Here is a 144,179-nt window from a genome sequence, read left to right as displayed (position 1 = left end):
TCATTATATGTGGGGGGCTGCCTTTTCCTTTGGGGAATTTCTCTGAGGCAAGGTAGGCATTATTTTTCTATCTTCAGGGCTAGCTAGTTCCTTAGGCTGTGACGAGTTGCATAGGGAGCGTTAGGCGCAATCCTCGGCTATTTCTAGTGTGTTTGATAGGATTAGGGATTGCGGTCAGCAGAGTTCCCACGTCCCAGAGCTCGTCCTTTATTATCAGTAACTATCAGGTCATTCCGTGTGCTCTTAACCACCAAGTCCATTATTGTCCTGACCACCAGGTCATAACAGTACAGGTGGCCCAAAGTACTGATGCATCTCAATAGAGGGATAAGAGAAGTTCTGAGACCATTTTTTTTTTCTTTGCAATGTGTTTTGTCTCTCTTTTCCCCTTTGCCTCTGGTTGGTTCAGGACGCAGGTGTAGACATGGACATTCAAGGTCTGTCCTCTTGGATGGATAATCTCACTACAAGATACATATGGTGAGGGGGCACCACGGACAATAAGTACTAAACTGGGATCCAACCCTGACCTAAGTACACAAGCATATAAAAAAGAAGAAAGTAAAAGCAAAGGCCATACAAGGGGATCACCAGACAGCAAGGAAATGTGCAAAACACAGCTTTTATTATGGTATAACACAGGACAAAAAAACATTTAAAAACATCTAAAAACCATAGAAAAACAATAGCCTGAAATAAGGCATGTGCCTGTATACAAATACAGGGGGAACAAAAGGGTACAGAAGGGTATAAAAATTCCTCAGACTCCTATATGGACAGCATATAAGCTAATAAATATGTCACATATAGAAACACAAATAAATCAAATGAATAACATATAGAACATAGGAGACATGAGGTAAATAGATATACATAGTAGAAACCACTCTGGAAAATGCCGGTTGTAAAGCCTGAGCTGCTAGGAACCAAAAATATGGTGTCACAAATCCTAGCATACAGATATAATGAGGCACGTGTCTAAAATACCCTCAATCCTTAAACAAATGCAGTATACCACATGGACCAGAATACACATACTTTCCTAAGTGGTATATGACCAGGCAAGCTCTAAATTCTAATCCTGGAAAAAAAATACCAAGACAAGCACATAATTTTTCTGAGCACCACATTATGTGCTTGTCTTGGTATTTTCCAGGATTAGAATTTAGAGCTTGCCTGGTCATATACCACTTAGGAAAGTATGTGTATTCTGGTCCATGTGGTATACTGCATTTGTTTAAGGATTGAGGGTATTTTATTATTATTATTATTATTTATTATTATAGCGCCATTTATTCCATGGCGCTTTACATGTGAGGAGGGGTATACATAATAAAACAAGTACAATAATCTTGAAAAATACAAGTCACAACTGGTACAGGAGGAGAGAGGACCCTGCCCGCGAGGGCTCACAATCTACATTTTAGACACGTGCCTCATTATATCTGTATGCTAGGATTTGTGACACCATATTTTTGGTTCCTAGCAGCTCAGGCTTTACAACCGGCATTTTCCAGAGTGGTTTCTACTATGTATATCTATTTACCTCATGTCTCCTATGTTCTATATGTTATTCATTTGATTTATTTGTGTTTCTATATGTGACATATTTATTAGCTTATATGCTGTCCATATAGGAGTCTGAGGAATTTTTATACCCTTCTGTACCCTTTTGTTCCCCCTGTATTTGTATACAGGCACATGCCTTATTTCAGGCTATTGTTTTTCTATGGTTTTTAGATGTTTTTAAATGTTTTTTTGTCCTGTGTTATACCATAATAAAAGCTGTGTTTTGCACATTTCCTTGCTGTCTGGTGATCCCCTTGTATGGCCTTTGCTTTTTCTTTCTTCTTTTTTAATCTCACTACAAGGGTACAAAACATTCAAGATTTTGTGGTTCAGAATCCGATGTCAGAGCCTAGGATTCCAATTCCTGATTTGTTTTTTGGTGATAGATCTAAGTTCTTGAATTTCAAAAATAATTGTAAATTGTTTCTTGCCTTGAAACCTCGCTCCTCAGGTGACCCTGTTCAACAAGTAAAGATCATTATTTCTTTGTTACGTGGTGACCCTCAAGACTGGGCATTTTCCCTTGCGCCAGGAGATCCAGCATTGCGTGATGTTGATGCATTTTTCCTGGCGCTTGGATTGCTTTATGACGAACCTAATTCAGTGGATCAGGCAGAGAAAATCTTGCTGGCTCTGTGTCAGGGTCAGGATGAAGCGGAGATATATTGTCAGAAGTTTAGAAAGTGGTCTGTGCTCACTCAGTGGAATGAATGTGCCTTGGCAGCAATCTTCAGAAAGGGTCTCTCTGAAGCCCTTATGGATGTCATGGTGGGATTTCCCATGCCTGCTGGTCTGAATGAGTCTATGTCCTTGGCCATTCAGATCGATCGATGCTTGCGTGAGCTTAAGCTGTGCACCATTTGGCGGTACTATCTGAGCATGGGCCTGAGCCTATGCAATGTGATAGGACTTTGACCAGAGCTGAACGGCAAGAACACAGACGTCGGAATGGGCTATGTTTTTACTGTGGTGATTCCACTCATGCTATCTCCGATTGTCCTAAGCGCACTAAGCGGTTCGCTAGGTCTGCCACCATTGGTACGGTACAGTCTAAATTTCTATTGTCCGTTACTCTGATTTGCTCTTTGTCATCCTATTCTGTTATGGCATTTGTGGATTCAGGCGCTGCCCTGAATTTGATGGACTTGGAGTATGCTAGGCGCTGTGGTTTTTTCTTGGAGCCCTTCCAGTATCCTATTCCATTGAGAGGAATTGATGCTACGCCTTTGGCCAAGAATAAGCCTCAGTACTGAACCCAATTGACCATGTGCATTGCTCCTGCACATCAGGAGGATATCCGCTTTCTGGTGTTGCATAATCTGCATGATGTGGTCGTTTTGGGGTTGCCATGGCTACAGGTTCATAATCCAGTATTGGACTGGAAATCTATGTCTGTGTCCAGCTGGGGTTGCCAGGGGGTACATGGTGATGTTCCATTTTTGTCTATTTCGTCTTCCACTCCTTCTGAAGTTCCAGAGTTTTTGTCGGATTATCGGGATGTATTTGATGAGCCCAAAGCCAGTGCCCTACCTCCTCATAGGGATTGCGATTGTGCAATTAATTTGATTCCTGGTAGTAAGTTTCCTAAGGGCCGATTGTTCAATTTATCTGTGCCAGAACACGCCGCTATGCGGAGCTATATAAAGGAATCCTTGGAGAAAGGCCATATTCGCCCGTCGTCATCACCGTTAGGAGCAGGGTTCTTTTTTATGGCCAAGAAGGATAGTTCTTTGAGACCTTGTATTGATTACCGCCTTCTTAATAAAATTACAGTCAAATTTCAGTATCCTTTGCCGTTGCTGTCTGATTTGTTTGCTCGTATTAAAGGGGCTAGTTGGTTCACCAAGATAGATCTTCGAGGGGCGTATAATCTTGTGCGTATTAAACAAGGCGATGAATGGAAAACAGCATTTAATACGCCCGAGGGCCATTTTGAGTACCTGGTTATGCCATTCGGGCTTTCCAATGCTCCATCAGTATTTCAGTCCTTTATGCATGACATCTTCCGAGAGTACCTGGATAAATTCCTGATTGTGTATTTGGATGATATTTTGGTCTTTTCGGATGATTGGGAGTCTCATGTGAAGCAGGTCAGAATGGTGTTCCAGATCCTTCATGCGAATTCCTTGTTTGTGAAGGGGTCAAAGTGTCTCTTTGGAGTTCAGAAGGTTTCATTTTTGGGGTTCATTTTTTCCCCTTCTACTATCGAGATGGACCCTGTTAAAGTCCAGGCCATTTACGATTGGACTCAGCCGACATCTGTGAAGAGCCTGCAAAAGTTCCTGGGCTTTGCTAATTTTTATCGGCGCTTCATCGCTAATTTTTCTACTGTTGCTAAACCGTTGACTGATTTGACCAAGAAGGGTGCTGATGTGGTCAATTGGTCTTCTGCAGCTGTAGAGGCTTTTCAGGAGTTGAGGCGTCGTTTTTCTTCTGCCCCTGTATTGTGCCAGCCAGATGTTTCGCTCCCGTTTCAGGTTGAGGTTGATGCTTCTGAGATTGGAGCAGGGGCTGTTTTGTCGCAAAGAAGTTCTGATGGCTCGGTGATGAAGCCATGTGCTTTCTTTTCTAGAATGTTTTTGCCTGCTGAGCGTAATTATGATGTTGGTAATCGTGAGTTGTTGGCCATGGAGTGGGCATTCGAGGAGTGGCGTCATTGGCTTGAAGGAGCCAAGCATCGCGTGGTGGTCTTGACAGATCACAAGAATTTGACTTATCTTGAGTCTGCCAAACGGTTGAATCCGAGACAGGCTCGATGGTCGTTATTTTTCTCCCGTTTTGATTTTGTGGTTTCGTACCTTCTGGGCTCTAAGAATGTGAAGGCTGATGCCCTGTCAAGGAGTTTTGTGCCTGACTCTCCGTGTGTTCCTGAGCCGGCGGGTATTCTCAAAGAGGGGGTAATTTTGTCTGCCATCTCCCCTGATTTGCGGCGGGTGCTGCAAAAATTTCAGGCTGATAGACCTGACCGTTGCCCAGCGGAGAAACTGTTTGTCCCTGATAGATGGACTAGTAGAGTTATCTCTGAGATTCATTGTTCAGTGTTGGCTGGGCATCCTGGTATCTTTGGTACCAGAGGTTTGGTGGCTAGATCCTTTTGGTGGCCGTCTTTTTCACGGGATGTGCGTTCTTTTGTGCAGTCCTGTGGGACTTGTGCTCGGGCTAAGCCCTGCTGTTCTCGTGCCAGTGGGTTGCTTTTGCCCTTGCCGGTCCTGAAGAGGCCCTGGACGCATATTTCTATGGATTTTATTTCGGATCTCCCCGTCTCTCAAAAGATGTTGGTCATTTGGGTGGTTTGTGATCGCTTTTCTAAGATGGTCCATTTGGTACCTTTGTCTAAATTGCCTTCCTCCTCTGATTTGGTGCCATTATTTTTCCAGCATGTGGTTCGTTTACATGGTATCCCGGAGAACATCGTTTCAGACAGAGGTTCCCAGTTTGTTTCGAGTTTCTGGCGATCCTTTTGTGCAAGGATGGGCATTGATTTGTCTTTTTCCTTGGCTTTCCATCCTCAGACAAATGGCCAAACCGAACGAACTAATCAAACTTTGGAAACATATCTGAGATGCTTTGTTTCTGCTGATCAGGATGATTGGGTGTCCTTTTTGCCGTTGGCTGAGTTCGCCCTTAATAATCGGGCCAGCTCGGCTACTTTGGTTTCGCCGTTTTTCTGCAATTCTGGTTTCCATCCTCGCTTCTCTTCAGGGCAGGTTGAGTCTTCGGACTGTCCTGGTGTAGATACTGTGGTGGATAGGTTGCAGCAGATTTGGACTCATGTGGTGGACACTTTGACATTGTCCCAGGAGAAGGCTCAACGTTTCGCTAACCGCCGGCGCTGTGTGGGTCCCCGACTTCGTGTTGGGGATTTGGTTTGGTTGTCGTCTCGTTATGTTCCTATGAAGGTTTCCTCTCCTAAGTTTAAGCCTCGTTTCATTGGTCCGTATAAGATTTCTGAGGTTATCAATCCTGTGTCATTTCGTTTGGCCCTTTCTGCTTCTTTTGCCATCCATAATGTGTTCCATAGGTCATTATTGCGGAGATACGTGGCGCCTGTGGTTCCATCCGTTGATCCTCCTGCCCCGGTGTTGGTTGCGGGGGAGTTGGAGTATGTGGTGGAGAAGATTTTGGATTCTCGTGTTTCGAGACGGAAACTCCAGTACCTGGTCAAGTGGAAGGGTTATGGTCAGGAAGATAATTCCTGGGTTTTTGCCTCTGATGTTCATGCTGCCGATCTGGTTCGTGCCTTTCATTTGGCTCATCCTGGTCGGCCTGGGGGCTCTGGTGAGGGTTCGGTGACCCCTCCTCAAGGGGGGGTACTGTTGTGAATTCTGTTGTCGGGCTCCCTCCTGTGGTCATGAATGGTAATTCGGCTGGTTCTGTCCATGGACTTCCTCTGGTGGGTGTTTCTGAGTTTCCTTCCACAGGTGATGACTCGAGGTTAATTCGTTAGCTAGCTGCTTGTTGTGAATTCTGTGGCAGAGCTCCCTCCTGTGGTCACAAGTGGTACTTCGGCTGATTCTCTCTGTGAGCTTCTGTTGGTGGAGGGAAGTGGTACTGCGGCTTCTGAGTTTCCTCCCTCAGGTGATCTGGTGAGGTCGTTAGGTGCTTCTCTACTTAACTCCACCTAATGCTTTGATCCTGGCTTCCTGTCAATGTTCCAGTGTTGGACTTGCTTTTCCCTGGATCATTCCTGTGGCCTGCTGCTCTGCATAGCTAAGTTCTTCTTTGCTATTTGTTTGCTATTTTTTCTGTCCAGCTTGTCTATTTTGTTGCTGGAAGCTCTGGGACTCAAAGGGTGTACCTCCGTGCCGTTAGTTCGGTACGGAGGGTCTTTTTGCCCCCTTTGCGTGGTTTTCTTTAGGGTTTTGTGTAGACCGCAAAGTTACCTTTTCTATCCTCGATCTGTTCAGAAAGTCGGGCCTCACTTTGCTGAATCTATTTCATCTCTACGTTTGTCTTTTCATCTTAACTCACAGTCATTATATGTGGGGGGCTGCCTTTTCCTTTGGGGTATTTCTCTGAGGCAAGGTAGGCTTATTTTCTATCTTCAGGCTACTTAGTTTCTCAGGCTGTGCCGAGTTGCCTAGGCAGAGTTAGGCGCAATCCACGGCTGCCTCTAGTGTTGTTTGGAGAGGATTAGGGATTGCGGTCTGCAGAGTTCCCACGTCTCAGAGCTCATTCTATGATTTTGGGTTATTGTCAGATCACTGTATGTGCTCTGACCGCTATGTCCATTGTAGTACTGAATTGCCTTTCATAACAGCTGCTCTATTTAACTCCACTTAGATCTTTGCTCCATGCCACCGGTCAATGTTCCAGTATTGGTCTAGTTCACTCCTGGATCGTTCCTGTGACCTGTCTTCCCAGCAGAAGCTAAGTTCCAGCTTGTATTTCTTTGGTTTGCTATTTTTCTGTCCAGCTTGCTATTTTTATTGTTTTCTTGCTTGCTGGAAGCTCTGGGACGCAGAGGGAGCGCCTCCGCACCGTGAGTCGGTGCGGAGGGTCTTTTTTTGCGCCCTCTGCGTGGTCTTTTTGTAGGTTTTTGTGCTGACCGCAAAGTAACCTTTCCTATCCTCGGTCTGTTCAGTAAGTCGGGCCTCACTTTGCTAAATCTATTTCATCTCTGTGTTTGTATTTTCATCTTTACTCACAGTCATTATAGGTGGGGGGCTGCCTTTTCCTTTGGGGAATTTCTCTGAGGCAAGGTAGGCTTTATTTTTCTATCTTCAGGGCTAGCTAGTTCCTTAGGCTGTGCCGAGTTGCATAGGGAGCGTTAGGCGCAATCCACGGCTATTTCTAGTGTGTTTGATAGGATTAGGGATTGCGGTCAGCAGAGTTCCCACGTCCCAGAGCTCGTCCTTTATTATCAGTAACTATCAGGTCATTCCGTGTGCTCTTAACCACCAGGTCCATTATTGTCCTGACCACCAGGTCATAACACTGGACATCTTGAACCGAAAGAAATTGCAAACACTAGTACTGAGCCTCGACACCGAGAAGGCTTTCGATCGCCTCTCCTGGCCATTCCTTTTTAGTACAATGCGGGTCTTTGGCATTTCTGGGGGATTTTTGTCCGCGCTGAGATCCCTATATAACCACCCTACAGCGGCCATAAAACTTCCTCTCTGTACAACTAAACCATTCACTATATCGAATGGCACCAGGCAGGGGTGCCCTTTGTCGCCTCTTCTGTTTGCCCTTTGCATAGAGCCCCTCACAGCGTCCATACGACGGGACCCCAATATCTCTGGGGTGATGGTTGGGAGTAAATCTTTTAAGATCGCACTATTTGCGGATGATGTTCTATTGACGCTTACTAATCTCCACGTGTCTCTTCCGAACCTCATGAGGGATTTGAGGAGATACGGGGACCTATCTGGATATAAAATCAATTCCAGCAAAACGGAGGCTATGCCGCTGAACATTCCCCCTGAGGTATGGGACCATCTACGCCTGAATTTTAAATTCAGGTGGAAACAGGATGCTGTGAAATATTTGGGAGTGAATATTACGTCCTCATACGAGACCCTCTACAAACTAAATTTCCCCTCCCTCTTTAAAGAATCAAAAGCCCGCCTAACTAAATGGCAATCACTTCCTCTCTCGTGGATGGGTCGGATAGCGGCGGTAAAAATGAGTCTTTTACCCAGATTGATCTACGCCTTTGAGACCCTCCCAGTTGGAGTTCCGGTCTCGGGACTGAAGTCCCTTCAGGCGGCTATTATTAGGTTCATATGGCAACAAAAGCGCCATAGAGTGGCTAAGGAGGTTCTCACAGCTCATAAGACCAGGGGAGGGCTTTCTGTGCCAAATATTCTTAAATACTACTGGGCTACACACCTGAGGAGAATCCCCTGCTGGACGTCCCTATGGGCCTACAGCAGGTGGAATGAAATAGAGAAATTATGGCTTGCCCCAATACACCCTAACTCTCTTTTATGGTCGCCAGCACAATGTAAGTCCTTTCCACCCCTTCTAGGCCCCATGCAGTCCACTCGTGACATTTGGAACACCTGCGCACGGAGATTCGCCCTCATGTCACCTTGCTCCCCCCTGGTGTCCTTCATCTATCATCCACAGCTCCCAAGCAGTTTAGAATCTCCTATGGTTCACCCTTGGCTTAAAGCGGGCCTATTTAGATTTGCGGACATTATAGACGGGGAGACCATGGAGATTCACTCCTTTGATTATCTTAAACAACATTTCTCGATTTCGAACAGGGAATTCTTTCAATACCTACAAATTAGAGATTTTGCTAACTCCCTATATGGTAAAGCGGGAGCTTCTATCCCCACGGATTTCGAGAAAATTTGCCGGAGAGGTTTGAACACCAGGGGTCTGATTTCAGAAATTTACAACATTTTATCGGATCCACAGGATGGGTCTGGTGAATCTTTTCTATATATGCGCAAGTTGGAGGCCGCCTTGGAGCGGCGTATTTCTCCCCGAGAGTGGTCTGTCATTTGGAGGAATGCCGCAAAATCATCAGTGTGTACTCTCTACAGAGAAAATATCTATAAGATACTAATGCACTGGTATCACACTCCAGAGTTTCTGCATGGACTGAATCCCTCTATCCCTCCCTCTTGTTGGAGATGTGGGGGAAGCACTGGGTCTCTTGTTCACATATTTTGGTCATGCCCAAAACATGTGCCCTTTTGGGGTCAGGTTAAGTCCCTCATAGATAAGGTATTGCATGCAGACATAGAACTAAACCCGCTAGTGCTTTCTCCTGGGTCATTGTTTATATCGTTTACTGTTCATGCATTCTATACAGAAACTAAATGCTTGTAAGACCCTGTTTTGTTCTAAAATGTTTAATAAAATAAAAATTTTATGGTTAGAAAAAAAAAAAAAAGAAAAGTTAAATTATTGTTCAAAGATTTGCACTTAGTAGAATACCCGGCTGGGTAAAGGAAATTATTTATAGTCAGTAAGTTAGGATGTTATTTAAAATGTTTCAATATGTTTCTGTTGTAACGTTCAAGTGACCTCACCTCCCATAAAGGGAAGCATTGTTATATTTACTTATTCATAGCATTTCAAAATTTTGTATGCCTTTTTTCTAACATGTATTGTTGTTCTTCTTTTCCCAGTCCGGGAGTACTCGATTTAACCGGGGAGAGTGCAGCACCCCAGAGTCCTGGTCATTGCAGTAATGTCACTCTGCCACTAAGGGGAGTGATATTATGTCTGATTGCACTAAAGGAGTTCATCTGACAAGGTATCACAGTCACACTCCGGCCACCAAGGGGAGCAAAAGGCTTTATGTATTAGGCCACTCCTCACACTTTGGTAAAACTGGGGGTTGGATAGGAAGTTAGGACAGAACGCAGCCTGAGAGAGCTCCAGGGAGGACCTGTCAGGGGTGGGTTCCTGGCAGGTGCCTAGCAGAAAGGACAGAACGTACGGAGCCACGTCTGCACTACCTTGCGGTGGTATGCTAAGGAAGGACACGAAGCAAAGCATATTGTGGTGAAGTGAGAAACGAAATTGCAGCACAAGGAGATATCCAGTAGGAGTCGTGCCCCGTGACCGGCAACATCCTACTGAGGCGCGTAGCCGGTGGCCGGAACGCTGAGGAAGTAACAGACTCCAAGCATTACTTCAAAACAGCGGCAGGATAGTTGATTTTAGGTTGGCTGTCTACCTTACATCACCTAAGCAGACATAGGGGGTAAAGTTGGAGAAGGGCGTCTCTAGGGTCCCAGAATAGCTCCGAGCCTTCCCGTCAAATGGGTGCGTCCTATCCAGACATTAATTGGGGGACGGAGAGATAGAGAAAGAACAGATACGAAAGTTGTGAGGACTATCCCGAATGCTCAGTTGGTAGGCACTGATTTCCACCTGCAAAGGGAACTCTGGATGTGCCTTCGGACCGGCCGGACTCAGCCAGCCCAGTTAACAGTGCTCTGGATTGCGGATCCCGAAGTCTTCAGTAAAAGGTAAAGAGACTGCAACCCTGTGTCCTCGTTATCAACTGCGCCTCACATCATCGCCACCTACACTACTGGGAAGCCCTGGGGATATACTTCACCTGTGGGAAGGTATTCCATCTAGCTGCCATTCCATCACCCCAGCAGACCCCTAAGCAGCGTCAGTCACCCTGACCGAATACCACAGGTGGCATCATGAACCCTTGACAAACTATCATCACCCCTTTCATTGGACGCTCTTTAGCAGGGTCACGGACCGGGTCCAGCCACCGTGACAACCCCAGCACTGAGACAGAGAGGACCGGTATCGAGTACCCCGCGGCCCTGCATCTGGGGGCGCTCCACATCCAGCAGCTGGAGGGTAGGTGGCGGCTCTCGAGCGCACAACCTCAGCTGTGGATGTAACCGCAGTTGCTGTTCAGGCTGCTAGCATGGCTGAAGCCACCTTGTCCACTGCCACCCCTGTACCGACTCTATCTCGCCTCCCGCTGCCAGAAAATTTTTCTGGTGATAGTAAGTCCTGTAGGGGTTTCGTGAGTCAGTGCTCTATACATCTCGAGCTTCTGGCCTCTCGTTTCCCTACAGAGCGGGCCAAGGTGGGATTTATTGTGTCTCTCCTGTCGGACAGGGCATTAGAGTTGGCTACGCCGCTGTGGGAGCGTGGCGATCATGTGGTGCAGAGTGCTTCGTTGTTCCTGAGCACTCTGAAACAGGTCTTTTTAGGACCTCGTGTCACCCATGATATTGCGCTCCAACTGTTGGCATTGACTCAGGGCTCGTCCTTGGTCAGCCATTTTGCCGTCCACTTCCGCACCCTAGCATCTGAGCTGGAGTGGCCGGATAAAGCCCTAATTCCTATATTTTGGAGGGGGCTGGCTGACCACGTGAAGGACGCCCTGGCCACTAGGGAGATTCCCGCCACACTGGAGGAGTTAATAGCAGTGTTCACTCGTACTGACCTTCGTTTTCACGAGCGGAGGTTAGAGCGAGCCCAGTGTAGGCAGAGGTTTCGGCTTGCTCCCACCTTCGCCAAACCTTTGGAATCTCCAGTCCAGGCCCCTGAGTCACATGAGGCCATGGAAGTGTCACGTGCGGCATCTAAGTCCCGGACCGCTTGTGCACTCCAGGTTTGTCATGTTTGCCAGCAGTCAGGACATCTTGCCACCAGATGTCCCCAGCGGTCGAGGAAACGTCAGTGTCTGGTGGTAGTAGGTGGAGGTACACTAGACACGGCGACGTTTGCCTCCTAATTGTCCTTTAAGGGGACAATAACAATAGGTTCATTTACTCACTCGGTAGAGCTCTGCGTGGATTCTGGGGCGGAGGGCAATTTTATATCTTCTGCCTTCGTCCAACGTCACCCAGTACCCCTGGTTATGTTAGCTCAACCAGTAACGGTATGAGTGGTGAATGGGTCGACACTGCCCTCACAGATAACACACCGGACCATCCCTTTTACTCTGTCCATGTCACCATCCCATCAGGAGATTATATCTCTGCTTGTCATTCCTGAGGGAATTGATGAGGTCCTGTTGGGGATACCTTGGCTACAGTACCACTCTCCTCATATCGAGTGGTCCTCAGGCAGAATTTTGGGATGGGGTGAATCTTGTGGGGGTAGGTGTCAGAGGGAGTGCGTTCAGGTTGCTACTACAGAGGTACCCACAGATCTATCCTCTCTACCCAAGCAATATTGGTCCTATGCGGACGTGTTCTCCAAAAAGGCAGCAGAGACCCTTCTGCCCCATCGCCCCTATGACTGTCCTATTGATCTCTTGCCTGGTGCTGAGCCTCCCCGGGGTCGAGTCTATCTGTTATCTCTCCCAGAATCCGAGGCAATGTCTCAGTAACATAGTTAGTAAGGCCGAAAAAAGACATTTGTCCATCCAGTTCAGCCTATATTCCATCATAATAAATACCCAGATCTACGTCCTTCTACAGAACCTAATAATTGTATGATACAATATTGTTCTGCTCCAGGAAGACATCCAGGCCTCTCTTGAACCCCTCGACTGAGTTCGCCATCACCACCTCCTCAGGCAAGCAATTCCAGATTCTCACTGCCCTAACAGTAAAGAATCCTCTTCTATGTTGGTGGAAAAACCTTCTCTCCTCCAGACGCAAAGAATGCCCCCTTGTGCCCGTCACCTTCCTTGGTATAAACAGATCCTCAGCGAGATATTTGTATTGTCCCCTTATATACTTATACATGGTTATTAGATCGCCCCTCAGTCGTCTTTTTTCTAGACTAAATAATCCTAATTTCGCTAATCTATCTGGGTATTGTAGTTCTCCCATCCCCTTTATTAATTTTGTTGCCCTCCTTTGTACTCTCTCTAGTTCCATTATATCCTTCCTGAGCACCGGTGCCCAAAACTGGACACAGTACTCCATGTGCGGTCTAACTAGGGATTTGTACAGAGGCAGTATAATGCTCTCATCATGTGTATCCAGACCTCTTTTAATGCACCCCATGATCCTGTTTGCCTTGGCAGCTGCTGCCTGGCACTGGCTGCTCCAGGTAAGTTTATCATTAACTAGGATCCCCAAGTCCTTCTCCCTGTCAGATTTACCCAGTGGTTTCCCGTTCAGTGTGTAATGGTGATATTGATTCCCTCTTCCCATGTGTATAACCTTACATTTATCATTGTTAAACCTCATCTGCCACCTTTCAGCCCAAGTTTCCAACTTATCCAGATCCATCTGTAGCAGAATACTATCTTCTCTTGTATTAACTGCTTTACATAGTTTTGTATCATCTGCAAATATCGATATTTTACTGTGTAAACCTTCTACCAGATCATTAATGAATATGTTGAAGAGAACAGGTCCCAATACTGACCCCTGCGGTACCCCACTGGTCACAGCGACCCAGTTAGAGACTATACCATTTATAACCACCCTCTGCTTTCTATCACTAAGCCAGTTACTAACCCATTTACACACATTTTCCCCCAGACCAAGCATTCTCATTTTGTGTACCAACCTCTTGTGCGGCACGGTATCAAACGCTTTGGAAAAATCGAGATATACCACGTCCAATGACTCACCGTGGTCCAGTCTATAGCTTACCTCTTCATAAAAACTGATTAGATTGGTTTGACAGGAGCGATTTCTCATAAACCCATGCTGATATGGAGTTAAACAGTTATTCTCATTGAGATAATCCAGAATAACATCCCTCAGAAACCCTTCAAATATTTTACCAACAATAGAGGTTAGACTTACTGGCCTATAATTTCCAGGTTCACTTTTAGAGCCCTTTTTGAATATTGGCACCACATTTGCTATGCGCCAGTCCTGCGGAACAGACCCTGTCGCTATAGAGTCACTAAAAATAAGAAATAATGGTTTATCTATTACATTACTTAGTTCTCTTAGTACTCGTGGGTGTATGCCATCCGGACCCGGAGATTTATCTATTTTAATCTTATTTAGCCGGTTTCGCACCTCTTCTTGGGTTAGATTGGTGACCCTTGGTGACCCAGTACATTCAAGAGAATCTGGCAAGAGGGTTCATCAGGAAGTCAGTCTCACCTGCTGTGGCAGGGTTCTTTTTTGTGCAGAAGAAGAATGGGGAACTACGTCCATGCATAGATTATAGGGGTTTTAATGCCATCACCATTAAGAATAAGTATCCTTTGCCCCTGATATCTGAGCTTTTTGATAGGCTACAGGGAGCAAGGGTATTTACTAAATTAGATCTGCGGGGTGCTTACAACCTGATTCGCATCCGTGAGGGGGACGAATGGAAGACGGCTTTTAACACCAGGGATGGGCACTATGAATATCTGGTGATGCCCTTCGGGCTCTGTAATGCCCCAGCCATTTTCCAAGACTTTGTAAACGACATCTTCCGGGATATGCTTTCCACCTCGGTCGTAGTTTATCTGGATGATATTCTCATCTACTCTCCAGATGTAGACTCCCACCGGAGAGATGTTTGCAAGGTCTTCGACCTCCTACGGGCTAACTCCCTCTATGCCAAGTTGGAGAAGTGTGTGATTGAGCAGGAGTCCTTGCCTTTCCTTGGCTATATCATCTCAGCCCAGGGATTGGCTATGGATCCTGCCAAGCTACAGGCTGTGATGGACTGGCAGGAACCCCATTCTCTCAAAGGGGTGCAGCGCTTTATGGGGTTCATTAATTACTATCGCCAGTTCATTCCCCACTTCTCAACTTTGGTAGCTCCCTTGGTTGCCCTCACCAAGAATGGGGCAAATCCCAAGTTGTGGTCGGAGGAGGTCTCCAAGGCCTTTCTCTTGATTAAGTCACACTTCGCTAGCGCTCCCTGCATCGCCCTGATGTAGATCGACCATTTATTATGGAGGTGGATGCCTCATCCGTTGGTGCTGGAGCAGTCCTCTTCCAAAAGGATGCTCAAAGTCGGAAGCATCCTTGCTTCTTCTTCTCTAAGACCTTTTCACCAGCGGAGAGGAATTATTCCATCGGGGACAGGGAGTTGCTAGCTATGAAGTTGGCTTTCTCAGAGTGGAGACATCTTCTGGAGGGAGCTCTGTTGTGAATTCCGTTCTTGGGCTCCCTCCGGTGGTGGTAAATGGCACTTTTGTGAATTCTGCCCTTGGGCTCCCTCTGGTGGTTTTGAGTGGAACTGCCGCTCCTTGGGTTTAGCTTTAGCAGCTGCTTTCACTAATCGTCTCTCCTGGCTCTGCTATTTAACCTGGCTCTAGTCTTCAGCCTATGCCACTTGTCAATGTTCTCTGGCTGGATTCACATCTCTGCTTGGATTCTCCTGGTTTCCTGACCAGTTCTGCAAAGATAAGTTCTGGCTTTGCTCATTTCAGTCCACATGTTGTGGACTTATTGTTCTGTGCATTCTATTTTTGTCCAGCTTGTCATTATGGATTTTTTCTGTTAGCTGGAAGCTCTGGGAAGCAGATTTACCCTCCACACCTTTAGTCAGGTGTGGAGATTTTGTATACTCTGCGTGGATTTTTGTAGTTTTTATACTGACCGCACAGTATCCTTTCCTGTCCTATCTATCAAGCTAGACTGGCCTCCTATGCTAAAATCTGATTTCATCTCTGCGTATGTTATTTTCCCCTCCTCTCACCGTCAATATTTGTGGGGGGCTATCTTTCCTTTGGGGATTTTCTCTGAGGCAAGATAGGTTTCCTGTTTCCATCTTTAGGGGAAGTTAGATCTTAGGCTGTGCCGAGGGGTCTAGGGAGCGTCAGGTACCCCCCACGGCTATTTCTAGTTGCGCTGCTAGGTTCAGGGTCTGCGGTCAGTACAGATACCCCCTCCTTCAGAGCTTGTCTCATGTTGTTCCTAAACCACCAGATCATAACAGAGCTCGCTTTCCCTTCCAGGTGTTCACAGACCACAAGAACTAGGTGTATTTACAGACAGCCCAGCGGCTAAATTCTCATCAGGCTAGATGGTCCCTGTTCTTCTCCCGGTTCCATATCACCCTCCATTTTCTTTCCGGGGAGAAGAACGTTCGTGCCGACGCTCTCTCTCGCTCTGTAGTATCATCATCATCAGAGGAGGAGGAGGAGCCTCGGCTTATTGTCCCTTCAGAGAGCCTGAGAACGGTGGCTCCGATTTCGCTAGAGTCTGTGCCCCAAGGCAAGACTTTCGTTCCATCTAATTTGGGACCAGAGGTTCTCTCTTGGGCTCACTCGTCCATGGTGGGTGGACACTTTGAGACCAAGAGGACATCTGAGCTCTTGGCGAGGACGTACTGGTGGCCGCATATGGCTCATGACGTCGCAGACTATGTTTGGGCATGTGTCTCCTGCGCCAAGAACAAGTCTCCTCGGCAACGGCCAGCTGTGTTGCTTTACCCCATGCCGGTGGCGGACAGGCCCTGGGAGATGGTCGGGATGGATTTTGTGGTGGGCATACCCAAGTCTCGTAACTGCACCATTATCTGGTTGATCACCGACCATTTTTCCAAAATGGTGCACTTGGTGCCTCTTCCACGGCTACCTTCTGCACAGGCTCTGGCTGTGTTCTTCATCAAACATATCTTTCGCCTACATGGTATGCCAGACAAAATTGTTTGTGACCGGGATCCCCAGTTTGCTTCTCGATTCTGGAGAGAGCTTTGTCGTCTACTCAGTATTGAGTTGAATCTCTCTTCGGCATATCATCCCGAGATGAATGGGTTGGTAGAGAGGGCCAACCAGACCCTGGTCACATATTTATGACATTTTGTTTCTGACAGGCAGGATGACTGGGCATCCTTGCTACTGTGGGCAGAGTTTGCGCTTAACAACGCCGTAGCCGATTCCACCGGTCAGACTCTGTTCCTCCTAAATTACGGCCAGCATCCGCGTGTCCCTGTGCCCATGCCCATGTCTTCCGCTGACTCCAGGGTAGCAAACTGGGATGTGGAGGCACGGGACATTTGGGACCGCACTCAGGATGCCATTTGGGCCTCCAAGGAGAGAATGAGGTCCTCTGCCGATGCTCATCGGCGCACCGCTCCAATCTTTGCTCCTGGCGACTTAGTGTGGCTCTCCGACCGTAACATCAGGCTGCGTGTGGAGTTCACTAAGTTTGCACCTCGCTACTTGGGTCCCTTCAAGGTCCTCGAACAGGTTAACCCTGTGGTCTACCATCTGGCCCTTCCTCCACGCTTGGGTATCACCGACACCTTTCATGTGTGTCCCTCTTGAAACCCGTAAAAATGTCCCGGTTTTCCGAGTCATCTGCGGGGACATCGGGTTCGTCTACGGACGATTACGAGGTGAACGCTATTTTGGGGTGCAAGGTGGTACGTGGCAAAAAATTCTATTTGGTGGATTGGAAGGATTATGGCCCAGAGGACAGGTCCTGGGAGCCTGCTGAACACATTCAAGCTCCACAGCTCATTGCTGCCTTCGAGCGTAGCGAGGTCCAGGGAGGGGGGGCCCTAGGGGGGGATAATGTTAGGTGTCAAGTTCCCGCCTCTGCACAGGGGGAATCTCGAACCATCTCTGCTGCGGTCTCCCATTTTTCTCCAGCCGCAGTGGAGTCTGCTCAGCTGAGACGTCAGTCCCAGCGTCTTGCTCAGTCTCACTCTGTGCATAGGGTTACTGCTGCTTTTCCTGCTTCTGCCATTGAAGCTAGTGCTGGGCAGCGGTGAGCAGACGCTTTTGGGACTAAGTCCTGCTTTTCCCCTTCTGAGCATGCCCAGGGCAAGATCTCCCGTTGGAGATCGAGGGTCACATGCTCAGATACTGCAGCAGATCCCATTGGTCCTCCAGGAAGGTCCTGAAGGTGCTCAACTTCTGTGACAGCTTCCCATTGGTCCTTCTTGGAAGGTCATGTACATGCTGCAGCTATATAAGGTTCGCATGACCACACGGCCATGCGTTAGTATACAATTGTAATTGTGTGTGTGTTGATGAGTGCAAGTCCTTCCTTAAAAAACCCATCCCTTGTGTATGACTGTTCGCGTAAGGTGTATGGTTGCAATCCTAGTGCCCGGCTGAACTCACAGTGTTTACACACGAAACAGCGCCTACTGCTGTGACCGCCAGTACAGCGCCACGCGCCATTAGAGCGCTTCTTTAACCCAAGTCTGGGTGGTTAGTGGCGTCTGCCAGTACGGCACAGTTCACACTCTCGTGCTAATTAATCATTAGTTTTGTTATGTGGGGTACTGCGGCCCTGTGACGCAACAGGGTTCGCTTCCTTCACACAGGGTGAAGTTAACCCATGTGTGTATTCACATTGTACCACCATATAGTCCGTCATTACTTGGCAGCAGGTTCCATCTCTGCACGGTGGACCCCGGGCTGTGAACGCACCTTATTCCATCTTATCGTTTGGTGCGTTCCGCTAGCCCTAATGTCTATGGTGCCTGCAGTTTAGGTGATTTCTATGTAGGCTGTGGGAACTGGCAATGAAGGCTGGTTCCATGGTGCCAATAGGACAAGCTTCCCCATAGGACTGTGGGTTTTCGGTAACTTTGGCTAGCAATTTTTTTTCCTGTGGACCTGCTGCCTATCTGAGTTCCAGCACCATTAGCTGGTTCTTAGGAACACAAGCTTGAATAGATCCCCCTGGTTCCAGTACCATCAGCTGGTTCCGGGCAGAGCCTTTGGCTTAGGTGCCTCCTTCTGGGTATCCGAGTTCCACCAACATCAGGTGGTCCTTGGTAGTGCTTTCTGGCATGGGTACCTCCTGCTAAGTAACCGGGTTCCAGTAACATCAGCTGGTCCTCGGTAGTTCCATTGGCTCTTGTACCTTTGGCTAGCCATCCGGGATCCAGTACCGTCAGCTGGTTCTTGGCAGGGTCTTTTGCTCTTGTACTTTCTGCTCCCCATCCTAGTTCCAGTATTGTCAGCTGGTTCCGGGCAGAGCCTTTGGCTTACGTGCCTCCTTCATGGTATCCGAGTTCCACAAACGTCAGGTGGTCCTTAGTAGTGCTTTCTGGCACAGGTACCTCCTGCTTAGTGACCGGGTTCCAGTTATGTCAGCTGGTCCTCGGTAGTTCCATTGGCTCTTGTACCTTCGGCTAGCCATCCGGGATCCAGTACCATCAGCTGGTTCTCGGCAGGGTAAGAACAAGAAGCTGCAGAACAAAAAGTAGAAGAACATTAAGCATAAGACTAAAATTCAGAGCAAAAGATATTATCTAAATTATAAGCAGAAGAAAACTAAGCAGTGTATGGGGATGAGTCCATTCCTTCTCGTGGTGCCCCAGGAAAAAACCTACTGCTGCAGGCCAAACTGAACGCTGACAAATCCTGTTGTAAATCTTTTGTGACAGGCAGAACAGAAGGTGTAATCTTCAAACTTTTATAGATAACAACTACAGGAAGGCCTGGCTGTCACAAATAAGAATATGATGAAGAAGAAGAAGAATATGAAGAAGATGAAGAAGTTGATTATGAAGAAGAATAATAGTTGAATAAAAAGAATATGAAGAATGTAAAAAAAAAAATTATACGAAGAAGGTGATGAAGAAGATGAATTAGGTGAAGGAGAAGTTCATGGAAAAGATGATGCTGCTGAGGATGATGAAGAAAAAAGTGTGGGGGAAGTTAAAAAGAAGGTGAACAGCATGGAAGTAGTGAAACATAAATATCTGTCAAAATATAAAAAATCTTAACATAGTCAATATCTTCGTAACTCCGAATGTCTTAAAAAAAAATTAATTCCTGCTATTCCATTTGAATGGGCTAACCCTCTGTGCCTTTAATGTCTCCTCCACCTCCCCCCAATACATCCTACATTATTCTTAGTTGTTTTCCTTCATGTAGAATTAACCTACAAGGAAAAAAAAGGGTTTATTTTAATTCCGATATTTTTGTCCCATTGACTTGCATTGGGATCGGGTATCGGTATCGGCGATATCCGATATTTTTTGGATATCGGCCGATCCAATCCGATACCGATACTTCTGGATATCAGAAGGTATCGCTCAACACTACTAATAACATGTTAGAGATTAGGTGCTTATTGTGGTGCATAGTATATGTGTTATTTTAACTGAAATTGAAAGGACACTTACATGACAAAAAGAAGTAGGAATGATCATGCTGTATAAATCACTATTATTACTAGGTCCTTGTAGAAAGGAAATGATGCTTTAAATGATTTACTATTAAATACTTCTAGACAGCAGCTCTGCTAATCTGTATTTCTACATTTGAGATTTAATTTCAACACAAGTCCTTATCGCTAGGTGTAATAAGTGGAAAAACAACTCTTGTCTGTTGACAGAAGCCAAGTAGTTATTTTACATGGAAATAGCTGAAGAGGGTGGCAAGGCTTTGAAGTGCAACAACACTGATGGATTTAGGGACGTCAATATTTAATTACATTTGAATTGAACCTGACCTGTCACAGTCAATGGGATTTTAATCTGAAGCTGTACTGAACTCCCATATCCCGGGAGGCAAACTGTGTAGTCTGGTCACATGCAATTTGTCTCTGCCAATTTGTCATGAATAATTAGTATTAGGAGTCTACAATGGAACATTTATTCTTTTTAAATAATATATAATGCAATGTTTTCAACAAGCTTTGTAATTGTAATAATAAAGCAATTTCAAGAGATTTCCATTCCTGACGTTTTTATGAATTAAAAAATACACTTAGTTTGCGATTTTTTTCAGGAATACAAACAATATCACTGCTGTTCAAGTTTTCTATATAAATTGTGTTTGGTGTGATGTTAGCACTAATTGAACTGTAAAACTTTCCAACTAATGTCTTATTCTGTATCATAACAGATATATATTTTTTTATTAAAGGAAAACTGTCAGCTGATACTTGCTACCCAAACTGTGGTCATTTAGCAGGGTTCACACAGAATGCAATAAAATGATCTTAATTAGGCAGTTAAAATGTAGCTTGACCCAGTCAGTTGTCAGGATAGGCTGCAGTCTGAAGAAATTCAGCTACCGAGACCTGGGTCTCAACTCACAGAGGAGCTGTATAATAAGAATACATTTTAATGCTGCTGGAGAAGAGCTGTGACAGAAGACAAGATGTATTTTCTCCAAAGCTGACTGAACATGAAGGACTGAAGTTGTAGAAAAAAAACTTCTGTGCTCAGTCAGTGAGAAAAAGATACACATTTTCTCCTGAGCAGCTTAGTATACATTTTTTGCAAAAAACGTATCAACCAAATACCCTGTTTTTTACATCTTTTACTAGCACTTGCGGATTACTGCAACATTTTTTCAAACTGAGTGTTTTTGGTTTTACTACTCTCTTTTGTGTCTTCAGGTTTCTTGGTGGTGTGTGAACATGATCATACAGACTTGTCCACTGTGCAAGTAGCCCATGTGTTCCTGTTTCCATAATTGTTCTCTTGTGTCTACAAGACTGGGGAGTTCCACCACTCCTCTTGGGCTATCTGCACAAAAGCTGTTCTACCCTGTATGCACACATGGATTTTTCCTCTCTGAACCCTGTTCACACAGGTTATATACAGATGATCAGGTTTTTAAATACATCAGATAGGGATTGCATACATTAGTTAGGACTGCTCTGATAAGGGTATACCGTGAAGATTGGTAGAGCAGCTTAGTATACATTTTTTGCAAAAAACGTATCAACCAAATACCCTGTTTTTTACATCTTTTACTAGCACTTGCGGATTACTGCAACATTTTTTCAAACTGAGTGTTTTTGGTTTTACTATTCTCTTTTGTGTCTTCAGGTTTCTTGGTGGTGTGTGAACATGATCATACAGACTTGTTCACTGTGCAAGTAGCCCATGTGTTCCTGTTTCCATAATTGTTCTCTTGTGTCTACAAGACTGGGGAGTTCCACCACTCCTCTTGGGCTATCTGCACAAAAGCTGTTCTACCCTGTATGCACACATGGATTTTTCCTCTCTGAACCCTGTTCACACAGGTTATATACAGATGATCAGGTTTTTAAATACATCAGATAGGGATTGCATACATTAGTTAGGACTGCTCTGATAAGGGTATACCGTGAAGATTGGTAGAGCAGCTTAGTATACATTTTTTGCAAAAAACGTATCAACCAAATACCCTGTTTTTTACATCTTTTACTAGCACTTGCGGATTACTGCAACATTTTTTCAAACTGAGTGTTTTTGGTTTTACTATTCTCTTTTGTGTCTTCAGGTTTCTTGGTGGTGTGTGAACATGATCATACAGACTTGTTCACTGTGCAAGTAGCCCATGTGTTCCTGTTTCCATAATTGTTCTCTTGTGTCTACAAGACTGGGGAGTTCCACCACTCCTCTTGGGCTATCTGCACAAAAGCTGTTCTACCCTGTATGCACACATGGATTTTTCCTCTCTGAACCCTGTTCACACAGGTTATATACAGATGATCAGGTTTTTAAATACATCAGATAGGGATTGCATACATTAGTTAGGACTGCTCTGATAAGGGTATACCGTGAAGATTGGTAGAGCAGCTTAGTATACATTTTTTACAAAAAACGTATCAACCAAATACCCTGTTTTTTACATCTTTTACTAGCACTTGCGGATTACTGCAACATTTTTTCAAACTGAGTGTTTTTGGTTTTACTATTCTCTTTTGTGTCTTCAGGTTTCTTGGTGGTGTGTGAACATGATCATACAGACTTGTTCACTGTGCAAGTAGCCCATGTGTTCCTGTTTCCATAATTGTTCTCTTGTGTCTACAAGACTGGGGAGTTCCACCACTCCTCTTGGGCTATCTGCACAAAAGCTGTTCTACCCTGTATGCACACATGGATTTTTCCTCTCTGAACCCTGTTCACACAGGTTATATACAGATGATCAGGTTTTTAAATACATCAGATAGGGATTGCATACATTAGTTAGGACTGCTCTGATAAGGGTATACCGTGAAGATTGGTAGAGCAGCTTAGTATACATTTTTTGCAAAACACGTATCAACCAAATACCCTGTTTTTTACATCTTTTACTAGCACTTGCGGATTACTGCAACATTTTTTCAAACTGAGTGTTTTTGGTTTTACTATTCTCTTTTGTGTCTTCAGGTTTCTTGGTGGTGTGTGAACATGATCATACAGACTTGTTCACTGTGCAAGTAGCCCATGTGTTCCTGTTTCCATAATTGTTCTCTTGTGTCTACAAGACTGGGGAGTTCCACCACTCCTCTTGGGCTATCTGCACAAAAGCTGTTCTACCCTGTATGCACACATGGATTTTTCCTCTCTGAACCCTGTTCACACAGGTTATATACAGATGATCAGGTTTTTAAATACATCAGATAGGGATTGCATACATTAGTTAGGACTGCTCTGATAAGGGTATACCGTGAAGATTGGTAGAGCAGCTTAGTATACATTTTTTGCAAAAAACGTATCAACCAAATACCCTGTTTTTTACATCTTTTACTAGCACTTGCGGATTACTGCAACATTTTTTCAAACTGAGTGTTTTTGGTTTTACTATTCTCTTTTGTGTCTTCACTAGTGTTGAGCATTCCGATACCGCAAGTATCGGGTATCGGCCGATACTTGCGGTATCGGAATTCCGATACCGAGATCCGATATTTTTGTGATATCGGGTATCGGTATCGGAAGTGTAAAATAAAGAATTAAAATAAAAAATATTGTTATATTCACCTCTCCGGCGGCCCCTGGACATCAGCGGGAGGATCCGGCGTCCGGCACGGCTTCTTTCTTCAAAATGCGCGCCTTCAGGACCTGTGGAATGACGTCCCGGCTTCTGATTGGTCGCGTGCCGCCCATGTGACCGCCACGCGACCAATCAGAAGCCGCGACGTCATTCCTCAGCTAAAGTCCTAGAATGAGCGCCTTCTAGGACCTGAGGAATGACGTCGCGGCTTCTGATTGGTCGCGTGGCGGTCACATGGGCGGCACGCGACCAATCAGAAGCCGGGACGTCATTCCACAGGTCCTGAAGGCGCGCATTTTGAAGAAAGAAGCCGTGCCGGACGCCGGATCCTCCCGCTGATGTCCAGGGGCCGCCGGAGAGGTGAATATAACAATATTTTTTATTTTAATTCTTTATTTTACACTTTAATATGGATCCCAGGGCCTGAAGGAGAGTTTCCTCTCCTTCAGACCCTGGGATCCATGAGGATACATTCCGATACTTGATGTCCCATTGACTTGTATTGGTATCGGATATCGGTATCGGCGATATCCGATATTTTTCGGGTATCGGCCGATACTATCCGATACCGATACTTTCAAGTATCGGACGGTATCGCTCAACACTAGTCTTCACATTTTCTCCTGTCATAGCACTTCTCCAGAAGCTCAGGTAGGTTTGATTATGATACAGCTCATGTCCATTGAGATACAGGTGTCAAGATTTGGTATTAGCAACTTACTCCATAAAATTTCCATACCATCTTAATTTTCACGTTAAATCTAGCTTTGCTGGTGCTAAGGTGAATTTGTTACCACATTTGAGCTAGGCAAACCAATAATAAGGGCATACAGGTTATAGAGTAAATAAAACAATTATACCTGTCTATCCCACATCTCATATTCTATGGCAGAGATATCATGTTTTATGACTTTATGTTAATGAGCTCTTCAGCTCTTCCAGGTTATGGATGGCTGTTGTCTGGAATAAAATTCTGCCTGTGCACTTGATTGTTTCTCCATCCCTCGTCATTCCTACATCCCTGTGACATTGGATGCTTGAGATAAAATTTCGTGCCTGTGCATTTCATCATCGTTTGTTCCTCCTCAGCGTTCCACTTTCCTTATGCGCAGATGCCAGCAAGTGGTACTTCTGCTCTCAGTGTTCTCCAGCGCTCAGAAAGTGTGTTCTCCCAATGCTGGGAGCAAAAGTACCAGTGACTCACCGACACCAGCGCAGAGGGAAATCATTCCACTCTTTTCCTTTTTTCCCCACAAAAATGGACCCTAATTGTTTCTCCCCTTGTGCATTCCTCAGGCTATTGTCATATGTCTACTAATATTCATAACAATTATGAATTTGTTTTGTACTTTAACATCTACAGTATACAATTTAAAAATTAGATAAAGTATAATCCATAATCACATATTGCTGCTATTATGAGAATGGTTTGTGTATTATATCATTGTATTGTTACGTTTTTATTTCAAATCTAAGCCTCCATGGGTTTGTCAATTTGTCATGAATTTATTCTTCATTTATTCTTTTCCAACAGCCTATAATGTATTGTTTTCAAAGAGCAATGTAATTGTGATGCTAAAGCTAATCCTGAAGGAAACGTGATCTTTTGCTTATTTGTAGGAATATCAACTATACTTTTTATTTTTCAAGTTTACAAATGCTATCTCTGCTGTACACACATCCCTGTTTCTAAAATATTATTTAATTTCAACGACTTTGTTACAAAGCATCATTACTGCTGCTTTTGTTTTTATTATTTTGCTTTCTACATTTTTTTTCTTGTATTGAGCAGTGCATTGTTATCATATATATTGTGGAGTGCAGCCTGACTTCTTGAAACTAAAATGTTATCATATGCAATAAAGGACAGCACTTGTCTAACAACTCTATAAAATGCCCAGCAAAGTGTCAGATGCATAAGTGCTACTCAATAAATTAGAAAATGATCAAAAAGTTAATTTATTTCAATTCTTCAACACAAAAAGGGAAACTCATATTATATAGAGTCATCATTACAAACAGAGTGATCTATTTCAAGAGCTTATTTCTGTTAAATTTGATTATTATGGCTTGCAGTCTGTGAAAACCCAAAAGTCATTATCTCAGTAAATTAGAATAATTAACAAGAAACACTTGCAAAGGCTTCCTAAGCTTTTTAAAAGGTCATTTAATTTGTTTCAGTAGGCTCCACAATCATGGGGAAGACTGCTGACTTAACAGATGTCCAATAGGCCGCCATTGACACACTCCACAAGGAGGGTAAGCCGCAAAAGGTCATTGCTAAAGAAGTTGGAGGTTCACAGAGTGCTATATCCAAGCATATTAATGGAATGTTGAGTAGAAGGAAAAAGTGTGGTAGAAAAAGGTGCACAAGCAAGCGGGATAACCACATCCTTGGAAGGATTGTTAAGAAAAGGACATTCAAAAATTTGGGGGAGATTCACAAGGAGTGGACTGCTGCTGGAGTCATTGCTTCAAGAGCCACCACACACAGATATATCCAGGACATGGGCTAAAAGTTTTGCATTGCATTTGTCAAGCCACTCATGACCAATAGACAACGCCAGAAGATTCTTACATGGGTCAAAGAGAAAAAGAACTGGGTTGTTGCTCAGTGGTCCAAGGTTTTGTTTTCCGATGAAAGTAAATTTTGCATTTCATTTGGAAATCAAGGTCCCAGAGGCTGGAGGAAGAGTGGAGAGGCACACAATCCAAGTTGCTTGAGGTTTAGTGTGAAGTTTCCACAATCAGTGATGGTTTGGGGAGCCATGTTTTAAAGACCAAAGGCAGCGCACCCGTCTACCAGAAAATTTTAGTGCACTTTGTATCTTTTTGCCGACAAGCTTTTTGGAGAGGGAAATATCACTGTCCAGCAGGACTTGGCACCTGTACACACTGCCAAAAGTTCCAATACCTAGATTCAAAACAACATTATTACTATGCTTGATTGGCCAGCAAACTCGCCTCACCTTAACTCTATAGAGAATCTATGGGGTATTGTCAAGAGGAAGATGAGAGACACCAGACCCAACAATGCAGACGAGCTGAAGGCTGCTATCAAAGCAATCTGGGCTTTCATAACACCTCAGCAGTGCTACAGGATGATCGCCTCCATGCCACGCTGCATTAATGCAGTAATTGATGCAAAAGGTGCCCAACCAAGTATTGAGTGCATTTACTGAACATACATTTCAGTAGGCCAACATTTCAGATTTTGAAATCATTTTTTAAGCTGGTGTTGTAAAGTATTCTAATTTACTGAGATAATGACTTTTAGGTTTTCATTGGATGTAAGTAGAGATGGGAGGACACCTGGATGTTTGGGTCTGGCAGGTTTGGCCGAACAGTTACAAAAAGTTTGAAGTCGAGTACCAGAACAGTATCGGGACCCGAACCTGAACCTGGACCCCAATTACTTGAATGGGGGCCCGAACATTCATGTGCATGACAGCGCAGCAAACATCACTTTTGATCGTCAGTGAAATCATCCCTGCCTGTCAGAAAACTATGGTTCCCACGCCGTCAAAAGACAGCGAGAGTGCTCGGCTGTGATTGGAGGTATAAAGTTTACCACCAGTCACTGGTGTCATCTGATAGTACTACAGCTCTCATCATCGGACACCTGCTGCCAATAATAACAGCGAGAGTAGCAGTGGCTGATGGGTGTATTTGTCACGCACGCGCCCAGACTGGTTGGTGCGGGCATACGGGGGTGTGGCCCCACTGGACCACAGACCAAACTTCCCTGGAAGGGGCGTAACTAAGTAGCTTCCTAGGTGTTCGCTGGAGCCTCTGATGGTGAGGTCAAACTTGTGCAATAGGAAGCTACCAGGTGCCACTCCAGGGTAATGTCTGGCTGTGGCTGCTGATCCCACTAAAGAACGGAGCGGGCACGGCTGGCACACTGGCTGACAGGCGGGCATGGCTGGGACACAGGCAGGCAGACGGGTACAACAGACACTGGCGGGCAGGCGGACACGACTGGCTCTATGGTAGGCAGGCAGGTACGGCTGGAACATAGGAAGAACCGGTAGGGACCGGTCTGCAGGCAGGTATGAGAAACAGGTAGGAACCTGTTCAGACAGGAGGACTAAGTAACAAGTAGAGAAAGACCGCAAGAGCAGATGCAGAGCGAAAGCACAAGACCTAGAACCAAGAACAGAAATGCAGGAAGCTGAGTACGAGTAGAAGGTGGAACTAAGAGAAGAGAAGGAGAAGGCAAAGCCAAGGACGGAGCCACAAGAGGCGGAGTCAGGAGCAGAGACGCTGGAGGCGGAGCCAAGAGCGGAGACGCTGGAGGCAGAGCCAAGAGCGGAGACGCTGGAGGCGGAGCCAAGAGCGGAGATGCTGGAGGCGGAGCCAAGAGCGGAGATGCTGGAGGCGGAGCCAAGAGCGGAGACGCTGGAGGCGGAGCCAAGAGCGGAGACGCTGGAGGCGGAGCCAAGAGCAGATATGCTGGAGGTGGAGCCAAGAGCGGAGATGCTGGAGGCGGAGCCAGGAGCGGATACGCTGGAGGCGGAGCCACAGCGCAAAGCCACAGAGTGCGAAGCAAGGTCAGAGTGCAGAGCAGAGAGCAAAGCCACAGAGTGTAAAGCAAGGTCAGAGTGCAGAGCAAGGTTACAGAGAGCAGAGCTGAGGGAAAAGCTGAGAGACACAGAAGCACAGGTTATGGTAGAACTGAGCAAAGAGAAGCAGAGCCACAGACAGTGGCGAACAGAGCAGAAAAGGCAAACCAAGACAGATATAAACAGACAGTGGAATAGGACTAGACTAAGACAGAGTCAGGAACGAGACAAGACACAGAGACATAGACACAAGCCAGGGTATGATGCCCCTCTGGGTGGCAGACAAAGGCCAGGGTACGAAGCCCCGCTGGGTGGCTTCACAAGACAGAGACCAGGGTACTAAGCCCCCCTGGGTGGCTACACAGGACACAGACCAGGGTACAATGCCCCCCTGGGTGGCAGACAAGAGAGAGTAACCGAGACAGGACCTGGCACCTCAGCAGCAAGAACTGACTGAGGGAGTAAGTTGCACAGGCACAGACCACAGGGTGGAGCTGCACTATATACAGGAGGCCTCTTGGTAATTGGTCAGGAACTGATTAGACAGATGCACCCGATTCCTATAAGAACCAGAGAGTTCAGGCGCCGGCCCCCTATACACATAGTCATGAAGCATGCACAGAGCAGAGACACAGAACATGGAGCTGGCATGAAACAGAAACCACATCATGGCCTGGAGCAGTGGGTAAGATTGTGTGAGAGATGTGAGGCCATGCTGTGATGCCAGCAGAGTTGTTACAGTACCCCCCCTTTACGGCCCCTCTTCTTCAAGCCCGCCAGAATAACTTGTAGAAGAAGGATAGGAGCACACATAGTCCAGGCCAACATGACATCTTCAGGGTAGAATAAGGCAGGCGGGTCACCAGGAATCTCATAAAACAAAGTCTCTTGGTGCTCAACAGGGTTAGCTTCCACAATGAGCTGGACCACCTCCTTCAGGTAGACAGGTAACAGGGAATCGAATGCTGCTGTCTTAACATCTTCACCAGCCGGACACATGGAAACTGGAAGCCTTCTCATAGGATTCAACTTTTGCCCGACAGGTAGCAGAGATGTTCTTAGGTACGGAACACAAGAAAAGTCATGAGAGATGAGAGTGGAGAACAACAGCTCCACCGGGTCAGAGAAAAATTGAGGTGAACAAACTTCTGTTTTGAAATCTTCACCAGCCGGCCACAAGGATGCTGAAGGTATCCACATAGGAACCATCTTCTGCCCGTTATCCAGAAGAAATCGTCCAAACAGCGGGGATGTTCCTAGGAACGGATTACAGGAATAGTCGTGGGAGATGTGTGGAAAGATAGTCACCGCTTCCCCATCTTCAGTGACGTTAGCACACCTTGACTCGACGACTAACTGTTTACTGGTATAGTCACTGGAGATGTGTGGAGACATCGTCACCGTTTCCCCATCTTCAGTGACGTCAGCACACCTTGACTCGACGACTAACTGTTTACTGGTATAGTCATTGGAGATGTGTGGAGACATCGTCACCGTTTCCCCATCTTCGGTGACGTCAGCACACCTTGACTCGACGACTAGCAGACCAGCTGAAGAAGATGACACTGCTGAGAGTCTTTGATGCATGGGAACCAGACACTTCTCAAGACTGGGTAAGTTCAAACGAAGCACTTTACTGGAACTCTTGACCAGAGCGGGTGGTAGAGTCCTTGGCTCAGAATGACCCATGGGCATAACAGACAGCATACGGAAAACAAACTTCTTCGTGTATAAGGCTCCAACTTGGAGCTGTAGTTGTCCTTGCAGGACTAGACTGCTCTTTAGCAGGGCTCGGCCATTATCAGGCAACGCCCACACCGGGTTCTGGAGTTGTAGAACGGAGACCATACACTGACTCTGAATGATAGGCGGCTCAAACACACCAAAGCTCCCAGAAGGCAGAGAAACAGTCATTAACTTTGACGGAAAGGAAGTACTCTCACCAGGGGCAGCCTCTCCTACTGGCCCAGGGTTTTGGAGTACAGGCCTCACAGGGCAAAGACCATCTGAATGTTCTTTACAACCACAGGGATACCGAATTACAATCTCAGCACCAGATTCAGACTGCAGATTTGCCAGACCCCTCTTATTAGACCTCTTGGATCTTGCTCGGGTGGCCGTTTTGGCGGGTTGTGGAACAGATGAGTCTTGGACGGTCATGGATGGAAGTGACGGTTTACCTACAGGTTTCTTTCGTCTGGACCGTCTCTGTGAGCTAGAAGGGGAAGACTTTTCAGGAGATGCAGTACTTGGCTCATCGAAGGCTTTACAGAAGGCCACCAGGAAGGCCGGCAGATTCGAGATGATGGGGTCCCCTGCTTCCCAAAGGGGGTTGCACCACATCAAAGCATCTCCTCTAAGGTAGGCCATTAAGAAACCTACTTTCAACCAGTCAGTGGGGAATTGGGTAGCATGCCACTTGAAATAACGCAAGCACCGCTCCAGGAACACACGACATTGCTTTGGGTCCCCATAGTAGCATGGAGGATCTGCTGGCTTGGATTCGTTATTAGGAGCGCAGGCTTGAATTCGATCAAACAGATCATTAGAGATGACAATAGGGGATGGAGCAGTGAAGGACTGGCTTTCAGACTGGGTAAACATTTTCCTCGGAGGCCAATACTGGCAAGAAGAGAGTTCATCTTGCTCCGAGAGCGAAGGCACATGGGACTCAGCGAGACCATGGCCTGTGCAAACTGTCACGCACGCGCCCAGACTGGTTGGCGCGGGCATACGGGGGTGTGGCCCCACTGGACCACAGACCATACTTCCCTGGAAGGGGCATAACTAAGTAGCTTCCTAGGTGTTCGCTGGAGCCTCTGATGGTGAGGTCAGACTTGTGCAATAGGAAGCTACCAGGTGCCACTCCAGGGTAATGTCTGGCTGTGGCTGCTGATCCCACTAAAGAACGGAGCGGGCACGGCTGGCACACTGGCTGACAGGCAGGCACGGCTGGGACACAGGCAGGCAGACGGGTACAACAGACACTGGCAGGCAGGCGGACACGACTGGCTCTCTGGTAGGCAGGCAGGTACGGCTGGAACATAGGAAGAACCGGTAGGGACCGGTCTGCAGGCAGGTATGAGAAACAGGTAGGAACCTGTTCAGACAGGAGGACTAAGTAACAAGTAGAGAAAGACCGCAAGAGCGGATGCAGAGCGAAAGCACAAGAGCTAGAACCAAGAACAGAAATGCAGGAGGCTGAGTACGAGTAGAAGGTGGAACTAAGAGAAGAGAAGGAGAAGGCAAAGCCAAGGACGGAGCCGCAAGAGGCGGAGCCAGGAGCAGAGACGCTGGAGGCGGAGCCAAGAGCGGAGACGCTGGAGGCGGAGCCAAGAGTGGAGATGCTGGAGGCGGAGCCAAGAGCGGAGACGCTGGAGACGGAGCCAAGAGCGGAGATGCTGGAGGCGGAGCCAAGAGCAGAGACGCTGGAGGCGGAGCCAAGAGCGGAGATGCTGGAGGCGGAGCCACAGAGCAAAGCCACAGAGTGCGAAGCAAGGTCAGAGTGCAGAGCAGAGAGCAAAGCCACAGAGTGTAAAGCAAGGTCAGAGTGCAGAGCAAGGTTACAGAGAGCAGAGCTGAGGGAAAAGCTGAGAGACACAGAAGCACAGGTTGTGGTAGAACTGAGCAAAGAAAAGCAGAGCCACAGACAGTGGCGAACACAGCAGAAAAGGCAAACCAAGACAGATATAAACAGACAGTGGAATAGGACTAGACTAAGACAGAGTCAGGAACGAGACAAAACACAGGGACATAGACACAAGCCAGGGTATGATGCCCCTCTGGGTGGCAGACAAAGGCCAGGGTGCGAAGCCCCACTGGGTGGCTACACAGGACACAGACCAGGGTACAATGCCCCCCTGGGTGGCAGACAAGAGAGAGTAACCGAGACAGGACCTGGCACTTCAGCAGCAAGAACTGACTGAGGGAGTAAGTTGCACAGGCACAGACCACAGGGTGGAGCTGCACTATATACAGGAGGCCTCTTGGTAATTGGTCAGGAACTGATTAGACAGATGCACCTGATTCCTATAAGAACCAGAGAGTTCAGGCGCCGGCCCCCTATACACATAGTCATGAAGCATGCACAGAGCAGAGACACAGAACATGGAGCTGGCATGAAACAGAAATCACATCATGGTCTGGAGCAGTGGGTAAGATAGTGTGAGAGATGTGAGGCCATGCTGTGATGCCAGCAGAGTTGTTACAGTATTCATTAGCCAGCTCCTGCGCTGTAAATAAATAATAAAAAAACGGTGTGGGTTTCCCTGTATTTTTGATAACCAGCCAGGAAAAACTCACAGCTGTGGGCTGTAACACTCAGCTGTTAGCTTTAACAAGGCTGATTATCAAGAATATCGGGATCCCCACGCCGTATTTTTAACTATTTAAATATTTTTTAAAAAAAAACAGCGTGGGGTCCCCCCATTTTTGACAATTCTCAGGATGGTACGGGACCATGTATATTGGCCCCCCAGGCTAAAAATAGGCCCACAGCTGCCCAGAGAAAGCACATGTATTAGATGCACCAATTCTGGCGCTTTGCCCGGCTCTTCTCACTTGCCCTATAGTGGGACAAATATTTGTGGGGTTGATGACACCTTTGTATTGTCAGATGACATCAAGTCCACGGCTTGGTAATGGAGAGGCGTCTATAAGGCACCTATCCATTACTAATCCTATAGTTGTATGGTAAATAAAGACACAGCAAACATAAAGTCCTTATTAGAAAAAAACAAACCACACTTTTCCTTTTTTTATTAAAAAAAAACCAAACACAGTTATACTCACCTAACGCCTATTCCACCGAAGCTCTTGTTCTCCTGTAATAAAACAAAAATAAAAAACAACAATATCCCTCACCTGTCAGTCATTCTGTCCCCACTATAATCCATGTCTGAGGGAAAAACAGTTTTCAATTTGGACAATGCCAAGATGTGTCCGTCCAGGCTGAGAACCACTGGTGACTGAACTACTGCAAGCCTCAGTGACTGGCGGTGACGTCATCAAGGTTCCCTCTGGTCATTGAGGCTGTGTTCCCAGCCATGCTGAGCTGCCATGACCTCGGTGAGAACCCCGCTAGCACTGTGAGAGAGAGCATTAAAGTGTGTCGGGGCACTGGTGGCTGTATGTGGGGTACCTTCACCTAAATATGGGTAAGCTCTATACTACCTTTATATTAGATAGGGACTAATTAAGCCTTTTTTTCTTGTTGTCCAATATTACAATGTCACAAGCTCATTAATTTCTTGCTCTGTTAGCACACACACACACACACACACACACACACAAGCACACACAGTGTTCACTATTGAACACTGAAGGTCATGCAATGAAAGATTATGTCCTGAAACCAGTGCCAAAGTCAGGATGTAATTTGAGGATGGAGTTTGTATGGCCCCCGACGGAAGGTATAAATATCCAAAAGGCCCTTCACAGAAAAAGGATTTCCCACCCCTGATTTAAGGCATCATGACTTTCATGCAAATTCTTACGTGAACCATGGAAGTTTATTAGTATTCCCTGCTTTGTCTGATATAAACTACCTTGCTACCCTTTAGTTTTTGTGAAAACCCCCTCCCACCTTATCTACTTGTTTTATCTCCTTTTGAATCCTCTTATATGTCAAATTTACTCTCTGGTTCATGTCTTGTTTTTCTAGGTACTTGGTACCCTGATTTTGGTTGCATAGAGAAACATTGTCTGAATATACCACAGCACCTGGTCAGGGGAGGAAGCAAAAGAGTACACAGACAGGACAGCATGGGATCACAAATTATTCTTTTTTTTAAAGTAAAACATTGGTTAAAAACAAACATGGAAATGATTTACCTTAGAAAAATAATCAGCTGTGATACCCTGCTGTAACGTCTGTATACTTCCTTTTGCTTCGAATGGGGAAATTAATTTTGTTCCAAGATCTATTGATTCACATTAACTTTGTTGGATAACCTCTTTAGCTACATTATCAGGGAAAAGCCAGTGAATCACACAGAGATCCCACTGCTGCCATCAATTTGTCAGTAACCAGCACTCTGCTGCCTCCAAAAGACAGGACAATTACGCAATTCACTGACAACTGATGGACAAGGCCACTGCTGCTTTCGCTAATAGGCATTGGGCATGTCACTGTGAATGTATAGTATATACACATTCGATTCCAATGCATAAACTTATCCTCAGAAGCAGAGGTGACTCTTGGTCTTCCTTTCTTGGGGCGGTCCTCATGTGAGCCAGTTTCTTTGTAGCGTTTGATGGTTTTTGCAACTGCACTTGGGGACACTTTCAAAGTTTTCCCAATTTTTCAGACTGACTGACCTGCATTTCTCAAAGTAATGATGGCCACTCGTTTTTCTTAGCTGCTTTTTTTTGCCATAATAGAAATTCTAACAGTCTATTCAGTAGGACTATCAGCTGTGTATTACCAGACTTCTGATCAACACAACTGATGGTTCCAACCCCATTTATAAGGCAAGAAATATCACTTATTAAACCTGACAGGGAACACCTGTGAAGTGAAAACCATTTCCGGTGACTAGCTCTGGAAACTCATCAAGAGAATGCCAAGAGTGTGCAAAGCAGTCATCAAAGTAAATGGTGGCTACTTTGAAAAACCTAGAATATAAGACATATTTTCAGTTGTTTCACACTTTTTTGTTAACTATATAATTCCACATGTGTTAATTCATAGTTTTGATGCCTTCAGTGTGAATGTACAATTTTCATATTTCAAAAACCTGACCTGCACATCCAAACATAGACTGAGTGTGAACAGGTGCTGAACCCAGAGTCGCCAACTCATATATAGTTAAGTAAACAGGGCAGCACACTGCAGCGCCAAAACATGCAAACTTGAAAACACGAAATTTGAACTGCATTACTGCACTAGAAATATGAAAAATGAGAGCTTTTAGCGCATAAAAATGGCCAATTTTATGTGTACCTCGTAGCCACTTTACGGCATCTCTCTTATACGAGGTCCTACGCTTGACCTACCTCGCTGAGAATAAACGTCTCCATCTGAATGGGTACATGTGAAACCTCTTCTTGGACTCAAATTCTCTCTCACTGTGGAGGGGTATTGGACCTACTATAATTAAAACACCTGAAGCTAGGAGGCGGGGAGTGCACGATCAGAAGGCTAGAGAATACATTTCAAAAACCTGACCTGCACATCCAAACATAGACTGAGTGTGAACAGGTGCTGAACCCAGAGTCGCCAACTCATATATAGTTAAGTAAACAGTAGGTCCAATACCCCTCCACAGTGAGAGAGAATTTGAGTCCAAGAAGAGGTTTCACATGTACCCATTTGGCGCTGCAGTGTGCTGCCCTGTTTACTTAACTATATATGAGTTGGCGACTCTGGGTTCAGCACCTGTTCACACTCAGTCTATGTTTGGATGTGCAGGTCAGGTTTTTGAAATGTATTCTCTAGCCTTCTGATCGTGCACTCCCCGCCTCCTAGCTTCAGGTGTTTTAATTATAGTAGGTCCAATACCCCTCCACAGTGAGAGAGAATTTGAGTCCAAGAAGAGGTTTCACATGTACCCATTCAGATGGAGACGTTTATTCTCAGCGAGGTAGGTCAAGCGTAGGACCTCGTATAAGAGAGATGCCGTAAAGTGGCTACGAGGTACACATAAAATTGGCCATTTTTATGCGCTAAAAGCTCTCATTTTTCATATTTCTAGTGCAGTAATGCAGTTCAAATTTCGTGTTTTCAAGTTTGCATGTTTTGGCGCTGCAGTGTGCTGCCCTGTTTACTTAACTATATATGAGTTGGCGACTCTGGGTTCAGCACCTGTTCACACTCAGTCTATGTTTGGATGTGCAGGTCAGGTTTTTGAAATGTATTCTCTAGCCTTCTGATCGTGCACTCCCCGCCTCCTAGCTTCAGGTGTTTTAATTATAGTAGGTCCAATACCCCTCCACAGTGAGAAAGAATTTGAGTCCAAGAAGAGGTTTCACATGTACCCATTCAGATGGAGACGTTTATTCTCAGCGAGGTAGGTCAAGCGTAGGACCTCGTATAAGAGAGATGCCGTAAAGTGGCTACGAGGTACACATAAAATTGGCCATTTTTATGCGCTAAAAGCTCTCATTTTTCATATTTCTAGTGCAGTAATGCAGTTCAAATTTCGTGTTTTCAAGTTTGCATGTTTTGGCGCTGCAGTGTGCTGCCCTGTTTACTTAACTATATATGAGTTGGCGACTCTGGGTTCAGCACCTGTTCACACTCAGTCTATGTTTGGATGTGCAGGTCAGGTTTTTGAAATGTATTCTCTAGCCTTCTGATCGTGCACTCCCCGCCTCCTAGCTTCAGGTGTTTTAATTATAGTAGGTCCAATACCCCTCCACAGTGAGAGAGAATTTGAGTCCAAGAAGAGGTTTCACATGTACCCATTCAGATGGAGACGTTTATTCTCAGCGAGGTAGGTCAAGCGTAGGACCTCGTATAAGAGAGATGCCGTAAAGTGGCTACGAGGTACACATAAAATTGGCCATTTTTATGCGCTAAAAGCTCTCATTTTTCATATTTCTAGTGCAGTAATGCAGTTCAAATTTCGTGTTTTCAAGTTTGCATGTTTTGGCGCTGCAGTGTGCTGCCCTGTTTACTTAACTATATATGAGTTGGCGACTCTGGGTTCAGCACCTGTTCACACTCAGTCTATGTTTGGATGTGCAGGTCAGGTTTTTGAAATGTATTCTCTAGCCTTCTGATCGTGCACTCCCCGCCTCCTAGCTTCAGGTGTTTTAATTATAGTAGGTCCAATACCCCTCCACAGTGAGAGAGAATTTGAGTCCAAGAAGAGGTTTCACATGTACCCATTCAGATGGAGACGTTTATTCTCAGCGAGGTAGGTCAAGCGTAGGACCTCGTATAAGAGAGATGCCGTAAAGTGGCTACGAGGTACACATAAAATTGGCCATTTTTATGCGCTAAAAGCTCTCATTTTTCATATTTCTAGTGCAGTAATGCAGTTCAAATTTCGTGTTTTCAAGTTTGCATGTTTTGGCGCTGCAGTGTGCTGCCCTGTTTACTTAACTATATATGAGTTGGCGACTCTGGGTTCAGCACCTGTTCACACTCAGTCTATGTTTGGATGTGCAGGTCAGGTTTTTGAAATGTATTCTCTAGCCTTCTGATCGTGCACTCCCCGCCTCCTAGCTTCAGGTGTTTTAATTATAGTAGGTCCAATACCCCTCCACAGTGAGAGAGAATTTGAGTCCAAGAAGAGGTTTCACATGTACCCATTCAGATGGAGACGTTTATTCTCAGCGAGGTAGGTCAAGCGTAGGACCTCGTATAAGAGAGATGCCGTAAAGTGGCTACGAGGCACACATAAAATTGGCCATTTTTATGCGCTAAAAGCTCTCATTTTTCATATTTCTAGTGCAGTAATGCAGTTCAAATTTCGTGTTTTCAAGTTTGCATGTTTTGGCGCTGCAGTGTGCTGCCCTGTTTACTTAACTGTACAATTTTCATAGTCATGAAAATACAGAAAAATCTCTAAATGAGAAGGTGTGTCAAACTTTTGATCTGTTCTGTAAATCTCAAGCATGCTCCATTGGATTTTACTGTATTACAGCATTGTCTCTGATGAAAAATATATAATGCTCTACCATGCAGAGCCTAAATTATGGCACAAGGAGTGCCATGAATCCATTTTAGCCCGTTGGACAATGAGGTGTGATGTATTTATCCATTTACTGTGGTGTTCAAAAGTCCTGCATAGGCGTGAAGAAAACTATATGTTTCATACTTCTGCATCTCTACAGTGAAACTGGTGGAACAGATATGTTTTTGTAATCCTTCATTGTATGCCATACTCATTTTTGAATGTCCCAAGTGTATAAATTGTTATGGTATGTGCATTTTTGATAATTTTTTTTACAGCATAACCATACCTACACCAGTACAGTGTGTAGAATGGTGAACAGGTTTCTAAGTTCACTAACTTCCAATGCAAGTTCACACAGACTTAAATTTTACTTTTTAAGATTTTTTTTTTTTTATTTAATTCAGAGTGTTGAGCAGAAGGCAGCATTTTCTTATTAAGGATGTCTATGTATTTTTTTGCATTAACCATACCCTCCACAATATGAAGCCTTCCAACACCATTGGCTGCCATACAGCCCCAGACCATTACTTTCATAGGATGTTTCACAGAGGAGCTCAAACAATCTGGCTTGTACTCTTCATGTGGGAACCTTCTCACATAAGACTTGCCATCATTTCCTAAAATGCAAAAAGTGCTTTCATCACTAAATAGCACTTTTTCCCACTCCTCCTTCCTCCATTTTAACTATTTCAATGCCCACAGTTTTCGCCTTTGTCTTTGTATGGCTGTCATCAATGGCTTCTTTCGGGCCTTGCACCCTCTCAATCCTGCTTCCAAACATCTCTTCCTAACAGTTGATGTTGCTACCTCAATATTGCACTTTTCTTGCCATTCTCGCAGAAGCTGAGGAGAGGTGAGCTTTCGATTGGCAAGGGATGTTCTTATCAGTACTCTATCCTCCCTTTTAGTTGACTTTCTGGGCCGACCAGATCTGGGCCTGTCTTGGGTGATTCCAAGCTGCTTATGTTTCTGCAAAATTCTTACGACTGTACTCTAATTACAGCCGACCTTCCTTGCGATCTGGGGGCCAGTATAACCCTGTTCATGTAGCACCACAACTCGCACACGATCCTCCGCTGGCAAAAATCTGAAGGCTCCCATCATAAAACTCTACAGTATGATCACTAGATAGACCAACAGATAAAACAAACAAAGCAGCAGATGTGATGCAATGTAATGCAATGTGATTGGCTGCCATATCCCGGTTATGATGGTCACAAGAACCTCATCTGTGATTGGCTAATTTTGGATCGAAGCTGTACAATGTTTAGTTCTGCTTTCAATTCCCATATTGTTGCACTAATTTCAGGCAAAACTGCTTCAAAAGCTAAAAATATTACAGGGAAATAATGTAAAATTGTATTCTGAACAAAACCATATATAATATGTCATATTAGCATCGAAAATATTCGACAGAAAACGTTTAAAACTTGAAAAATCAATCAATTTATCCTATGCAGGACTTTTGAACACCACTGTATCTCTTTATTTTTGTGTTACAGGTTACATTTTCTATGCTGACAACATTTGTCTGCTCATAGTCCCTGATTCATCATAGTCTTTATGCCAGCGTAAAAGTCATATATTTTTGCACAGTTTGAGTTTGTGCAAAAATTTGACAACTTTTGGCTTTTTCACATCAGTGCCTGACTGCTCCACCAAAATGGACAGAGTTGGGTCAGGACAAGGTCAGGGCATGGTGAAACCCTCTCATCTAATCCATGACGAGTTGTGACCTACCTTACATCATTAATTGTACTCCAGTCTGTGACAACCCCTTTAACTCTCTTAATATCTGTTATGGATCTTGCAAAACAGAAGCTATAACACAAGTGAAAACAAATTTCTTGTGAAAGAAAGTGTGAGCAATACTCGTGCAATATATTTTTTTAACAGTTACTTATTTGTGGTGAGATGACACTGCCTGAAATAAAGTGGTTTCTTGCTTTGCGACCTTTTTGTTGTGTTATGTGTTAATGTATGCATTTATTATGAAGATATAATGCATTATTCTTTTGGAAATAATTGCAATATGAAGTAACATATTCAAGCATTTGGATGAAACATTATTGTTTGTTGTCCATAGATAGCAGGGTATTCCATAGCATAAAAACAAAAGAATGAAACCATCGCCATGAACAAAGTGAAATGCCAAATGTCTGTCTTTGGAAGCATATTTATGGACCTTTTCAAATCATTTGCCTGTATACCCACTAGCCTAAATTGCCAATTATTGACATTCGCAATATTACCCATAATGCAAATGTCTAATGTTGCAATCTCCGCACATGGCGCCAAGGGAGAAATCCATCATTGATTGTGCCAGGATTAATTGGGCATGAATACTAACAGCAGGCACGGGTTCCCAAGATATTTTAATAATGTATCACGTTAAGCAATGTCACTTGCAAAATTGATCAGATCTTGAGCAGTAAAAAGCAGACAATATAGTCAGACAATATAGAAAACCTTCTAGCTACTCGCAGGCTCTATACCTCATTCTGCTATTGAAGAATATTGTGCGGGTTTTTTTTCTGCACTGATATACCGTAGTTAAGTTATATTTATTGTTAAATACGTGAAACCTCTTTTCAGAGAGCGAGGCGCTTTTGCTGTATGCAGGAAACACAATAAAAAAATCTAGTTTTATCTTGCATAATGCAGATGTATCTCTGTGTGCTGCACTGATACTGATACACCTAGATAGAGCTGTTAGGTTTCATGGAATTTAAAGTATGAATTTCTTTTAAAGATGCACTTAGAGATGATTCATTGGAGTTTCTTGCACTGCCTGGATATCTTGTACAATTTTACTTTATAAATCTGTGTGGAATTTTGAGCCATCTGTGGAAACTATATCTGCGTTATTGAATTCGTCATTTGTCTATTACCTTTGATTATACCTCTATATGTCTGCTGATTTTCATGGGATTTATGCATCAAAATAACGCAAAAATGTTTCTGCCGCGCACAAAATGTGGTTCTATATCATCAGTTGAGATATTTGTCATTAAATGGTTTTTTTTAAAATAATATACCTGACTAGACATGACTGAATATATTTTAGAGAGAGAAAATTTTACTTGAATATTACAAAAATACGTGTCTTTTTTTTTAAATAATGCGCTACCGTGCATATTTAGCATAATAGCGGAGGTTGACAGCCATTTTACCGAACTGTAAAGGGTTATCACAACAAGCGTAAAAAAAAAAAAAATCTTATACTCACCTTGCCACTCACTTCTAGAGCTCCTCTGCACCTCACCATTACTTACCCGACCTTGTTGCATTTTATCACCACCATAAAGGCTGAACCTTTGGACTTCTCATGCTATGTCGGGGAAAAATGAGGCCTAATATAATTCTGTGCATGTGCGTACAAGGTCACGACACTCTTGACATTATGTGAGGAGTCCTGAGGATTCAGTGCTCATGGTGATGATAAGAAGATGCAGCGAGAAGCAAGGTGAGTATATGTATTTTTTTAATTTGTACATCTTCCTATTATTATGCTCTAGCGCAGGGGTTTCAAACTTAGCTTGGTACATTGGCTGCACATAGAAAAAAAATGAGAATTTGAAGGGCCTCATTCTTTGTAGGACGAAATGACAATTTTAGTGATACCATATTTTCTCTATACACCATTTGATCTTTTTTGAACATTTTTGGCTTATTTTTTTATTTTTTGAAATGGCATTTATCGTGTGGGTTATGGTACAGTTTTATAGCTTGGGTCAATATAGGTGCGGCAATAACAAAAGTACATTATTTTTATTACTTTAGTTTATACATAAAACAGCATTTTTAGTACAAAAATATCTTACTTTATTTTGAATTTTTTTATTACAATTTTTATTTCCTTTTTATGTTCCCTAATTGGCCGCATACAGTAATTTTGTCTTACAGTTATCACCATATAGTAATTCTGACCAACATCTTATAGTTATGTCCCTATTTTGTAGTAGTTCCCCATCTTCAAGCAATGTCCACAATCTGATTCCCAACATGTAGTAATGTTCTCCATCCTAGTCCTCATCTTGTAGTAATGCCCCCATCTTGTAGTAATGTGCCTCATCCTGGTCCCCCTCTTGTAGTAATGTTCCCATTTTTTAGTATTGTGCCAATTCTGGTCCCATCTTGTAGTAACGACCTAATCCTAGCTAGCACCTTGTAGTACTGTTCAACCTCTCAAAGCAATGTCCGTATCTTGTAGTAATGTCCCATTCTGTTTCCCATCTAGTCCCTATCTTGTAGTAACGTCTAGTGATGAGCAAACTCTAAAATGCTTCAGTGCTTTGTACTCGAATGGAGCAGGCTGGAAGCTCCAATGGGTTTGATTCAAGTAACAAATACAATTGAAGTCAATTGAAAACTCTAGCAGAAGGCTGGGGGCCTGGAAAATTGCTAAAATGGATGTAAATGGCACTTAAATGTAATGTATTCCCCAGCCTCTCCTCTCTGCCAGGCCCTTCATTGGCTTCCTTTTGCAATGAGGTTACTGTTCAAAACACTAACAATGACATGCAAAGCCATTCACAACCTGTCTCCTCCATACATCTGTGACATTGTCTACACGCAACCTTCGATCATCTCATGATTTCCTTCTCTACTCCTCTCTCATCTCTTCCTCCCACAACCGCATTCAAGATTTCTCCTGTTCTTCCCCTATACTCTGGAACTCTCTACCCCAACACATCATGCTCTCGCCTACCACAGAAACCTTCAAAAGGAACCTGAAGACCCACGTCTTCCGACAATCCAACAACTTGCAACAATCCTCTGTCTGCTGAATCACTGCATGACCAACTCTACCCTCTCCTAGTGTATCCTCACCCATCCCCTGTAGACTGTGAGCCTTCGCGGGCATGGTCCTCTCTCCTCCAGTACTTGTGTGTGCTTTGTTTTACTCATGTTTATTGTACTTGCCTATATTTGCCCTGTTCACATGTAAAGCGCCATGGAACAAATGGTGCTATAAAAATGCATAATAATAATGGGAACAGCATGGGGAAGATGGATGTACACATGTCTGACTCCCATGTCGCTGCTGGGGACAATGTTGTCAGAGTATTAGTCCACTTTTACTGACTGACAATGAAGCATACAAACCCAAAGATAAAGTGGATTTTACAGGTAAAAATGTTAGGAAACATTTTTTCCTGTATAATGACTTGTATATAAGGCAAAATTAAAAACAAAAAAAAAACACCTCTTCCACCCCTTAATAGCTGGGCCATCTCTCACCATATTTCCACTACTACAGTAGATGACATACTAGATGGAAAAATAAAACTGCACCCACCTGTAGTCACCGGTAGGGTTGAGCGAAACGGATCGGCCAATTAAAAAAATCGCCGACTTTCGGCAAAGTTGGGTTTCGTGAAACCCGACCCGATCCCACTGTGGGATCGGCCATGAGGTTGGCGATTTGCGCGCCAAAGTCGCATTTCGTATGACACTTTAAGCACCATTTTTCAGCCAATGAAGGTGCACGCAGAGTGTGGGCAGCGTGATGACATAGGTCTCGGTCCCCACCATCTTAGAGAAGGGCATAGCTGTAATTGGCTTGCTTTCTTCAGTGTCACAAGGGCTATAAAGGGATGTGCACGCCGACCGCCATCTTACTTCTGCCGATCTGAGCATAGGGAGAGGTTGCTGCAGCTTCATCAGAAGAAGGGATATAGTTAGGGAGGGAAGATTAACCCCCAAACCAGTAGTGAAGCTACTGAGGGGGCAGAGGGGGCCATCGCCCCGGGCCCTGTCACATGAAGGGGCCCACTGAGAGCCAGGGCAGGGCCACTTCTGTGAGGAGGCAGAACACCGCATAGGAGCAGAGCAGTATAATGTCTGCTCCCTTCTGATGTCTGCACGCTGCTAGCACAGTGGCCGGCTGCAGTCTCCTCCCCCCTGCAGTGAATGGTTTCGCCTGTCAGTGTCTGACCTGATCCTGAAGCTTTTCCTGGCTGCAGTTTCTTTACTCCGTGCACGCTGGGTCCTAGTGCCCACACCTTTCATTTCACTCACTTCCTGGTCCTGCCTGCAGTGCAAACTTTCTCAGTAAGTGGGGATGGAACTTATTATATTTATTAAATTCAGGTATGTCACTGTGAGACCGTTGGGGTATTGTGGGGGCTGAAAGTGAGTGAGGGGGACAGGGTACTGGGGGGTGACTGTGAGACCATGGGGGTATTGTGGGGGAGGGGAGTCAGGGCACTGGGGGGTGAATGTGAGACCATTTGGGTGTTGTGAGGGCAGAAGGTGGGTGAGGTGGGACAGGGCACTGAGGGGTGGATGTGAGATGATGGGGGTATTAAGGCTGAAGTGGGGGAGGGGGGACAGGGCACTGGGGGCTGAATATTATAATGTTTTGTTATGATATTATATGTGCTCCATCACATGTAATATTTGCTGTCTGGGGAGGCTGGAGATGGGGGGGATTTGATACGTACCACCTGGGTCTTTTATGAGTATTAGTATGTGGAGCCCGCATACAGTAACCAAGAGCTGCATCACATTTACAGCACCACTCCAGCGTTATTTTATTTAATTGCTGGAGCGGTGCTGAAAATCCAAGTCCCCCCCTGCCCCCTGTCTGATACTCATCTTCTGGCGTTTTCATCTGGTTTTGTCTCCGCTCGGCTCCGTCTCCTGCAGTTTGTGGCATGTCCGCGGCCCCAGTGTTTCATGGAGCAGCGCAGAGGTAACTAATCAGTGTGAGTCTATGGGAGCCTCGTCCTGGCCCTTTTCTCACGCTCAGGTTATGTGCACACGTTGCGGATTGGCCGCTGAGGATTCGCAGCAGTTTTCCGTCTGGTTTACAGTACCATGTAATCCTATGGAAAACCAAATCCGCAGTGCACATGGTGCGGAAAATACCACGCGGAAACGCTGCGTTGTATTTTCCGTAGCATGTCAATTCTTTGTGTAGATTCCGTAGCGTTTTACACCTGCTCCTGTATAGGAATCCGCAGGTGGTAAAACGCGGGTGAAATCTGCACAAAAAACACAGGAAATCCATGGTAATTCTGCACACAAACCCGCAACAAGTGCACATAGCCTCATAGTCTTACATTGAGCGCTTGTGACATAACTTCTAACTTCTGGCCAGTCAGAAGCTGCGCTCACAAGTTTGAGCAGCGGCACTGCAGCAGTGCCACAAAATAGTGAATACGCTGGAGGATGAGTAAATGACCGGGACATTTAAATCATGACAGGAGGCTGTGAATCCATCACACTGTGTATAAGGGAGCTGCGGGCCCATCATACTGTGTATACGGGAGCTGCGGGCCCATCACACTGTGTATACGGGAGCTGTGGGTCCATCACACTATGTATACGGGAGCTGCGGGCTCATCATACTGTGTATACGGGAGCTGCGGGCCCATCACACTGTGTATAAGGCAGCTGTGGGCCCATCATACTGTGTATAAGGAAGCTGCGGGCCCATCATACTGTGTATAAGGGAGATGTGAGTCCATCATACTGTGTATAAGGAAGCTGCGGGCCCATCATACTGTGTATAAGGGAGCTGTGGGCCCATCATACTGTGTATATGGGAGCTGCGGGCCCATCACACTGTGTATAAGGGAGCTGCAGGCCAATCATACTGTGTATACGGGAGCTGCGGGTCCATCATACTGTGTATAAGGGAGCTGCGGGCCCATCATACTGTGTATACTTGAGCTGCGGGCCCATCACACTGTGTATACAGGAGCTGCGGGTCCATCATACTGTGTATAAGGGAGCTGTGAGTCCATCATACTGTGTATAAGGGAGCTGCGGGTCCATCATACTGTGTATAAGGGAGTTGTGAGTCCATCATACTGTGTATAAGGGACCTGTGCACACATCATACTGTGTATATGGGAGCTGCTGGCCCATCATACTGTGTATAAGGGAGCTGCTGGCCCATCATTATACTGTGTATAAGGAAGCTGTGGGTCCATTATACTGTGTATAGGGAGCTGTGGAGGACATCATACTATGTATAGGGAACTGTGAAGGCATATTGTGCATATGGGAGCTGTTGGCCCATTACACTATATAGGGGAGCTCTGGGGGGCATTATACTTTCTATAGTGGAGTTCTGTCAGCATTATACTGTGTATAAGGGAGCATTGGGCTCATACTATGTATAGGGGAGCAGTGGGATCATACTGTGTAAAGGGGAGCAGTGGGAACATCATACGGTGTATCGGGGAGTTATAGAATGATCATACTGTGTATAGGGGAGCTGTAGGGGCCTTATACTGTGTATAGGGAAGCTTTGAGCTCACCATACTGTGTATAATGGAGCAGTACATGGGGGAACTTAGGGGACATTATTAAATGTTAAGTGGGCACTTATGCATCATTGTTATAGGGGCACTCAGAGTATTGTGACCATCAAAGTTGCATATCGACACAATATGGCGGTAATGTCAATGTTCGTTTTTGTATATAGATTTATTTTCAATAACAGCGCGGTCATATTCTGAGGTTCCACAATATTCACAATTAGAGTGTGCAACCATAGCTGTAATCAGGGTTAGCTGGTTAGGGGCCCACTCAGATGTTTCGCCCCCCCTAAGTTGAAACCCTAGCTACGCCTCTGCCCCAAACCGCTTGTGCTGTAGCGATTTCCACTGTCCAACACCACCTTTTCCTTTCAGGGACAGTGGATTTTTTTTTGTTGCATCAGCTCTGTAGCTTCTTAGGCTTCCTTATAAAGCTCCCTGATAGCTGCATTGCTGTGTGTACGTCGCTGTGCAAACCAACTGCTTTTTTCAAATCAAAAATCCTGTTGCTTCTTTCTGCACAGTTCTTTTGTTTCTTTGTCCACACTCTTTTGTGTGCAGCAGTCCTTTTAATTGCTGCCATACTTGTCCTTGGATCATTGTAGGGAGATTGAAATTCTACTACAGCCCATGTATTTTTTTATATATCTGCCAGCCACATTCTGCCTTGTACATTGTGTAGTGTAATACACAGGGCCTGTTTTTTCCTGCAGTCCCCCCACCCAAAAAAAAGGGAGCTTTAAATTGCCACTAAGTGGATCAACGTGAGTTCTGTTTGGCGTATATCTGCCAGCCACGTTCTGCCTTGTACATTGTGTGGTGTAATACACAGGGCCTGTTTTTTCCTGCAGTCTCCCCCCCCCCAAAAAAAGGGAGCTTTAAATTGCCACTTAGTGGATCTACGTGAGTTCTGTTTGGCGTATGTCTGCCAGCCACGTTCTGCCTTGTACATTGTGTGGTGTAATACACAGGGCCTGTTTTTTCCTGCAGTCTCCCCACCCAAAAAAAGGGAGCTTTAAATTGCCACTTAGTGGATCTACATGAGTTCTGTTTGGCGTATATCTGCCAGCCACGTTCTGCCTTGTACATTGTGTGGTGTAATACATAGGGCCGTTTTTTTCCTGCAGTTTCCACCCCCCAAAAACGGGAGCTTTAAATTGCCACTTAGTGGATCTACGTGAGTTCTGCTTGGCGTATATCTGCCAGCCACATTCTGCCTTGTACATTGTGTGGTGTAATACACAGGGCCTGTTTTTTACTGCAGTCCCCCCCCCAAAAAAGGGAGCTTTAAATTGCCACTAAGTGGATCTACGTGAGTTCTGTTTGGCATATATCTGCCAGCCTCATTCTGCCTTGTACATTGTGTGGTGTAATACACAGGGCCTGTTTTTTTCCTGCAGTTTCCCGCCCCCCCCCCCCAAAAAAAAAGGGAGCTTTAAATTGCCACTTAGTGGATCTTTGTGAGTTCTGTTTGGCGTATACCTGCCAGCCACATTCTGCCTTGTACATTGTGTGGTGTAATACACAGGGCCTGTTTTTTCCTGCAGTCTCACCCACCCAAAAAAAGGGAGCTTTACATTGCCACTTAGTGGATCTACGTGAGTTCTGTTTGGCGTATATCTGCCAGCCACGTTCTGCTTTGTACATTGTGTGGTGTAATACACAGGGCCTGTTTTTTCCTGCAGTCTCCCCCCCTAAAAAAAGGGAGCTTTAAATTGCCACTTAGTGGATCTCCGTGAGTTCTGTTTGGCGTATATCTGCCAGCCACGTTCTGCCTTGTACATTGTGTGGTGTAATACACAGGGCCTGTTTTTTCCTGCAGTCTCCCCACCCAAAAAAAGGGAGCTTTAAATTGCCACTTAGTGGATCTCCGTGAGTTCTGTTTGGCGTATATCTGCCAGCCACGTTCTGCCTTGTACATTGTGTGGTGTAATACACAGGGCCTGTTTTTTCCTGCAGTCTTCCTGCCAAAAAAAGGGAGATATAAAATCTCCAAAAGTTAATATACACCTTCTACCTTGTTTAACAGTAGACGCTTGAAAAACGATGATCAAAAGGCAATGGTTTCATATAAAAGCCAAAATTTTATTAATACATAAATTGATTTAAAAGACACATTCTGCCAATCATTGGGGAAACAGAACAACCGACAAACATCACACCAACACCAATGTCCACGCATAGTGCTCCAGCATACTTAAATTATGGATAACAATATCCAGCGATAATACATATAGACAGAATACCGGCCGATACCTGCCTCAATGTGCCACTAATTGAGCCAATATGCATACCCCCTAGCACCACCCCTATCAAACCTATCATAGGCCTAAATAATAGAAGGGAACATGGTAATTACCGTATGGAAAAGGGGTCCCCACTGCTGGACACCATGCGTCTGCCCTTGTTTAACAGTAGCATATAACGGTTGTTATTTTGGTAACATTTCCGCAAAAATGAGGAAGTCTGGTGGAAGAGGCCGTGGGCGATCGTTGCCAGCTGGCACTGATGGTGGTGGCGATAGTGGAGCATCTGGTGGTACTGGGAAAAGTAAGATAGCATAAAAAGGCTTGAGGTGTTGAGGCAGCGTCATCGTCTGGCTACACAAGGCCTTGAAGGCTCCCTTATCTGGGAGTTGGAAAACAGCTTTTAAAGCCGGAGCAGCAGGAACAAGTTTTGGCTTTCCTTGCTGACTCAGCCTCTAGCTCTTTCACCTCCTCTTCAGAAGCTTCGAAATCTAAAACCAGCGAGTCTTCAGTGGCTTCCTTGTGTCCTTCACCCAAAACAAAAGTGAAGGATGCGGCAGGCAACACTACACTCTACTCCATGGAGCTCTTTACACATACCATGCCTGGGTTAGAGAGGGAAATTGTTAAAAGCCCATTACAGGATGAATCGGACATGGAGTGCACAGATGCACAGCCACAGCTTGATTATTATGCTGTTCCATTGACTCAGATCACTACTTTGCCCTCACAGTGTACTGAGCCCGAATCTGACCCTGATGAGACTATGGTGCCCAGTCCCAAACGCTATAGCACCCTACACGGTGACACAGAGGACGGTGCACATGACATTGAAGAGGAGGTGGTAGATGACCCAGTTGTTGACCCTGATTGGCAGCCATTGGGGGAAGAGGGTGCCGCTGCCTGTAGCTCAGAAGCAGAGGACGATGAACTTCAGCAGCCATCTACATTGCAAAAGCTGTCATCTGGCAGGCCCGCATCAGGCCCAAAACGTGTGTCAAAAACCATAACAGGTGTAGGACAGCGTTGCAATCCGGTGACAGTAGCACGGCGTGCAAAGCCTGAAAAGGTATTCCATAGTAGGATGAGTGCAGTGTGGCAATTTTTTAACCAAGATCCGAATGATCAGTCCAAAGTTATATGTAAGAAATGCTCCAAGACCTTTAGTAGAGGGAAGTATCTACAAAGTTTAAATACAACGTGCATGCATAGACATCTAACCAGCAGGCACTTGGAAGCATGGACTAACTACCAAACTTCCCGTACCGTTGATGCACCTGCTCATATTGAAGTTAGTCAGCAACGCAACATTGCTTCCCTCACTGGAAGCCCACCAGTTATGACACCACCAGTAACAAATGTGGAGGTATTGTCGCAAGGCCAAAGCAGTCAGGGAAATGCAAGGTTCTTGGTTGGAAGCACTGTAGGTAGGACCACATCAAGAATACCATCACCAAGCCTCTCTCAATCTGCCATGTCCACTACCACCCCCGCTAGTTCCACCATATGTAGCTCTCCAGTCCAGCTCAGCCTACAAGAGACTCTCGATAGAAAAAGAAAGTACTCCTCCTCTCATCCGTGTACACAGGGTTTGAACGGCTACATTGCTCGACTAATCTCGTTAGAGATGATGCCCTACCGGTTGGTTGAAAGCGAAGCTTTCAAAGCCCTGATGGCCTACGCAGTACCATGCTATGACCTACCCAGTCGACACTTCTTTGCGAGAAAAGCCATCCCAGCACTCCACCAACATGTCAAAGAACGCATTGTCCATGTACTGAGGCAAACAGTCAGTAGAAAGGTGCACCTCACAACTGATGCATGGACCAGTAGGCATGGCCAGGGACATTACGTGTCCATCACGGCACACTGGGTTAATGTGGTGGATGCAGGGACCAAAGGGGACAGCCATAGTGGCACAGTTCTGCCTAGCCCACGGTCTAGGAAACAGTTGGCTGTAAGCGTATGCACCTCCTCCTCCAGAAGCGAAAGCTCGTCCACAGAGCGCAGTTGCACAAACACTCCATCCGCAGCTGCCAGTGTTGCACCCGTGGTGTCCCATTATGGAACAGCTAGTCGTAAGCGTCAGCAGGCTGTGCTGCAAATGAAGTATTTGGGCGACAACAGACACACCGCGGAAGTACTGGCCGAGTACTTGCAGCAAGAAACTCAGTCATGGCTGGGCAGTGTACATCTTGAGGCAGGCAAGGTAGTCAGTGATAACGGAAGGATTTTTATGGCTGCCATAGCCCTTTCTGAAATGAAACACATACCTTGCCTGGCTCACCTTGAAACTTGTGCTTCCTCAAGAATTACCCTGATTTACCAGCCCTGCTCCTGAAGGTGTGCAGACTTTGCTCGCACATCCGCCGTTCGCCCGTACACTCCAGCTGTATGCTTAACCATCAGCTATCGCTGAATTTTCCCCAGCACCGCCTAATAATAGACATTGCAACAAGGTGGAACTCTATGCTGCACATGCTTCAGAGGCTGTGCAAACAGAGGCGTGCTGTCATGTATTTGTGGGAGGATACACATACACGGGCAGGCAGTTGGATGGCAGACATGGAGTTGTCTGGCGTGCAGTGGTCAAAGCTCCAAGACCTCTGTCAAGTGCTTCAGTGTTTTGAGGAATGCACACGGCTGGTCAGTGCGGACGACGCCATCATAAGCATGAGCATCCCACTAATGCGTCTGCTGATGCAAAGGATCAAGGAGCAGGCGTCTGCGGACGAGGAGGAGGGAAGCCGTGATGACAGTCAGCCATTGTCTGGTCAGGGAAGTCTCCGGGACGAGGTGGCGGATGAAGAGGAGGAGGAGGACGATGGGGCTGAATATTTATGGGAGGAGGATGCTTCTCAGGTGGCAATAGAAACTGGTGGCATTGCACGGTAAGGTACAGGGTTTTTGCGGGCCACAAGTGATGTAGAAAGTGCTCCTCAACCCAGCACAAGCAGTGAATTGACACCTGGAACTTTGGCCCACATGGCACAGTATGCCTTGCGTATCCTGAAACGGGACCCCCGCATTATCAAAATGATGACTGATGACTAGGGTTGAGCGAACTGGATCGGACAATTTCAAAAGTCGCCGACTTTTGGCAAAGTCGAGTTTCATGAAACCCGACCCGATCCTAGTGTGGGATTGGCCATGCGGTCGGCGATCTTCGCATCAAAGTCGGGTTTCATTTTTATATATATATATATGTTATTGAGACACATATATATATATATATATATATATATATATTTACTTCAGCGCGATATAGCAGAAAAGCCGGTAATTCAATTGCCGGCTTTTCATTTCTCCTTCCTAAACCCGACATGATATGAGACATAGTTTACATACAGTAAACCATGTCATATTCCCATTTTTTTTGCATATTCCACAATACTAATGTTAGTAGTGTGTATGTGCAAAATTTGGGCGCTCTAGCTATTATATTTAAGGGTTAAATCGCGGAAAAATTTGGCGTGGGCTCCCGCGCAATTTTCTCTGCCTGAATGGTAAAGCCAGTGATTGAGGGCAGATATTAATAGCCTGGAGAGGGTCCACGGTTATTGGCCCCCCCCTGGTTAAAAACATCTGCTCCCAGCCACCCCATCTGGAAGATGCGCCTATTCTGGCACTTGGCCACTCTCTTCCCATTCCCGTGTAGCGGTGGGATATGGGGTAATGAAGGGTTAATGTCATCTTGCTATTGTAAGGTGACATTAAGCCAGATTAATAATGGAGAGGTGTCAATTATGACACCTATCCATTATTTATCCAATTGTATGAAATGGTTAAAAAACACACACATTATTACAAAGTCTTTTAAAACAATGGAACCAGATCTGAGGAGGAAGGCAACTTAGGCAAAGGTACCAGATGGACCATATTAGAGAACCGGTCACAAACAACCCAAATAACAGACATCTTCTGGGAAACAGGAAGATCCGAAATAAAATCCATGGAAATATGCGTCCAGGGCCTCTCAGGGACCGGCAAAGGCAAAAGCAACCCACTAGCGCGGGAACAGCAAGGCTTGGCCCGGGCGCAAGTCCCACAGGACTGCACAAAAGCATGCACATCACGCAACAAGGAAGGCCACCAAAAGGACCTAGCAACCAAATCTCTGGTACCAAAAATCCCAGGATGACCAGCCAACACTGAACAATGAACCTCAGAAATCACCTTACTCGTCCATCTATCAGGAACAAACAGCTCCCCACAGGACAGCGGTCAGACCTATCAGCCTGAAATTCCTGAAGCACCCGCCGCAAATCAGGGGAGATGGCAGAAAGAATCACCCCTTCCTTAAGAATGCCAACCGGCTCAAGGACTCCAGGAGAATCAGGCAAAAAACTCCTATAGTGGGCATCAGCCTTAACATTCTTAGATCCCGGAAGATATGAGACCACAAAATCAAAACGGGAGAAAAACAGAGACCATCGAGCCTGTCTAGGATTCAGCCGCTTAGCCGACTCGAGGTAAACCAGATTCTTATGATCAGTCAAGACCACAACGCGGTGCTTAGCTCCCTCAAGCCAATGTCGCCACTCCTCAAACGCCCACTTCATAGCCAACAACTCCCGATTGCCGACATCATAATTGCGTTCCGCAGGCGAAAACTTTCTGGAAAAAAAGGCACACGGTTTCATCAAAGAACCATCAGACTCCCTCTGAGACAAAACGGCCCCTGCCCCAATCTCAGAAGCGTCGACCTCAACCTGAAAAGGAAGAGAAACATCCGGCTGACGCAACACAGGGGCAGAAGTAAATCGGCGTTTAAGCTCCTGAAAGGCCTCAACAGAGGACCAATTCATAACATCAGCGCCTTTCTTCGTCAAATCAGTAAGGGGCTTAACCACACTGGAAAAGTTGGCAATGAAACGGCGATAGAAATTAGCAAAGCCCAAAAATTTTTGAAGGCCCTTCACAGATGTGGGTTGAATCCAGTCATGAACAGCTTGAACCTTAACAGGATCAATTTCTATAGACGAGGGAGAAAAAATAAAACCCAAAAAAGAGACCTTCTGAACTCCGAATAGGCACTTAGACCCCTTCACAAACAAAGCATTATCACGAAGGATCTGGAACACCATCCTGACCTGCTTCACATGAGACTCCCAATCATCGGAAAAAATCAAAATATCATCCAAATATACGACCATGAATTTATCAAGATAATTGCGGAAAATATCATGCATGAAAGACTGGAACACAGATGGAGCATTAGAGAGCCCAAATGGCATCACAAGGTATTCAAAATGGCCTTCGGGCGTATTAAATGCAGTTTTCCATTCGTCACCCTGTTTAATACGAACAAGATTATATGCCCCTTGGAGGTCAATCTTAGTAAACCAACTAGCCCGCCTAATCTGAGCAAACAAATCAGTAAGCAGAGGCAAGGGGTATTGGAATTTAACCATGATCTTATTAAGAAGACGATAATCAATACAGGGTCTCAAGGAGCAATCCTTCTTAGCAACAAAAAAGAAACCCGCTCCCAATGGTGACGAAGAGGGCCGAATATGCCCTTTCTCCAAAGACTCCTTAACATAACTCCGCATGGCGGCATGCTCTGGCACAGACAGATTGAAAAGTCCGCCCTTAGGGAACTTGCAACCAGGAATCAAGTTAATAGCACAATCACAGTCCCTGTGTGGTGGAAGGGAACTGGACTTGGGCTCATCAAATACATCCTGGAAATCCGACAAAAACTCGGGGACCTCAGAAGAGGGGGAAGGGGAAATTGACATCAAAGGAACGTCACTATGTACCCCTTGACAACCCCAACTAGTCACAGTCATAGTTTTCCAATCCAGCACCGGATTATGTTCCTGTAACCATGGAAAACCCAGTACAACAACATCATTCAGGTTATGCAACACCAGAAAACGACAATCTTCCTGATGTGCTGGGGCTGTGTACATAGTCATCTGCGTCCAGTACTGAGGTTTATCCTTGGCCAAGGGTGTAGCATCAATACCCCTCAGAGGAATAGGGCTCTGCAAAGGCTGCAAGGAAAAACCACAGCGCCTGGCGAATTCTAAGTCCATTAAGTTCAGGGCAGCGCCTGAATCCACAAATGCCATGACAGAAAAGGACGACAATGAGCAAATCAGGGTCACAGATAAGAAAAATTTAGGCTGTATAGTACTAATGGTAACAGACCTAGCGACTCTCTTAGTACGCTTAGGGCAATCAGAGATAATATGAGTAGAATCACCACAGTAAAAACACAGCCTATTCTGACGTCTGAATTCCTGCCGTTCTGTTCTAGTCAAAATCCTATCACATTGCATAGGTTCCGGACTCTGCTCCGAGGACACTGCCATATGGTGCACATCTTTGCGCTCGCGCAGACGCCGATCAATCTGAATTGCTAGAGACATAGATTCGCTCAAACCGGCAGGCGTAGGAAAGCCCACCATAACATCTTTAAGGGCTTCAGAAAGACCTTTTCTGAAAATAGCAGCCAGAACCTCCTCATTCCATTTAGTGAGCACAGACCATTTTCTAAATTTCTGGCAGTATAATTCTGCCGCTTCCTGACCTTGACACAAGGCCAACAGGGTTTTTTCTGCATGATCCACAGAATTAGGTTCGTCATACAATAATCCGAGCGCTTGAAAAAATGCGTCTACATTCAATAATGCCGGATCCCCTGTTTCAAGAGAGAAGGCCCAGTCTTGAGGGTCACCACGCAGCAAGGATATGATGATTTTTACTTGCTGAATGGGATCACCAGAAGAACGGGGTTTCAAAGCAAAAAACAATTTGCAGCTATTTTTAAAGTTCAAAAACATGGATCTGTCCCCAAAAAACAATTCAGGAGTAGGAATTCTAGGCTCTAAAGCCGGAGTCTGGACAACGTAGTCCTGGATACTCTGTACTCTTGCAGCAAGTTGATCCACACGAGAAAACAAACCCTGAACATCCATGCCAGAGCATATATCCTGAACCACCCAGATATCAAGAGGAAAAAAAAGACAAACCAGAGCACAGAAAAAAAAATGGTTCAGAACTTTCTTTTCCTTCTTTTGAGATGCATTTAATTCATTTTTGGCCACTTGTACTGTTATAATGCGGTGGTTTAGGAGCAACATGGAACAAGCTCTGAAGGAAGTGGTAACTGTACTGACCGCAGTCCCTAAGCTCAACACAACACTAGAAGTAGCCGTGGGGTGCTCCTAACTCTCCCTAGGCACCTCGTCACCGCCTAAGAGCTAACTACCCCTAAAGATAGAAGCAGGAAAACTATCTTGCCTCAGGGAAAATCCCCAAAGGATAGATAAGCCCCCCACAAATAGTGACTGTGAGTGGAGAGGGAAAAGACATACACAGAATGAAACCAGGATGAGCACAGGAGGCCAGTCTAACTTGATAGATAGGACAGGATGGAATACTGTGCGGTCAGTGTAAAACACTACAAAAATCCACGCAGAGTTTACTAAAAATCTCCACACCTGACTAAAGGTGTGGAGGGTAAATCTGCTTCGCAGAGCTTCCAGCAAGACAGAATTAATTCATACTGATAACGCTGGACAAACATAGAAGCACAGAACTGATACGTCCACAAACTGTGAACAGAAAAGAGCAAGCAAAAACTTAGCTTTGCTGAACTGGTCAGGATAACAGGGAACTCCAAAGAGATGTGAATCCAACCAGGAACCATTTACAAGTGGCATTGGCTGAAGGACAGAGCCAGGCATAAATAGCCGAGCAAAAAAGACGATCAGTGGAAGCAGCTGAAGACAGCTAACTCCAAGGAGCAGCCATACCACTAGAAACCACAAGAGGGAGCCCAAGAGCAGAACTCACAAAAGTGCCACTTACAACCACCGGAGGGAGCCCAAGAGCCGGATTCACAGCACTCTACCAGTTGCAAAACTTACCTCTCCCTGCCCCACCACTGTGTAGTCTGTGCTGTTAAATCCTTAAATGGAACTGCCATAACAAATTTGTTGCAATGATAGATGATAGTAAAAATATACAGGGGCCCTGGCCTCCATTTAGACCCCTTAGTACTTTGCGCCATCTACCCCTGTCTGCAACTCTGCAGAGAAGCCCACCCCTGTACCTCGCTAGGCCACCAGTTTATTTATGACCAATTCCTTGGCTGACATTTAGCCAACTTTAGTATTTTGGCCTACTAACTGTGTCAACCACTTTTAACAGTTGTCCTCCGCTGAACAAAGCTATGCCACCTCTGTACTCCTGTTACCAATTGTGAACTGCATGTAGCCTACTTACTTATTTGTGCCTAGTAATTGTGTCAGCCTCTCATTACAGTTGTCCTCCCACGCTGAAGAAGAAGAAACCATGAACTATTTACTCGTTTTGGGTGGGAAGAGGTGCAAGGGAATGCACCAGAAAAAAAGAGAGCATTGGAATTGGCTTTATGTTCTGCTGCTGTCATCTGGTGGGGTTAAAAGGTCTGGGCCAATCCAGGCCTTTTTATTTTGATAAGAATCAGCCTGTCAGCAGTTATTATGCCTCCAGCAGCATTAAAAGCCTGCTCTGACAAAACGCTAGCTGCAGGCCAGTGACTTCAAGGTGTAGATGGACAGTTCATGCCACGTGTCCAGCTTGGATTCCCAATAGTTTCATGCTAAAGGGGTGTCACGAATCACAGGGAGGATATTTTTATCATCCCCAGTGCTGACACCAATATGTCATGTACCGGGGTGGCTTTGTTGCTCCTGGTTCTTTTCCAAAGGGGATTTATTTATATCCCACTTCCCAGTTCCGGTTTAGAACTCGCAGCTCTCTGGTGCCCCCCTTACCCTCGGGTCAGTCAGGGAACAGCACCTAGGATAATTAGTCACCAAAAAGAATACCTTACTATGTACTGGCTATTGGGCACACACTGCAGCAAGGGTGATTTAATTATTCCCAGCCGCAGCTGAGCAATACACTTATAAACCCCATTCCATCGCTGCCAGCTTTACCCAACAAGCTCAGTACGGTCCGCTGCCACCATTTCCTATTCCTAAATCAATAATGGGTCAGGAGCCAACCCAATTAGTAGCGTAATTTACTTCAGATGACGTGAAAGTACGTTATAGAGCAAGGAGAAATGAAGCTAGTAATTGTATACATTTTACTCCAAAAGGTAGGCAGTGTTTGCAAAAGTGGAATAAGGTATTATAAAATGAGACAATTACACATGTACAGAACTATCACAAATAAAAAAGGATTAAAGTTGAAAAAAACACTTACAGTTCTTTCATAGCATTGCTGACCATGTGGCTGGGGGGAGGAGCATATGTCCCATCAGAGCAGCTTGCAGAGCTGCTGTTAGCTCTTTTCCTGGGCAAAGTCTGACTCATAACTCAGCAGGTTTAAGATTTACCCTCTGGTTGTGACATCACTGAGTGGGCTGAGTTATGAAATGTACTCCTCTATAGGGTTGAGCGACCTTGACCTTTTTAGAGTCGAGCCGTGTTTCGCGAAACCCGACTATCTTAGAAGTCGAGTCGAGTGGAATCGGCCGATTATCGCGAAAAGTCGGGTATCGCCCGAAACACGAAACCCAATGCAAGTCAATGGGGGAGCATAGTCGGCAGTGAGTGGAGGCCAGGAAAACACCTACACTGCCCATTTTAATGGCAAAAACATCCATTCTTGTTAAAGAAGCTTGTCAATCGTAATTTACCTTATAATAATTGGAAGGCATTTGAAATTGGGGGTCATTTGGCTAAAGTTGTGGGGGGTAGGGCTGGTTCAAGTAATTAGTGGGCCCAGTAAATCTGGACCACGTCACGGCAGTGGAGCAGGGAGAGGTAAGTATTTAAACTTTGCAAGTGCTGTGATCCTGAGCAAGCAGGGGGGGCCCACTCGTTGGCATTGGCACTGGCACAGGGCCCCTCAAAGTACAGCGGTGTGTTTGCACGGCGGGGGCGCCTCCCACCGGCAGCAACACTTTTGCGTACTATGAGAGGCCCTGTGCCAGTGACGTCGCCAACTAGTATTCCTCCCCCCACCTGATGAAGGAACCTGCACTTTCATCTGCACCTTCCTCTTTGTCCCCGTGTAAGGTGGTATGGTATGCGGGAAGTGGAACCTGACTTTCAGCAGGGTCACAATCTTGCTGTGTAGCGTGCACGGGGAATTTTGCGTTATGGGTCAATGTACCAGCAGACTCATCTATCACTGGCTGGGCAATGGGCAGGATGAGGAGGAAACAAAGATATAGGCCCAAAGAATAAAGTGGGCTAAATGCAGTTCAAAATTGGTAACACAGGACTAACCAGGGGGCATTGCAGTGGAGGACAACTGGAATGAGAGGCTGACACAGAGAGTAGGCCCAAATCAGTAAGTAGTCGACATGCAGTTCAAAATTGGCAACCGTAGTAAACAGGCGGCCCAGCTTTGTTCAGTTGAGGAGAACAGCAAGGAGTGGCAGACACCGATAGTAGGCCCCAACCTAACTAGTAGGCCAAATGCAGTCTAACATTAACAACTACTTAACAAGAGCCTGAAAATGGAATTTCAGGACAGGAAACCAGGAGAACAGCAAGGAGTGGCAGACACCGATAGTAGGCCCCAAACCAACTAGTACGCCAAATGCAGTTGTTCCATTTAACTACAATTTAATGAGAGCCTGAAGATAGAAGTTCAGGAAAGGCAACCTGGAGAACACCTTGGAGTGGAACACACCATCTCTCTACACCCCATACCCAATTTGTAGGCCTAATGCAGTGTAGTTTTCAACAACTACTAAACGAGAGTCGGAAGATCGAAGCAATGTGGACGAAACCTGGGGAACACCTTGGAGTGTAACACACCGTCTCTCTACACCCCATACCCAATTTGTAGGCCTAATGCAGTGTAGTTTTCTACAACTACTAAACGAGAGTCGGAAGACCGAAGCAATGTGGACGAAACCTGGGGAACACCTTGGAGTGGAACACACCATCTCTCTACACCCCATACCCAATTTGTAGGCCTAATGCAGTGTAGTTTTCTACAACTACTAAACGAGAGCATGAAGATCGAAGCAATGGAGAGGAAACCTGGGGAACACCTTGGAGTGGAACACACCATCTCTCTACACCCCATACCCAATTTGTAGGCCTAATGCAGCGTAGTTTCCAACAACTACTAAACGAGAGCATGAAGATCGAAGCTCAGGAAAGGCAACCTGGAGAACACCTTGGAGTGGAACACACCATCTCTCTACACCCCATACCCAATTTGTAGGCCTAATGCAGCGTAGTTTCCAACAACTACTAAACGAGAGCATGAAGATCGAACCAATGGCGATGAAACCTGGGGAACACCTTGGAGTGGAACACACCATCTCTCTACACCCCATACCCAATTTGTAGGCCTAATGCAGCGTAGTTTCCAACAACTACTAAACGAGAGCATGAAGATTGAAGCTCAGGAAAGGCAACCTGGAGAACACCTTGGAGTGGAACACACCATCTCTCTACACCCCATACCCAATTTGTAGGCCTAATGCAGCGTAGTTTCCAACAACTACTAAACGAGAGCATGAAGATTGAAGCTCAGGAAAGGCAACCTGGAGAACACCTTGGAGTGGAACACACCATCTCTCTACACCCTATACCCAATTTGTAGGCCTAATGCAGCGTAGTTTCCAACAACTACTAAACGAGAGCATGAAGATTGAAGCTCAGGAAAGGCAACCTGGAGAACACCTTGGAGTGGAACACACCATCTCTCTACACCCCATACCCAATTTGTAGGCCTAATGCAGCATAGTTTCCAACAACTACTAAACGAGAGCATGAAGATTGAAGCTCAGGAAAGGCAACCTGGAGAACACCTTGGAGTGGAACACACCATCTCTCTACACCCCATACCCAATTTGTAGGCCTAATGCAGCGTAGTTTCCAACAACTACTAAACGAGAGCATGAAGATTGAAGCTCAGGAAAGGCAACCTGGAGAATACCTTGGAGTGGAACACACCATCTCTCTACACCCCATACCCAATTTGTAGGCCTAATGCAGCGTAGTTTCCAACAACTACTAAACGAGAGCATGAAGATTGAAGCTCAGGAAAGGCTACCTGGAGAACACCTTGGAGTGGAACACACCATCTCTCTACACCCCATACCCAATTTGTAGGCCTAATGCAGCGTAGTTTCCAACAACTACTAAACGAGAGCATGAAGATCGAACCAATGGCGATGAAACCTGGGGAACACCTTGGAGTGGAACACACCATCTCTCTACACCCCATACCCAATTTGTAGGCCTAATGCAGCGTAGTTTCCAACAACTACTAAACGAGAGCATGAAGATTGAAGCTCAGGAAAGGCAACCTGGAGAACACCTTGGAGTGGAACACACCATCTCTCTACACCCCATACCCAATTTGTAGGCCTAATGCAGCGTAGTTTCCAACAACTACTAAACGAGAGCATGAAGATTGAAGCTCAGGAAAGGCAACCTGGAGAACACCTTGGAGTGGAACACACCATCTCTCTACACCCCATACCCAATTTGTAGGCCTAATGCAGCGTAGTTTCCAACAACTACTAAACGAGAGCATGAAGATCGAAGCAATGGAGAGGAAACCTGGGGAACACCTTAGAGTGGAACACACCATCTCTCTACACCCCATACCCAATTTGTAGGCCTAATGCAGTGTAGTTTCCAACAACTACTAAACGAGAGCATGAAGATTGAAGCTCAGGAAAGGCATCCTGGAGAACACCTTGGAGTGGAACACACCATCTCTCTACACCCCATACCCAATTTGTAGGCCTAATGCAGCGTAGTTTCCAACAACTACTAAACGAGAGCATGAAGATTGAAGCTCAGGAAAGGCAACCTGGAGAACACCTTGGAGTGGAACACACCATCTCTCTACACCCCATACCCAATTTGTAGGCCTAATGCAGCGTAGTTTCCAACAACTACTAAACGAGAGCATGAAGATTGAAGCTCAGGAAAGGCAACCTGGAGAACACCTTGGAGTGGAACACACCATCTCTCTACACCCCATACCCAATTTGTAGGCCTAATGCAGCGTAGTTTCCAACAACTACTAAACGAGAGCATGAAGATTGAAGCTCAGGAAAGGCAACCTGGAGAACACCTTGGAGTGGAACACACCATCTCTCTAAACCCCATACCCAATTTGTAGGCCTAATGCAGCGTAGTTTCCAACAACTACTAAACGAGAGCATGAAGATTGAAGCAATGGAGAGGAAACCTGGGGAACACCTTGGGGAGGCAGACACCGTTAGTAGGCCCTACCAAAGTTGTACACCCAATGCAGTTTTAAAATTCCTAGAGGCTGAAAACAAGACTATTGACGCTCAGCTTTTTTCAAAGGAACACAGCTGAATTGAGTGGCGCAGACAGACACAGGTAGTAGGACTCAAACCAAAAATGTGGCTCACTGCAGCAGAAAAAAGTTACAGGGGTACACAAGCTGCAGTGCTCTGGGCAGTGGAGGACAATTTCAATAGTGAACCGCAGACAGACTTTGTACGCCTACTATTAAAAAAAGGATGCTCTATGCAATTATAAATAGGTTCTAGGGGTACACGGGCAGCAGTGGTGTGGTCAGTGGAGGCCTAGTGGAAGGAGTGACCGCAGACAGGCATCGAAGGCCTAAAATAATAACACATGGCTGTAGGCAATTTTAAATTGGTTCCAGGGGTACACGGGCAGCAGTGGCCTGGTCAGTGTAGTAGTAGTAGTAGAAAGAACGGACCGCAGACAGGCATCGAAGGCCTAAAATAAAAAAATTGGGCTGGCTGTAGGCAATTATAAATTGGTTCCAGGGGTACACGGGCAGCAGTGGTGTGGTCAGTGGAGGCATATTGTAAGGAGTGACCGCAGACAGGCATCGAAGGCCTAAAATAAAAAAATTGGGCTGACTGTAGGCAATTTTAAATTGGTTCCAGGGGTACACGGGCAGCAGTGGTGTGGTCAGTGGAGGCCTAGTGGAAGGAGTGACCGCAGACAGGCATCGAAGGCCTAAAATAAAAAAATTGGGCTGGCTGTAGGCAATTTTAAATTGGTTCCAGGGGTACACGGGCAGCAGTGGTGTGGTCAGTGGAGGCCTAGTGGAAGGAGTGACCGCAGACAGGCATCGAAGGCCTAAAATAATAACACATGGCTGTAGGCAATTTTAAATTGGTTCCAGGGGTACACGGGCAGCAGTGGCCTGGTCAGTGTAGTAGTAGTAGTAGAAAGAACGGACCGCAGACAGGCATCGAAGGCCTAAAATAAAAAAATTGGGCTGGCTGTAGGCAATTATAAATTGGTTCCAGGGGTACACGGGCAGCAGTGGTGTGGTCAGTGGAGGCATATTGTAAGGAGTGACCGCAGACAGGCATCGAAGGCCTAAAATAAAAAAATTGGGCTGACTGTAGGCAATTTTAAATTGGTTCCAGGGGTACACGGGCAGCAGTGGTGTGGTCAGTGGAGGCCTAGTGGAAGGAGTGACCGCAGACAGGCATCGAAGGCCTAAAATAAAAAAATTGGGCTGGCTGTAGGCAATTTTAAATTGGTTCCAGGGGTACACGGGCAGCAGTGGTGTGGTCAGTGGAGGCCTAGTGGAAGGAGTGACCGCAGACAGGCATCAAAGGCCTAAAATAATAACACATGGCTGTAGGCAATTTTAAATTGGTTCCAGGGGTACACGGGCAGCAGTGGTGTGGTCAGTGGAGGCCTAGTGGAAGGAGTGACCGCAGACAGGCATCGAAGGCCTAAAATAAAAAAATTGGGCTGGCTGTAGGCAATTTTAAATTGGTTCCAGGGGTACACGGGCAGCAGTGGTGTGGTCAGTGGAGGCATATTGTAAGGAGTGACCGCAGACAGGCATCGAAGGCCTAAAATAATAACACATGGCTGTAGGCAATTTTAAATTGGTTCCAGGGGTACACGGGCAGCAGTGGTGTGGTCAGTGGAGGCCTAGTGGAAGGAGTGACCGCAGACAGGCATCGAAGGCCTAAAATAAAAAAATTGGGCTGGCTGTAGGCAATTTTAAATTGGTTCCAGGGGTACACGGGCAGCAGTGGTGTGGTCAGTGGAGGCATATTGTAAGGAGTGACCGCAGACAGGCATCGAAGGCCTAAAATAATAACACATGGCTGTAGACAATTTTAAATTGGTTCCAGGGGTACACGGGCAGCAGTGGTGTGGTCAGTGGAGGCATATTGTAAGGAGTGACCGCAGACAGGCATCGAAGGCCTAAAATAAAAAAATTGGGCTGGCTGTAGGCAATTTTAAATTGGTTCCAGGGGTACACGGGCAGCAGTGGTGTGGTCAGTGGAGGCATATTGTAAGGAGTGACCGCAGACAGGCATCGAAGGCCTAAAATAATAACACATGGCTGTAGGCAATTTTAAATTGGTTCCAGGGGTACACGGGCAGCAGTGGTGTGGTCAGTGGAGGCCTAGTGGAAGGAGTGACCGCAGACAGGCATCGAAGGCCTAAAATAAAAAAATTGGGCTGGCTGTAGGCAATTTTAAATTGGTTCCAGGGGTACACGGGCAGCAGTGGTGTGGTCAGTGGAGGCATATTGTAAGGAGTGACCGCAGACAGGCATCGAAGGCCTAAAATAATAACACATGGCTGTAGACAATTTTAAATTGGTTCCAGGGGTACACGGGCAGCAGTGGTGTGGTCAGTGGAGGCATATTGTAAGGAGTGACCGCAGACAGGCATCGAAGGCCTAAAATAAAAAATTGGGCTGGCTGTAGGCAATTTTAAATTGGTTCCAGGGGTACACGGGCAGCAGTGGTGTGGTCAGTGGAGGCCTAGTGGAAGGAGTGACCGCAGACAGGCATCGAAGGCCTAAAATAAAAAAATTGGGCTGGCTGTAGGCAATTTTAAATTGGTTCCAGGGGTACACGGGCAGCAGTGGTGTGGTCAGTGGAGGCCTAGTGGAAGGAGTGACCGCAGACAGGCATCGAAGGCCTAAAATAATAACACATGGCTGTAGGCAATTTTAAATTGGTTCCAGGGGTACACAGGCAGCAGTGGTGTGGTCAGTGGAGGCATATTGTAAGGAGTGACCGCAGACAGGCATCGAAGGCCTAAAATAATAACACATGGCTGTAGGCAATTTTAAATTGGTTCCAGGGGTACACGGGCAGCAGTGGTGTGGTCAGTGGAGGCCTAGTGGAAGGAGTGACCGCAGACAGGCATCGAAGGCCTAAAATAAAAAAATTGGGCTGGCTGTAGGCATTTTTAAATTGGTTCCAGGGGTACACGGGCAGCAGTGGTGTGGTCAGTGGAGGCATATTGTAAGGAGTGACCGCAGACAGGCATCGAAGGCCTAAAATAATAACACATGGCTGTAGACAATTTTAAATTGGTTCCAGGGGTACACGGGCAGCAGTGGTGTGGTCAGTGGAGGCATATTGTAAGGAGTGACCGCAGACAGGCATCGAAGGCCTAAAATAAAAAAATTGGGCTGGCTGTAGGCAATTTTAAATTGCTTCCAGGGGTACACGGGCAGCAGTGGTGTGGTCAGTGGAGGCATATTGTAAGGAGTGACCGCAGACAGGCATCGAAGGCCTAAAATAATAACACATGGCTGTAGACAATTTTAAATTGGTACCAGGGGTACACGGGCAGCAGTGGTGTGGTCAGTGGAGGCATATTGTAAGGAGTGACCGCAGACAGGCATCGAAGGCCTAAAATAAAAAAATTGGGCTGGCTGTAGGCAATTTTAAATTGGTTCCAGGGGTACACGGGCAGCAGTGGTGTTGTCAGTGGAGGCATATTGTAAGGAGTGACCGCAGACAGGCATCGAAGGCCTAAAATAATAACACATGGCTGTAGGCAATTTTAAATTGGTTCCAGATGTACACGGGCAGCAGTGGCCTGGTCAGTGTAGTAGTAGTAGAAAGAACGGACCGCAGACAGGCATCGAAGGCCTAAAATAAAAAAATTGGGCTGGCTGTAGGCAATTTTAAATTGGTTCCAGGGGTACACGGGCAGCAGTGGTGTGGTCAGTGGAGGCCTAGTGGAAGGAGTGACCGCAGACAGGCTTCGAAGGCCTAACATAACAAAAATGTCAATACAATGGTATTGTCAGTGTCAGGCATTGAAGGATGTCAGCGCATAGACTAGACATTGGTGGAGCTGTGAGATAATTTTGCAAGTGGTAGAGCACTGTTTAAGCTGGGGGGGGGGAACTGTCTTGTGGCCGGCGGTACAGGCCCAGGGCCCCTCATATTACAACGGTGTGTCTGACGTTGGGTGCGCACCACCACCGCCAGAGACACTTTATTGTACTAGGAGGGACCCAGTGGCAGTGCCGTCGACCAAAAGCGGGCACACCCACCTCTTCAGACAAACAGCACTCTCACGGGTGCTGTCGCCAAGTGTCGATACCACGGCCCCGTGTGGGGAGTTTGGCCATTTAGTGAGGTGTAAACATGTCGTATGCTGGACAATCAGGTGCAGAAAATTACGAGATTGGAAAAGGCATTCAGAATAGTCCACAGGCAAGACCTTTTCATAGGAAAGCTAGGTGTCAGCCGGGCAAGGTGGGGCAAAAGATTTCGAAATCCAGTTGTGGTTCATTTTAATGAAGGTTAGATCATCTACATTTTGGGTAGCCAGACGAGTCCTTTTTTCTGTTAGTATTGAACCTGCAGCACTGAATACTCTTTCTGATAGGACACTAGCTGCCGGGCAAGCAAGCTCCTGCAATGCATATTCTGCCAATTCTGGCCAGGTGTCTAATTTTGATGCCCAGTAATCAAATGGGAATGACGGTTGAGGGAGAACATCGATAAGGTATGAAAAATAGTTTGTAACCATACTGGACAAATGTTGTCTCCTGTCACTTTGAATTGATGCTGCAGTACCTGTCCTGTCTGCGGTCATAGCAAAATCACTCCACAACCTGGTCAGAAAACCCCTCTGGCCAACGCCACTTCTGATTTCTGCCCCTCTAACTCCTCTGGTCTGCTGGCCCCTGCAGCTCGTGTGAGAACGATCACGGGCGCTGTGTGCAGGGAATGCCAGAAGCAAACGGTCAACAAGAGTTGATTGTTTGGTTGCTAATATTAGTTCCAAGTTCTCATGTGGCATTATATTTTGCAATTTGCCTTTATAGCGAGGATCAAGGAGGCAGGCCAACCAGTAATCGTCATCGTTCATCATTTTAGTTATGCGTGTGTCCCTTTTGAGGATCCGTAAGGCATAATCCGCCATGTGGGCCAAAGTTCCAGTTCTCAAATCTGCGGTTGTGCTTGGTTGAGAGGCAGTTTCAGGCAAATCCACATCACTTGTGTCCCTCCAAAAACCAGAACCCGGCCTTGCCGCACCACCAATTTCCAGTGGCCCCGGAAAAGCTTCCTCATTAAAAATATAATCATCCCCATCATCCTCCTCGTCCTCCTCCTCCTCTTCGCCCGCTAACTCGTCCTGTACACTGCCCTGGCCAGACAATGGCTGACTGTCATCAAGGCTTTCCTCTTCCTCAGCTGCAGACGCCTGATCCTTTATGTGCGTCAAACTTTGCATCAGCAGACGCATTAGGGGGATGCTCATGCTTATTATGGCGTTGTCTGCACTAACCAGCCGTGTGCATTCCTCAAAACACTGAAGGACTTGACACATGTCTTGAATCTTCGACCACTGCACACCTGACAACTCCATGTCTGCCATCCTACTGCCTGCCCGTGTATGTGTATCCTCCCACAAAAACATAACAGCCCGCCTCTGTTCGCACAGTCTCTGAAGCATGTGCAGTGTTGAGTTCCACCTTGTTGCAACGTCTATGATTAGGCGATGCTGGGGAAGGTTCAAAGAACGCTGATAGGTCTGCATACGGCTGGAGTGTACGGGCGAACGGCGGATATGTGAGCAAAGTCCACGCACTTTGAGGAGCAGGTCGGATAACCCCGGATAACTTTTCAGGAAGCACTGCACCACCAGGTTTAAGGTGTGAGCCAGGCAAGGAATGTGTTTCAGTTGGGAAAGGGAGATGGCAGCCATGAAATTCCTTCCGTTATCACTCACTACCTTGCCTGCCTCAAGATCTACAGTGCCCAGCCACGACTGCGTTTCTTTCTGCAAGAACTCGGACAGAACTTCCGCGGTGTGTCTGTTGTCGCCCAAACACTTCATAGCCAATACAGCCTGCTGACGTTTGCCAGTAGCTGCCCCATAATGGGAGACCTGGTGTGCAACAGTGGCAGCTGCGGATGGAGTGGTTGTGCGACTGCGGTCTGTGGACGAGCTCTCGCTTCTGCAGGAGGACGAAGAGGAGGAGGAGGGGGTGCGAACGGCTACAGCCAACTGTTTCCTAGACCGTGGGCTAGGCAGAACTGTCCCAAACTTGCTGTCCCCTGTGGACCCTGCATCCACAACATTCACCCAGTGTGCCGTGATGGACACGTAACGTCCCTGGCCATGCCTACTGGTCCATGCATCTCTTGTCAGGTGCACCTTTGTGCTCACAGATTGCCTGAGTGCATGGACGATGCGCTCTTTAATATGCTGGTGGAGGGCTGGGATGGCTTTTCTGGAAAAAAGTGTCGACTGGGTAGCTCGTAGCGTGGTACAGCGTAGTCCATCAGGGCTTTGAAAGCTTCGCTTTCAACTAACCGGTAGGGCATCATCTCTAACGAGATTAGTCTAGCTATGTGGGCGTTCAAACCCTGTGTACGCGGATGCGAGGCTAAGTACTTCCTTTTTCTAACCATAGTCTCATGTAGGGTGAGCTGGACTGGAGAGCTGGAGATCGTGGAACTAGCGGGGGTGCCGGTGGACATGGCAGACTGAGAGACGGTGGGAGATAGTATTGTTGCCGCCGGTGCCCTAGATGCAGTGTTTCCTACTACGAAACTGGTGATTCCCTGACCCTGACTGCTTTGGCCTGGCAAAGAAACCTGCACAGATACTGCAGGTGGTGCGGAAAATGGTGGCCCTACACTGCCGGAAGGGATGTTGCGTTGCTGACTAGCTTCATTGGCCGAGGGTGCTACAACCTTAAGGGACGTTTGGTAGTTAGTCCAGGCTTGCAAATGCATGGTGGTTAAATGTCTATGCATGCAACTTGTATTGAGACTTTTCAGATTCTGTCCTCTGCTTAAGGTAGTTGAACATTTTTGACAGATGACTTTGCGCTGATCAATTGGATGTTGTTTAAAAAAATGCCAGACTGCACTCTTTCTAGCATCGGATACCTTTTCAGGCATTGCAGACTGAGCTTTAACCGGATGGCCACGCTGTCCTCCAACAGGTTTTGGCTTTGCCACGCGTTTTGGGCAAGATACGGGCCCGGCAGATGGAACCTGTTGCGATGTTGATGCCTGCTGCGGCCCCTCCTCCTCCGCTTCAGAACTGCTGCCGCCTGCACCCTGTTCCCCCAATGGCTGCCAATCGGGGTCAAGAACTGGGTCATCTATTACCTCTTCTTGTAGCTCGTGTGCAACTTCGTCTGTGTCACCGTGTCGGTCGGTGGTATAGCGTTCGTGATGGGGCAACATAGTCTCATCAGGGTCTGATTCTTGATCATTACCCTGTGAGGGCAATGTTGTGGTCTGAGTCAAAGGACCAGCATAGTAGTCTGGCTGTGGCTGTGCATCAGTGCACTCCATGTCAGATTCAACTTGTAATGGGCATGGACTGTTAACTGCTTCACTTTCTAAGCCAGGGACGGTATGTGTAAAGAGCTCCATGGAGTAACCCATTGTGTCGCCTGCTGCATTCTTCTCTGTTGTTGTTTTTGCTGAAGAGGACAAGGAAGCGACTTGTCCCTGACCGTGAACATCCACTAACGACGCGCTGCTTTGACATTTACCAGTTTCACGAGAGGAGGCAAAAGAGCTAGAGGCTGAGTCAGCAAGATAAGCCAAAACTTGCTCTTGCTGCGCCGGCTTTAAAAGCGGTTTTCCTACTCCCAGAAAAGGGAGCGTTCGAGGCCTTGTGTAGCCAGACGACGAACCTGGCTCCACAGCTCCAGACTTAGGTGCAATATTTTTTTTCCCACGACCAGCTGATGCTCCACCACTACCACTACCCTCATTACCAGCTGACAATGAACGCCCCCCGGCCACGACCTCTTCCACCAGACTTCCTCATTGTTTTAAAAACGTAACCAAACTAACGGTATTTGTTGCTGTCACACAACTCACACGGTGAGCTATAACTTCAGTATGATTTAGCTACCCCTTTACAGGTGAGTGAGACCACAACGAAAATCAGGCACAATGTTACACACTCTGTTGTTGGTGGCAACAAATGAGAGAGATGCCACACACGCAGGACTGTCACTGAAGCACAAATGTAAATATTAATCTCCCACTGATTTGATTTTTTTTTTTTTTTCAGGGAGACTTTAGGGAAAAAAAAATAATAGAATAAAATGATTTTTTCAGGAAGAATTTAGAAACCAAATAAAATAAAATGATTTTTTCAGGGAGAATTTAGAAAACAAATAAAACAAAAAATGGCTTTCTATGGCCCACTGAGTGAGAGATGACGCACACAGGAGTCAGGAGTGGCACACAAGCCCAGAGGCCAATATTTATCTCCCACTGATTGATGTAGTGATTTTTTCAGGTAGATTTTGGAACCCAAATCAAGCTAAAAAAATAATAGGCTTTCTATGGCCCACAATTGGAGAGAGAGAGAGAGATGGCACACCCAGGAGTCAAGACTGGCACACAAGCAGAAAGGGCAATATTAATCTCCCACTGATTTGATTTTTTTTTTTTCAGGGAGACTTTAGGAAAAAAAAATAATAGAATAAAATGATTTTTTCAGGAAGAATTTAGAAACCAAATAAAATAAAATGATTTTTTCAGGGAGAATTTAGAAAACAAATAAAACAAAAAAAGGCTTTCTATGGCCCACTGAGTGAGAGATGACGCACACAGGAGTCAGGAGTGGCACACAAGCCCAGAGGCCAATATTTATCTCCCACTGATTGATGTAGTGATTTTTTCAGGTAGATTTTGGAACCCAAATCAAGCTAAAAAAATAATAGGCTTTCTATGGCCCACAATTGGAGAGAGAGAGAGAGATGGCATACCCAGGAGTCAAGACTGGCACACAAGCAGAAAGGGCAATATTAATCTCCCACTGATTTGATTTTTTTTTTTTTTCAGGGAGACTTTAGGAAAAAAAATAATAGAATAAAATGATTTTTTCAGGAAGAATTTAGAAACCAAATAAAATAAAATGATTTTTTCAGGGAGAATTTAGAAAACAAATAAAAGAAAAAATAGGCTTTCTATGGCCCACGGAGTGAGAGATGACGCACACAGGAGTCAGGAGTGGCACACAAGCCCAGAGGCCAATATTGTTCTCCCAATGATTGATGTAGTGATTTTTTCAGGTAGATTTTGGAACCCAAATCAAGCTAAAAAAATAATAGGCTCTCTATGGCCCACAATTGGAGAGAGAGAGAGAGATGGCACACCCAGGAGTCAAGACTGGCACACAAGCAGAAAGGGCAATATTAATCTCCCACTGATTTGATTTTTTTTTTTTTTTTCCAGGGAGACTTTAGAAAAAAAAAATAATAAAAAAAAATGATTTTTTCAGGAAGAATTTAGAAACCAAATAAAATAAAAATGATTTTTTCAGGGAGAATTTATAAAACAAATAAAACAAAAAATAGGCTTTCTATGGCCCACTGAGTGAGAGATGACGCACACAGGAGTCAGGAGTGGCACACAAGCCCAGAGGCCAATATTTATCTCCCACTGATTGATTTATTGATTTTTTCAGGTAGAATTTAGAACCCAAATCAACCAAAAACATAAATAGGCTTTCTATGGCCCACTATTTGTGAGAGAGATGGCACGCTCAGGACTGGCACACAAGCCCAGATGCCAATATTAATCTCTCACTTTTTATTTTTTTTCAGGGAAACTTTATAAACCCAATAAAAAAATAATAAATAGGCTTTCTATGGCCCACTATCTGAGAGAGAGAGATGGCACGCTTAGGACTGGCACACAAGCCCAAAGGCCAATATTAATCTCCCTTTTTTTTTCAGGGAGAATTTATAAAACAAAAAAAATAAAAAAATAAATAGGCTTTCTATGGCCCACTATTTGTGAGAGAGATGGCACGCTCAGGACTGGCACACAAGCCCAGAGGCCAATATTAATCTCCCACTTTTTTTTTTTTGTTCCAGGGAAAATTTATAAACCCAATAAAAAAAATAATAAATAGGCTTTCTATGGCTCACTATCTGAGAGAGAGAGATGGCACGCTTAGGACTGGCACACAAGCCCAAAGGCCAATATTAATCTCCCACTGATTGATTTATTGATTTTTTCAGGTAGAATTTAGAACCCAAATAAAGCAAAAAAAAAAAAAAATAGGCTTTCTATGGCCCACTGAGTGAGTGATGATGCACACAGGAGTCAGGAGTGGCACACAAGCCCTGAGGCCAATATTTTTCTCCCACTGATTGATGTAGTGATTTTTTCAGGTAGATTTTAGAACCCAAATCAAGCAAAAAAATAAATAGGCTTTCTATGGCCCACTGAGTGAGAGATGGCACACACAGGGATGGCACTCTAGCAGAAATGTCAATCTTAATCTCCCACTAAAAAAAAAAAAAAAAAAAACAGGGAGTGTCCAACAATTACTATCTCCCTGCAGTAATCTCAGCCAGGTATGGCAGGCAGCAATAAGGAGTGGACTGATGCACAAATTAAATAAAAAGTGTGGACAAACAAAAAAGATAGCTGTGCAGAAAGGAAGGAACAAGAGGATTTGTGCTTTGAAAAAAGCAGTTGGTTTGCACAGCGGCGTACACACAGCAATGCAGCTATCAGGGAGCCTTCTAGGGCAGCCCAATGAGCTACAGCGCTGAGGGGAAAAAAAAAAAAAAATGTAGCTTCCACTGTCCCTGCACACCGAAGGTGGTGTTGGGCAGTGGAAATCGCTACAGCACAAGCGGTTTGGTGGTTAATGGACCCTGCCTAACGCTATCCCTGCTTCTGACGAAGCGGCAGCAACCTCTCCCTAAGCTCAGATCAGCAGCAGTAACATGGCGGTCGGCGGGAACGCCCCTTTATAGCCCCTGTGACGCCGCAGACAGCAAGCCAATCACTGCAATGCCCTTCTCTAAGATGGTGGGGACCAGGACCTATGTCATCACGCTGCCCACACTCTGCGTTTACCTTCATTGGCTGAGAAACGCGACTTTGGCGCGAAAGTCGCGTACCGCATGGCCGACCCCGCACAGGGTCGGATCGGGTTTCATGAAACCCGACTTTGCCAAAAGTCGGCGACTTTTGAAAATGAGCGACCCGTTTCGCTCAACCCTACTCCTCTATTCTCAGAGGGACTGAAGTGTACTGAAAGCTCCTAGCCATCGTAGCTCGGGGATGGCACCCTATGTAGCGACCATGAAACTACCATTCTTCTGGGCATGAGCTGGGCATTAGTTTGAGCCCAAACATAAAGTGGATATGAGCCCCTGTTAAGCAGTAACCCATTTCTCTATTTCTTCTACACGCTGCGCTTAGAAAACGCACGGGCTATTGTTGCACATACCAAATATATAACTTTCATATTTCTGTCACTAATTGGGTCAAGTTATGCCTTACTATTAAGTTTTAACATGAACAAAAGAGCACATGGTACTATAGTTGCCTTTAGCCAGTCTAAAGTCATAAACTACTCAGTGGGGGGCTGCTGCACATTGGTATCAAGTTGCACAGTGTGTGTAGTGAGAAGAAGAGTTTCCTATGCAGCTGGAGAGTGGGGTCAGAGAGCCCACAGCATATGTGTGTGCCATGGAACCTTCTAGAACTATACTCCGAATATGGCATATTTATATTATCGTGACAATGGGAATCACAGAGGACGCTGGTATGATGGGCTTACGTACTCTTTCAACATCTTCCCAAAATTTTCCCTTGTTTTCAGGCTACCCCGTGCATCAGGGCCTGCAAGCTGACAGGGTCTAATTAAACTGTCCTAGACCTTTGATAGTGTTCCTCTGCCTCTGTTGGACCTTGTGTGTGTCTCCCTCAGCTCTGCACCTTGGTTGCCCAAGGAACTATGACCTCTCCCCCAGAGTTATTGGATGAGAATTTTTGTACTAAATGTTCGACTAGGGCCTTCTGGTATTGCACCATTTTACTATCCCTCTCTAGTCTCTACTGCAGAAAACAGAGTTGGAAAGTTGGATGTCCATAGTGGGGCCTATTTGGGCCTGTCCTTGTTAGGACAGGAGTCATTGCTTGGGCACGACAGGGGTTAACATAGGACAGAAATCCCCCGTTCCCTCATTACCCCACAACTACTGGACTCTCCCTGGGACCCTCCTACATCGGTTTGGGTTCCTATCGTCCATGATTGGTGAGATCAAACCAATTTTTATATGAGCACGGTTTTCGGCGTGAGCACTTTGTGTATATGTTGTATTGTTTTGTCTACTTTTTTATAATGTTATTAGTAAAAGTTACGTTTTATCATAGTGGGTTTTTGCTCTTCTAGCTGCTTTTCTGTCATTTACCCTAAGAGTTGTGCAACGGTCTGGTTATTCTAGCCGCAGCTGTTTTATTATATATTTTCAGTTTTGGTATGGCTGGTTTTTTGGCAAAGGGGCCAGACACGGACTTATGGCTTACGGAAGCAAGGGACATCTTTTCTGAAAAGACCTTTGCACAAAAAAAGTATACACCTACATACAGTACGGTTTTCAAGGACCTTACTAGAGTTTATAAAGAACAAATAGTGTTGTGGTGGGAACTGCAGAGTTTGGAGAATTATGTAGCCAATAACATTGTACCCAGGGGCCTTCGTATTTCTATGCTACCAGCAGTACGTTGTAGAACACCACAACTCATGAGCCTATGGGAGAAGAAGGCAACATCCAGTTCTCTTAGACTCATGCAGATCTTGATTAATGAGGAAAAAGTCAATCTGGAGAGACTCAATTTAAAATTAAAAGAACAAATTGAAATCACAAAGAAATTTGGTACAGAGAGTGACTTTACCATTAAGGAGACTCAGTTGCAGAATACCATTGAAAAGTTCCAATATAACCTGAAGGAACGGAAACATAAACAATACCTTAGGGATCTGCAAGACTTTAAGGACAACAAAATCTATCAGGTGGTGGGTGAAAGACAAGAGAGAGTGGATAGGGATTTTGAGCTCTCATCTACGGAAACTGAGCTATCTGACGCAGAGGGTAGGACCGGCCCATCTAGAGGACGACAACGAGGAAAAAACAGAGGGTACCAGAGGGGAGGCAGATATCATTCCTCAACCCCTAGGTTGGGTTTTTTAGATCGTCCATATCAACTGAGGAGTCACAACATTTACAGCAAGGAATAGCACCACAGGTCATCAATTTGTCTAAAAGACAATTGGATCCTGTGGAAATGTCGGTACTATCAAAAGGTCTGTCTTTCATACCCACCACTGACTTTGCATTATTTGACATGATCAAAGATCTGCATTTGTTTGTTAGGAGACTGAGATGGCACAAGCTCTTCAAACAAAAAGACAAAAAAATGGCGGCTGACTTGGGGATTTCCCCGGACATGATACAAGATGTTCAACTATTGGCAGGCTTGGACACTGTACCACAAATAGAGAAGGGCTTCGGCCCGTTTACCCAATTGAGGAATCCTAGCAGGAGGATGGCACCAGTAGGGGGGGATGTTTCGACCATTGATGTTTTCCTTAATCTGGCTACTCGGGATATTAAACAGCTTACGCAGATACAATCGAGACATAACCTGAATAAAGCGCAGATCACAGCACTCCACAACTTAGAAACAGATAAAACAATTATCTTTAAGCACTCGGATAAAGAGGGCAATGTGGTGGTCATGGATGTGGATGGCTATAAAAATATGTGCCTGGCCCTACTGAATGATCAGACCACATACACTCGAGTAATGCAGAACCCAACAGCTGGGTGTATTAAAAACTTGAAAGTTATCCTGGAAAATGCCAGATTAAATAACCTCATCAGCCAAGAAGAATTTCTCTTTCTCCTCCCTCAGCATCCGGTCATGGCTACCTTTTACGCCTTACCCAAGGTACATAAGGGGATTGAACCTCTGAAGGGTAGACCCATAGTGTCTGGGATAGGAAGTGTCTGCCAGAATGCGGGGACGTATATTGATCAAATATTGCGACCATTTGTGACCTCCCTTCCCTCTTACATCAGGGATACTATGGATCTCTTGCGTAGACTAGAGGGGATCTCCCTAGAACCAGGGTCACTCCTTGTGAGTATCGACGTCGAGTCATTGTATTCCTCTATCCCACATGTGTATGGTATGCAGGGAGTGCGGCATTTCTTGGGGACGAGGGGTCAACAACATACCTCCCATAACGAATTTGTGTTAAGCCTCCTTAACTTCGTCCTAAATAACAACTACTTCTGCTTTGATGGGCGGATCCTCCACCAGCTCAGGGGCACAGCCATGGGCAGTCCATGTGCGCCCAGCTACGCCAACTTGTTCCTGGGCTGGTGGGAGGATAGCATCGTATTCTCTGATGCCAACGAAGAATTTACCGTCTATATCGACCTTTGGGTTCGTTATATAGACGATGTTTTTGTCATATGGAAGGGTACCAGAGAGACTTTTTCTAAATTCATGTCATCACTTAATCAGAACCATATAGGTTTAAGGTTCACTTTCGAAATGGAGGAGAATAACCTACCATTTCTGGACATCATGATTTCCAAAGCTTGTGGTGGTGAGGGCCTGGATACTACCATCTTCAGAAAACCTACCTCGACCAATTCTGTGCTGAGATGGGACAGCCACCACCCATATTCTCTCAAAAAGGGTATCCCCAAAGGCCAATATCTTCGCCTAAGAAGAAATTGCTCTGATGACGCAGACTTCAAAATAAAGGCAAGAGACCTGAGATCTAGGTTTCTAGATAGAGGGTACCCGGATCGGGTGCTGAGGGAGGCATACCATCATGCTAGAGGACAGAATAGAACCAATCTGCTGACACCACGTGAGAGAGGGGGAGAAGACCACAATGCTATCAGAATGATTTGTGCGTTTGATAATGGGGCTCCATCTGTCAGGGCGATTTTGAGGAAGCATTGGGGCATACTTACAATGGATGACGACTTGAGGGAGGCTGTTGGCACACAACCCCAAATCACATATAGAAAATGAAACACATTGGGGGATCGATTAGTGCACAGTCACCTAACGACACCAAACAAAGGGACGTGGCTACCAAACAGACCTAGTGGCTGTTATAGATGTGGCACTTGTGTTGCGTGCACGTCTATACAGACTGGCAAGGATTTTTTTGACACTCAAACACAAAAGACATATGTCATAAAAGAATTCATCAACTGTAAATCCAGAGGAGTCATTTATAGAGCTGTCTGCATTTGTGGTGTTACATATATTGGCAAAACCATCCGGGAATTTAGGAGAAGGGTGGGCGAGCATTTGGGGGATATCAGAAATAATAGGGATACCCCCATTGCGAGACATGTCAACACCTGCCATGATGGCGATACCAAAGTCGTGAGTTTTATGGGGATTGATAAAGTTGTCCCACCAGTAAGGGGTGGTGATTTTGATAAAATCCTACTGCAGAGGGAAACAAGGTGGATTTTCCGGCTGGATACTTGCCACCCTCATGGTCTTAATGACCAGCTTAATTTTGGCTGTTTCCTCTAGGGTTATTTGAGTAACCTTGGTTTCCAGAGATTGGTTCCTATATTCCCTTACCCTATTTTGCTCTCCGTTAGTTGTTGGTTTGTGTTCTGTGTTTCTTTGTCTTTAAGCCAGCTGTGATTAAACAAAACTACTGCAATATGGAGGTACGGGGTTACTACCCTGTACTTTCTCCCCTCAGTACTGTTTTCCTGGTACTAGATATGCTCATTGGACGCAGCTTCCAGGAATGAGGGGAGATTGGTGTTTTGAGTGGACATTTTTTATACACTTTTAATAGTAGTGGCGCCTGCACGCTATCACGAAGATTGTGATGGTATATTTTTCTGTAATCGTATATATTCTTCCTCCTCCCCCCAAGACTCCTGTATGTTCCTCCTCACTAAGCCAAGCGGATCCTTCTCCCCTTAGAGGTGCCGATGGCATAACCCTTAGTCTGGACACTTCCAGTGTCTGCTTATTACCGCAGGCACTATGTTTTGAAAACAGGTGGTGCATCATCTTACTGATATGTTTTTTTTTTTTATATATATCAGTTGTTATATAATTATGTGAGCGGACACTTCCGGCCACATATCTCCATCTGTATACTATATGTAGGTGATATGCTTGTGTGGCATCTTACTAGCCTCTCATACACACTATACGATACTCTGTTTGGTGTATAGGCATAACATCGGTCTACGAAACATGTGTACATCTAAGTGTTTATGGGTGGTTATGTACTTTATGGGACTGTATTTGCCAATATATATTCATGGATATGAGGTACCATATTATGTATGCTGCCATGGCTACATTGTTGAAATGACACTGTGGTATTTTATTGTGCCCAGGTTATGCGTCCTACTTTTTGGGAACGCTATAGATTCGCAGTATGAGACATCATGGGTCCTGTGGATGTCGTCATGATAACACACCTGTGGCGACACTTTTTCACCTGTATTACCGGGGTGGTCTAAACGGCGCCCTTTATATGGCACTGGTACTTATGAGTCTGGGACAATTTATCATCAATTGGCGATTCAAGTATGCGTTCCACCTCTGAAACGCACCGCACTAGTGGCGCATCCATTATGGCGCGTCTTAGTGTGGCGCCGATACTTCCGGGCCTTGGTCATTCTATCATTGATCGGCGCCTTAGGTATGCGTTCCATCTTTGGAGCGCACCGAGCGAGTGGCGTACCGGAAATGATGTATCCAAAATTGCGCCGGCACTTCCGGTTTTGCGGAGCGCAGACGCCGCCAGCATGGTGGCATGGGGAGACTGCAGTTTGCGCTCTAATGTGGCGCCGAGACTTCCAGTCCTGGTCGCCCTATTAGTGATCGGCACCTTAGGTATGCGTTCCATTTCTGGAGCGCACCGTACGAGTGGCGCACCGGAAGTGACGTGTCCAAAATGGCGCCGTTACTTCCGGTTTTACGGAGCACAGACGCCGACAGGATGGTGGCATGGGGAGACTGCAGCATGCGTTCCGGAACTGTAACGGTAACTGTACCTCATATATGGCTTGGCTATAGATCGGTGGGAGTGTACGCTTTATTACAGATTAGTCTGGGGGAGTGGCATTTTGTCTTAAAAGGGGGGAAGCTGGCGTCACACTTGGCTGACTCACTTTCTGTGGCAGACACCACACAGGACTGCCGGTATTTGGGGGTTATACTGCCACTGCATTTAACTCCGACTAATGGACTATTAAGGATTTGGACTTGTAAGCCATATACTCCCCTGATGAATCTTCAAGACTGGAGAGGAAACGCGTAGGGAGGCGCTATATTATATCTTACACGGTGGAGGGATGTCCATAGTGGGGCCTATTTGGGCCTGTCCTTGTTAGGACAGGAGTCATTGCTTGGGCACGACAGGGGTTAACATAGGACAGAAATCCCCCGTTCCCTCATTACCCCACAACTACTGGACTCTCCCTGGGACCCTCCTACATCGGTTTGGGTTCCTATCGTCCATGATTGGTGAGATCAAACCAATTTTTATATGAGCACGGTTTTCGGCGTGAGCACTTTGTGTATATGTTGTATTGTTTTGTCTACTTTTTTATAATGTTATTAGTAAAAGTTACGTTTTATCATAGTGGGTTTTTGCTCTTCTAGCTGCGTTTCTGTCATTTACCCCTAAGAGTTGTGCAACGGTCTGGTTATTCTAGCCGCAGCTGTTTTATTAGGAAGTAGAGTTGGAAAGTTCTCCTTGTAGCATGGGTCGAGAAGGATGAACAACCATAATAGTGTAGGTCAAAATGCGTATATCAAGAGGGTCAAGGAAAAGCCAATGTAATATAAAATCAGTCATGTGTGCCAAACTCCCAACAGGCAAGACTTCCCTTTTCCCACCAAAAGGACGACTTCATCCAAGGGATGAATTTGGTGTGGGTAGTATCCTCTGTAGTGAAGCAACCATCTCCTGTACCTCCTCCTCTTCATTATCACCCAATCCATGCTAAGAAGATGAGATGAGGCTAGACTGGGTAGTATCACCCTGTGTACTTTCTTCCTCCATCTCCACCAGGTCCACATGCATAACTTCTTTAATTGTGAGCACCAAGGGTTTGAGTAGACATGAAAGCAGGATGGTTACACTAATTATGGTGTCATCGCTGCTCACCATCTTGGTTGATTCCTCAAAGTTTTCAAGAACCATACAGATGTCAGACATCCGTTCTGTGATGCTGAGTCACTTTTCATGGACAAGCCATGAGTCAGAATAGTTATAGAGTCCAAGGTCAGAAGCCAGGAGGGTACATCATAAAAAGAAGAAAGAGACAAAAGACGTAGTCAGGTAATGTTCTTAGGGAGACATACCAGAAGGATAGCAGTTCAGAGCAGAAGGGGTTAATCAGATGGATGGTCAGAACGAAGTCCAAGGTCAGGCAACGAAAGATCTACAAAAAGAGTGCAAAGCACAGAGAGACAAACCACGCAGTAGCTGGATGTATTTCTGACAGATGTCTTGGAGAAACAGCCCATTTAAGTAGCTTGGCAGTCACCTAACATAATGAACACCAGGAGACAGTCAGCGTCTACCAGTCTCAGACTGGACAGCTGAGCTGTCAGTCAAGACACTGACAGTTCAGCATGCCCCATTGCTAGATTGGATGACTGAACTGTCAATCAAAGTACTAACATCTTCAGCATGCCCTGTACCAGATTGGTGTCACGGGTGTGTCAGATCCTACAGGCTGTCGCTCTGCCTTTGGCTGCACAAGGTCTCTGTGTTTTGCACTGCAGATGCCTTTTTAATCTTTCTGATTTTTTGACCCAGTGGCAACCTCCCTCTGGCTCTAATTGACACACCTGGAACTGGGTGTTTCTAGACTCACAGACTGTTTCAGGGAGTCGCCGGTAATATTCACATTTTCTCTTGTGAAGGCTTGGTGTGAGAGCAGTCACCTAACTTCCTCTCTGGTGCTGTTGGAAGACATTTGGTGTTACCTCTCAGAGTCAGCTCAAGCTGAGTTGCTTCCCCCTTGTTTGAGGGTGATAAAGTTACATGAAAACATGACATGCTTAATAGCCTATTTCTAAGTGATAGCCAAGCACATTTATATGCAGCATCTATTAAGCCTATTTCCAGTGAGTTAAAGTGAGTTAATGACCAGTTTGAACCTCCAAAAAATGTTGAGACTCTCCCGATAGGGATCATTTATTGGCTTTAATTTTGTGGTTGAGAGCCATAAATATGTTCTGAGATGTGTTTTTTTTTATTTTCTGACAATACTACCAATGACATTTTTTACAAGCCTGACAATTAATAGCATAAAGAATATGTATTGTATTACAGTTTACGAAAGAGCTAATTTTGTACATTTTGTAAGTAAAGATTCTTTTGTAATGTGTCATGTATCTTTCAAATATTCATGGCGAATAATACAGGCTAGTTGATCTTTCGAATGGAAGCCCCTCGTCTAGCCACACATATAGCATTTTTAAATATTTGAGCTAAATTTGCTCCTTGGTATAAGATCGGAAGATGGTGTAATATATATTTAGTACTGTTTTTATAATCTGTAGTATAAGCAGTAGAAAAGGTAATGTTGTTTTTGTTTTTATTTTTGACCACTTGTGAAGGAAGGAATAATGTTTTCAAGATTTTTTTTATTTCGAATACGTTTGGCTCTATTTAGGATTTTAGCTCTATAGCCACACAGTGCAAGCATTAAATTATAAAATTTTAGCCTCTCCTCATACTGTATGTTGCGTTAGCCATGCAAGAACATTTAGCTCAAATTTGTTCACCAATTGGTAAATTTCTGGTTGTATGCTTGACATGAAAACTGTCAGCATGAAGAATGGTATTGCCACTTGTTCATGTTCTTTATAATTTGCTTTTAGTCTTATCATTTTCTGTATCCCCAGACAAAGATATATCTTAAAAAGAAACTTGAATTATCATGACATTTACCTGTGAATTGAAGATTTTAATTATTGTTGTTTAATTTGCTAGATACTTTCAAAAGAAAGATAAGCTGAGACACTATAAAATCTGCATGTTCATTTTAGATGTTTATCAATATACTAGATGGTAGCCCGATTCTAACGCATCGGGTATTCTAGAATATGTATGCAGTTTATTTATGAAGATTTTAGAATAATACATTGAATACACAGGATTCGGTCGGCCGTGACCAATTAGCAAAGCGTGGTTCAAATCCCGCGCCAATTCGCAGCCGGACAGCGCCTGTCGCTGATTGTTCACGGCCGGCCACGTAGTAAATAGCACAACCATGTAGTATATAACAGCCCACGTAGTATATTGCACAGCCACGTAGTATATTGCACAACCACATAGTATATAGCACAGTCCACGGAGTATATAGCACAGCCACGTAGTATATAACAGCCCACGGAGTATATAGCACATCAACGTAGTATAGATCACAGTCCACGGAGTGTATAACAGCCCACATAGAAGATAACACAGCCACGTAATATATAACAGCCCACGCATGCAGTATATAACACAGGCCATGTAGTGTATAATACAGCCCATGTTAGTGTATAACACAGCCCACGTAGTGTACAACACAGCCCGCATAGTGTATAGCACAACCACGTAGTATATAGCACAGCCACATAGTACATTGCACAGCCCATGTAGTATATTGCACAGCCCACGTAGTATATTGCACAGCCCACGTAGTTTATTGCACAGCCCACATAGTATATTGCACAGCCCATGTAGTATATTGCCCAGCTCACGTAGTATATTGCACAGCCCACATAATATATTGCACAGCCCACATAGTATATTGCACAGCCCATGTAGTATATTGCACAGCCAGACAGTATATTGCACAGCCCACATAGTATATTGCACAGCCACGCAGTATATTGCACAGTCACGCAATATATTGCCCAGCCACGTAGTGTATCGCACAGCCACATAGTATACTACACAGGCCACGTAGCATATTGCCCGCCCATGTAGTATATTGCACAGCCACGCAGTATATTGCACAGCCTTGTAGTATATCGCACAGCCCACGTAGTATATTGCCCAGCCCACGTAGTATATTGCACAGCCATGTAGTATACTGCACAGGCCATGTAGCATATTGCCCGTCCACGTAGTATATTGCACAGCGGCGCAGTATATTGCACAGCCACGTAGTATATTGCACAGCCCACGTAATATATTGCCCAGCTCTCCGGTCTGAAGAGTGCATTGCTGTATCGCGAGATGTTGACGTGAGGTCTCGCTAGACCGCTACGTCATCATCTCGCGAGATCCCAATGCATGGAGCGGTCACCGAAGCGTCGTGAGGAGCGGGAAAGGCCTGTTCTGGATCCGAGGGGCCAACGGACAGTGAGTATATAACTACTAGATTGTGGCCCGATTCTAACGCATCGGGTATTCTAGAATATGCATGTCCCCGTAGTATATGGACAATGATGATTCCAGAATTCGCGGCAGATTGTGCCCGTCGCTGATTGGTTGAGGCAACCTTTATGCATCATCGTCGCCATGGCAACCATTATGACATCTACGTCGCTACTGTGCCCGTCGCTGAATCAGAGACGCGGGATGTCTACGTCCTTTATGACATCATCGTCGCTGTGCCCGTCGCTGATTGGTCGAGTCCTGGCGGCCTCGACCAATCAGAGGCGCGGGATTTCCTGGACAGACAGACAGACAGACAGACAGAAAGACAGACACACAGACAGACAGACAGACAGACGGAAAAACCCTTAGACAATTATATATATAGATTTTTTTTTTTTAACATTAGATCTTTTTACTATTAATGCTGCATAGGCAGCATCAATAGTAAAAAGTTGGTCACACAGGGTTAATAGCAGCGTTAACGGAGTGCATTACACCGCGGCCTGTTAGAGCTGCCATTAACCCTGTGTGAGCACTGACTGGAGGGGAGTATGGAGCGGGTACTGACTGCGGGGAGTAAGGAGCAGCCATTTTGCCGCCGGACTGTGCCTATCGCTGATTGGTCATGGCTGTTTTGCCGCGACCAATCAGCGACTTGGAATTTCTGTTAGAGACAGACAGAAAGACAGACAGACAGAAAGACGGAAGTGACCCTTAGACAATTATATAGTAGATTCACACATTAAGCATTACATTTTTGTAGCATTTTTACTCATCCACTGGATGCAATCTTCTGGCTATTTTTTTCTAAAATTGAGTATATATTGTTGAAAATGTTTAATTTTACATAGTATCAGCACTATTAATAATAATAATCTTTATTTTTATATAGCACTAACATATTACGCAGCACACATTATCATCACTGTCCCCAATGGGGCTTAAAATCTAAATTCCCTATCAATATGTCTTTGGAATGTGGGAGGAAACCAGAGTGCCCGGAGGAAGCCCATGCAAACACAGGGAGAACATACAAGCTCTTTGCAGATGTTGTCATTGGTGGGGTTTGAACCCAGGACTCCAGCGCTGCAAGGTTGCTGTGCTATCCACTGCACCACCGTGCTGCCCCTATTGAATCATGATGGATAACATCTATATATATAATTGTCTAAGGGTTTTTCCGTCTGTCTGTCTGTCTGTCTTTCTGTTCTGTCTGTCTGTCCTGGAAATCCCACGGCCTGTGGTGTGAATTCTGTTGTCGAACTCCCTCCTGTGGTCGTGAATGGTACTTCGGCGAGTTCTGTCTATGGGCTCCCTCTGGTGGCTATGAGTGAAGCTGCTGCTTCTGAGGTTCCTTACACAGGTGACGTGGTTTATCCTTTGGTTGGCTGCTCTATTTAACTCCTCTCAGATCGTTACTCCATGCCAGCTGTCAATGTTTTTGCATTGGTTCAGTTCACTCCTGGATCTCTCTGGTGACCTGCCTTCTCCTGCAGAAGCTAAGTTCCTGATAGTCATTATTTGTTCACTGTTTTCTTGTCCAGCTGGTTATCATGATTTTGTCTTGCTAGCTGGAAGCTCTGGGATGCAGAGTGGCCCCTCCACACCGTGAGTCAGTGCGGAGGTCTTTTTTGCACACTCTGCGTGGTCTTTTGTAGGTTTTTGTGCTGATCGCAAAGTTACCTTTCCTATCCTCTGTCTATTTAGTAAGTCTGGCCTCCCTTTGCTGAAACCTGTTTCATTTCTGCATTTGTGACTTTCATCTTTACTCACAGTCAATATATGTGGGGGGCTTCCTTTACCTTTGGGGAATTTCTCTGAGGCAAGGTAGGCTTTATTTTCTATCTCTAGGGCTAGATAGTTCTTAGGCTGTGACGAGGCGCCTAGGTCTGGTCAGGAGCGCTCCACGGCTATTTCTAGTGTGTGTGATAGGATTAGGGCTTGCGGTCAGCAGAGCTCCCACATCCCAGAGGTCGTCCTGTATGAGGTTTAACTATCAGGTCATTCCGGGTGCTCCTAACCATCAGTTCAATCAGAGATGGGCACAGCGACGATGATGTCATAAAGGACGTAGACATCCCGCGTCTCTGATTGGTCGGGGCCGCCAGGTCTCGACCAATCCGCAACGGGCACAGCGACGATGATGTCATAAAGGACATAGAAATCCCACGTTTCTGATTCAGCGATGGGCACAGTATCGACGTAGATGTCATAATGGTTTCCATGGCGACGATGATGTCATAAAGGTTGCCTCGACCAATCAGCGACGGGCACAGTCTGCCGCGAATTCTGGAATCATCATTGTCCATATACTACGGGGACATGCATATTCTAGAATACCCCTGGCGGCCTTGCGGCCTCGACCAATCAGCGTCGGGCACAGCGACGATGATGTCATAAAGGACGTAGACATCCCACGTTTCTGATTGGTCGAGGCCGCCAAGCCTCGACCGATCAGCGACGGGCACAGCGACGATGATGTCATAAAGGACGTAGAAATCCCACGTTTCTGATTCAGCGACGGGTACAGTATCGACGTAGATGTCATAATGGTTGCCATGGCGACGATGATGTCATAAAGGTTGCCTCGACCAATCAGCGACAGGCACAGTCTGCCGCGAATTCTGGAATCATCATTGTCCATATACTACGGGGACATGCATATTCTAGAATACCCGATGCGTTAGAATTGGGCCACAATCTAGTTTTACCATAAATGTTGCCATATTGGCCTTCATTTATAATTTAGTTTCTGACTGATTTGGGCAAAAAAAGTCAAAAAAGTAATCTGAAATATTTTCAGATTTGAGTAAATACATGCAAACTTTGTACTGTCGGCAAAAAAAACACACACAAAAAAAAGAAATGTGACTAAACTGTAAACAAACTTTAAACTCTTTTATCAAAGATTGCAGGAGGCTCAAATTAGTGGTATAATTTAAAAACTAAAACCAATCAAAATGCTTCTACTTTTTTTAGAGGTGGGCACTTTTTAAAAAAATGAGGTACTATTTGTGCAAGTCTGAAAAATTAACAACATAAAATTTACTATATAAAATTTGCATTATATTTACACTCCTATAATTCAGCATAGGACAAATTATTAATTGTTAAATATCAAATACTGCTAATGTTTGCTTGAGCATATTGAATTTCATTAGCAATTCATTACTTGTTACCAGTTCATTTTGTAGAGGGAAATACCCTAAGGATATTATTTTTCACTTGTTATATCAATTAACTTGTCATATTATTGTCAAAAAGAGACAGCTTTTCCAGTCTACTGATTATTATTCCACATTTCCTTTTGTCCCTTGATGTAGTTTCATTTATGTTGAATGGATGTATTTTTTTTAATAACTTTGACAATAGAGAGACCATTTGGGTCTGTTATAACGGCTGATGTTTGTTATACGCTCAGGAATTTTTTCCTTGAAAACAAGCAAAAAATGTAATTAAACCAAATTAATTAACACTTTGCTGTGCTAAATTTCAACTGTTTTAGAATAATGCAAGAAAGCAAATCATGTATTACAAAATTTCCAATTTTTCAATTATTATTGTGAATATATTTCTAACTGTTCGTTGCAAACAAAATTCAGAAGACCTAAAGAGGTCTTCTCATCAGAAGAAACCCCTTTAATGGAGTGTCCAACTCTTAACAGCTGCTTTTGCTGAGGCAAATCAAGGCTGCTGTAATTTATGTGTAATACAGGTGGTCTCTCGTGTTACACCGGCCTCCAGTTAAAATTTTTGTCCCTGTTCACTGTAAAATAAAATCACATTTAACACCCAATACCCCAGACAACATTGTTCTACAGAAATGTAGTGTAACTGGCTATGATATCTGACCAATCAGAAGAGGAAATTCATAGCTAAAAAGTTGGAATTACTGAAGTGCATGAACTGTCTAGTAGTACCATGCTACAGTACAGAAGAACATTTGCACTATTACTTACCACCTATGTCAGGATGAGTTGTGTAATGTAGAGTTATGTAATGTTAGAGAAAATTCTGAAGCACGCCGATTTTGCTTCGAAAAATTAATGATCAGAGCTGATCGTTCTGTTCAACAAAGGAGAAGTTCCTTTCTGTAACATCTAGAACTCTGATCTCTAGGGTTTTCTTATAAATAAGACAAGGCTAGGTTGTAATAAAAAATCAGATATTATGACCTGTACTATGTAATGCTGTAAATAATAATCTAATAAGACGCATGACTTTTTCTTATAAGAGTTCTGTTCTAAGTGAGCCCATGTGGACCATTGTTTTATCACTCTATTGCAGTTTGATAGTTTTGGATACTACAGCAATAATCGTTCTGAACTGAAATATAGGGAAATCCTGGCAACATGGAAGGGTTGTGGTTATTTACACACATTAAAACTAAATATATTCAGAAGCTTCTAAGTACAATGCCATAACTAAGAGTCAATAAGTACACAGAACTACCTTTACACTGCGGATTATTTTTCCTTTGCTCAGTTTGACAAATCCAAGAAAAAGTCTATATCCTCCTGTAGTGCGGCGGTGTAAGACCCACTGGAGGGACCGCCCCACTAGAATCCTATAGTTCACTCCAAAAATAAAAGCCCATGCTAGGTTTTCTTAAATTTACGTTGGCCAAATACAGCTCTGGCAAAAATTAAGAGACCACTACAAAATGTTCATTTTGTCTGATTTTTCTCTTTATAGGTATATTTTTGAGCAAATTGTAAATTGTTCATTTATTTTATAAACTTCTGACAATATGTCTCCGAATTTCCAAGCAATAATTTTTTTATTTTTCTTCTGACACAGAAAAATGGTCAAAATTAAAAATAAACAAACAGTGCTTTCAGACCTCAAATAATGCAAAGAAAACAAGTTCATAATCATTTAGAAACAACAATACTAATGTTTTAACTCAGGAAGAGTTCAGAAATCAATATTTTGTGGAATAACCATGATTTTTAATCACAGCTTTCATGCGTCTTGGCATTGCCATGCTGCTTCTATGCAGGTAGATGCAGCTCCACTAGATGGCAAAAGAGTGGAGAGAGGACTACACACAGCAGGACCAGACCTGCAGCGCAGTAGCAAGGCCACTACCAGGTGGTAGTGGAATAGTAAAACAAGCCAGGTTGATATTAGTCTGTAGCGCAGTAACAAAGGAATAACCAAGCACTGAGTCAGAAACATGTCAAATGGGTCAATAATACTGGTCAGGAGCAGATATGCCAAAGACAAGAGACAAAAACAGCAGTTCAGAGTCCAAGCCACGTCAGGTACCAGAGAATCCAAACACAAATGGGGAACACAGAGTTAGGATGGGAAGAGGAGAATAAACAGACATGGGTACAGTCAGCAAAGCAGCAGGATGAATAAGGGTACGTAGAGTCAGCTACACATGCCATAGGCAGAAACTATAACTGACACCACCTACGGGATGCAGCAGAGCTAAATAGCAAACCTGAATCCAGAAAGAGGCAGAGCAAAGTTAACCCTTAATATGATCAGCCCAGGAAATGAGCAGACAGGACTCAAAACCCGGACTGGATCATGACAGTAACCTCCTCTCAAGGGGGGGCCAATGGACAACCAGGTTTTCCAGGACAAAGTGCATGAAAGGCCTGAACCAGGCTATCAGCATTGACAGCTCACGCCAGGACTCATGATTGACCCTCAGGGCCATAACCCCTCCAATGAACCAAATACTGAAGTGAACGGCAGACCATGAGAGAATCCACAATCCGTTCCACTTCATACTCAGTCTGATCATCCATAGAGACAGGTGACGGAAGGATTGGAGACTCAACAACGGAAGGTACAAATGACTTCAGGAGGGACCTATGGAGCACATTGGGAATCCAAAGTGATGGAGGTAAGCGCAATTGAAAGGCAACTGGATTGACAACCTCAATGATTTCATAAGGACCAATAAAGGTGGGACCCAATTTAGCAGAAGGGACCTTCATCCATATGCTCTTGTTAGACAAGCACACTTTTTCTCCCACCAGAAATACAGGTCCTAAAGATCGTCGCTTATCAACAAAATTTTTATGTCTGCCCTGAGCCCCGCAATGTTCTTCTGGACCTCCCTCCAAACCTCCCACAACCACTGAAATGCCAAATCTGTACGTGAACATCCCTAATTCAACCTGGAAAATTTGCAAAAATGTGGGTGTAAACCATAGTTACAAAAGAAGGGAGAGGTGCCAGTGGACTGATTAATCTGATTATTAAACGCAAATTCAGCCACGGACAATGTAGAGCACCAACAATCTTGTTGAGACGTGGCAAGACACAGCAAAATTTGAATCGAATGATGGATTGGTCCTCTTTGTCTAACCTTTGTTCTCGGGATTGCAGGTCGAGGAGAAGGTCAGGGAAATACCTTAACTTTTACAGAAAGCCCTCCAAAATGTGGACACAAATTGTACCCCCTATTAGAATCCACACTCAGAGGCACGCCATGTAACCGCACAACGTGAACAGACCCCTCCAAAAAGTGTCTCCATTATTCAAAAGCTAGTTTTATGGCCAATAACTCCCTATTCCTGACATCACAATTTCACTCAGCAGGAGAAAATTTCTTCCAGAACGAAGCACAAGGTCTTAAATTAGTTAAAGTGTCTGGTCCTTGGAACAACACCACCCCCACTTCCGACGTGTCCACCTCTACAATGAACGGTTCAGACGGATTGGGCTGGATCAACAAAGGAGCAGACATAAAACATTCCTTTAAGGATGAAATCGCCGCCACTGCTGTAGCAGACAAGTTTTTGAGATCAGCCCCCTTACAAGTGAGATCAGTGAGGGGCTTGACCACCTGAGAAAACCCCTTAATGAATTTATGGTAATATTTGGCCATACCCCCAAAACACTGAAGACCCCTCAGGTCTCTGGGTTGTACCCAATCAATAATGGCCTGTATCTTTCCAGGGTCCATACGAAAACCCTTGGCAGACAAAATGAACCCAAGAAAGTACAGCTCCTGGACAAAAAAATGAGCACTGTTCAGGTTTAGCAAAAAGAGTGTTCTCCCGTAACCTCAGGAGAACTGCGCGCAGAAGACCCATGTGACCCACACTGCTGCTATGCAGGTAGATGCAGCTCCACTAGATGGCAATAGAGTGGAGGGAGGACAAAAAAGCAAAGACATGCTCATACGCAGGGATCACCAAGAAAGATTAATACATTTTATTAATTCCAAAGTCATTTAAACCACACACTACACACAAAATTTTAAAAACATTTAAAACCAGAAATCACAGAAAATACCCAAAAAGAAAGGGGTCGGGGGAACACAGAGTAGGGAGCATGGGTCCAGTCCATCATCAAGTTACATCACAGCCAATATTGTACACAGTATATTGTCGGTTAAATTCAGTTTATACTGTACAAGAGAAAATAGCAATCCTATTATAACAGATTGGTACCCAATATAGATATAGGAAGTGCAAAATACAGTCTCTATAGCAGCCTATGAAGACAAATATAAATGCCCTAAATGCACATGGAATAATTAACGCTCAAAAAATGGAAAACATCTTAACAATAGTAATTTCCAAATGGAAAACATCTTAGCAAGGAGGGAGGACTACACACAGCAGGAGCAGACCTGCAGCGTGGCAGCAAGGCCACCACCAGGTGGCAGTGGAATAGTAAAACAAGCCGGGTCGATATTAGTCTGTAGCACAGTACCAAAGGCATAACCAAGCACAGAGTCAGAAACAAGCCAAATGGGTCAATATCGGTGCAGATGTGCCAAAGACAAGAGACAATGCACTAGAAATGGTAGATGACCATGGCTTCAGGGTTAGAAGAGAATTAGTAGTTATGGGTCTGGAGGTGGCTGATGAGGCCAATCTGGGCCCTGAAGGTTCGCCCACATACTTGACATAAGGAAGCAGATGTGGTCAGTACACAAGATTCTGCTTGTGCCTTGCAGACTGCATGCTTTCTTTTTGCATCCAAGATTTTCCTATCTTCAGCTGCACATGCTTCTGAGGTATTCCTGCCCCACCAGCCTGGATGATCCAGACCAAGCTCTTGTTGACTTCCAAGTTTTTGAGCGATACGTTAAGGCAGTCTTTATAGTTCTTCTTCTGTCCCCCAACTGCTCGCTTTCCTTATCACAGTTCTCCGTACAGCAGTTGTTTCAGTAGTCGTCTGTCAGGCATTCTGACCAAATGTCCAGCCCACCTGGCTTGAACTTTCAGCAGGAGAGTGTAGAAGCTGCAAGCTGCAGAGCCCAGTTTGCTCCAGAATTGCCATGTCTGGGACATTTTCTTGCCACCTGATGTAGAGAAGTCATCGGAGGCTACTCATGTGAAAATAATTAAGCTGTTTAGCATGCCGGCTGTAGACTGTCCAGGTAATGCTAGCAGAGAAGTGTGGTGAGGACCACCACTCAGGAGACCTTCAGCTTGGTGGTAAGGCTGAGTCCCCTTCTTTTTCTTTACTGTGTGTCAACCGCTGTATGGGAAACCCGCCAGCTGCAGTAGGCTGGCCAGGTGAAATGAAGCAGACTATGTTTGAGACACCTTTTCTAGCCCCGTCCTCAATTGAGGTGAGCAGAGTGATCCTAAACAGTACTGCTCAGACACCCAGGAGGCTGCCGAACTCCACTGCTGCTTCAGTCCAGTGGGGAGCGACCATATGGCATGGGCCGCCTGCATGCAGGTTCGTGACTCCAGCTTCCAGTGATTCCACACCTGCTGCTTTGTCACTCTCCCATTGCCACAGAACTTTAGATACGCAGTGGTTGAAGTCTTGACTTGTGCTTGACTTGGATTAAAGTGAGGAAGAGTTGTGCAGATCGTCAACCTCACTCTCTAGCCTGTACCTATCGATCCCCAGTGGCAAGAACTAGACGAGACAACTGCACATAGGTCAGGGTTCAGTGTATGGCCAGCAGTGTCCTATGTGTGCCTCTCTTCACCCTCTTAGTGCTCCACACTGCTGTGCTGGAAATCACTTGCCTGTCCATTGAATATTGAATGTTTTCTTCCGCACAGTCTGCCTTATCCAGTCTTCGCATGGGTTGGCAAACCCTTTAAAATCACCTCAGGTCTCAAAGAAACCCAACAGTTACCCTCACCTGGTTTAGCCCGCCTGCCGAGGCAGTGTTCCGGGGTGTACCCACTGCCGCATGCTAGCAGCTACTTGGAGGTACAGGTGAGAGTTGAGCATCAGATGAGGACCAAAGATGGAAGAGCTGTCCATAAAGGACACGGCAAGCCCTCCACCAGAGGTACTACCTCTATCTAGATACCCCAAACACCCCTTTTTCATTGCACCGAGGCACAACCAGCTCTACCCTCTCCTAGTGTATCCTCACCCATCCCCTGCAGACTGTGAGCCCTCGTGGACAGGGTCCTCCCTCCTTATGTACCTGTGTGCCTTGTTTTTTGCTCATGTTTCTTTTGTATTTGTCTATATTTGCCCCTTTTTCACATGTAAAGTGCCATGGAATAAATGACGCTATAAAAATGTACTATAATAGTAATAATAACATTGACTAATGCTACATGGACATTGTGAGCCCAACTAGAAAAAATCTGTTGTTTTTAAATGCAAAGCACAATGAGAATTCTGGAAGTCTTAATTATATTTTGTGTGATTTTTTTCATATGGACACAAGTTCTGTGTTTTTTTAAGCTAAAAATTAGGTTTGTTTTTTTTTTGTCTAGAAATTATAAAAATATGCTATTATATACAATTCTCCAAATAGCATGTGGTAAAATTTTGCAGCATAAAGAAGTCAAAAATATTCTACAATTTTGTATTTAAATTTTTAGAACATTTACTGTCCCTTAGCCCCTTTCTGCCATATGACGTACTATCCCGTCAAGGTGACCTGGGACTTAATTCCCAGGAATGGGATAGTACGTCATGGATGATCGCCACCAGGTGTCAGCTGATTATTACAGCAGACATCTGGCACTATATGCCAGGAGCGGTCACGGACTGCTCCCAGCACATTAACCAGCACATTGTCCCCCCCGGGACAAAGTAAAAAGGTTAAAAAAAATATTTACATGTGAAAAAAAAATAATAATTCCTAAATAAAGAAAAAAAAATTGTTCCAATAAATACATTTCTTTATCTAAATAAAAAAAAACAATAAAAGTACACATATTTAGTATCGCCACATCCGTAATGACCCGACCTATTAAACTTTACTACTAGTTAACCCCTTCAGTGAACACCATAAAAAAAAACCAAGGCAAAAACAATGCTTTATTATCATACCGCCGAACAAAAAGTGGAATAACACGCAATCAAAAAGACGGATATAAATAAACATGGTACCGCTGAAAACGTCATCTTGTCCCGCAAAAAACGAGCTGCCATACAGCGTCATCAGCAAAAAAGTTATAGTCCTCAGAATAAAGCGATGCAAAAATAACGTATATACTCGAGTATAAGCCGACCCAAGTATAATCCGAGACCCGTAATTTTGCCACAAAAAACTGGGAAAACTTAAAGACTCGAGTATAAGCCTAGAGTGGAAAATGCAGCAGCTACTGGTAAATTTCAAAAATAAAAATAGATACCAATAAAAGTAAAATTAATTGAGACATCAGTATTTTAAGTGTTTTTAAATATCCATATTGAATCTGGAGCCCCATATAATGCTCCATACAGTTCATGATGGGCCCCATAAGATGCTCCATATTAAAATATGCCCCATATAATGCTGCACAAATGTTGATTATGACCCCATAGGATGCTCCATACAGACATTTGCCCCATATAATGCTCCACAAATGCTGATTATGGCCCCATAAGATGCTCCATAGACTGTTATGATTCGGTGACCTTGGAGCCGCATGGAACTTTCTCTGGAGTTGTTGTAAACTGTACTGACCGCAAATCCTGAACTTAACACCGCAACTAGAAGTAGCCGTGGGGTGTGCCTAACAAATCCTAGACACCTCGACACAGCCGGAGGACTAAATACCCCTATAGATGGAAATAGGAATTCTACCTTGCCTCAGAGCAGAACCCCAAAGGATAGGCAGCCCCCCACGAATATTGACTGTGAGTAGTAGAGGAAAAGACACATGAAGGTAGAAAACAGGATTGAGCAAAAGAGGCCACTCTAGCTAAAATAGGAAAGGATAGGACAGAATACTAAGCGATCAGTATTAAAATCCTTCAAAAAATATCCACAGCAGAAAATACAGAGAATCCAACAAGACTGAGAAAACACTGACACAGTTGAAGCTGGACAAGAGAAAACAAATGAATAGCACAGAATTATTAAGCACACAGCATGTGTGCCACAGAAACAAAAACCAGACACTTATCTTTGCTGAAATGGCAGCAAGGCAGGAGGAACCAAAGATCCAAAACCTCCCAGAACCATGGACAACTGGCAAGGACTAATGAATCCTGCACACCTAAATACCCCAGTCAGAACTGCAATCAGCAGAAACACCTGACCAGGACTGCAACTCAGGGACAACTGCATTACCACCTACAACCACTGGAGGGAACCCAAAGCAGCACAACAACAACAATAGACACATTTGTCCCATATAATGCTCCACAAATGCTGATTATGGCCCCATAAGATGCTCCATAGAGATATGTGCCCCACATAATGCTGCACATGGCCCATAAGATGCTCTATACAGATATTTGCCCCATATAATGCTGCACATGGCCCCATACAGATATTTGCCCTTTATAATGCTGCACATGGCCCCATACAGATATTTGCCCCATATAATGCTGCACATGGCCACATAAAATGCTCGATACAGATATTTGCCCCATATAACGCTTCATATGACCCTATAAGATGCTCCATACAGACATTTGCCCCATATGCAGTTGCTGCGATAAAAAAAAAATGACATACTCACCTCTTAGGCCCCCGGCACTTTCTATATTCACTAGTCTGCATTCCACCATCGGCCTCCGCTGTGTCTTCCCCATCCTGTGCACTGACGCTCAGGCAGAGGGCAGCACGCACACTAATCGCGTCACCGCACCCTCTGACCTGAGCGTCACTGCAGAGGATGGGCAAGACGCAGCGGCAGCCATCGGTGGAATGGGGAACAGGTGAGTATCGTGCACTGCCCTGTCATACTCACCTGCTCCTGGCACGGTCCCTGCAGGTCCCTTGTTCTCTGGCACTGGTAGCTTCTTCCTGTATTGAGCGGTCACATGGTACTGCTCATTACAGTAATGAATATGCGGCTCCATCCCTATGGGAGTGGAGCCAGGTCCATATTCATTACTGTAATGAGCGGTACCATGTGACCGCTTACTACAGGAAGAAGCTGCCAGCATCCGGAGAACCAGGGATGTGCAGGGACCACGACAGGAGCAGGTGAGTATAATTAGACAGCTGCTGCTCCCTCTCCCCTGCCGGCCCCTGGGTATGACTCGAGTATAAGCCGAGAGGGGCGATTTCAGCCTAAAAATGGGCTGAAATTCTCGGCTTATACTCGAGTATATACGGTAATTATTTTTTATATAAAATAGTTTTTATCGTATAAAAGCGCCAAAACATAAAAAAATGATACAAATGAGGTATCGCTGTAATCAAAGTGACCCCAAGAATAAAACTACTTTATCAATTTTTTCAAATGTGGATTGGTATAAACGCCCCCCCCTCAAAAGAAATTCATGAATAGCTGGTTTTTGGTCATTCTGCCTTACAAAAATCGGAATAAAAGGCAATCAAAAAATGTCATGTGCCCAAAAATGGGGGTACCAATAAAAACATCAACTCGTCGCGCAAAAAAGAAGACCTCACATGACTCTGTGGACCAAAATATGGAAAAATTATAGCTCTCAAAATGTGGAGATGCAAAAACTATATTTTGCAGTAAAAAGCGTCATAGAAATGCACTAAATAAACTCTATAAATAGTAAATCAAACCCCCATTTCTCACCCACTTAGTTAAGGAAAAATAATAAAATACAATTTTTTTATTTATTTACATTTTCCCATTAGGGTTAGGGTTGGGGCTAAAGATAGAGTTAGGGCTACAGTTATGGTTGGTGCTAAGGTTAGGGTTGGGGCTAAAGTTAGGGTTTGGGCTAAAGTTAGGGTTAGAGTTTGGATTACATTTACGGTTGAGATTAGGGTTGGGATTAGGGTTGGGGGTGTGTCAGGGTTAGGGGTGTGGTTAGGGTTATGGTTGGGATTAGGGTTAGGGGTGTGTTGGAGTTAGGGGTGTGGTTAGGGTTATGGTTGGGATTAGGGTTAGGGGTGTGTTGGGGTTAGGGGTGTGTTGGGGTTAGGGATGTGGTTGGGATTAGGGTTAGGGGTGTGTTTGGGTTAGGGGTGTGGTTAGGGTAATGGTTAGGGTTGGGATTAGGGTAAGGGGTGCTTTTGGATAAGAGTTTCAGTTAGAATTCCACTGTTTAGGCAGATCAGGGGCTCTCCAAATGCGACATTGCGTCCAATCTCAAGTCCAGCCAATTCTGCGTTGAAAAAGTAAAACAGTCCTCCTTCCATTCTGAGCTCTCCCGTGTGCCCAAACAGATGTTTACCCCAACATATGGAATATCAGCTTACTCAGGACAAATTGGACAATAAGTTTTGGGGTTCAATTTCTCCTGTTACCCTTGGGAAAATACAAAACTGGGGGCTATAATATAATTTTTGTGAATTTTTTAATTTTTTTATTTTCACTGCTCTGCGTTATAAACTGTAGTGAAACACTTGGGGGTTCAAAGTTCTCACAACACATCTAGATAAGTTCATTGGGGGGTCTAGTTTCCAATATGGGGTCACTTGTGGGGGGTTTCTACTGTTTAGGTACATCAGGGGCTCTGCAAATGCAATGTGACCCCTGCAGACCATTCCATCTAAGTCTGCAATCCTAACGGCGCTCCTTCCCTTCCAAACTCCGCCGTGCGCCCAAACAGTGGTCCCCCCACATTTGGGGTATCAGCGTACTCAGGAAAAATTGGACAACAACTTTTGAGGTCCAATTTCTCCTGCTACCCTTGTCAAAATACAAAACTGGGGGCTAAAAAATAATTTTTGTGTAAAAAAAATAATTTTTATTTTCACGGCTCTGCGTTATAAACTGTAGTGAAATACTTGGGTGTTCCAAGTTCTCACAACACATCTTTATAAGTTCTTAAGGGGGTCTACTTTCCAAAATGGTGTCACTTGTGGGGGTTTTCCACTGTTTAGGCATATCAGGGGCTCTCCAAACGCGACATGGCATCCTATCTCAATTCCAGTCAATTTTGCTTTGAAAACTCAAACAGCGCACTTTCCCTTCTGAGCTCTGCCATGCATACAAACAGTGGTTTACCCCCACATGTGGGGTATCAGCGTACTCAGGACAAATTGCACAATAACTTTTGGGGTCCAATTTCTTCTGTTACCCTTGGGAAAATAAAAAAATTGGGGGTGAAAGATCATTTTTGTGAAAAAATATGATTTTTTTATGGCTCTACGTTACAAACTTCTGTGAAGCACTTGGTGGGTCAAAGTACTCACCACACATCTAGATAAGTTCCTTAGGGGGTCTGCTTTCAAAAATGGTTTCACTTGTGGGGGGTTTCAATGTTTAGGCACATCAGGGGATCTCCAAACGTGACATGGTGTCGTATCTCAATTCCAGTCAATTTTGCTTTGAAAAGTCAAAAATCGGCGCTCCTTCCCTTCCGAGCTCTGCCATGCGCCCAAACAGTGGTTTACTCCCACATATGGGGTATCAGCGAGCTCAGGATAAATTGTACAACAAATCTTTAGGTCCAATTTTTCGTGTTATCCTAGTAAAATAAAATAAATTGGAGCTGAAGTAAATTTTTTGTGAAAAAATGTTAAATGTTCAATTTTTTTTTAAAACAATCCAAAGATTCCTGTGAAACGCCTGAAGGGGTAATAAACTTCTTGAATGTGGTTTTGAGCACCTTGATGGGTGCAGTTTTTAGAATGGTGTCACACTTGGGTATTTTCTATCACATAGACCCCTCAAAGTGACTTCAAATGTGATGTGGTCCCTAAAAAAATGGTGTTGTAAAAATGAGAAATTGCTGGTCACATTTTAACCCTTATAACTCTATAACAAAAAATTTTTTGGTTGTTCCAAAATTGTGCTGATGTAAAGTAGACATGTGGAAAATGTTACTTATTAAGTATTTTGTGTGACATATCTGTGTGATTTAAGGGCATAAAAATTCAAAGTTGAAGAATTGCAAAATTTTCTCCAAATTTGCATTTTCTCACAAATAAACGCAGGTAATATCAAATAAATGTTACCACTATCATGAAGTACAATATGTCTTGAGAAAACAATGTCAGAATCACTGGGATCCGTTGAAGCGTTCCAGAGTTATAACCTCATAAAGGGACAGTGGTCAGAATTGTAAAAATTGGCCCTGTCATTAAAGGGAACCTGTCACCTGAATTTGGCGGGACCAGTTTTCAGTCATATGGGTGGATTTGTGCTGGCCACAATATTGGATTGAAGTTCATTCTATGTCCTCCGTAGTACACGCCTGCGCAAGGCAATCTTAAGGGATTAATCTTTTGTGCAGTCATTTATTTTATTATTCACCCATGGATATTTTTAAAATATGCCTTAAAAAATCCTTACTAATCAATTCCAATTTTGCTAATACCCACAAACTAGGATGCCATGCTGCGAGAGGATGCTGTTAGTCTATACCTGTAGCACAAACCATGCAATGAATAAATGAATCCTGGGGTATATTACCTTGTTAATGTAACTGCTATGTCCCTGTGAAGGCAATGGGCTATTGTGCTGGCCGCGTCCTTCGTGCTGTTAAGCCCATTGCCTTCACGGGGACATAGCAGTTACATTCACAAGGTAATTGTTGTCACATTTCCAAAATAAGGGTAAACAACTTTTTTTCAAGCAAGTGATGCTTGTTCTTACTGACCTGTGGCAAGAAACAGGTGAGGGCAACTTGAAAATCACACCTGAAACCAGACAAAAGTTGATTCAATCTTTGCATTGTGTGTCTGTGTGTAAGACACTAAGGCTTGGTTCACATTGCGCTATGGCTCTACGTTTAACGGACTACGTTACACCGCTGCATAACGCGGTGTAACGTAGTCCGTTAACGCCACCATAGACTGCAATGTCAGACGCATCTCTAGCGCACGCCCACAATGGGCGTGCGCTAGCGATGTGCCATCATTTGAGTGACGGACCCGAGACGCGGGCTGCAGCGTTTCCGGGTCCGTCACTGCTAGCGCAGATGGAGCTAGCAGAAGCTCCATCTGCGCTAGTGCTGTGCAAGAGCCGGCACTTGCGTTAGTGCAGTCCGTTTCACGGATATGTTGAACGGACTGCACTAACGCAGTGTGTACCTAGCCTAAGCAAGAAGAGCAGGAAGATGAGAAGAGAACTGTCTCAGGACCTGAGAACCAAAATTGTTTAAGACCAGAGGTATTTTGGGGTTTGCATTATGATTTTTTTGCTCCACTTCTTCCCTTAGAGACATAACTTTATATTTCCTGTCAAAATGGCCATGCGTGGGATCGATTTTTGCAGGCCGACTTGTACTTTTGAACAACACCTTAGGTTTTACCATATCGTGTACTGGAAAATGGGAAAAAAAATTCAAAGTGTGGTGTGTTAGGAGTCGAGTTTCCTCTGCTGCACAGGGGGAATCTCGATCCCTGTCTGCTGCGGTCTCCCATTCTGTACCGGCCGCAGTGGGGCCTGCTCAGTGGAGGCGTCGCTCCCAGCGTCTTGCTGGGACTGATTCTGTGCAAAGGGTTACTGTTGCCTTTTCTGGCTCTACTGTTGTACCCTGCACTGATCTGCGGTGAGCGGGCTTCTCTGGGACTAAGTCCTTATTTGCACACACTGAGCATGCCCAGGGCAAGATCTCCCGTTGGAGATCGAGGGTCACATGCTCAGGTACTGCAGCACATTCCATTGGTCCTCCAGGAAGGTCCTGAAAGGGCAAAACTTCAGTAGCAGCTTCCTGTGCTGCAACTATATAAACTGCAAAAAACACCAAAACCAGGCATGCTTACCTGTCTAAATAGGCCTCAATACAAATGCACAAGCAGGGTGCAGCGGACCCAAACAAAATAGCAAGTGCACAGGTGCAATACCTAATGAAACAGCCAGCCTTCAATAAGGGTTTGGCCGTGTGGTACACCAATGCACTAAGATAAAATACTCTGTATGTGGCGTGTTCACACACTTTTTTGGTGTTTTTCATGTTAGAGTAGGACTGGCAATACGTAAGGACCCTTGGCGTGGGTTGCCAGCTTCCATATTATGGCCTTAATATCAACTAATACCTTACATATATTTATATGTTTTTTTTTGCACGTATATATTTTGCAGGGTGCAGCTGGGCCCAAATTGTTCTGTACATTGTGGCCTCTGTTCGCACGGGATGCATTTTAGCACTGGGCAGCCCGCCATATGGCGTCATTAATAGGCTGTAGCCAGATGCTTTGTATTCCTTGTGTGAACACGCCACATACAGAGTATTTTATCTTAGTGCATTGGTGTACCACACGGCCAAACCCTTATTGAAGGCTGGCTGTTTCATTAGGTATTGCACCTGTGCACTTGCTATTTTGTTTGGGTCCGCTGCACCCTGCTTGTGCATTTATATTGAGGCCTATTTAGACAGGTAAGCATCTTTGCCTGGTTTTGGTGTTTTTTCTTGAATGTGTCCTTTTTTGGTGTTTTTTAACTATATAAACTGCGCATGACCGCACGGCCATGCGCTAGTATTGTCTTGATAATATGTGTGTGTGTTGTGAGTGAAAGTCACTCTTTAAAATACCCTCCCTATTGGATGACTGTTCGCGGAAGGTGTATGTTTGCTATCTAGCGCCCGACTTATCCAACAGCACGTTACACACATAACAGCGTCTAGTTGCTGTGACCGCCTGTACGGCTCCGTGCGCTTTCCTTACCCAAGCCTGGGTGGTTAGTGGCGTCCGTCAGTGCGGCACTGCATGCACTCTCGTGCCTTTATATACTTTTTTAATAGTTTCCTTACACACCAAGTTGCGGTGTTGTGCCAGCAAGTGGTCTAATCGGACTTCAATCCTGTGTTGGGGTTGTGTTCGCTGACTTCTTGCTCGCGCTCTATGTGCGGTACCGCGGTCCTGTGACACAACAGGATCGCTTCCTTCACGCAGGGTGAAGTTAACCCGTGCGTGTATACTTATAGTACCGCCATATAGTCCGTCTTACTAGCAGCAGGGTTTTTACCTGCACGGTGGACCTCGGACTGCGAACGCACCTTGTTTCATATCATCTATACTTGGTGCGTTCCGCCAGTCCTTAACATAATACTAGCGCCAAGGTCTGGCTAGTAATGACGGACGATCAGCGTTTACAGCGGTACATCCAGCAGCTGGAGGGAAGGTTGGCGGCTCTTGAGCGTTCAACCTCAGCTGTGGATGTTACTGCTGTCGCTGTTCAGGCTGCAAGTGTGGCTGCAGCTACCTTGTCCACTGCCGCCCTAGTACCGACGCTATCTCGCCTCCCGCTACCAGAGAAATTTTCTGGTGACAGTAAGTCCTGTAGGGGTTTCGTGAGTCAGTGCTCAATACATCTCAAGCTTCTGGCCTCTCGTTTCCCTACAGAGCGGGCTAAGGTGGGCTTTATCATATCTTTATTGTCGGACAGGGCGTTGCAGTGGGCTACGCCGCTGTGGGAGCGTGGCGATCATGTGGTGCAGAGTGCTCCGTTATTCCTGAGCACTCTGAAACAGGTCTTTTTAGGACCTCGTGTCACCCATGATACGGCGCTCCAACTGTTGGCATTGACTCAGGGCTCGTCCTTGGTCAGCCATTTTGCCGTCCACTTCCGCACTCTAGCATCTGAGCTGGAGTGGTCGGATAAAGCCCTTATTCCCATATTTTGGAGGGGGCTGGCTGACCACGTTAAGGACGCCCTGGCCACTATGGAGATTCCCGCCACACTGGAAGAATTAATAACAGTATCTACTCGTATTGACCTCCGTTTTCACGAGCGGAGGTTAGAGCGAGCCCAGTGTAGGCAGAGGTTTCGGCTGGCTCCCACCTTCGCCAAACCTTTGGAATCTCCAGCCCAGGCTCCTGAGTCTCATGAACCTAAGGTAGTGTCACGAGCGGGATCTAAGTCCCGGACCGCTCGTGCACTCCAGGTTTGCCATATTTGCCAACAGTCAGGACATCTAGCCACCAGATGTCACCAGCGGTCGAGGAAACGTCAGTGTCTAGTGGTAGTAGGTGGAGGTGCACTAGACACGGTGATGTTTGCCTCCAAATTGTCCTTTAAGGGGACAATAACTTTTGGCTCATCCTCCCACTCGGTGGAGCTCTGCGTGGATTCTGGAGCAGAGGGCAATTTTATGTCTTCTGCCTTCGCCCAACGTCACGCAATACCCCTGGTTATGCTATCTCAACCAGTAATGGTACGAGTGGTGAATGGGTCGACACTCCCCGCACAGATAACACATCAGACCATCCCTTTTACTCTGTCCATGTCACCATCCCATCAGGAGATTATATCCCTGCTCATCATTCCTGAGGGGATTGATGAGGTCCTGTTGGGGATACCTTGGTTACGGTACCACTCTCCTCACATCGAGTGGTCCTCAGGCAGAATTCTGGGATGGGGTGAATCATGTGGGGGTAGGTGTCACCGAGAGTGCGTTCAGGTTGCTACTACAGAGGTACCCGCAGATCTTTCCTCTCTTCCCAAGCAATATTGGTCTTATGCAGACGTGTTCTCCAAAAAGGCGGTGGAGACCCTTCCGCCCCATCGCCCCTATGACTGTCCTATCGATCTCTTGCCAGGTGCGGAGCCTCCCCGGGGACGAGTTTATCCATTATCTCTCCCGGAGACTGAGGCCATGTCTCAGTACATTCAAGAGAATCTGGCAAGAGGGTTCATCAGGAAGTCAGTGTCACCTGCTGGGGCAGGGTTCTTCTTCGTGCAGAAGAAGAATGGGCAATTACGTCCATGCATAGACTACAGGGGTCTTAACGCTATCACCATTAAGAACAAGTATCCTTTGCCCTTGATATCCGAGCTCTTCGATAGGCTTCGGGGAGCTAGAGTGTTTACTAAATTAGATCTGCGGGGTGCTTATAACCTGATTCGCATCCGTGAGGGGGACGAATGGAAAACGGCGTTTAACACCAGAGATGGGCACTATGAGTATCTGGTGATGCCCTTCGGGCTCTGTAATGCCCCAGCCGTTTTCCAAGACTTTGTCAATGACATCTTCCGGGATATGCTTTCCACCTCAGTTGTAGTCTATCTGGATGATATTCTCATCTTTTCTCCAGATATTGACTCCCACCGGAGAGATGTTGGCAGAGTCTTCGAACTCCTACGGGCAAACTCTCTTTATGCTAAGTTGGAGAAGTGTATGTTTGAGCAGGAGTCCTTACCTTTCCTGGGCTATATCATCTCCGCCCAGGGATTGGCTATGGATCCTGCCAAACTACAGGCTGTGATGGACTGGCAAGAGCCCCATTCTCTTAAAGCGGTGCAGCGCTTTATGGGGTTCATTAACTATTACCGCCAGTTCATTCCCCACTTCTCAACTCTGGTAGCTCCCTTGGTAGCCCTCACCAAGAAGGGAGCGAATCCCAAATTGTGGTCGGAAGAGGTCTCCAAGGCCTTCACTTCTATTAAGTCCCACTTTGCTAGCGCTTCCATCTTACATCGTCCCGATGTGGATAAGCCATTCCTAATGGAGGTGGATGCCTCATCAGTTGGTGCTGGAGCAGTCCTCTATCAAAAGGATGCTCAAGGTCGGAAGCATCCATGCTTCTTCTTCTCTAAGACCTTCACGCCAGCGGAGAGAAACTACTCCATCGGGGATAGGGAGCTGCTAGCAATGAAATTGGCCTTTTCAGAGTGGAGACATCTTCTGGAAGGTGCACGCTTTCCCTTCCAAGTTTACACGGACCACAAAAATTTGGTCTATTTGCAAACAGCCCAGCGGCTAAATTCTCGTCAGGCTATATGGTCCTTGTTCTTTTCCCGGTTCCACTTTTATCTTCATTTTCTCGCCGGGGAGAAGAATATTCGTGCTGACGCTCTCTCTCGCTCCCTTATGTCAACTGAAGAGGACGAAGAGGAGCCTCGGCTTATTGTCCCTTCCGAGAGCCTGAGAACCGTAGCGCCGGTTTCGCTGGAGTCTGTGCCTCCGGGCAAGACTTTTGTGCCCATTAATTTGCGATCGGAGGTTCTCTCTTGGGCTCATTCGTCCAGGGTGGGTGGACACTTTGGGACAAAGAGGACATCTGAGCTACTGGCGAGGACGTACTGGTGGCCGCATATGGCCCGGGATGTCAGGGATTATATTCTGGCGTGTGTCTCCTGCGCCAAAAATAAATCTCCGCGTCAAAGGCCAGCTGGGTTACTCTATCCCTTGCCGGTGGCAGATAGGCCCTGGGAGATGGTCGGGATGGACTTTGTCGTGGGTTTACCCAAATCTCGCGGCTGTACCATCATTTGGGTCATCACCGATCATTTCTCAAAAATGGTGCATTTGGTGCCGCTACCACGGTTACCTTCTGCACGGGCCTTGGCAGCGTTGTTCATTAAACACATCTTCCGCCTACATGGTATGCCTGACAAAATTGTCAGTGACCGGGGTCCCCAGTTTGCGTCTCGGTTCTGGAGAGAGCTTTGTCGTCTTCTCAGTATTGAGTTGAATCTCTCTTCCGCTTATCATCCCGAGACGAATGGGTTGGTAGAGAGGGCCAACCAGACCTTGGTCACATACCTGCGACATTTTGTTTCAGCCAGGCAGGATGACTGGGCATCCTTGCTATCATGGGCAGAGTTTGCGCTGAACAACGCCGTAGCCGACTCCACTGGACAAACCCCATTCCTCCTCAACTATGGTCAGCATCCACGGGTACCTGTGCCTATGCCCGTGTCTTCCGCGGACTCCAGGGTGGCAGACTGGGCTGTGGAGGCACGGGATATTTGGGACCGCACTCAGGATGCCATTCAGGCCTCTAAGGAGAGAATGAGGTCCTCCGCCGATGCTCATCGGCGCCCCGCTCCGACCTTTGCTCCTGGCGACTTGGTGTGGCTCTCCGCCCGTAACATCAGGCTGCAAGTTGAGTCCACTAAGTTTGCTCCTCGCTGCTTGGGTCCCTTCAAAGTGCTCGAACAGGTTAATCCTGTGGTTTATAGCTTGGCTCTTCCGCCACGCCTGGGTATCACCGACACCTTTCATGTGTCCCTCCTGAAACCCGTGTACATGTCCCGGTTTTCCGAGTCATCTGCTGGGACATCGGGTTCGTCTTCGGACGATTATGAGGTGAATGCTATTTTGGGGTGCAAGGTGGTACGTGGCAAAAAATTTTTTTGGGTGGACTGGAAGGGTTATGGTCCTGAGGACAGGTCCTGGGAGCCTGCTGAGCACATTCGGGCTCCGCAGCTCATTGCTGCCTTCGAGCGTAGCGAGGCCCAAGAGGGGGGGCCATGGGGGGGGTAATGTTAGGAGTCGAGTTTCCTCTGCTGCACAGGGGAATCTCGATCCCTGTCTGCTGCGGTCTCCCATTCTGTACCGGCCACAGTGGGGCCTGCTCAGCGGAGGCGTCGCTCCCAGCGTCTTGCTGGGACTGATTCTGGGCAAAGGGTTACTGTTGCCTTTTCTGGCTCTCCTGTTGTACCCTGCACTGATCTGCGGCGAGCGGGCTTCTCTGGGACTAAGTCCTTATTTGCACACACTGAGCATGCCCAGGGCAAGATCTCCCGTTGGAGATTGAGGGTCACATGCTCAGGTACTGCAGCACATTCCATTGGTCCTCCAGGAAGGTCCTGAAAGGGCAAAACTTCAGTAGCAGCTTCCTGTGCTGCAACTATATAAACTGCGCATGACCGCACGGCCATGCGCTAGTATTGTCTTGATAATATGTGTGTGTGTTGTGAGTGAAAGTCGCTCTTTAAAATACCCTCCCTATTGGATGACTGTTCGCGGAAGGTGTATGTTTGCTATCTAGCGCCCGTCTTATCCAACAGCACGTTACACACATAACAGCGTCTAGTTGCTGTGACCACCTGTACGGCGCCGTGCGCTTCTTCTGCGCTTTCCTTACCCAAGCCTGGGTGGTTAGTGGCGTCCGTCAGTGCGGCAATGCATGCACTCTCGTGCCTTTATATACTTTTTTAATAGTTTCCTTACACACCCAGTTGCGGTGTTGTGCCAGCAAGTGGTCTAATTGGACTTCAATCCTGTGTTGGGGTTGTGTTCGCTGACTTCTTGCTCGCGCTCTATGTGCGGTACCGCGGTCCTGTGACACAACAGGATCGCTTCCTTCACGCAGGGTGAAGTTAACCCGTGCGTGTATACTTATAGTACCGCCATATAGTCCGTCTTACTAGCAGCAGGGTTTTTACCTGCACAGTGGACCTCGGACTGCGAACGCACCTAGTTTCATATCATCTATACTTGGTGCGTTCCGCCAGTCTTTAACAGTGGTGAAATTGTAAAAAAGTGCAATCCCAAAGTTGTTTTATGTTTTGCTTTTTTACTATGTTCACTAAATGCTAAAACTGACCTGACATTATTATTCTCCAGGTTGTTACGTGTTCATAGACACCAAACATGTCTACCGTATATACTCGAGTATAAGCCGAGATTTTCAGCCCAAATTTTTGGGCTGAAAGTGCCCCCCTCGGCTTATACTCGAGTCACGGTAGCGGTGGGGTCGGCGGGTGAGGGGGTGAGGGCGCTGAGGTATGCTTACCTAGTCCCAGCGATCCTCGCGCTGTCCCTGCCGTCCCACGGGCTTCGGCGCTGCAGTTTCTTCCTCTCTTCAGCGGTCACGTGGGACCGCTCATTACAGAAATGAATAAGCGGCTCCACCTCCCATAGGGGCGGAGCCGCTTATTCATTTCTCTAATCAGCGGTGCCGGTGACCGCTGATAGAGAAAGAAGCTGCAGCGCCGAAGACAGGAGGGGACAGCGCGAGGATCGCCAGGACTAGGTGAGTATGTTATATTCACCTGTCCTCGTTCCAGCCGCCGGGCGCCGATCCATCTTCCCGGCCGGCGCCTCCATCTTCCCGGCGTCTCTGCTCTCTGACTGTTCAGGCAGAGGGCGCGATGACGCATACAGTGTGCGCGGCGCCCTCTGCCTGATCAGTCAGAGCAGAGACGCCGGGAAGATGGAGGCGCCGGAACGAGACGCCGGGAGCTGCAATCAAGGGAGGTGAGTATGTGTTTTTTTTTCTTTATTGCGGCAGCGGCGGCACAAATTTATGTGGAACATCTATGGGGCACAGTGAACGGTGCAGAGCACCGTATATGGCACAGCACAGCTATGGGGCACAGTGAACGGTGCAGAGCACTGTATATGGCACAGCACAGCTATGGGGCACAGTGAACGGTGCAGAGCACCGTATATGGCACAGCACAGCTATGGGGCACAGTGAACGGTGCAGAGCACCGTATATGGCACAGCACAGCTATGGGGCACAGTGAACGGTGCAGAGCACCGTATATGGCACAGCACAGCTATGGGGCACAGTGAACGGTGCAGAGCACCGTATATGGCACAGCACAGCTATGGGGCACAGTGAACGGTGCAGAGCACCGTATATGGCACAGCACAGCTATGGGGCACAGTGAACGGTGCAGAGCACCGTATATGGCACAGCACAGCTATGGGGCACAGTGAACGGTGCAGAGCACCGTATATGGCACAGCACAGCTATGGGGCACAGTGAACGGTGCAGAGCACCGTATATGGCACAGCACAGCTATGGGGCACAGTGAACGGTGCAGAGCACCGTATATGGCACAGCTATGGGGCACAGTGAACGGTGCAGAGCACCGTATATGGCACATCTATGGGGCACAATGAACGGTGCAGAGCACCGTATATGGCACAGCTAGGGGGCACAATGAACGGTGCAGAGCACTATATGGTTCACACCTATGGGGAAATATGAACGGTGCAGAGCACTATATGGCACAGCTATGGGGAAATAATGATCTATTTTTATTTTTGAAATTCACCGGTAAATGCTGCATTTCCACCCTAGGCTTATACTCGAGTCAATAAGTTTTCCCAGTTTTTTGTGGCAAAATTAGGGGGGTCGGCTTATACTCGGGTCGGCTTATACTCGAGTATATACGGTAGGTTCATTTTAACTTTGTTAAAAAAAGAAGAAAAAGCGCCATTTTCCGAGACCCATAGTGCCTACATTTTTCATGATCTCAGATTGGGTGAGGGCTTATTTTTTGCGCGCTGAGCTAACATTTTTAATGATACCATTTTGGTGCAGATTATTGCATTTTAATGCAATGTTGTGGCTACCAAAAAAAACATAATTCTGACATTTTTAATTTTTTTCTCATTACACCATTTAGCGATCTGATTAATTCTTTTTTATATTGATAGATTGGGCGATTCTGAATGTGGCGATACCAAACATGTGTATGTTTGATTTTTTTATTGTTTTCTTTTGAATGGGGTGAATTTTAAAAAATATTTTTTTTTTACTTTTGGCATGCTTCAATAGTGTCCATGGGAGACTAGAATCTGCAGAACATTGATCACCTCTAGTAGACACAGGCAATGATCAGATCGCGTGTGTGTAGCAGAAATGATCACCTTCTATGAGCCCTGACCATGAGCATTTTTACTCAAAGTCGGCAAACGTCGGTCACAGTTCTGTTAATCATCGCGTTTCTACTTCAGGGCACAGAAACCATCCACAACGTCATGACACAAGGTCTTCTGTGATTGATTGCCGAAGTCACATGTCCCTGGCCATATAAAATGCAGACTTCTTGTTTTGCTGGAGCCATTTGCTCAGTGTCATAGTGCAGAGAGGTCGCTCCTGCGCTAGTGCTGCTGCTGAAAGTGATCTTATCCTGTGTGAAATCGATCTGCCAGCATCAAAGTAGAAAAACTGTGTAGTAGTCTCCGGAAGCCCCATTAGCTACTCCAAATCATTTATGCTAACACTCTGTTTCAGTGGTAGATCAAAAGGCCAGATTTCCACTTAAAAATCATTCGGCCTAATATAGCTTTGCAGCCACGAGGCCCAATTAGCTACTCCAAATCATTTGTGCTGAAACTGTGTTTCAGTGGCAAATCAGAAGGCCAGATTTCCACGTAAAAATCATTAGGCCTACTGTTGTGGTGCAGCCACTTGGCCTAATTCGCCACCTTAAATCGCTTGTGCTAAAACTGTGTTTCAGTGGCAAATCAGAAGGCTATATTTCCACTTTAAAATTGTTATGTATAACAGTGTTGTTCAGACACACGATCTAAGAAAATAAATAGTGATTTTTCATTTAGTGACAGGTGACTGACAGCTGTGGGCCTAAGGTTGTGAAACAGCAGGATACAAGAGGGGAAGGCTACTTACAATATGAGTGGGAAAAAGTGAGGTGTTGGTAGAAGGGGGAATAGGTTTGGTGTTCGACGTGTACGTGGGATAGATGATAATGGAAATGAAAGCTCAACTGAACTCATCCAATCCAAAGACTACTGCCAACATCTGTTTTTTGCCGGCCTACCTGGCTCCCTTTATTTGGCAGCTGCACAGCAGTACGCCTTGTAGATGGGGCTCAGAAAAAGCATGCGATCGAGTGGATGGCAAGCGCTGCATCAAGTGGCCTCTCCCCCTCTTCCTCCACCTTAACATGACACATAGTACAATCTTCAGAGGGGTGAACTGTTTGGCAAACAACGGTCCATTTAGCGAATCCAAACTGAACCGAATCTCGAAAGGTTAGCTCATCTCTACTCTTAATCATTGATTAGTTTGTCGGATGGCCTTGTTCGATCGCAATAATCAGTGCTGGGACTCCTGATGCTGCTGTAGCCTAGCACCAGCCTATGATCAGTGCTGTTATAGCATCAATCTTAGCTGGATATCAAAATTTCAGGAACTTTTATTTGCTGAAACATTGAAATTGGTGTGATTGGCTGTTTAGAATTGAACAGCCAATCACAGCGATCAATGTTGCGGGGTGAGCCCACGAACCTCCCTGTGGCCACAAGTACTGTTGTCCTGCTGTTAGAGACAACAGGCACCTTTACTCGATCACTGTGTCTTCAGGCATGATGACTGGAGGTTCCCATGACGTAACTGTGTGTCATTTTTCGGTAACCCCTTCCCAATCATGACATACAGTTATGTAAAATGCCATGATGGGGTTCATATTGCTGTACATGCTGTACAATGATATTCTGTATAAGCATCTGATTCCATTCTAACAATCTATTTCTATGCATTGAGGACTGATATGTATTTCTTAGTGCTTAGGTTTCCAGGGTCTGATTTGTGTGAACCTTGATAAGTATCCTCCTTACCACATTCTTTAGATATATTACTGTGTCTTATCACAAAACTATGCAAAAAATGAACTGAGCTGAAACCGTGCCTTATCGCGCCAATTGCAGTTGAAGAGGAGATGCTTAGAATTTGTCAATCATTATTACACTCAGATTGGGATTTCCATTGCATTATTAACTGAAATACAGAGATTAATGTTGTGCACCTGCATGCTATTATACAAATTAGTTAGGCTGCTGCATTTGCCAATCCTGTATTAAAAAACAATTCATTAAGATTTATTTTTCCCATTGATAACAAATGCTAGTAATGATAGTATTAAATTAGCAATGATAGTATTACATTTTTTTATTGCTGTAAATCACATCTGTACTGTAAAACATTTATGACTGGGACAGATTGCCTGGTGACGTTCTACTGTATATTCTAATGGACTTCTTAATGGGTGCATTTGGTATTTGTTAGCAAAGTTAGGCTAACTTTCACCTTTAAGCCACGTTCACACATTCAGTATTTTTAAGTTAAAACCAGGAGTGGGTGAAAAATACAGAAGTGGTGACGTGTTTCTATTAGGCCGGGGTCACACGTAAAGTATAAAAATACGGTCCGTTTTTTACGGCCAAGATACACGATGTTACGTCTGATGGCACCAAAGGAATTCACCCTGCCAGGTATCACAGCCACACACACACTTCACACGCCGGCCACCAGGGGGAGCAAAAGATTCTATCTATTAGGCCACTCCTCACACTTGGGTAAAACTGGGAGTTGGTTAGGAAGTTAGGCAGTTCTGACTGGAGGGAGAAGGAGATAGTCTGCAGGAGAGGAGAGAAGCAGACTGGGCTCGGCCCAGGAAAGGGAAAGAAGGACACGGAGCTGCGCCTGCAACCCATGCAGCAGCCTCCTAGGAAAGGACAAGAAAGGAAGTGTGCCATCATGAGTGAGCACAGAAGTCGTAGCAACAGAAGTGAAACACCAATGGGAGACCAGCTAGAAGCAGGCTGCCTCCCACTGAGCGCAGATCCGGTAGCCGGAGCACCGAGGGATTAATAGACTCTACGCTTTACTTCAGAGACCGGCAGGACAGTCGATTCCAAGTTAGCTGTCTGACCTAAGAACCTAAGCAGACAAGGTGGCAACGCGGAGTAGGGGCAACGCTAGGGTCTCTATAAAATAGCCTCAGGCCACCACCGTCATATGGGTTTGTCCAATCCATCTGGGGGACAGAGAGAAGAGTAACAAGAGTGAGGACCCTATGGGAGCTAATGCAAGTAGGGACCTACTACATTACTGTGCGCAAGGGGAAGGCTACTGATTTCCACCTGGATAAGGGGACTCTGGAATTGCCATCAGACCGGCCGGACTCTGCCTACCCTGTCATCCGGCACTCTGGACAGTGGATGCTGAAGCCTTCAATAAAGGTAAAGAGACTGCACCCATTGTGTCCTCGTTATTCACCGTGCCTTGCACCATCCACCATCAACATCTATACTTCTGGGAAGCCCTGGGGATATACTTCACCTGTGGGAAGGTATACCATCTAGCTGCCATTCCATCACCCCAGCGGACCCCTAAGCAGCGTTGGTCACCCTGATGGAATACCACAGGTGGCATCACGAACACTACCATTATCTACAAATAACTGTTCTCCCCTTTTATTTGGGCGCCCTTCATAGGGCCACAGTCTGGGTCGGGCCACCGGGACATCCCAGCTGAGGGAACTGAAGGACCCGGTACCGAGTACCCCATTGCCCTTACGTGGGGGTGCGCCGCATATACATATACAGTATATATATATATATATTTATATTACATACAGAGCTAGATAGCATAAAAGCCAGTGATTCAATTGCTGGCTTTTGCTCCTTATCAAACCCTGCAGGATATGAGACATGGCTTACCTTACATACAGTAAACCATTTCATATCTGTTGTATTTTACATATTCCTCACTAATAATGTTAGTAGTTTGTGTGTGCAAAATTTGGGAGCTCTAGGTGTTAAAATAAAGTGTTAAATCACGGAAAAAAATGGCGTGGGCTCTCGCACAATTTTCTCCACCAGAGTTGGAAAGCCAGTCACTGAGGGCAGATATTAATAGCCTGGAGAGGGACCATGGTTATTGCCCCCCCCCCCCGGCTAAAAACTTCTGCCCCCAGCCACCCCAGAAAAGGCACAGCTGTAAGATGCGTTCTACACCACAACACTAACATCATATAAACTAAAAAGTGTATAACAAACACAAATACTAAAAACTCATGATAAAAACGTAGCAGTTTATTTATGACAAAAAACAAAATAGATATAATATATTATGTCAAAGACCAAAGTTGGCGAAAAGGTGGCACCACAGGATAACACATAAACTACCAGTAAACAAAACCCTCAAAAAAAGTGTGATTACAACAGTAAAATATAAAAATTATGTGAAAATAAAGTGTCCTATGAAGATAATCCATGTGACAATAAAATTCAATGAAAAACACACCAGGATTTTTGTAAGGATAAAATAAATACCGTGAGTGTGCTGTGGAGCCGACCTGTCCCTACGCACATTTCGGCAGTGAAAAGCCTTCTTCAGTAGGCTCCCAGCAAGACAATGACCCAGATCTTACATCCAAGACAACACAGGAGTGGCTCAAAAAGAAGCACATTAAGGTCATGAAGTGGCCTAGCCAGTCTGCGGACCTTAATCCCATAGAAAACTTATGAAAGGCATTGAAGCTCTGAGTTGCCAAGCTACAGCCTCAAAATCTTAATGATTTCCAGATGATCAGCAAAGAGAATTGGACAAAATTTCCTCCTGACATGTGAGCAAACCTCATCATCAACTACAAAAATCTGAGTATTTCACAACTATATCTGGATTTGTCATTTGTCACAGCAGCTCAGATTTCATCCACATTTATCTATTATAACGATACATCACCCTACTGTCATAAAAAGAATCTAATACTCTATGGATGACTAATTAAATTCAGACACTTTTTTCTTTGCTTTTTGGCGTGTTATATGCCACCGAAATGTAACAGAAAATACCTATTACTCAATGGGTGTCTAATTGAATCCAGACAAATTTTTCAATTATTTTTTGAGTTTTAAATCTCATTATGTAATGTACTACAAAGCTTGTAATACTGTATGAATTAGTAATTGAATCCAGAAAAATTTTTAAATAGTTTTTTGGAGTGTTACATAGCATCATAATGTAATACAAACTGTGCTAAACTGTATGGGTTTACCATCCAGAAATGTTTTTTGAATGTAAATATTTTGAAAGTTTAACTGATGTACTCACACACTGGTAAAGGCTTTGCAGAAAGTGCAAAGGCATAAAGAAAATATAAGGAGGGTCACCCATATACTCCTGAAAAGAAACAACTGGTGGACCTCATTAACATATTTTTAAAGTGTAGTTGATGTACTCTTACGCTTAAAGGCTTTGCAGAAAGTGCAAAGCCAGTAATAAATTATATTGGGGTCATCCAGTCATCCATAGACCTCAGAAAGGATACAACTGGCAGGCCTCATTCAAACATTATTAGGCTGCCGTCACACTAGCAGTATTTGGTCAGTATTTTACATTAGTATTTATAAGCCAAAACCAGGAGGTGATAAATGCAGAAGTGGTGCATATGTTTCTATCATACTTTTCCTCTAATTGTTCCACTCCTGGTTTTGGCTTACAAATACTGATGTAAAATACTGACCAAATACTGCTAGTTAGTGTTGAGCATTCCGATACCGCAAGTATCGGGTATCGGCCGATACTTGCGAAATCGGAATTCCGATACCGAGATCCGATACTTTTGTGATATCGGGTATCGGTATCGGATCAATAGGGATGTGTAAAATAAAGAATTAAAATAAAAAATATTGATATGCTCACCTCTCCGGCGGCCGCTGGACATCATGCTGCTAAACGGGAGGCTTCTTTGTTTAAAATGCGCGCCTTTAGGACCTGGGAATGACGTCCCGGGTTCTGATTGGTCGCGTGCCGCCCATGTGACCGGCACGCGACCAATCAGAAGCCGTGACGTCATTCGCAGGTCCTCAATTCCTAGAATTAGGAGTTTTTGTGAATGAGAATGACGTCGCGGCTTCTGATTGGTCGCGTGCCGCCCATGTGACCGGCACAGCTAATTTCACGTTACCTGCCCGCCCCAAACCCCGGAGGAAAGGTGGCACCCACGAGAGGCTGGGGCTTGATAGAGTCCCTGTAAAAAGCCTCACGCCACCGGTCATACGGGTTTGTTCTATCCATCTGGGGGACAGAGAGAGACACAACATCTAGAACATTTACAACATTTGTTGTGAGGACCTTATGAGGAGCTCAGCAGTAAGGTACTACAACACTTAGGTGCTAGAGGAAGGCTACTGATTTCCACCAGGTTAAAGGGACTCTGGATTTGCCTCCAATCCAGCCGGACTCTGCCTGTCCTGTGATCTGGTGCTCTGGACTGTGGATGCTGAAGCGTTCAGTAAAAAGGTAAAGAGACTGCAACCTTGTGTCCTCGTTCTTCACTGCGCCTTACACCATCCACCATCTACACACTGGGAAGCCCTGGGGACATACTTCACCGGTGGGAAGGTATACCATCTAGCTGCCATAACATCACCCCAGCGGACCCCTAAGCAGCGTCGGTCACCCTGACCGAATACCACAGGTGGCGTCATGAACATTTCCCCTTTAAAGACCTTTCCCTTTTAATACGGACGTCCCTAGGGCCACGGAACGGGTCAGCCACCGTGGCATCCCCCTTCAGAACCGAAGGACCCGGTACCAAGTACCCCACTGCCCTATATGGGGCGATCCATATACCATCAAATAATATAATTAAATACACATTATAGTTGCAGGTGCTGCCACTACAAAGTTTGATTATCTTCAATCAACTCTAGGTAAGAGCCATAAGGAGAAAGGTTGTTGTGTTTTGTGTAATGAGATAATCAGATGAACCTCATTGATATGACAGAAATAGTATAAAATTTAGAAATTAGGGATAAGCGAGCATTAAAATGCTCAGGCGCCTGTTGCTCTACCTGAGCAATTCCTTTTTTATGTATAAGGTTTTATCCAACCTCATTTCACTGCTGGATTTGTTCTAGCCATATTATGTAGCAAATGTCTTGTGGGCATCGTTGTGGTTTCAATGATGCCCTCAGTCATTTGTGACTGGCATATCTTCACTTTAATGAGTTGCACATGCACTTTGGGTCCATCCAGTATGGTATATATTATGAATATATGTGCTTTTCTCAATTACGGTTGGATGTTCTTATTTGTACATAAGGTTTGTAGTCTTGTGATGTGGTGTGTTTCCATATTTGGGTATATGAGTGGTCTTATTACTACTATTTCTTTTTTCTCTTTCTGACAGGCTGTTAGTTTATAGCTTTTTATAAGCCTTAGGGGTATAGGAAATTAGGCCCTAGGCTGTGTGTCTTAGTATAACGTCTGTATGATACATTAATGTCTGACTATATAGAGTTCGGTTATTAGTGCCCTCCTGGTTATGTTAGGTTATTGAGATTGTGAGACAGCCGATATGAATGTTATTATGAGTGTGCAGCATTTCCATTTACCTGACTGAGTACCAGTCTGGCACATTGCCCGCTACATCTGACATTCTGGGATGGTTCCATGAATGTGTGTTGGTTACTATGGTAGCGACTTCTTTGGGTTGTGGGTCTCTGCCTGGGTTTAATATATGATAGCCTATGGCAGCGTTTTGGTTGTTTGTGGGGCGGTGATCATGTAAATTATGAGTAGCTCCGTTTATGTCCCGTATGAATGTGTGGTAGTTACCATGGCAGCGGTTTGGAGTGATTAGGGGGCAGTGACTATGACGTCTGAGTAGCTCCACCTTTGTCTTGGGCGACTTACTATATATTTGATTATACCTAATCTGGTTCCATCGCGTAATTATTAGAATGTTTGGATTTGGTAATAGTGTCTGATCATTGTTTCTCTTCTGTCAGGTGTATACTTACTGAATGAGTCTGTACTTTGCCTCCGTGTATGTACTTTGGTCGTCATGGTAGCGGAGTGATTGGCTGGTGGGGCGGAGAGGACGTGACGTATGAGAAGTCACGCCTCTGTCTTGAGTAACACGAGTGGTCTCGACATTTTGGATGTGGTCTCTTCACAATTCCCTTCAAAGCATTAGATCTTGTTATGGTCTGTGATCATCGTTGCCCCAGTGCTATGAATTGTAGGTAATTTGGGATGTTAAGAGCGGACACGGTTAGGCTTCAAGGGCGGATACGAATGTGTTTACAATAGAAATCTCCGCCCACTATACTTTTGATTGGACACTGATCATTTATAACCTGTGAGTCCCATCGCCTTAGACACACCCCCAGGAAGAAGCATCACGCAAAATGCGCGTCGGGGTTTTTCGGACACAGCACACCACTGCGCAGAGCATTTTAGGAGAAGGCACGGAGCAGGTAATATGTATGGGAGACGGGACATACCGCGTATTACATTATAACCATATGGCTTAGACCAGAGGTGTTGCACATAGAAGCGGTTATTATTGCTCTAGTCTCCAGTAGTGCGATATATAGTGTGGTTTTGGCCCATACGGCCTTTATTTAGTGATGGCTCTAAGATATTTATAGTCTTTCAGAGGTTTACAGACTGATTACATGATTAATGTCCACACTTTAATTATATTTACCAGGCTCTAGTATCCTTATGTTTGCTGACTGTAATATGGGTTGTTTTTTGAGGCATCTTGTTTATGTTTATATATATGTGTGTTTTGTATTTTAAGTGTTAAATAAAAGGATTTGGTTTTATATATAAAAAAATGTATTTCAGTGGCACTTCTTGGATCACATCTTAATATCTGTGCTCCTGATATGATGTAACTGTTATATGAGGTGTTGCCCACTCCCCAGTAGGGGTTATGGGCTTGGGCGCTATGCTTACAATTTGTATGTATATTGCAGCATTTATGTAATGATGGAGGACATGATAAAGGGGTTACGTGCAGCATTTATAGATGTCGCTTACAGTTAGCAAATTGACAATGACAGACTGGTATAGAGGGGACAGGACCCTGTTCTTGTTAACTTACATTTTATGGTGTCCCCCTTTTATGGGATAGTGGTATTTGTGTGTGGTTATTTTGCTAATTGCAGATATTAAGTAAGAAATGGAGCTTAGAATAGGGCCTATTTAAATCTGTGAAATCACTGACACCTTGTGTTACCAATGTGCACAATGTCCTCATACATTATTTTCTTCTCTGTCATTACAGTGGATGATGTTATGAGATGTTGGAGAAGCATTCGGGACCAGTACCGAAGAGAAAGGCAGCAGCGGGCCAGGAGTGGCTCATATGCTCCAGCCAAACAAAAATACATTTATTTTGATGGCTGTCCTTTCTGGATCCCAGTATGGATCTAAGAACGTAAGTTCAAAGCACACATCACAATACACATATGTTAGGAATGGTCATAGATGATTGTAATTTTTTTTTATTTTAATTTTTCGATTAACAGAACTCAATCCAACCTCACTGAGAGGGAGACAGATTCAGATTCAGAGGCACTCATAGATCCTGTTGGTGAAGGAGAAGAGGTGGCTGGATCATCTACGGCTCCTTCTATGATTCTCCCTCCGGATCCATCTTCGGCTGCCCCTCATGTTTCACAACCACCTGGTCAAGCACCACCTACAGATGCACCAGCTTCACTGATGCCCGAGGATACTGGCCACAGCAGCAGCCCCACTGTTCCGCTTGAGGCCTCACCACAGCTTGCTGTGACCTCACGCCGTGGCCGCAGAAGGAGAGAGATTAGGGCAAGCCAAAGGAATGTGAACACAGTTGTCTTAAAATATTTGGCCAGGGCTACTCAGGATGAGGGTGAGGAGACATTTGCGCGTAGCCTGGCCCGGTATCTCCGTCCCATTCCCCGTGAGGTGAGGCTACGTGTGAGAGGGTGCATGCAGACCCTTCTTGATGCATGCACCCGCCCAAATGGCCCTAATAATTTGTTTGAGTACATTGAGAGTTGACAGATGTCACCATGTAACCTCTTACGTATGCCAAGGAATCAACCAGTGCATGCTCAAGAGGGATCTGAAGCACCTCCTCCACGTGGGCCTACACCTCAACCCTATCCCCAACAAAACTCAACAATATCAACCTCACTACCCTATCCCCAACAGAACCCATCAATGTCAACCTCACAACCTTTCCTCAACAGAACCCACCAATGTCTACAAATTACCAAATAGCATCCTTCCAGCAACCTTACCAATATGGCTACTTGTCTAGACCAGTGTTGGAGGCTGGTCCCAACCTGGGTTTGGATGACATGGTCATATTGGTGGGGGTTATGACTCATACGACTTCTATTATCGTCATGATGCCCATAGTATGAACCCTTATGGCCAGTAGTCAAGTCTGCAATCTGAGCAGGGCTAGGTTTTGGGGCAGGGCCAACAGAGATCACACCAACAGGGTGAAGGGCATTTGGGCCAACAAAGGCCACAAGAGCAGCAACCTGAACTGCCGCCATCACCTCCACCAACATATCAGAATCTATAAAAACTGGTTGATTCTTGATGCAAATTGTGTGTAATATACACACAAAATGATAATCTGCTGTTATAGCATTGTGTTTTTGTTTATTATTTGGCTCTGGCCAAGTTTTTAAGGCCACAAAAGCCATATGCTGGCAATATGTTTACTGAAAGGTAAAAATTGGCTAAAAATATCATTTATAAAAATGAGTTTGAAAGCCAATTTCTTTGTGCTTGTCCAATCATTATGACATCATATACAATCATATTATGTTCATCTAAATCTATTAATTAAGTCAAAACAACACACAGTTCTGTAAGTAAAGTATTTTTTTTTTCAGATAGTATAGTAATAAGTAGTGTTGAGCGATACCGTCCGATACTTGAAAGTATCGGTATCGGATAGTATCGGCCGATACCCAAAAAATATCGGATATCGCCGATACCGATATCCGATACCAATACAAGTCAATGGGACATCAAGTATCGGAAGGTATTCTCATGGTTCCCAGGGTCTGAAGGAGAGGAAACTCTCCTTCAGGCCCTGGGATCCATAGGGATGTGTAAAATAAAGAATTAAAATAAATAATATTGATATGCTCACCTCTCCGGCGGCCCCTGGACTTCACGCTGGTAACCGGCCGGCTTCTTTGTTTAAAATGAGCGTCTTCAGGACCTGCGAATGACGTCACGGCTTCTGATTGGTCGCGTGCCGCCCATGTGACCGGCACGCGACCAATCAGAAGCCGCGACGTCATTCGCAGGTCCTTAATTCCTAGAATTAGGAGTTTTGTGAATGAGAATGACGTCGCGGCTTCTGATTGGTCGCGTGCCGGTCACATGGGCGGCACGCGACCAATCAGAAGCCGCGACGTCATTCGCAGGTCCTGAAGGCGCTCATTTTAAACAAAGAAGCCGGCCGGTTACCAGTGTGATGTCCATGGGCCGCCGGAGAGGTGAGCATATCAATATTTTTTATTTTAATTCTTTATTTTACACATCCCTATTGATCCGATACCGATACCCGATACCACAAAAGTATCGGATCTCGGTATCGGAATTCCGATACCGCAAGTATCGGCCGATACCCGATACTTGCAGTATCGGAATGCTCAACACTAGTAATAAGGAAAACAATTACAACTGAGATACAGCATAATCCTGCAAGGGAGTAGCACCCTGAGGAGAAACAAAATAATTTGTGTAAATATCCCTCACTTTTAGGCCAGAAAGGGGACGCCGCGGAGGAGGGCCATGTGGTGTAGGACAGGGGTCCCCAACTCCAGTCCTCAAGGCCCACCAACATGTCATGTTTTCAGGATTTCCTTAATCTTGCCCAGGTAATAATTGCATCACCTGTGCAATGCAAAGGAAATCCTGAAAACATGACCTGTTGGTGGGCCTTGAGGACTGGAGTTGGGGACCTCTGGTGTAGGACTACCCACAATAGTCAATATTTCTTCACCACTAGCAGCTGAGGAGCAATCATGATGTCTCATAAAATTGTGTAAAACGACACACGCTTTTATCACTTCGTTAACATTTTGCCTCACTCAGCTGAATGGCAGACTGAAGGAGACGCCATTTGGCACACAGAATCTCGAAGGCACACTCCACCTGTCGCCACGCCCTGGAAAGCCTCAAATTTAACCCCCTGCCACCGGTGGTCCAGGTTACTCCGGGGATAAGGCCTCATCACATGTCTTGTCAATTGGAAGGCATCATCTTCCACAAGAACATATGGCACTGCTTCAGCATTGGAGCTTGGGAGTTGTCGTGGTGGAGGGAGGTCAAACTGGTTTTCATGTAGCCGCTGACCCATAATGGACGAATTGAAGACCCTAGAGTCTCTAGTTTGCCCATAGGCCCCAATATCTACAATTATAAACCTGTAGTTACTGTCAACTATAGCTAACAGAATTACAGAGCAAAACTGCTTATAATTGAAGAATTGGGTGCCCGAGTTCGGCTGCTTACGCACCCTGATATGTTTCCCATCCAGGGCTCCGATGCAGTGAGGGAATTGGCAAGTGACATTAAAGCCACAGGCTATTTTGATCCAATCATCCATTTTGGGCTCAGGCATGACAAGTTTGTGGAGTTTTGACCATATTTCCATACATGTTGCACGCACAATGCCAGAAAAAGTGGATCGCCCGATGAGAAACTCCAGATGTAGTCCAGCATAGGACAATTCAGTTGACAGGAAGCTGAAAGCACAGAACAAATAATATTAGCTAAGTAAAAATACTTCACCAAAACCAGAGTTAACACAAGTAATTTGGAAATGTAAAAAGGCAGGATTAACAGAGTAACTTGCAAAATCTACACTAGGTACGTAATTGAACATTGTAAATACATATTTTGGAGCAGCTTTGGCTATAATTTACACATATAATTTTATGGAGCTGCTAAGAAACAACATAAAAAAATAAAACATCATCAACATACAGGATGTGAGTATGGTGAATACATACCGTAAGGTAAGGAGAAGACGCTCCTCTGCGGATATGCATTTTTGCATCCTGGTGTCCTGAAATGTTATTCCTTGGACGTACTGTCTCCAACAAGATGTCAAAGGTTGGTATTGTCATTCGACAGTATAGATAAAATTTTTCAGGATATGCCCGCAGAGCTCTATACAGCCTCTGAAAATGTCCTTTAGTGACGCGTTGTCTCAAAAGTGGATGCACCCACATTCTTCTCCTCCTTCGTGGATCCACTATCACCGGGTATGTGTTATGATAGGCAATTCAGTAACACAATGTACATAGCGATCAGAGCACATACAGTGATCTGACAATAACCCAAAATAATAGAACGAGCTCTGAGACGTGGAAACTCTGTAGACCGCAATTCCTGATCCTCTCCAAACACAACTAGAGGCAGCTGTGGATTGCGCCTAACTCTCCCTATGCAACTCGGCACAGCCTGAGAAACTAACTAGCCTGAAGATAGAAAAATAAGCCTACCTTGCCTCAGAGAAATACCCCAAAGGAAAAGGCAGCCCCCCACATATAATGACTGTGAGTAAGATGAAAAGACAAACGTAAGGATGAAATAGATTCAGCAAAGTGAGGCCCGATATTCTAGACAGAACGAGGATAGGAAAGGTAACTTTGCGGTCTACACAAAACCCTAAAGAAAACCACGCAAAGGGGGCAAAAAGACCCTCCGTACCGAACTAACGGCACGGAGGTACACCCTTTGCGTCCCAGAGCTTCCAGCAAAACAAATAGACAAGCTGGACAGAAAAAATAGCAACAAATAGCAAAGAAGCACTTAGCTATGCAGAGCAGCAGGCCACAGGAATGATCCAGAGAAACACAAGTCCAACACTGGAACATTGACAGGAAGCATGGATCAAAGCATCAGGTGGAGTTAAGTAGAGAAGCAGCTAACGACCTCACCAGATCACCTGAGGGAGGAAACTCAGAAGCTGCAGTACCACTTTCCTCCACAAACGGAAGCTCCCAGAGAGAATCAGCCGAAGTACCACTTGTGACCACAAGAGTGAACTCTGCCACAGAATTCACAACAGGTATGGCTGGCCAAAGCGACGAGACAACACCCAGTTAAATAACACCCACTGAGTTGGGGTGAAATGCAGCAGCTCAGACATGGTGACAACGTAACAACAATACACCAACAGATGCACACAAACAAAATGGCCAGATGGGAGTGTGCCACCTGTTGTAGAGGCTTTAAATAGGGTTGGTGATGATGATGATTTAAATAAAATTCAGCCCCGAAAACCGTTAAATGTCCATTTTGTAAGGTTGCGAGAAAAAAAACACATTACGGATGTCATACGGATTACATAAGCAGAAATACATGCGCCAAATAGGCTGCCACACCCTGCCTATGGATGACATACGGATCACTATATTGGAAACATTTCTGCATATTACGCATGTAAAATACGGACTGTATTTCCCTACGCTGAGTGTGACGCTGGCCTTTTAGTTTATTAGAAGCACAAACAGCATCTGATGACCAAACCTTAAGATCCCCTTATGCTTGAGACCATTAAGGGGCTTAATGATCTGTGAAAACCCTAGTGAATTTTCTATAATGATTGGCAAATCCTAACAAACTCTGTAGTGCTTTAAGGTTGTGAGGTTGAACCCAATCAATAGTAGCCTGCACCTTTCCTGGATCCATCTTAAACCCTTCAGCAAATGCATTGAACAAAAAAGTACACTTTTCTAATATGGCAAACAAAGAATTTTCTCTGAGTCTGTGTAAAACACATTACACTTTCCAATAGTATCAGAAAAAATGTAATTCGTAAGGTTCTGAAAGATAGCAGGTGCAAAGTTTAAACCAAAAGTCAAGACCAGATTCTCAAATAGACACTCAGGCTGCCATCACACTAGCAGTATTTGGTCAGTATTTTACATCAGTATTTGTAAGCCAAAACCAGGAGTGGAACAAATAGAGGAAAAGTATAATAGAAACACGTCACCACTTCTGTATTTATCACCCACTCCTGGTTTTGGCTTGCAAATACTGATGTAAAATACTGACCACATACTGCTAGTGTGACGGCAGCCTCAGACATTAAAAATGTTGTCTTCCAGTCATCACTCTCCCGGATACATATCAGATTATAAGTCCCTCTAAGATGAAGTTTAGAAAAACATTTAGCCCCAATAAGCTGATTATATACTATAGGTCGGTGAGGAGTGGAAGTGGGTAAGTATTTTTAACCATAAATTTTCTTAGTTCACAGAAATCGGGGCAAGGGTTGAGCCCCCATCTTTCTTTTGCTCAAAGAAGAAACCAGCAACTACAAGCAAGAAGGAAAGATGGCTGTAACTCTGCCGTAAACTTTTTGTTTACATTTTCCTTCATAGCGGTCCGTTCAGGTCCTGATAAACTCTACAGCCGAGTTTTAGGTAATTTGGCATTAGGAATAAGATCAACAGCACAATCATAAGGCTGATGGGGAGGTAGTATCTATGCCTCTTTTTTCTGAGAACACATCTCTGAAGTTTTTTAGGGTACCGTCACACTATACGATTTACCTACGATCACGACCAGCGATATGACCTGGCCGTGATCGTAGGTAAATCGTAGTGTGGTCGCTGGGGAGCTGTCACACAGACAGCTCTCCAGCGACCAACGATGCCGAGGTCCCTGGGTAACCAGGGTAAACATCGGGTAACTAAGTGCAGGACCGCGCTTAGTAACCCGATGTTTACCCTGGTTACAAGCGTAAAACTAAAAAAAAACAAACAGCACATACTTACATTCCGGTGTCCGTCAGGTCCCTTGCCGTCTGCTTCCCGCACTGTGACTGCCGGCCGTAAAGTGAAAGCAGAGCACAGCGGCTGTGCTTTCACTTTCACTTTACGGCCGGCAGTCAGTGAGTGCGGGAAGCAGACGGCAAGGGACCTGACAGACACCGGAATGTAAGTATGTGCTGTTTTTTTTTTTTTAGTTTTACGCTTGTAACCAGGGTAAACATTAATGTTTACCCTGGTTACAAGCGAACGCATCGCTGGATCGCATCGCTAGAACACCGATCTAGCGATGACAGCGGGAGATCCAGCGATGAAAGAAAGTTCTAAACGATCTGCTACGACGTACGATTCTCAGCAGGATCCCTGATCGTCACGAATCGTACCGTCGCAGCGATCGAAATGGTATAGTGTGACGGTACCCTTAGGCATTCTGGCAGATCCTCCTGACTAGCGGAGCAAATTTGTATAGAACAAAGACATCGCCGAAGCCCACACTTTTTTCAGCCCATGACAGCTGATCTGATTAGCTGTTATGTGCCCCTAACAGCCACTGATGAAATCGCGATCTACCTGCTCTATGTAGCACAAGCGATTGGATGATCGCAGCTTCCAGTCTCCCATGAAGACTATTGAAGCAAGTGAAAACTAAAAAAAAAGTTTTAAAAAATATAAAAAAAATATAAAAGTTCAAATCACCCCCCCTTGCACCCCTTTCAAAATAAAACAAAACAAAAAAACACATATTTCAATATCACCAGATCTATCAATTTAAAAAAAATAATTAATTTGATTGGTAAACGGCGTAGCGCGAAGAAAAATCAAAATGCCAGAATTTTTAGATCGCTGCAACACTGCAATAAAATGCAATATCAGGTGATCAAAAGATCATATCTGTACGAAAATGGTATCAATAAAAACAATAGATGGGTGATCAAAAAATAAACCCTCTCCTGGCGCCAGATCATGAAAAATGGAGACTCAGCAAGTCTGGAAAATGGCAACTTTTGTTTTACAAACTTTTAATTTTTTTCCCACTTATATAAAAAAGAACCTAGACATGTTTGGTATCAACAAACTCTTAATGACATAGACAATCATTACAGCAGGTCAGTTTTAGCATTTTATGAACATGGTAACAAAATTCCATAAAACAATCGTGGAATTGCACTTTTTTGCAATTTCACCACGCTTTGAATTTTTTTTCCCATTTTCCAGTACACAATATGGAAAAACCAATGGTGTTGTTCAAAAGTACAACTCGTCCCGCAATGCCCTCACATGGCTATATTGATGGAAAAATAACAAAGTTATTGCTCTATGAAGAAGGGGAGCAAAAAATGGAAATGCAAAAATGGAAATACCCCTTGTCCTTAAGGGGTTAACGCATAGTTATTTTTCAGTTTTCAACAGTTTTTGTTGATTTAAAAACAAGGGCACCGCAATGGGTGCAAAGTGTGCACCAGTTTTTACAAGACTTTATATGAGGGCCTTTGAAGAATTTCATTTTTTGTAAACAATTTATAGATGATATATTTATTTGGAAGGCCCCATGAGAATATTTGGGAATTTTTATCTGAAGTCATCTGAATAACAATGAATGGGATCTTACCTTTATAGAAGAGTACAAAACAGAAGAAATTGTGCTTTTGGATGTAAACATTTGTATTAAACAGATAAATTCATTCAAAATCTCATATTAAGGTTATTGATGAAAATCGTTTTTTAAACTTTGAGAGCAATCATTTTAAGAAATAGAAAACAAATAGCGCTGGAGTCCAGGGTTCAAACCCCACCAAGGACAACATCTGCAAAGAGTTTGTATGTTCTCTCCGTGTTTGCGTGGGTTTCCTCTGGGTACTCCGGTTTCCTCCCACATTCCAAAGTCATACTGTTAGGGAATTTAGATTGTGAGCCCCAACGGGGACAGAGATGATAATGTGTGAAAAACTGTAAAGCGCTGCTTAATATGTTAGCGATATATAAAAATAAAGATTATTATTATTATTATTATTATATCAGATGAATAAAATGGGATGAGTCTAAAAGAAAAGAGATATTTGATACCCTTCATAGAAGGTGCAAAAAAAATGTAAAGTAATTGATAAGGGTACCGTATTTTCTGGCGTATAAGACAACTGGGCGTATAAGATGACCCCCCAACTTTTCCAGTTAAAATATAAAATCTTCTTAAAAGTCGGGGGTCTTCTAATATGTCAAGTGTCATCTTATAGTGCTGGTGACTAATGTGCCTTTTGGGGGGGAATGGTCCCGATGACGAAGAGGGGGCGTCTCACAGGAAAGTGTGAGTGGAGTATCCCCTATTACCTCATTGCAGCAGCGAGGTGTCTCTGTGCTGGGGAGCGGCGGTAGCTGCTCCTCTTTGTGCTGCGTGGGTGCTGTGCTGTGGGACGGCGGCTGCTCTTCGTGCAACGTCAGGGCTCTGTGCTGTGGGGCAGCGTATCTTCATGCAACATCGGGGCTCCTCCGGCATTTTCTCAAAGCCCGGAGGCACCGGCAGCTCCATTGCGATGCAGTGGCCTCCGGGAAAATGGCTGCTGGGGGCAGCGAATGCTCAGATTCAGATCTCGTCTCCCGAGATCTTGGGACGAGATCTGAATCTGAGCAGGCACCACCCCCAGCAGCCATTTTCCCGGAGGCAACCGCATCGCAGCAATGGAGCTGCCAGTGCCTCCGGGCCTTCAGGAATTGGGAAATGCCAGAGGAGCCCTGACTCTGCACGAAGATACGCCGCTGCTGCCCCACAGCACAGAGCCCTGATGCTGCACGAAGAGGAGCCACTGCCCCTCAGCACAGCACAGCACCCACGCGGCACAAAGAGGAGCAGCTGCCGCTGCTCCCCAGCACAGAGTCCCCACGCTGCTACAATGAGGTAATAGAGGGATACTCCACTCACACTTTCCTGTGAGATGCCCCCTCTTCGTCATCGGGACCACCCACTATATTCACATTGGTCTGCATCTGGCATACAAGACAACACCCGGCGTATAAGACGACCCCCGACTTTTAAGAAGATTTTCAGGGGTTAAAAAGTCATCTTTTACGCCGTAAAATACGGTAATTGTATTAAGGAAATTAGAAATGACAATAAGGGTCAAATTGAAAAGAAATATGGATTAGCCTTTACCACCAGATATAATAGCAATGCCAATCAGATCAATTACATTATCAAGAAACATTGGGACAGTTTAATGGGTGACCCTCATTTCGGGAATATTTTGGTGTTTAGTAGGGCAAGAGGTATTGAGGAAATTGTTGCCCCCTCCCATTCTACACTGAAGGGAAGGAAAGAAGGACAAAAGGAGTGTACTAGCTGATTAAGTGTAAAAGGGGTGTTTAAACATGGGATAGGTGTATTTTGCATAGGCAAAAAAATTGCAGTACTATCACAGGAGGGATCTTTCAAATCAAACAATTCCTCGATTGCAGAAGTGATTTTGTAGTTTGCATGTTGGCGTGCCTGGGACCAAAAGGGTTACACATTTCATTAAAAAAAAGTTGTTTAGTTGTTATAAGGTGGTGTTCTTTTGAATTAATTGAATTGATCATACGTTTATATTATATATCTAAGTGTAATGAAACAATGGAATCTCTCTAAATAAACGTTTTTTAGGCTATTTATTATAGTGCTTTGGCACAAAGCACTATATTGTTATTCCACCGTAGTCAACTTCTTCTTCTTCTTCTTCTTCTTATTATTATTCAGTCCACAATTAATGCGGCCCGAACCGCTGCACGCACAGACTCCAGTGAGGTGTCATTTCGAAGCCAGCGTTCCTGAGAGGTGTGCTAAGTATTTTTCGTGTCGATCGAATTTGTAGTTTTGGCGCAATTGGCGTTTGAAAATTTCGTCTCAATGCATTTCAATGGGGAAATTGTTCCAATAAGGTATAATGGCTGATTTCTGAGGCAATTTCCAAATAACTGCCAACTGCCACCTGGCTGATTAGCTCATTGATATGCGAAGTCGGACCCAGTTACTATGCCAACGCCTACGAACTCTACATGACCCCACCAGGACACAGTTTTGCCAGATAATATCAGCTCTTAAAGTGACCGACACACCAAATTGTTACCTGAGGTGTCCAGCCCACAAAATCAGACCCAGAGTGGCCCCACCCACCAAATCGGAGCCCGAGGGGCCCCGCCCACCAAATCGGAGGCCGAGAGGCCCCGCCCACCAAATCGGAGGCCGATGGTCCCCGCGCACCAAATCAGAGGCCGAGGGACCCCGCCCACCAAATTGGACCCAGAGTGACCCCGCCCACCAAATCGGAGGCCGAGGGCCCCCGCCCACCAAATCGGAGGCCGAGGGGCCCCGACCTCCAAATCGGAGGCCGAGGGGCCCCGACCTCCAAATCGGAGGCCGAGGGGCCCCGACCTCCAAATCGGAGGCCGAGGGGCCCCGACCTCCAAATCGGAGGCCGAGGGGCCCCGACCACCAAATCGGAGGCCGAGGGGCCCCGACCTCCAAATCGGAGGCCGAGGGGCCCCGACCTCCAAATCGGAGGCCGAGGGGCCCCGACCACCAAATCGGAGGCCGAGGGGCCCCGCCCACCAAATCGGAGGCCGAGGGGCCCCGCCCACCAAATCGGAGGCCGAGGGGCCCCGCCCACCAAATTGGAGGCCGAGGGGCTCCGCCCACCAAACTGGACCCCGAGTGACCCCGCCCACCAAACCGGACCCCGAGGGGCCCCGACCACCAAATCGGAGGCCGAGGGGCCCCGACCTCCAAAATCGGAGGCCGAGGGGCCCTGACCTCCAAATCGGAGGCCGAGGGGCCCCGACCTCCAAATCGGAGGCCGAGGGGCCCCGACCTCCAAATCGGAGGCCGAGGGGCCCCGACCACCAAATCGGAGGCCGAGGGGCCCCGACCTCCAAATCGGAGGCCGAGGGGCCCCGACCTCCAAATCAGCCCCAGAGTGACCCCGCCCACCAAATCGGCCCCAGAGTGACTCCGCCCAACAAATCGGACCCTGAGGGGCCCCGCCAACCAAATCTGCCCCTGAGGGGCCCCACCCACCAAATCGGCCCCTGAGGGGCCCCGCCAACCAAATCGGCCCCCGAACGGCCCCGCCCACCAAATCGGACCCAGAGCGGCCCCACCCACCAAATCGGACCCTGAGGGGCCCTGCCCACCAAACCGGCACCTGAGGGGCACCCAAGTGTGAAAGTCTTGCAGGGGCACCATTCCAAAGCACTATCTGTAGTTCCTTCAGGAAATACCCATCTAGTTTATTCACTTGTTATTTTTTTATCATCTTTTTTGTTGTTAAAAGAAATAAGGGCTTTTAGAGGAATTTCAACTGTGGTTGAAGAGGGAGAGTATTTATAGGAGTAGTTTAATACTGATAATGTCTAAAGAAAGATTGATCTTGAAATGTGTAACTTTATTTTTTATTTATTATATGATAGAACCCATTAACCCCTTAACCCCCGGAGGTATTTACAGCTTTGCGTTTTCATTTTTTGCCCCCTTATTCCTAGAACCATAACTTTTTTATTTTTCCATCAATATGACCGTGTGAGGGCTTGTTTTTTGCGGGACAAATTGTACTTTTAGACAACACCATCGGTTTTACCATGGCATGTACTAGAAATCAGGAAATAAACTCCAAGTGCAGTGAAATTACAAAAAAATGCAATCCCACACTTGTTTTTTGCTTGGCTTTTTTCACTAGGTTCACTAAATACTAAAACTGACCTGCTGTTATGATTTTCCAGGTCATTCCGAGTTCATAGACACCAAACATGTCTAGGATGTTTTTCTATCTAAGTGGTGAAAAAAAAATACAAACTTTGTTAAAATGTAGCGTCTCTATTTTTTGTAATCTCGTGCCAGGTGAGGGCTTATTTTTTGAGCGCCGAGCTGACATTTTTATTAATACCATTTTGGTGCAGATATGTTCTTTTGACCGCCCATTATTGCATTTTAATGCAATGTCGAGGGGACCAAAAAAACATAATTCTGGCGTTTTGACTTTATTTCTCGCTACGCCGTTTAGCAATCAGGTTAATCCTTTTTTTTATTGATAGATAAATGCCTAGTGTTTACTACACTAGGCATTACAAGCAGAAAATCTTTAAGCAAAATGTTTGTATGTACATTGATATTCATATGATTTATCCAGCAGATCTTTAATTATTTTAAATATATAAAAGCTTGACATTTTGTCACTTTCCAGTGAAAGGAACTGTGCAGTGCCATTGGTTGTTCCAACAATCCTGCTCCGAAATGTAATTAATATCACAATATTTTACTCACTTGTAACAACAATTATGCTGTAGCTCAATCTGTGAAGTAATACTGCTGTGAGAAATATTACTAAGCGCAAATTAATCCATATGTGTACATTTTGAAAACTGAATCAAAAGCAGTTGGCCGTTTTATAACAAATTTGTGTTTCAGAGCTTAGATTTCACTTGTATGTGTTGTACAAATATTTCAAAATGAACCACACACTTCATGTAGTTCTGCTGCTATTTGACATACTGCAACAGTTTACATACCAGGAGATGCCTGCCTTGTTACATAAACAGAGCCTTATGTTTTATGGAAGTTTACGCAGTCCTGAGAAAATGAAATTAGCACTTAATATTTTAAAGGCATTCTGAACTTTTCACCTTGATCTATTACCTTTCAAGGAATCTCAGCGATGCACATTAGGCGCTCATCCATGTGACTAAATAAACTGTTGCATAAATGTCAGCTCTAAAGTTTTGTTCTTCGTTTCCACATGTTTCATTCACGTATTACTGTACATAAAATAAGTGTAGAACTGTGTAATCTGTGTTTCCTTATTCATTATCATGAGTAGAAGATATCATGGTGAGAATGTGCAAGATGCAGGTGCTCAGCCACAGATATCACTGCAGAAAAAACTTCTGCACGGCGTTTCGGGTTATCATTGCAAAGGTTTCATTCTTTTCTATGTTGGCAAACGTTTTCAGTCAAACAAAAGTAAGATAATGGACTAATAAAATAAGCAATTATAGTTCATATGGTAATGTAACTCAAAATAAGCTAAACACTTAAGGGTGTAATGAGAATAATCACACAGTACCAGTCAAAAGTTTGAACACACCTGTTTATGCAATGTTTTCTTAGAATGCTCGCACTGTAGGTTCAGACTAAAAAATCACAAAGGGACACATATGTAAAATGGAGTAAAGAAACACCAGTGACAGAACTGTATAAAACAAGATAAACAGGCAGATGCCTGGCTGAGTAGGGGTAGCACTTGCAGACCCTGCAGTAGCACTAGAACAGTATACTTGGTACGTGATGGACAGAGAGGAGATGCCTGGCTGTGTAGGGGCATCAGCTATGGTAACAACAGAATCATAACATAAGGCAGATGCTACAGTCAATCTGATCATTGGCCTCTGCTGTAGATGAAAGAAAATCTTCAATGATCTCTGCCTGAATAATTTTCACAATTGTAAGACTTTAAAAAATATGGAGTACAAGCTGGTCCACTTGGGTTTGACAAAAACCACCTACTTCATAGAACAACCTGTCTGTACTCTCAGTGCATTGGACACTGTGCCAATTGCAATCTGAGCCTGTTCTTGTAAACTCTGTGTCCATGGAATCAGAGGCATGGAACGTGTACAACAGCGTCAGCGCCCCTGCACGTGTTCCCTTCTTCCCCCCTGTTGGGATGCTGGCACATTCACTTACCCATCCGCACTCTGCAATTGTCTATTTCCTCCCAGGGCCTGCACATGGCAAGCAGGTTTCCTGGGAGAATGCTAAGGGCAGCCACGCTCCCAGCTTCTTATGGGGGCTGCGCACATGCTTCTGAAAATGTCACCAGCCAACGGCTGAGAGACATTAGGTATTTAATGCACCTTCCCCAAAGAGGAAGAACCTTAGCAATGTTACTACCAATGAGTTTCCTGCTGTTTCGTTGTAAGGTCCATATATCAGTACTCTCTGTATCTCTTCCTGCCCATCCAATTTACCTGAACCCGTTACCCAGGCTGCTCCTGATCCTATCCATTCTGCTGTACTTATACCCGAATCCGCCCTAGTCATAATCCTGACCCATCTGAACCAGCACCTGTGAACTTTCACCTGTGGTCCTGTATCTATAGCCATCCTGTGTTCCTGTGCCTATTCTGCTTGTGTCTGATCCGGCATCTGTCTACCAGCCGCATAAAAAACGCTTCTTTATATTGTTGAATCAAAGATTTTCATTTAGACTAGAGCAGCCGAAACCTTCAGTTTATTTATTTGCAACACCTTCTACTGGTCCAGTAGAAGTGCAAATCAGCGGGAAACATTCCACCATGTCTCGCTTCATGAAATTACTGCACCTGATGCCACGCTGCTAGCACTTTTGCACTTTTTTGCTAAATGTCCATTAATGAAAATTAAAAACGACTGAAGTTTCTTGAAAAAGAAGAGTGAGTGCTGACTTAATTTTCATTTACATTATATTGAAACTTCAATTGTTTCTAGTGATGAGCGAGTGTATTCATTGCTCAGGTTTTTCCGAGCATGCTCAGGTGGTCTCCGAGTATTTATAACTGCTCGGAGATTTAGTTTTTGCTGACTCAGCTGCATGATTTACAGCTGCTAGCCAGCCTGAGTACATGTGGCTGTTGCCTGGCTGCTAGGGAATCCTCACATGTATTCAAGCTGTCTATCAGCTGTAAATCATGCAGCTGAGGCAATGAAAACTAAATCATCAAGCAATTACAAATACTCGGAGATCACCCGAGCGTGCTCGTGAAAACCTGAGCAATGAGTACACTCGGTCATCACTAATTGTTTCTTGCTTTTTTGCACTGCTCTTCATCTGAAAAATAGAGGTTGCAATTTTAGTAACACGTACCTTAAACACTGGGGAAAGTGCTTTAAAAAGTTGGTGCTTCAGCCCTTATGTTGATAAAAGTATAGTATCCCCTGGGGATGCAGTTAGATGGGACAGGGTTAATTGAAGTGGCCAGCCCAGATGGGGGGGACTGAGTGCTAGTGACAGAGGCAGGAAATGTCAGTCAGTTAATTTGAGTGAAGGAGTGCATAAGCATGAGGAATAGTGGGCTGCTAGGGACGACGTGAGCTCAATATTTGGGACTGCAGATTGCCGTAATTGTCATTCGCATGATTCCATCTAATGGCCAAGGGCAACCTCGAGATGGACGTCAGGGGACAGGCACGCACTCAGCTTGCGAAGGTAGATGAAATGATGGACTCAGACCACAAGGGGCGGAAAGTATTGCAATCCAGAAATGCTGCTAGAGGTGAGGAAAATCTCCAAGGGCTAAGAACACCAGAAAAAGGGATATGCCACCTATCCCGAGAATCAGGGCTATAGTTGTATCTGGTGCCTGTGGGAAAGATGACAACCCGTTTGGACTTATCCTTTAATCCTGCTTGTAAATACTGTGGAGACTGCCACTCTTTAATAAAAAATTGTTTTTTTTATTAACCACTAGAGATGGGCGAACCCAAACAGTAATGTTCAGCGTCCATACTGAACACCTTCTGTTCGGGCATAGACACCAAACATGGACTTCACCAGGAAGTCCGTGTTACTGTTCGGGTTTAGCTGCCTGAACACTGGGTGTTTGTCACACTGTCATGTGCATGACAGCACGGCAAATACCACTTCTGTTTAGCGGTGAAATCATCCCTGCTGGTCAGAGGACTGCAGTTCCCACGCTGTCAAAAGACAGTGTGAGCGCTCAGCTGTGATCGGAGGTATAAAGTTTACCCTCGGTCACTGGTATCAGCTGATGGGACAACTGATTCCACCATCCGAAATCTGCTGCCGCTAATAACAGCGAGAGCAGGAGCGGCGGATGGAAATATTCATCATCCGCTCCTGCACTGTAAATAAATTATTTTTAAAAAACAGCATACACTCCCCCTATTTTTTATAACCAGCCAGGCAAAATTCACAGCTGGGGGCTGCAACCCTCAGCTGTCAGCTTCAGCAAGGCTAGTTATCAAGAATAGAGGGGTCCCCATGCTGTATTTTTAATTATTTAAATAAAAAATAAAAAAGGTGTTGGGTCCCTCCCATTTTTGCCAACCAACCTTGCTAAAGCAGACAGCTGAGGGCTGGTATTCTCAGGCTGGTAAGGGGGCATGGATATCGACCCCCAGCCTAAAAATAGCAGGTCGCAGCTGCCCAGAAAAGGCACATCTACTATCAACTCTGGTGCTTTGCCCAGCTCTTCCCACTTGCTCTACAGCGGTGGCAAGTTGGGTGATAGTTGGTGGGGGTTGATGTCGCCATCAGGTGACATCAAGCCCCGAGGTTAGCTATGGAGAGGCGTCAGTAAGATGCCCCCATTACTAACCTCATAGTCATATTGTAAGAAAACAAAGACACCAGGAGTAAAGTCCTTTATTTGAAAGAATGACACAGACTCCTTTAATAATCTCAATTAAACCATACTTACAACCTCCCTAATTCCACCAAAGCCCTCGTTCTCCTGTAATAAACCAAAAATAAAAAAACAACAATATACCATACCTGTCCGTCATTCTGTCCTACGCTGTAATCCATGTCTGGGGGATAATTAGTTTTCAACCTGGATGGTGCCAAGATGCGACCGTCCAGGCTTAGAACCACTGGGGAATTAATAGCTTCGAGCGCAGCATCAGTGACTAGCGGTGATGTCACTGAGGCTCCGTTCCCTGCCCGGATGAACTGTGGTGACCTCAGTGAGATCCCCGCTGGCACTGTGAGAAAAACTCTCACAGTATCGGTCAGCAGGATGCAACTACCTCGGCCAAAGAAAGCGGGGAAGGTGTGGCTTATGCCACAGATGGAGGAGCGCCAGAATATGTGGGGCACAAGATGGCTGCCTGAAACAAGAATTCAAAGATGGTGACTGTAGTGGTGCAAATAGGAAGAATCACTGCCTATTGTGGACGTAGATGGTACCCGAGAGCATGAAAAGATGCTCTGCCCCCACAAGTGACTGACCAAAGAAGGTTGGGCCTGGTGAAGAAAGGCCTGCCCGGAATAGGAGGTATGTTCTGGAGGAAGGTGTGGTACAGCATGAGGTATGGCCCGCTGTTTGTGAAAGTGCACTAGAAGTGGGTGCAGCTGAGGGCGGAGCCGCCGAGAGTGAAGTGTGATGCAGTGGTCGCTTCAGGAGTTTGGCCCGGAAGAGGCAGAGTCAGGCAGGCAGGAAACGCAGCATCGGAAGGCATCCAGCACCATTTCTCTGCAGCCTGGAAGAGGTGAACAGAGCACAAAGAAAAAAGACAAGACCAAAAAATGGTATGCACACCCAGGAAATACAAAAGTCAAATATATAAACTTTAATTATACCTCAAAAAAACAACACACACAGAATAAAACCATTTAAAATAGGCCTAAATATAGGACCAATAGGCCCCACCCCTATACAATGGTACGGAATATAGCATAGTGAGACATAGTAATGCAAAGATCAATGGCATAAATAATGTACCAGACTATGTTAATATCAGTATATAGTGTCCCTTGTACCTAGATATAGTACAACAAAGAAACTGACAGATAAATGGCTGAAAATTGACCCGATGAAACAGTTGAAAACAAAGTAATGGTACACAGTATACTGCAGGCATGATTAAATCCAATAAATTGCAATGATATGCACACGTAAGAAGTACCATAACAATGCTAGCCATGGAGCGCCCATGATAATACACAGACTAACTATAGACGTGCCCCTTATCCTGAGCGAAAAAATAAAAAAATGAAAATGAAACACCTCCAGGTTGAATGGATAACTAGGGGTGAAACACAGACCAGATATAAACGTAGGGCAATAAGCCCATAAGGTCAGTCAAAAAACCACCGATGGTACCAAAAAAAGTAAGAAAAACAGCACCAGTATTGAAGGCTCAGGTCAGTGATGCATAGTCAGTAGGACACAGGACCAAGTAAGGGGTGAGGCAAGAGCCCCACGCGTATCGCTGCTGGCCGCAGCTTCGTCAGGGGAAGTGATGCTATTTTACAGACCAGGTTTTGCACCCTGTTTTTGGTATTTATGCAGGGGTGCACCCCTTATATCTATATTTACAAAGCCTGGAAGAGGTGAGACACCATGAGAAGAGCTCCAAGTGCAAATAGCTTGCTACGTAGCAGTCAGCCAACAAGGCTGTTCTGTAGCCGGTGCTGCCACCATCGTGTTGCTCCAATGATTGTTGATGCTGCAGACGGATGTGGGGCTACTGACACATGGGCTCTGCATAATGTGTTGGAGCTGGATACCAGCAGGAGAGGTCTCTTCTGGAGAAGCTTAAGAATCCCCAGGGGGTGTGCTGGTTCTCTGTGCTGAAGAGAGAAGCCTTTCCGTACCAGCACAGGACAGTCCTGATGGAGGGGTTAGAAGGTTTTGAGGATGACAGCACATCAGGACCTGGGACGGAAACAGTGGAGAAGTTGAGTGAATTGACTGGAGGCGGGTTGAGCATAAGTTAATGAATGACCCGCCAGTCGCTGACATCCCCTCTGAGCATGAGCGACGTTGGATGCCGGTGCAGTACTTACCTAGTTACTCCGACCCTACCTCTGAGCAAAAACCATGATGGATACCGGTGCTGTAGCCACCCAAGGACCAGAAGGAAGAAAGGAAGCTTAATAACACTTTCATGAGGGGGTGGTTGGAGGGATCCCACGCGGGCAGACAGGAGTCAGTACAAGATTCTCAGATCGAGATCAGGTTCTGTAATTCCACATCAAGGAAGGTTACGGGTTCCTGGATGAGGAATTCACCACTGACCGGCTCTACATCAGCCTCGACACTGTAAAACGTACAGTATGTACCTTCCAGCTTGCACAGCCTGTACCTTGGGGAGATTGTGTATTTCACGAAATTCGAATGCCAGAAAGGTTGGTACAATGCAGCGGTGGAACGGCCATATACATGGGAGGAAAAGTTAGAGCGGGATCTAGGGGTGTTCAACTGAATAACCCGTAGGGAGGCCCTGCAACGGGATGCCAACGAGGCCAAAGCAGCTTGACTGAAAGTGGTCCAGAGAGGTCCAAAAGGGGTTTGGACCAATTGTAGGAGGCAGCATGTCAGGACTAAGAAGTGGACCCTCTGGGTCATGACTACAGAGCCCCCGAGGGCGAGTGAACCAGATGGTGCCACCCACTGTACAGGGAGTATTAGGGACAGACCCAAGGAGGGTGTAGCCGTGACTGCCGGAGCCAAAGGGATGACTGAGGTTAGCGCTGAGAGAACTGAGGACGGAGGAGAGAAGGAACTACGGGGGAGACTGGAATGGCGGAGGCACTAAACAACTGGAGGTAGTAAAGGACAGAGTACTGACCGGAAGACATATGTGGACGAAGGCAACGGGAACAAGGACTGGCAGGCACAGCTGGAACACAGGACAGGCGGGTATAGCTGGAACACAGGACTGGTGGGTATAGCAGGATCACGGAACAGGATGGCACTGCAGGATCACGGAACAGGATGGCACAGCAGGATAACGGAACAGGATGACAAGGCAGGATCACGGAACAGGATGGCACAGCAGGATCACGGAACAGGATGGCACAGCAGGAACACGGAACAGGATGGCACAGCAGGATAACGGAACAGGATGGCACAGCAGGCACACGGAACAGGATGGCACAGCAGGATCTGGAAACGAAGCAAGAGAAACACGGAGCCTAGAAACCTAAAGGGATGCTGGTAATAACCAGCAAACGCGATAGACGCAAAGGCGTCTTACCTGGGCAGATGCAGGGGAGATATACCCGATGGGCGCCACCATATTGGGGGCGGAGCCAGAGGGTCACGACCTCCCAGGAGCCCCGGCGGTGAGAGGAGCACATCTGCGCATGCGTGGACCGCCAAAGGGACGAACGCCGGGGAATCCAGATGGAGAGGAGCGAGGAGGAGCGTCGGGAGCGCGCCGGCCGGACAGGTAAGTATAGGTGTAACAGTACCCCCTCTCTAACCCCCTCTCTCTTTAGAACTAGAAAGGAACCTCTTTAAGACTAGAGGGGCATTGATATTCTCAAGAGGCTCCCAAGACCTCTCCTCGGGTCCAAATCCCTTCCAATCAATCAAAAAAAAAACGTTTTGCCCTTAACCGATTTTTTAGCAAGAATATCCTTAACTTCAAAAGAGGCATTCGAAGAAATAGGTTGGTGAGAACGTGACGGGACAGAATGAAAATGATTGAAAATTGCGGGTTTGAGAAGTGATACATGAAAAGCATTAGGAATGCGTAGGGAAGCTGGCAATTTCAATTTGTATGCTAAGTTATTAATTCAACTAGAAACCTCAAAAGGACCTAAGTAACGTGGCCCTAACTTCTGAGAGGGAACTTTGAGTCAGATATAACGAGAGGAAAGCCAGACCTTATCGCCAGGTTGATAAGGAGGTACATCCAAACGCTTTTTGTCAGCATACTTTTTCATCCTGCTACTAGCCTTTTTAAGGGCCTCTTTAGTCTCCTGCCAAATTTTTGAAAACTCCTGGGACAAGAAAACTGCCGCCGGTACGCCTGAGGTGGGGAGAACAGGGAGAGGAATGCCGGGATGTTGCCCAAAAACAATAAAAAAAGGAGACTAAGGGTACCGTCACACAGTGCAATTTTCATCGCTACAACGGTACGATCCGTGACGCTCCAGCATCGTAACAATATCGCTCCAGCATCGTAGACTGCTGTCACACTTTGCAATCTACGACGCTGGAGCGATAATTTCATGACGTATGTGCGATGTAGAAGCCGTTGGTTATTATGCGCACATCGTATACGATATATGTTACACCATGCGATCATGCCGCCACAGCGGGACATTAGACGACGAAAGAAAGTTTCAAACGATCTGCTACGACGTACGATTCTCAGCGGGGTCCCTGATCGCAGGAGCGTGTCAGACACTGCGATATCGTAACTATATCGCTCGAACATCACGAATCGTGCCGTCGTAGCGATCAAAATTGCACTGTGTGACGGTACCCTTAGATGAAGATTCGCTAGTGTGGTTATTGTAGGCAAATTCCGCCCAGGGAAGAAGAGACACCCAGTCATCATGATGAGCATTGGTAAAGTGACGAAGATAAGATAAGAGGATTTGATTAACACGATGATAGGCAGAAGAAAAATCTAGAGATACCTTCATAAGACCGCAAAGCGCTCTCCAAAAACGGGAGGTAAACTGGACTCCTCGGTCGGAGACGATATGCTGAGGAAATCCATGGAGTCGAAAAACTTGAAGTAAAAAGATCTTCGCTAGGTCAGGAGCAGATGGAAGTCCTGGTAGAGAGATAAAGTGGGCCATCTTGGAAAATCTGTCTACCACCACCAAAATTGCAGTGCAATTAGAGGACCTCGGTAAATCGGTGACAAAGTCCATAGCAATATGAGTCCAGGGAACAGATGGCACAGGAAGTGGAAGCAGAAAACCAGAAGGTAGCTGTCGAGGAACTTTGTTCCGAGTACATGAAGAACAGGAAGCAACGAAGTCCAATACATCCTGGCGGAGAGACGGCCACCAATAATGACGGGAAATCAGAGATAGAGTCTTCTTACCTCCGACATGTCCAGCGAACTGGGAGGAATGACCCCAACGTAACACCTTCAACTTGTCATGATTAGAAACGAAGGTCTTTCCCGGAGACGGCGTGATCACATCTAGTGGAGCCAAAGAAACGATCTTAGCTGGATCAAGAATATGCATAGGTCTCTCTACTACATCTGATGGTTGAAAAGACGAGACAGGGCGTCAGCTCTGATGTTCTTATCTCCAGATCGGAAATGTAACTCGAAATCGAAACGTCCAAAGAACAAAGACCACCTGGCTTGTCGAGGATTCAGCCTTTGGGCTGACTGGAGATAGGCTAAATTCTTGTGGTCGGTAAAAATAACGAAAGGATGAACAGCCCCCTCAAGAAGATACCGCCACTCCTCCAATGCCAATTTGATGGCAAGCAATTCTTTGTCACCGATGGAATAATTTTGTTCCGGAGGAGAAAAAGCCTTGGAGAAAAAACCACAGGAAACTAACCGACCTGAGTTAGACCTCTGGAGAAGTACAGGTCCAGCTCCGATAGAGGATGCATCCACCTCCAGAATGAATGGCCTGTTGGAATCCGGTCGATGAAGCACAGATGCAGAAGCAAATTCTTGCTTCAGAGTCTGAAAGGCAGTCTCAGCCTCCGATGGCCAAAGATTGGGATAGACCCCCTTACGGACCAAAGCAGAGATTGGCTTAGACAGAGAAGAGAAGTGAGGAATGAATTGCCTGCAGTAATTGGCAATGCCAAGAAACCGCTGAATAGCTTTTACTCCCAATGGACGGGGCCAATTCAAAACAGCAGACACCTTCTCAGGATGCATTCTCAGACCATCCTCGGAAGCGATATAACCCAGGAAAGGCACGGAAGACTGTTCAAAGATGCATTTTTCAATCTTAGCGAAAAGATGATTCTCTCTTAGATGAAGTAAGACCCGGTGAATGTCCCATCGATGGGTGGATAGATCAGGGGAGAAGACAAGAATGTCATCCAAGTAGACCACAACACTGGTATAGAGACAGTCTCGAAAAATGTCATTAACGAACTCTAGGAACACTGCGGGTGCATTACAAAGCCCAAAAGGCATTACCAAATACTCGTAATGTCCATCCTGAGTATTGAACACAGTTTTCCACTCGTCTCCCGCACGGATGCGAACCAAGTTGTAAGCTCCCCGAAGATCAAGCTTGGTAAAGATTCATGCTCCTCTCAGAGAGTCAAAAAGTTCGGAGATTAGAGGTAACGGGTATTTGTTCTTCACAGTGATGCTGTTTAATCCCCTGTAATCGATACACGGGCGAAGAGAACCATCCTTCTTCTTCACAAAAAAGAAACCTGCTCCAGCTGGAGAAGATTTCCAAATAAAACCTCTAGCGAGATTCTCCTGAACATAGTCCGACATAGCTTGAGTCTTTGCAGGCAACAGAGGATAGATTCTACCCCTACACACCGGGAAGCCCTGGGGACATACTTCACCTGTGGGAAGGTATACCATCTAGCTGCCATAACCTCACCCCAGTGGACCCTTAAGCAGCGTCGGTCACCCTGACTGAATACCACAGGTGGCGTCACGAACATTATCCCTTTAAAGACCTTTCCCCAATTTACAACGGACATTCCCCTAGGGCCATGGACCGGGTCAGCCACCGTGACATCCCCACTGAGAACCGAAGGGCCCGGCTCCGAGTACCCCATTGCCCTATCGGGGGCGCTCCAGGTACAGTTACAGGGCTTTCATGGCATGTATTGTGGTGCAGGAAGCCGACAATTCATCTGAATGTTGAATGCCTTGAAGGAAGTAAAAAAAGCATTTTTATATGCATATTAAGCATAATAAATATAAATCAAGTGTCTCCGGGCACTAATCGCATAATCTTTATAAAAAAGATTAACCTTTGTTTTATTTTTTAATGTCATTATTAATCAATAGTACACATAAAAATAAAAAACTTTGCAATATATCTTATCAGCGAAATCTGCTTCTTTCTTCTCATTGATTAACCCGTCACTTCATGGGCAAAATTTGTAAAGATCTGTATTCACATCAGACTGTTTGAGGTTGTGGACAGGTGTCTTTTATACTGATAACAAGTTCAAACAGGTGCCATTACTACAGGTAATGAGTGGAAGACAGAAGAGCCTCTTAACCCCTTACTGACATCAGACGGAATAGTACGTCCAATGTCAGTATCTCCCGCTTTGATGTGGGCTCCGGATGCAAGCCCTCCTCAAAGCTGGGACATGTCAGCTGTTTTGAACAGCAGACATGTGCACTCAATAGCTGCAGATGGAATCGCGATCCGCCCTTGGCTATTAACTAGTTAAATGCCGCTGTCAATCTCTGGAATTTAACAAGCACTTCCGGCCATCGGGCCGGAAATACATGCACCGGTGACCTCGTCACATGATTGGGGGTCATTGGTGTGTCAGCATGACAACTAGATGTCTCCTTGAGACCTCTACTGTTGTTGATGCCGGATTACTGTGATCGCCACCCTGTGGTCGGCGCTCATAGCAAGTCTGCAATTCAGCTACAAAGAGGCAATCTGAGCATTGCCTCTATGTAGCAGAGCCGATCAAGTTGGGGCAGCTTCTATCCTCCCATGGATGCTATTGAAGCATGCCAAATGTTAAAAAAAGTTTTAGGAAATATGAAAAAAATAAAGCATGAAAGTTTAAATCACCCCCCTTTTGCCCCATTCAAAGTAAGACAATAAAAATAAAATCAAACATAAACATATTGGCAAAGCAGCTGGGCCTGATGGCCACAGTCCACGTGTCCTCAGAGCGTGTGCAAACCAACTGTGTACTGTCTTCCAGCACCTGTTTAAATGGAGCCTTGAATCACAGGGGGTACCAGAACTGTGAAAGACCACATTCCTGCTGCTGGTTCCTAAGACCACTTTTCCACCTTCCCTACAAGACTATCGTCCAGTGGCCTTAACATCACATGCTATGAAGTCCTTGGAGAGAATAATACCCGCCGACTTGTGTCCAAGGGTGAGGGCTTTTACTGACCCCTTGCAGTTTGCATACCAGCAGAGATTGGGGGTGGATGATGCTGTAGTGTCTCTGCTTCATACAGTACATTCATTCTTGGACAATGATGGAACTGCAGTGCGTGCCATGTTTTTTGACTTCTCAAGTGCTTTCAATACCTTACAGCTGCCCTCACTACATAATAAGCTGACTGATATGGTGGTAGATGAGGGGATGGTGATCTGGATAAACGACTACCTGACAGACAGGCCGCAGTTTGTAAGGATGGGGGAGGTGGTATCTTGCAGTGTACGGGACAGTGTTGGGGCCCCTCAGGGTACAGTGCTGTCGCCCTTCCTCTTCACATTGTATACAGCTGACTTTCAGTATAAATCAGATTTTTGTCACCTCCAAAAATTCTCAGATGACTCAGTGATTGTAGGGGGCATTGTGGGGGCCAGGGGGAGGAGGAATATAGAAGGGTGGTTTCTGACTTTGTGGATTGGTGCCAGACTAACTGTCTAGAACTAAATGTAAAGAAAACCAAGGAGTTGGTGGTGAGTTATAGAAAGAAAAAGGAGGATTACTTACCGATCAATATTGCTGGCAAGGAGGTTGAGATTGTTGAAAGCTACAAATATTTGGGGGTTCACTTTGACAGTAAACTCGATTGGAGGTGTCATACAGAAAAGGTTTACAAGAAGGGAATGAGCAGACTGTACTTTCTTCGGAAGCTCAGGTCACTCAATGTGTGCAGTAAACTGCTGGAAATGTTCTACCAGTCCTTTGTGGCAAGCGCCATCTTTTTTGCAATCATATGCTGGGGCAGTAGTGTGCGAGTATCTGAAGGTAATAAGCTCAACAACCTAATCAAGAAGGCAAGCGCGGCTGTTGGCCTCCATCTGGACTCTTTTGAGGAGGTATTGGAGGATAGAATTCAGAAGAAGTGTAGGGCTATAATGAACTATAATACACACCCACTATACGAGCTGTTTTTGAAGCAGAAGAGCACATTCAGCAGCCATCTAATCCTACTAAGGTGCAAGAAGGAGAAATTCAGGAAATTGTTTGTACCTACTGCTATGGGGATGTATAATAATTTCCTAAGGGTGGTAGACAATAATGACTGATTGCTGGTGTACTAATGTCAATTAAAAGTGATTTATATACCCAAACCACCCACACAGGGGCAGACACAGACTGCAGAGGGTCCCTGTGCAAGAAATCTTCCCGCCCTCCATAGGGCAACAAAGTTATGTAAACATATATTTTGTAATATTTATTATCAGTTTAGAACACAACTATCAACTCTAAATAATACATTTTAGTTCCATACTTAACAACTGAATATAACAAAGCAGTCATGCAATTGATGTAATATCTGCACAGAAGACACTTACAAATCATCCTGTCAGCCAATCACAGATGTGCTTGTAAGACTAGGTTCACATTGCGTTAACAGCAGCCCGTTCAACACATGCACTAAACGGGTTGCGTTAATGCAAGTGCCGACATGCCATCGCGCTAGTGCATAGAGCTAGCACATGCTCTATCTGCGCTAGTGGTGATGGACCCGGAAACGCTGCAGCCACGTCCCAGGGTCTGTCACTCAATGACGGCACATCACTAGCGCACACCCATTTTGGGTGTGCACTAGCGATGCGTCCAACATAGGGCTTAATGGCGGCATTAAGGGACTGCGATACACCGCGCTATGCCGTGGTGTAACGCAGTACGTCTAACGGACTATGGAAATGTAATATGATCCCAGCCTAAGGCAGTGTGTGATTGGCTGAGAGGTAACTATGCACAAATGTCACTGTGCACTCCATATAACCTTAAACATGTACCAATCGCTCTGTAGATCTCTATCCCCATCCACCCCCTATATAGTGGATCCATCATTTTAATACATTTATTCCAGGGGGGGCAGCCCTTCCCCTACCTAGA

At 45.3% G+C, this 144,179-nt stretch overlaps 1 long non-coding RNA gene across 1 annotated transcript; it reads left to right on the top strand.

Moving 5' to 3' along the window:
- The first annotated feature begins 43,724 nt into the window (after positions 1–43,724).
- Positions 43,725–118,682, top strand: LOC138645903 (uncharacterized). The gene is made up of 3 exons (XR_011314806.1): positions 43,725–43,793; positions 117,215–117,367; positions 117,459–118,682. It is a non-coding gene; the product is annotated as an uncharacterized lncRNA (long non-coding RNA).
- The last annotated feature ends 25,497 nt before the right edge of the window (positions 118,683–144,179 follow it).

Source organism: Ranitomeya imitator, chromosome 7, assembly GCF_032444005.1.
Source record: "Ranitomeya imitator isolate aRanImi1 chromosome 7, aRanImi1.pri, whole genome shotgun sequence".
Classification (NCBI taxonomy): Eukaryota; Metazoa; Chordata; class Amphibia; order Anura; family Dendrobatidae; genus Ranitomeya; species Ranitomeya imitator.
This window is presented reverse-complemented; position numbering and strand designations above follow the sequence as displayed.